The sequence below is a fragment of the Selaginella moellendorffii genome, unplaced genomic scaffold (genome assembly GCF_000143415.4).
Source record: "Selaginella moellendorffii unplaced genomic scaffold, v1.0 SELMOscaffold_4, whole genome shotgun sequence".
NCBI lineage: Eukaryota > Viridiplantae > Streptophyta > Lycopodiopsida > Selaginellales > Selaginellaceae > Selaginella > Selaginella moellendorffii.
In genome coordinates this window covers 1,851,264-1,972,484 of record NW_003314265.1, presented here as the reverse complement: position 1 = coordinate 1,972,484, position 121,221 = coordinate 1,851,264, and the positions used below count along the sequence as shown (strand labels likewise).

At 46.5% G+C, this 121,221-nt stretch overlaps 34 protein-coding genes and 6 long non-coding RNA genes across 51 annotated transcripts in view; 13 read left to right on the top strand and 27 right to left on the bottom strand.

The window, feature by feature from the left end:
* Positions 1-949, bottom strand: part of LOC9653909 (protein JINGUBANG) — a 2,135-nt gene extending 1,186 nt beyond the window's left edge. Inside the window, exon 1 of the mRNA XM_024668852.1 lies at positions 1-949. This exon is cut by the window's left edge and continues 1,186 nt beyond it. Within this exon, the coding sequence (XP_024524620.1) occupies positions 1-354 (354 nt within the window). The 5' untranslated portion in view covers positions 355-949.
* Positions 950-1,426: 477 nt separating this feature from the next.
* Positions 1,427-2,740, bottom strand: LOC9655716 (pre-mRNA-splicing factor 18). The gene is made up of 2 exons (XM_002964079.2): positions 1,929-2,740; positions 1,427-1,844 (listed from the first exon to the last, which is right to left on the bottom strand). Exons 1-2 carry the CDS (start codon positions 2,715-2,717, stop codon positions 1,464-1,466), a joined length of 1,170 nt encoding a protein of 389 aa, XP_002964125.1. The 5' UTR covers positions 2,718-2,740; the 3' UTR covers positions 1,427-1,463.
* A 32-nt stretch (positions 2,741-2,772) lies between these two features.
* On the bottom strand, positions 2,773-3,701 carry LOC9654673 (thylakoid lumenal 17.9 kDa protein, chloroplastic). Its single transcript, XM_002964078.2, has 4 exons — positions 3,420-3,701; positions 3,236-3,356; positions 3,118-3,187; positions 2,773-3,050 (listed from the first exon to the last, which is right to left on the bottom strand). The coding sequence occupies exons 1-4, from the start codon at positions 3,668-3,670 to the stop codon at positions 2,812-2,814; spliced, it is 681 nt and encodes a 226-aa protein (XP_002964124.2). The 5' UTR covers positions 3,671-3,701; the 3' UTR covers positions 2,773-2,811.
* Positions 3,702-3,737: 36 nt separating this feature from the next.
* On the top strand, positions 3,738-5,466 carry LOC9654672 (peptide chain release factor PrfB1, chloroplastic). Its single transcript, XM_002964467.2, has 6 exons — positions 3,738-3,959; positions 4,015-4,235; positions 4,287-4,490; positions 4,555-4,770; positions 4,829-5,015; positions 5,070-5,466. Exons 1-6 carry the CDS (start codon positions 3,740-3,742, stop codon positions 5,366-5,368), a joined length of 1,347 nt encoding a protein of 448 aa, XP_002964513.2. The 5' UTR covers positions 3,738-3,739; the 3' UTR covers positions 5,369-5,466.
* Positions 5,467-5,485: 19 nt separating this feature from the next.
* LOC9654671 (DNA-(apurinic or apyrimidinic site) lyase 2) lies at positions 5,486-8,278 on the top strand. The gene is made up of 11 exons (XM_002964466.2): positions 5,486-5,617; positions 5,674-5,785; positions 5,889-6,116; positions 6,188-6,273; positions 6,325-6,440; positions 6,492-6,572; positions 6,631-6,852; positions 6,907-7,058; positions 7,118-7,620; positions 7,671-7,817; positions 7,869-8,278. The coding sequence occupies exons 1-10, from the start codon at positions 5,510-5,512 to the stop codon at positions 7,740-7,742; spliced, it is 1,680 nt and encodes a 559-aa protein (XP_002964512.2). The 5' UTR covers positions 5,486-5,509; the 3' UTR covers positions 7,743-7,817; positions 7,869-8,278.
* Positions 8,279-27,271: 18,993 nt separating this feature from the next.
* LOC112344413 (KAT8 regulatory NSL complex subunit 3-like) lies at positions 27,272-28,574 on the bottom strand. Its single transcript, XM_024669100.1, has 6 exons — positions 28,373-28,574; positions 28,253-28,314; positions 28,062-28,197; positions 27,930-28,005; positions 27,817-27,882; positions 27,272-27,752 (listed from the first exon to the last, which is right to left on the bottom strand). The coding sequence occupies exons 1-6, from the start codon at positions 28,471-28,473 to the stop codon at positions 27,537-27,539; spliced, it is 657 nt and encodes a 218-aa protein (XP_024524868.1). The 5' UTR covers positions 28,474-28,574; the 3' UTR covers positions 27,272-27,536.
* Positions 28,575-28,651: 77 nt separating this feature from the next.
* LOC9654669 (cyclin-dependent kinase G-2) lies at positions 28,652-30,877 on the top strand. Of its 2 annotated transcripts, XM_024669099.1 has the most exons (8): positions 28,652-29,621; positions 29,693-29,821; positions 29,873-30,008; positions 30,062-30,150; positions 30,206-30,317; positions 30,368-30,474; positions 30,533-30,713; positions 30,763-30,877. In XM_024669099.1, the coding sequence occupies exons 1-7, from the start codon at positions 28,777-28,779 to the stop codon at positions 30,624-30,626; spliced, it is 1,512 nt and encodes a 503-aa protein (XP_024524867.1). In that variant the 5' UTR covers positions 28,652-28,776; the 3' UTR covers positions 30,627-30,713; positions 30,763-30,877. The 2 variants fall into 2 exon arrangements, with proteins under 2 accessions (XP_024524867.1, XP_024524866.1); XM_024669098.1 differs by lacking the exon at positions 30,763-30,877 and having other exon boundaries at positions 30,368-30,695.
* A 65-nt stretch (positions 30,878-30,942) lies between these two features.
* LOC9655714 (laccase-4) lies at positions 30,943-33,026 on the top strand. 2 transcript variants are annotated; one of them, XM_024669097.1, is made up of 6 exons: positions 30,943-31,157; positions 31,205-31,356; positions 31,429-31,655; positions 31,698-31,829; positions 31,876-32,805; positions 32,863-33,026. In XM_024669097.1, exons 1-6 carry the CDS (start codon positions 31,077-31,079, stop codon positions 32,988-32,990), a joined length of 1,650 nt encoding a protein of 549 aa, XP_024524865.1. In that variant the 5' UTR covers positions 30,943-31,076; the 3' UTR covers positions 32,991-33,026. The 2 variants fall into 2 exon arrangements, with proteins under 2 accessions (XP_024524865.1, XP_002964509.2); XM_002964463.2 differs by having other exon boundaries at positions 31,429-31,829.
* A 243-nt stretch (positions 33,027-33,269) lies between these two features.
* On the top strand, positions 33,270-35,525 carry LOC112344414 (subtilisin-like protease SBT5.3). 3 transcript variants are annotated; one of them, XM_024669101.1, is made up of 5 exons: positions 33,270-33,354; positions 33,406-33,866; positions 33,935-34,387; positions 34,439-34,529; positions 34,612-35,525. In XM_024669101.1, exons 3-5 carry the CDS (start codon positions 34,122-34,124, stop codon positions 34,846-34,848), a joined length of 594 nt encoding a protein of 197 aa, XP_024524869.1. In that variant the 5' UTR covers positions 33,270-33,354; positions 33,406-33,866; positions 33,935-34,121; the 3' UTR covers positions 34,849-35,525. The 3 variants fall into 3 exon arrangements, with proteins under 3 accessions (XP_024524869.1, XP_024524870.1, XP_024524871.1); XM_024669102.1 differs by having other exon boundaries at positions 33,270-33,697; positions 33,746-33,866; XM_024669103.1 differs by lacking the exon at positions 33,270-33,354 and having other exon boundaries at positions 33,480-33,503; positions 33,557-33,866.
* Positions 33,559-34,067, top strand: LOC112344373 (subtilisin-like protease SBT5.1). Its single transcript, XM_024668997.1, has 2 exons — positions 33,559-33,866; positions 33,935-34,067. The coding sequence occupies exons 1-2, from the start codon at positions 33,559-33,561 to the stop codon at positions 34,065-34,067; spliced, it is 441 nt and encodes a 146-aa protein (XP_024524765.1).
* A 180-nt stretch (positions 35,526-35,705) lies between the features above and the next one.
* Positions 35,706-36,656, bottom strand: LOC9654668 (probable protein phosphatase 2C 59). The gene has a single exon (XM_002964077.2). The coding sequence runs from the start codon at positions 36,654-36,656 to the stop codon at positions 35,787-35,789; it is 870 nt and encodes a 289-aa protein (XP_002964123.2). The 3' UTR covers positions 35,706-35,786.
* Positions 36,657-36,801: 145 nt separating this feature from the next.
* LOC9655713 lies at positions 36,802-40,245 on the top strand. 3 transcript variants are annotated; one of them, XM_024669317.1, is made up of 7 exons: positions 36,802-36,838; positions 36,885-36,949; positions 37,031-37,212; positions 37,279-37,877; positions 37,936-39,208; positions 39,265-40,072; positions 40,141-40,232. In XM_024669317.1, exons 3-6 carry the CDS (start codon positions 37,045-37,047, stop codon positions 40,060-40,062), a joined length of 2,838 nt encoding a protein of 945 aa, XP_024525085.1. In that variant the 5' UTR covers positions 36,802-36,838; positions 36,885-36,949; positions 37,031-37,044; the 3' UTR covers positions 40,063-40,072; positions 40,141-40,232. The 3 variants fall into 3 exon arrangements, with proteins under 3 accessions (XP_024525085.1, XP_024525086.1, XP_024525083.1); XM_024669318.1 differs by having other exon boundaries at positions 36,807-36,949; positions 40,163-40,245; XM_024669315.1 differs by having other exon boundaries at positions 36,807-36,949.
* Positions 40,246-42,043: 1,798 nt separating this feature from the next.
* On the top strand, positions 42,044-43,921 carry LOC112344372 (pentatricopeptide repeat-containing protein At4g02750-like). The gene has a single exon (XM_024668996.1). It carries the CDS (start codon positions 42,044-42,046, stop codon positions 43,919-43,921), a length of 1,878 nt encoding a protein of 625 aa, XP_024524764.1.
* Positions 43,922-44,448: 527 nt separating this feature from the next.
* Positions 44,449-46,388, bottom strand: LOC9654667 (protein LOW PSII ACCUMULATION 3, chloroplastic). Its single transcript, XM_024668914.1, has 9 exons — positions 46,175-46,388; positions 46,060-46,107; positions 45,975-46,014; positions 45,775-45,875; positions 45,528-45,720; positions 45,345-45,443; positions 45,173-45,290; positions 44,784-45,103; positions 44,449-44,726 (listed from the first exon to the last, which is right to left on the bottom strand). The coding sequence occupies exons 1-8, from the start codon at positions 46,343-46,345 to the stop codon at positions 44,962-44,964; spliced, it is 912 nt and encodes a 303-aa protein (XP_024524682.1). The 5' UTR covers positions 46,346-46,388; the 3' UTR covers positions 44,449-44,726; positions 44,784-44,961.
* A 5-nt stretch (positions 46,389-46,393) lies between these two features.
* LOC9655711 (protein NAR1) lies at positions 46,394-48,371 on the top strand. The gene is made up of 10 exons (XM_024668913.1): positions 46,394-46,515; positions 46,577-46,692; positions 46,748-46,904; positions 46,952-47,108; positions 47,164-47,290; positions 47,355-47,511; positions 47,569-47,618; positions 47,683-47,851; positions 47,907-48,125; positions 48,182-48,371. Exons 1-10 carry the CDS (start codon positions 46,420-46,422, stop codon positions 48,332-48,334), a joined length of 1,401 nt encoding a protein of 466 aa, XP_024524681.1. The 5' UTR covers positions 46,394-46,419; the 3' UTR covers positions 48,335-48,371.
* On the bottom strand, positions 48,152-49,420 carry LOC9655710. Of its 2 annotated transcripts, XM_024668916.1 has the most exons (8): positions 49,291-49,420; positions 49,205-49,241; positions 48,868-49,161; positions 48,776-48,821; positions 48,616-48,719; positions 48,490-48,557; positions 48,346-48,438; positions 48,152-48,274 (listed from the first exon to the last, which is right to left on the bottom strand). In XM_024668916.1, exons 1-7 carry the CDS (start codon positions 49,401-49,403, stop codon positions 48,384-48,386), a joined length of 717 nt encoding a protein of 238 aa, XP_024524684.1. In that variant the 5' UTR covers positions 49,404-49,420; the 3' UTR covers positions 48,152-48,274; positions 48,346-48,383. The 2 variants fall into 2 exon arrangements, with proteins under 2 accessions (XP_024524684.1, XP_024524683.1); XM_024668915.1 differs by having other exon boundaries at positions 48,346-48,557.
* A 1-nt stretch (position 49,421) lies between these two features.
* On the bottom strand, positions 49,422-53,523 carry LOC9655709. The gene is made up of 24 exons (XM_002964073.2): positions 53,190-53,523; positions 52,925-53,139; positions 52,755-52,863; positions 52,600-52,701; positions 52,486-52,545; positions 52,355-52,433; positions 52,159-52,306; positions 51,977-52,100; positions 51,739-51,922; positions 51,649-51,677; positions 51,450-51,598; positions 51,296-51,392; positions 51,144-51,239; positions 51,043-51,095; positions 50,864-50,987; positions 50,748-50,810; positions 50,634-50,693; positions 50,422-50,583; positions 50,299-50,372; positions 50,150-50,243; positions 49,955-50,091; positions 49,820-49,900; positions 49,656-49,761; positions 49,422-49,594 (listed from the first exon to the last, which is right to left on the bottom strand). The coding sequence occupies exons 1-24, from the start codon at positions 53,367-53,369 to the stop codon at positions 49,526-49,528; spliced, it is 2,595 nt and encodes an 864-aa protein (XP_002964119.1). The 5' UTR covers positions 53,370-53,523; the 3' UTR covers positions 49,422-49,525.
* Positions 53,524-54,355: 832 nt separating this feature from the next.
* LOC9655708 (protein NUCLEAR FUSION DEFECTIVE 4) lies at positions 54,356-56,866 on the bottom strand. The gene is made up of 3 exons (XM_002964072.2): positions 56,295-56,866; positions 55,088-56,034; positions 54,356-55,023 (listed from the first exon to the last, which is right to left on the bottom strand). The coding sequence occupies exons 1-3, from the start codon at positions 56,625-56,627 to the stop codon at positions 54,477-54,479; spliced, it is 1,827 nt and encodes a 608-aa protein (XP_002964118.1). The 5' UTR covers positions 56,628-56,866; the 3' UTR covers positions 54,356-54,476.
* Positions 56,867-57,192: 326 nt separating this feature from the next.
* Positions 57,193-59,785, bottom strand: LOC112344371 (protein NUCLEAR FUSION DEFECTIVE 4-like). Its single transcript, XM_024668995.1, has 3 exons — positions 59,358-59,785; positions 58,201-59,157; positions 57,193-58,043 (listed from the first exon to the last, which is right to left on the bottom strand). The coding sequence occupies exons 1-3, from the start codon at positions 59,685-59,687 to the stop codon at positions 57,525-57,527; spliced, it is 1,806 nt and encodes a 601-aa protein (XP_024524763.1). The 5' UTR covers positions 59,688-59,785; the 3' UTR covers positions 57,193-57,524.
* A 98-nt stretch (positions 59,786-59,883) lies between these two features.
* LOC9655707 (protein NUCLEAR FUSION DEFECTIVE 4) lies at positions 59,884-62,291 on the bottom strand. Its single transcript, XM_002964071.2, has 3 exons — positions 61,929-62,291; positions 60,722-61,656; positions 59,884-60,637 (listed from the first exon to the last, which is right to left on the bottom strand). The coding sequence occupies exons 1-3, from the start codon at positions 62,280-62,282 to the stop codon at positions 60,136-60,138; spliced, it is 1,791 nt and encodes a 596-aa protein (XP_002964117.2). The 5' UTR covers positions 62,283-62,291; the 3' UTR covers positions 59,884-60,135.
* Positions 62,292-62,357: 66 nt separating this feature from the next.
* On the bottom strand, positions 62,358-66,371 carry LOC9655706 (probable ubiquitin conjugation factor E4). Its single transcript, XM_002964070.2, has 15 exons — positions 65,421-66,371; positions 65,156-65,360; positions 64,949-65,100; positions 64,620-64,896; positions 64,414-64,566; positions 64,153-64,356; positions 63,989-64,101; positions 63,809-63,938; positions 63,661-63,750; positions 63,401-63,604; positions 63,123-63,341; positions 62,977-63,069; positions 62,754-62,921; positions 62,613-62,702; positions 62,358-62,549 (listed from the first exon to the last, which is right to left on the bottom strand). The coding sequence occupies exons 1-15, from the start codon at positions 66,263-66,265 to the stop codon at positions 62,445-62,447; spliced, it is 3,048 nt and encodes a 1,015-aa protein (XP_002964116.1). The 5' UTR covers positions 66,266-66,371; the 3' UTR covers positions 62,358-62,444.
* Positions 66,372-69,156: 2,785 nt separating this feature from the next.
* On the bottom strand, positions 69,157-69,877 carry LOC9655705. Its single transcript, XR_002991689.1, has 5 exons — positions 69,835-69,877; positions 69,667-69,769; positions 69,548-69,595; positions 69,368-69,489; positions 69,157-69,305 (listed from the first exon to the last, which is right to left on the bottom strand). It is a non-coding gene; the product is annotated as an uncharacterized LOC9655705 (long non-coding RNA).
* A 115-nt stretch (positions 69,878-69,992) lies between these two features.
* Positions 69,993-70,567, bottom strand: LOC112344453. The gene is made up of 3 exons (XR_002991690.1): positions 70,444-70,567; positions 70,271-70,369; positions 69,993-70,217 (listed from the first exon to the last, which is right to left on the bottom strand). It is a non-coding gene; the product is annotated as an uncharacterized LOC112344453 (long non-coding RNA).
* Positions 70,568-71,198: 631 nt separating this feature from the next.
* On the bottom strand, positions 71,199-74,354 carry LOC9655704 (phosphate transporter PHO1 homolog 10). The gene is made up of 13 exons (XM_002964068.2): positions 73,851-74,354; positions 73,304-73,788; positions 73,198-73,246; positions 73,063-73,134; positions 72,869-72,998; positions 72,685-72,805; positions 72,373-72,625; positions 72,205-72,309; positions 72,101-72,145; positions 71,897-72,049; positions 71,548-71,826; positions 71,353-71,489; positions 71,199-71,291 (listed from the first exon to the last, which is right to left on the bottom strand). The coding sequence occupies exons 1-13, from the start codon at positions 74,091-74,093 to the stop codon at positions 71,216-71,218; spliced, it is 2,148 nt and encodes a 715-aa protein (XP_002964114.1). The 5' UTR covers positions 74,094-74,354; the 3' UTR covers positions 71,199-71,215.
* A 665-nt stretch (positions 74,355-75,019) lies between these two features.
* On the bottom strand, positions 75,020-75,444 carry LOC9655703. Its single transcript, XR_002991693.1, has 3 exons — positions 75,333-75,444; positions 75,121-75,276; positions 75,020-75,062 (listed from the first exon to the last, which is right to left on the bottom strand). It is a non-coding gene; the product is annotated as an uncharacterized LOC9655703 (long non-coding RNA).
* On the bottom strand, positions 75,438-75,791 carry LOC112344457. Its single transcript, XR_002991694.1, has 4 exons — positions 75,758-75,791; positions 75,645-75,707; positions 75,526-75,588; positions 75,438-75,468 (listed from the first exon to the last, which is right to left on the bottom strand). It is a non-coding gene; the product is annotated as an uncharacterized LOC112344457 (long non-coding RNA).
* Positions 75,792-76,224: 433 nt separating this feature from the next.
* Positions 76,225-76,510, bottom strand: LOC112344358. The gene is made up of 3 exons (XR_002991661.1): positions 76,482-76,510; positions 76,338-76,423; positions 76,225-76,285 (listed from the first exon to the last, which is right to left on the bottom strand). It is a non-coding gene; the product is annotated as an uncharacterized LOC112344358 (long non-coding RNA).
* Positions 76,511-78,609: 2,099 nt separating this feature from the next.
* On the bottom strand, positions 78,610-80,337 carry LOC9655702. The gene is made up of 11 exons (XM_024668918.1): positions 80,221-80,337; positions 80,088-80,158; positions 79,907-80,030; positions 79,734-79,832; positions 79,615-79,680; positions 79,430-79,549; positions 79,291-79,365; positions 79,124-79,226; positions 79,005-79,052; positions 78,825-78,946; positions 78,610-78,762 (listed from the first exon to the last, which is right to left on the bottom strand). Exons 1-11 carry the CDS (start codon positions 80,290-80,292, stop codon positions 78,670-78,672), a joined length of 993 nt encoding a protein of 330 aa, XP_024524686.1. The 5' UTR covers positions 80,293-80,337; the 3' UTR covers positions 78,610-78,669.
* On the bottom strand, positions 80,338-84,391 carry LOC112344356 (chromosome transmission fidelity protein 18 homolog). Its single transcript, XM_024668917.1, has 25 exons — positions 84,180-84,391; positions 83,811-84,128; positions 83,696-83,760; positions 83,512-83,643; positions 83,214-83,459; positions 83,072-83,158; positions 82,915-83,016; positions 82,796-82,867; positions 82,651-82,749; positions 82,543-82,604; positions 82,452-82,496; positions 82,328-82,401; positions 82,214-82,281; positions 82,093-82,161; positions 81,965-82,044; positions 81,830-81,911; positions 81,695-81,773; positions 81,558-81,645; positions 81,355-81,505; positions 81,127-81,303; positions 81,009-81,068; positions 80,737-80,960; positions 80,602-80,695; positions 80,472-80,551; positions 80,338-80,416 (listed from the first exon to the last, which is right to left on the bottom strand). The coding sequence occupies exons 1-24, from the start codon at positions 84,367-84,369 to the stop codon at positions 80,501-80,503; spliced, it is 2,715 nt and encodes a 904-aa protein (XP_024524685.1). The 5' UTR covers positions 84,370-84,391; the 3' UTR covers positions 80,338-80,416; positions 80,472-80,500.
* A 92-nt stretch (positions 84,392-84,483) lies between these two features.
* On the bottom strand, positions 84,484-87,661 carry LOC9655701 (phosphate transporter PHO1 homolog 3). Its single transcript, XM_002964065.2, has 13 exons — positions 87,133-87,661; positions 86,584-87,068; positions 86,479-86,527; positions 86,343-86,414; positions 86,149-86,278; positions 85,970-86,090; positions 85,658-85,910; positions 85,493-85,597; positions 85,389-85,433; positions 85,185-85,337; positions 84,833-85,111; positions 84,638-84,774; positions 84,484-84,576 (listed from the first exon to the last, which is right to left on the bottom strand). The coding sequence occupies exons 1-13, from the start codon at positions 87,385-87,387 to the stop codon at positions 84,501-84,503; spliced, it is 2,160 nt and encodes a 719-aa protein (XP_002964111.2). The 5' UTR covers positions 87,388-87,661; the 3' UTR covers positions 84,484-84,500.
* A 260-nt stretch (positions 87,662-87,921) lies between these two features.
* On the bottom strand, positions 87,922-90,287 carry LOC9655700. Its single transcript, XM_002964064.2, has 13 exons — positions 89,914-90,287; positions 89,769-89,854; positions 89,645-89,716; positions 89,476-89,589; positions 89,286-89,411; positions 89,187-89,240; positions 89,074-89,136; positions 88,955-89,017; positions 88,754-88,897; positions 88,542-88,697; positions 88,400-88,483; positions 88,279-88,340; positions 87,922-88,216 (listed from the first exon to the last, which is right to left on the bottom strand). Exons 1-13 carry the CDS (start codon positions 90,107-90,109, stop codon positions 88,084-88,086), a joined length of 1,353 nt encoding a protein of 450 aa, XP_002964110.1. The 5' UTR covers positions 90,110-90,287; the 3' UTR covers positions 87,922-88,083.
* On the bottom strand, positions 90,273-91,545 carry LOC9654666. Its single transcript, XM_002964063.2, has 5 exons — positions 91,142-91,545; positions 90,842-90,943; positions 90,564-90,791; positions 90,414-90,503; positions 90,273-90,365 (listed from the first exon to the last, which is right to left on the bottom strand). Exons 1-5 carry the CDS (start codon positions 91,526-91,528, stop codon positions 90,351-90,353), a joined length of 822 nt encoding a protein of 273 aa, XP_002964109.1. The 5' UTR covers positions 91,529-91,545; the 3' UTR covers positions 90,273-90,350.
* A 1,263-nt stretch (positions 91,546-92,808) lies between these two features.
* LOC9654665 (leucine-rich repeat protein 1) lies at positions 92,809-94,262 on the top strand. The gene is made up of 8 exons (XM_002964460.2): positions 92,809-92,938; positions 93,031-93,109; positions 93,171-93,303; positions 93,376-93,447; positions 93,510-93,653; positions 93,714-93,785; positions 93,883-93,954; positions 94,023-94,262. Exons 2-8 carry the CDS (start codon positions 93,034-93,036, stop codon positions 94,093-94,095), a joined length of 642 nt encoding a protein of 213 aa, XP_002964506.1. The 5' UTR covers positions 92,809-92,938; positions 93,031-93,033; the 3' UTR covers positions 94,096-94,262.
* A 547-nt stretch (positions 94,263-94,809) lies between these two features.
* LOC9655699 (homeobox protein prospero) lies at positions 94,810-96,290 on the top strand. The gene has a single exon (XM_002964459.2). It carries the CDS (start codon positions 94,844-94,846, stop codon positions 96,266-96,268), a length of 1,425 nt encoding a protein of 474 aa, XP_002964505.1. The 5' UTR covers positions 94,810-94,843; the 3' UTR covers positions 96,269-96,290.
* Positions 96,291-96,308: 18 nt separating this feature from the next.
* Positions 96,309-100,181, bottom strand: LOC9655698 (DNA gyrase subunit B, chloroplastic/mitochondrial). The gene is made up of 23 exons (XM_002964062.2): positions 100,011-100,181; positions 99,842-99,956; positions 99,706-99,786; positions 99,518-99,631; positions 99,408-99,464; positions 99,259-99,360; positions 99,060-99,210; positions 98,930-99,006; positions 98,782-98,880; positions 98,665-98,735; positions 98,474-98,615; positions 98,322-98,420; positions 98,139-98,267; positions 97,973-98,087; positions 97,856-97,923; positions 97,691-97,804; positions 97,522-97,638; positions 97,418-97,471; positions 97,264-97,369; positions 97,082-97,212; positions 96,924-97,031; positions 96,656-96,851; positions 96,309-96,601 (listed from the first exon to the last, which is right to left on the bottom strand). Exons 1-21 carry the CDS (start codon positions 100,169-100,171, stop codon positions 96,963-96,965), a joined length of 2,172 nt encoding a protein of 723 aa, XP_002964108.1. The 5' UTR covers positions 100,172-100,181; the 3' UTR covers positions 96,309-96,601; positions 96,656-96,851; positions 96,924-96,962.
* Positions 100,182-105,809: 5,628 nt separating this feature from the next.
* LOC9654664 (probable potassium transporter 11) lies at positions 105,810-109,093 on the bottom strand. 2 transcript variants are annotated; one of them, XM_024669335.1, is made up of 9 exons: positions 108,850-109,093; positions 108,570-108,795; positions 108,253-108,498; positions 108,106-108,156; positions 107,756-108,016; positions 107,532-107,584; positions 107,338-107,452; positions 107,030-107,284; positions 105,810-106,967 (listed from the first exon to the last, which is right to left on the bottom strand). In XM_024669335.1, exons 1-9 carry the CDS (start codon positions 108,955-108,957, stop codon positions 105,877-105,879), a joined length of 2,406 nt encoding a protein of 801 aa, XP_024525103.1. In that variant the 5' UTR covers positions 108,958-109,093; the 3' UTR covers positions 105,810-105,876. The 2 variants fall into 2 exon arrangements, with proteins under 2 accessions (XP_024525103.1, XP_024525102.1); XM_024669334.1 differs by having other exon boundaries at positions 108,570-109,093.
* Positions 109,094-109,323: 230 nt separating this feature from the next.
* Positions 109,324-113,738, top strand: LOC9655697 (SAC3 family protein B). Of its 2 annotated transcripts, XM_002964458.2 has the most exons (9): positions 109,324-109,681; positions 109,738-109,838; positions 109,906-110,121; positions 110,187-110,414; positions 110,458-110,549; positions 110,594-110,687; positions 110,739-110,831; positions 110,894-111,603; positions 111,654-113,738. In XM_002964458.2, exons 1-9 carry the CDS (start codon positions 109,324-109,326, stop codon positions 113,677-113,679), a joined length of 3,918 nt encoding a protein of 1,305 aa, XP_002964504.1. In that variant the 3' UTR covers positions 113,680-113,738. The 2 variants fall into 2 exon arrangements, with proteins under 2 accessions (XP_002964504.1, XP_024525101.1); XM_024669333.1 differs by lacking the exon at positions 109,324-109,681 and having other exon boundaries at positions 109,753-109,845.
* Positions 113,739-113,993: 255 nt separating this feature from the next.
* On the bottom strand, positions 113,994-115,807 carry LOC112344473. Its single transcript, XR_002991707.1, has 2 exons — positions 114,794-115,807; positions 113,994-114,714 (listed from the first exon to the last, which is right to left on the bottom strand). It is a non-coding gene; the product is annotated as an uncharacterized LOC112344473 (long non-coding RNA).
* Positions 115,808-115,882: 75 nt separating this feature from the next.
* On the bottom strand, positions 115,883-120,084 carry LOC9654663 (auxin response factor 17). Of its 2 annotated transcripts, none has more exons than XM_002964060.1 (16): positions 119,957-120,084; positions 118,947-119,383; positions 118,764-118,873; positions 118,572-118,670; positions 118,441-118,497; positions 118,222-118,374; positions 118,080-118,164; positions 117,936-118,026; positions 117,712-117,879; positions 117,538-117,657; positions 117,397-117,478; positions 117,204-117,339; positions 116,687-117,148; positions 116,401-116,621; positions 116,161-116,342; positions 115,883-116,101 (listed from the first exon to the last, which is right to left on the bottom strand). In XM_002964060.1, exons 2-16 carry the CDS (start codon positions 119,146-119,148, stop codon positions 115,945-115,947), a joined length of 2,325 nt encoding a protein of 774 aa, XP_002964106.1. In that variant the 5' UTR covers positions 119,149-119,383; positions 119,957-120,084; the 3' UTR covers positions 115,883-115,944. The 2 variants fall into 2 exon arrangements, with proteins under 2 accessions (XP_002964106.1, XP_024525104.1); XM_024669336.1 differs by having other exon boundaries at positions 117,397-117,472.
* A 675-nt stretch (positions 120,085-120,759) lies between these two features.
* The window catches only part of LOC9654662, a 907-nt gene continuing 445 nt past the window's right edge, over positions 120,760-121,221 (top strand). Inside the window, exons 1-2 of one of the 2 annotated variants that reach the window (XM_024669220.1) lie at positions 120,760-121,091; positions 121,157-121,221. The exon at positions 121,157-121,221 is cut by the window's right edge and continues 42 nt beyond it. In XM_024669220.1, the coding sequence (XP_024524988.1) occupies positions 120,766-121,091; positions 121,157-121,221 (391 nt within the window). In that variant the 5' untranslated portion in view covers positions 120,760-120,765. Of the gene's footprint in view, positions 121,092-121,144 lie in introns of both variants that reach the window. The other variant, XM_024669219.1, reaches the window with a different exon arrangement.

The following is a 121,221-nucleotide window of genomic DNA, read 5'->3' as shown; positions in this document are numbered from 1 at the left end:
ATCGGCGAGGCGATACGAGCAGACGAGGCCATCCTCGGAGCCCGAGTAGAGCGAGTGGTCGGAGATGGCGAGCGCGCAGATGCCAGACGCGTGGGGCTTGAAGGAGAGGAGGCAGCGGAAGCCCGCGGAGGATCTGGAGGAGCTGCTGGGGCGGGGTTGATCGATCGCGGTGGCGAGGAGGAACTGCTGCTGCTGCTGCTCGGATTGATCCTTGTCGGAGGTGGTGGTGTCCGAGATGGAGTCCGAGATGGGGAGATCGTCGAATGGGTCGCAGAAGGACGAGGAGGCCATTGCAATCGAGGCGGAGCTGGATGGAAAGCACGCGAAGCTCCTCTTCTTCATCGATCCGACCATAGCTAGCTAGCTTCCTTTCTTCACACTCAAGTCTTCTCTATTGGCGAAGATGATCGCTTTGTTCCACACCCCACACAACAAATGCGTGATCTTCCAGGACAGAAAAAGAGGGAAAACTCCCTTGAAACGACCCACCGGACGCTGACAACGTAAAGATGTTCTCCAAAACCGATCGACACCCAAAGCACAGGGAAAACAAGAAGGAATCTCTTCGATCAAACAGATCGTTCCCAAGGAAAGGAAAAGTCGTTCCAAGTACTGCTCCAAACCGAAAACTGGGGGAAAACAAGAACAGCGAGCATCACCAGCGACGAGAAAGCGATTGCAATGCCCGATTGCCGCTCGATTCTCCGTGGCACAGCGCCTTCGATTCCTCGGTTTCTCTCTCCTGGACGCAACGGATCAAGAGGAAAAGCGAGAGAAACAGGAAAAAGAGGAAGAAAAAGCCCACAGCACTCTTTCTCCGCGGCGAGAGAGCAAAGAAAAAACAAAGAGAAGGGAATCCAACGTATTGATCACGGTAGCGTTAGCAGCATTCCACCCAGTCCGTGGGCTCCATTCTGCCCCGCCATCGCCAAAAGCCCTAGAAACAGAGCACCCCACAAACCCTAAAGCATGTTTAGGCGGCAAACGCGCGTGGGGGTTTACGAAATCAACGGGGCTACCGCTGGCCACGTGTCGCGCAGGGTGGGGACCATAAACCGCCACGTGTGAAAGTAACCGTTGGGAGGAGAATATCCGCGCATCTGCTCAGTCAAGTAAAGCGCAATTTAAATAAGCGTTAAGCTTACGTCTTGGCGCCAAAGTTTGAAATTTTGACCCAAAGATATTTTAACATTAGACCTTCCTAATCCAAGATTACATTTACCCGGAATCACTAAAAAGATTCTAAATCTAACACATGGAAATCGTGTTTGTTTGTTTGTCACTTTTTGTGATTTCCAGATCTCTACATTGATACTCAAGGTGGCATGCTTTGTCACTAAATCATCAGGTATCTCTAGCACTGGAGATGATCTGGTAGTGACATTAACACTAAGATCCAAAAAGAGATCTCTCTTTTGCAAAAATCTTCCGAGGTTATGGGATTTGCAATCTGTGTTTATTTTTTATGATTGATGATGAGTCCCTTCCAGAAGCTTTTGCTCCTCATCCAGGAGCGTCTGGAGATCGCTACCATTTGCGAGGCTGTTAAACTCCACCGCGCGAGAGGGGAGCGAAGGATACCGTCGCTGGCAAAGCGTCATGAGCCGCTTGATCGACTGGAGGTACTTCCGCGTTGTCTCGTCGTTCATGATGTGAGCCACGCTGTTGGCGTAGATCTTCTCGCGCGCCGACCGCTCGTGGATGCCAACCATGGTGACACCGATCGGCCAGGGAGCGTTTCCAATCGCGAGCTTGATGTACTGGTCCATGGCGGCCAGGTAGTCGCGCCTCCGGCAGCAGTCCACCACGATCACCAAAGCCTGCCGGATATCATCCGGAAGAAGCTGCAAGGGAGAAAAACCATGAAAAAATCCATCTCCGGAGAGAAACCAACTAGAAAAGCTTGCGAGAGAGTATCAAAGCGTTACCTTCTTGGAGCACAGCTTGAACAGAGGCTTGAGATATCTGGAGCACTGCTTGAAAGTAGCGACAATCCGACCACCTCGCTTCTCGGCGTCGGGCCGCGCCTTGATCTCTTGCTCCCATTCCTGGATAAGCCTCTTGAAGAAGACCAGGATCTTGTCCTCGTCGCACAGCTCCTCGAAGTTGGCCTTCATGAGGAGATCCTTGTCCTTGTCTCCGCCGCTCTCGCCATCCAGCGCTTCTCCCCCGGCGTTATCGTCTCCGCGATCGTCGTCCTCCTTCTCCTTGTTCTTCTCCTTCCTGGGCTCCAATCCGTGCTTCTCCCTCTTCTTGAGCTCCGCCAGATCCATGAGGAAATCGTTCCTCTGGCCCTCCATGAGCTCGCTGTCCGTGTCGGTCACCCCCGCCCGGAGCGCCACCTTGAGCCTCTCCAGCCGCATTTCATCGTCCTCGCCAAACAGCGTGATGGGCTGCTTGAGGAGGCGGAGGCGGCGGATCACCTCCGCGTTTGGGAGGACGAGATCGTCCAGCTTCTCGTCCTCGCTGAGATTTACCCGGGATTTCGACGACGTCGCCGACGCCGACGGCCGCTCGCTGCTCTGGTCATCGCTCCTCACCTCGCCGCCCTTGCTGCTGCCCGCCGCCCTAGCTCTGGCCGCCGCCGCCTCCTCCTCCCTCCGCCGCTTCTCTAGCTCCTTCTTCTCCAACTCCGCGCGCTTCACGAACTTGCGGCTCCCGAATTCCTCCTGCATTTGCTTGCGCTTGCGCTCGATCTCCTGCTTGAGCGCGTCCATCCTCCCGAGCGCGAAAGCCCTAACCTGGGATTTTAGGGCTCTTCGAAACCTAGAATATATACTTGAGGATATTCTTTCATTTTTAAATGCGTCGCTATTCTTCTGGGTAATCGCCAAAGCCCTGGAACGATGGCGATGTCCATCCGAGGCGATTTTCCAGGGACACGATTCTACTCTGTTGCTTGCCAAAATCGGTGAGCGGCGTGGTGAGAGGATAGATGTAGACCACTTTCTTTGCGATTGATCTGTAAGTCACCGTGTTGTTCTTCACCAGGAACTCGATGGCGTCTCGTCCCAAAAATCCATCCATCTCGGCCAGGAGGTAGTCACCACCTGGAGAGATTTTGGAACAAACTTAGTTGAGCTTCGATCGATTCAAGCTATAGATCCATTGCTATACCATTTTCTAAGTGTTTGATTTCCACAATGGTTGGATTCTTCTCGGTAGACAGGATTGCGTCCTTGATTTTCTGGAAGATCGATAGACATTAAGAAAGTGAAAGAGAGAATTCTTCTACCTGGATAGCGGTAGAAGAATCCTTGTCTGGAATCGTCCACGGAATCGCCGCGGAGGCTCCATATCTCGAAGAAGTGGAGATGCAATTGGGATTAATGTCCAGTGGACACGGACGAATTCTCCTGCGAGCAAGAAATATTTGCAAGCTTGGTCCAGAGAAAAGGAGATTTTCGTGAATCACTCACCCGTCCAATAATCCCATCTCCGGAGGCTCCTGCGCTCGAGAATACGGCGTCACAGGATCAGCATTTGCCCAGGCAGGCTGCGCGGCGAGCAAAATCGATCCGGCCAAAGCAACCAGTGCCTGCATTCTTCTCGCTCCTCGCGATTCTTCGCTCCAGCAGCACGAAACAGCTATCGATTTCGTGGAGAGCTCCGGCCGTGTGCCTGGACTCCTCAGCCGGAGCGGCATTGCGACGGGAGAGAGGAGCGCCATAGCCCATAGCCCTAAAAACAGAGGACCGAAATATTTCTATCTAGCCTAAAACCCTAGTTTCCGTTTGCCATGGAGGCTTTGAGAGCGAGCGCCTTGGCTATGGCGCCGACAACACAGCAGCGCCTCCAGTTGCCCTCGCAGGTATCCAAGAGGTTCTCAGTGGATACTGGATTTTGTGCAAGGACTCGATTCCATGAGCAAGCTCTCGAGGGGAGGAAGAGAATGTCATCGATTTCATGGACGGTATGTGCTGCTTTAGATACTGGCAGTCAATCCGTGACAGAGCTAGGTAAGTGTCTCGATTCTCTAGGAGCTAAGGCTGATGAATCGATCAAACTCGGCAGAATTTTACAGTTTGAGGAAGGATGTAGAGAATGTGGCCGCTCGCGTTCGCCAGCTCCTCGATTCGGCAGACCTGGAGCAACAGGAAGCTGTTCTGGCCGACCTGGAGAACCAAGCGAGCGATCCAGCGTTTTGGGAAGAGCGTTCCAAGGCACAGAAGATACTCTCCGAGCTCAACGAGATCAAAGATCGCGTCAATCTTTACAAAACTTTTCGAGCCAAGGTAATTTGCTGAGAGAAGACAAACTACAAGCACTTTAACTTGGAAGAACAGGTTGACGATGCCCAATGCATAGTGGAACTTTTGGAGGAAATGGAGAGTCCGGACGCTGCTCTGAAACTGGAAGCCGCGGAGACGGTCTCGTGGATCACCGCGGCGATGGATAGGTTCGAGTTAAACAAGCTCCTGTCTGGAACTTATGACAAAGAAGGAGCTCGGATCACTATTACCGCAGGCGCTGGCGGAACCGATGCGCAGGTAACATCTTGTGCCGATATCTTTTTCGAAGGTTTGAGATTGTTCTACATACATTCCAGCACAGGATTGGGCTGAGATGCTTCTAAGGATGTACCAGCGATGGGCTACCAGGTCGGGCTTTAAGTCGACTGTGGTGGAGAGTTCTCCTGGCGAGGAAGCTGGGATCAAATCGGCCACACTCGAGATCGACGGGAGATATGCGTATGGTTATATCTCCGGAGAGAAAGGCACGCACAGGCTGGTGAGACAATCGCCTTTCAACTCTAAAGGTCTCCGACAGGTGAGGCAAACGGTAGTTTCATCGAAACTCTTGTCTCAACGTTTGCTTCTCTTCACAGACGAGCTTTGCAGGAGTGGAAGTGATGCCTCTGCTGGAAGAGAGCGAGATCGAGGTGGAGATACCCGAAGGCGACCTTGAGATTACAACGTGTAGATCTGGAGGCAAAGGCGGGCAGAACGTGAACAAGGTCGAGACTGCTGTTCGTGTCACGCACATTCCAACCGGGATTGCTCTTCGCTGCTCAGGTACATGAAACGAAGTAACAGCGCAGTGCTCTAAAACTTTCTTCATGTTTCTAGAGGAAAGAAGCCAACTCCAGAACAAGATAAAAGCAATCGCGCTGCTCAAATCCAAGCTCCTGGTGATTCTCGAGGAGCAAAGGGCTGCCGAGATCAAAGAGATTCGAGGGGACGTCGTCAAGGCGGAGTGGGGGCAGCAAATAAGAAACTACGTCTTCCATCCTTACAAGCTCGTCAAGGATTTGAGAACAAACGTGGAGACGTCGGATATCAGTGGAATCATGGACGGGAATTTGGAGCCACTTCTCACAGCGTATCTCATGTCCAAGCAGTCGAGCTCCTCGCCAGTGCCAGTGTAAGTTACTTGACATCGTTCCATAGTTCCATAGTTAATACATTGTATTCTTTTCTTTGGTAACTACTATAACACTTTGATATGATAGAGTATAAGATTGCTTTTGCCCTATTTCGTTTGAGCTCCTCCGTGGCTGGGCGGGGAAATGAGGATCGTGAGCTACAATGTGAATGGACTGAGAGCGCGATTGTCTCCAGCGAGATCGCTGCGCGCTTTCTTGGACTCGCTCGACGCAGACATCATATGCCTCCAGGTGAGAGATTGGATTTTCGATTGTTGTTGCTGATTTGTTCTTTGTTCTCGAGCTAGGAGACTAAGATTCGCAGGCAGGAGCTCACGGCGGATATTGCCACACCGCAAGGATACGAATCCTTCATCTCTTGCACGCGCACCGTGAAGAAAGGCCGCCTCGGCTATTCAGGTATGATTTTGGTATTGTTTTGCATTGTTGGACTGGGTAGAGACTTTGCGATTTAGAACTTTTCTTCATCCTTGGCATTCGATTAAAGCGCATTGCTGGTCAGGTGTGGCTACGTTTTGCAAGGTGGAGTGTGGCAACAATGTAGCGTTGCCTGTGGCTGCCGAGGAAGGTTTTACGGGTCTCTTGACTAGTGCCAGAGCTGGTGAAGGTGACAAAGAGTTCTGGCTTGGAAGCTACGATCCAGTTCTAACCGTGGAAGGATTTACGAGGCAGGAACTTCTCGATTTGGACAACGAGGGCCGATGCATCGTCACGGATCACGGGCATTTTGGTATGGAGCTTCCTCGCTTTCATTCGCACTGATTGTTCTCTTCTGTTTGTTGATGGATTCTCTCTACCTAGTACTCTTCAATATCTATGGTCCTAATGTTGGCTGTGGAGACGCTGAACGGCAGGACTTTAAGCTGAACTTTTACAAAGTGTTACAGGTATTGACAGATGTGTTGCTGTTTGTTGTGAACCTTTTTCTTCATTCGCAGTGTAGGCTGGAAAGCATCTTAAAACAAGGCAGGAGGATTATTATCGTGGGGGACTTGAACATTTCTCCATATCCTATCGATTCATGTGACCCTGGCCCAGAATTTGATACCAGTCCGTAAGTCACTCACTGATTTCTAGTACTTTTTTAACATGTTCATTTTAACAGAAGCCGTCAATGGTTTAGATCATTGCTGGTGAGCGAGGGCGGTGCGTTTTCAGACGCGTTTCGCGTGTTTCATCCTGAAAGGTAACTCTTCACGGTTTTGTCTGGCCAAAACATATGTGCTTATAAACATGTTGTTCAGAGCAGAGGCTTACACTTGCTGGTCTCAGGCATCGGGTGCGGAGGAGTTTAACTACGGCAGTCGTATTGATCACGTTCTTATTGCCGGTCCCTGCGCTGGCCATTGTCAGTCTCCGGATGGATCGCATGATAACAGTAGCTGTGACGGATTCGCAAAGTGTGGAACAGATATGTGTGACATTCTTCTCGAGTTTAAGCGTGCAAAGCTGGACACCCTTCCGAGGTACGCAAAAAAGACAGACTAGTTGTTGCCAGTGTTGATGTTTCTCTATGGCAGATGGAGTGGTGGGAGAAGCTTAAAACTGGATGGTTCAGATCACGCTCCTGTTATTCTGCAGCTTAAGCATTTACCTTCCATTCCACCACATGAAGCTCCACAACTGGCTGCTCGATTTATGCCTGAGCTTCGCGGTCGTCAGCAAAGTATCCGTAAGTAACTTCTTATAGCGAAGGACGTTTCTGACAACCGCTCGCGCTAACTGGTGCAGTTTCCATTTTCCAAAAGCTCAACGAGAAAGCAACAGCTAACACCGAGCCTGATACAAGCCGAAATGTTTCCAAGCCCGCTTTTACACAGGAAACGGGCAGCAGGAAACTACAGAGGCTGTCACAAAGCAGATTGACAGGGTTTTGCTATCAAAGGCATGAATCTTCTGACAAAATGAGCTGCACAGAGGTCGCAGTGCATGGGCAGAGCTCCAGCCTTACGGATGAAATCCAGCAATCACCTGAATCATGCGACAATAACAACCTGTCAAAGGTTGCAGCTTGCGGGGAGAGTGCCAGTCTGATGGATATGTCAGATGAAACACCGACGGAAAGCTCTCAGCAAAGCTTGGAAAAATCGGCAGCAGGCTGGGAACGACTGAAAAGCTTGATGTCGCGAAATCTTCCATTGTGCAAGGGACACGGTGAGCCTTGTGTCGTGAGAACAGTTAAGAAGGCTGGTCCCAATCTTGGCCGTGGTTTCTACGTCTGTGCTCGGGCAAAGGTAATCTTCCTTTGAAAGATTCTTCATATTTTATTCGTTGTCTCCAACAGGGCCCAGCTTCCAATCCTGAAGCAAGGTGCGATCATTTTCAGTGGTCTTCGTCCAGGACGAGAAAGAAGTGAAAAGTCGCTTCTATATCTAAGCTATTAACGTGCATTCGAGTACATCGATTGTTCTATCTCAGCTTCGCTGCTTAGGTGAGAGCGTTTTAACACAGGTACTTCTGTTTATTAATGTTTTTTTTTCAGACAATGCTGCAACAGTCCATATCTAAGATCACTCCTAAGAAGGAAAGTTCCTTCAAGTCTTCTTGATGAGTTTCCTGAGCTCGCTCACAAGCTCGGGTTCCGAGAACTGGAACGCCTTGGCAATCACGTCGTCGCTCACGTCCGGCCTAGCAGCACTTCACAACCTGAGATTCTGGCTGTTAAACGCGGCTGTACCCTTGAGCTTAGAGCTTCCTCCTTCCCAACGTTGAGCTGAAAGTGGACGACCTGAGGAAACACGAACATGTTCCCTGCCTGGATCACCCCTCTGAACAAAGAGGAGCTCCGTCGCATCTCTCACGCCTCGTCTGATCCTCGTGCACAGGCCACGAGGCTGGTGAAAGTCAATGAAGGTGATTTTTAATATTTTAAAATCACTTAATATTTTTCAACATGTGAGTGCATGGAATATTGAAAGGGAATACAGAAATGTGCATATCAATTAGCCCAAAAACCCTAGCTTATATACAGGAGCGAATAGTTCGGATTGAAACCAATCCGACGGCTACCAAAATCCACTACGCTAATATTAGTATACGGCATCGTAACCGTACACTTGGCCCTCACATCATCTGCTTTTGATCCCTTTGTATGAAGCGTTTTAACCGCTGCACATGCACAATCTTTGGAGGATCGGCCTACTAAACGTTATGCCGAACCTCATAAACTTGTGGTTCAACTTGCCACAACACCCGATACGGTCCTTTCCACTGCGCAAGGAGCCCCTTAGATAAACCAAGTACCGTAAGATGGGGAAAACGAACTAACACCAAATCATCCACTTTGTACTCCGCAGGTGGACGATGATGGGAGTTGTAGCGCCGTTGTTGTCCCACTTGTACGCGGCCTAAGTGTTCGGCAGACTTTGCTCGGACAACTGGAAGAATGCTTGTCAAATACTGATCCCATGACTTAGCATCAGGAGCTCGTGGCAATCACAAAGGTAAACCCAACTCTGTTGGTAATATTGGATCATGACCATATAGAAGTTTATATGGTGAAGCACCAACAGAACTCTGCACCCCTGTGACATAGGCATACCGAAGAGACGGCAAATAACCATCCCAATCCGAATGCTGAAAGTTCACATACTTCGAAATCATCCCTTTGAATGTCCGAACGAGCCGTTCCACCAGACCGTCTGATTGTGGATGATAAGCACTCGCAAAAGTGTGGCGTATCCCCAACTGAGATGTCAAAACATGAAATACCTCAGCCATAAATGCAGGACCATTATCCGAAAGAATCCGCTCTGGACAAGAATGCTGGAACACCACTCGATTGAGGAGGAAGTATCCAACAGCAGTTGTACAGGCACTAGCAAGAGCACCAACTTCCACCCAACGAGTCAAGTAGTCAGAAGCAATAATAACATACTCATTGCCAGCAATCGATCGTGGAAAAGGTCCCATAAGATCAAACGCCACTAACTCAAACGGACGGGAAACTGCAATTGACTCCAACCGTCCTTCCGCAGCACAAGGGGGAGTATTACGAGCTTGGCACCAAATGCAGCTACGCACATACCGGATAATATCACATCGCATTTCCGGCCAATAGAAAGACCTGCGCAACTTCTTGGTGACACGACGGTGTCCCATATGCCCACCTAGAACAGGAGAATCATGGTAGGCATGGAGAAACCGCGGAATAAACACCGAAGGTACCACCAATCGTAAATGATCATCAGGATCCGTCCCCACAAAATAAAGAAGGCCATCTTCAAGGCGATATTGAGAATGTAAATGCCGGAAAGGCAAGTCATCAGCAAGTGATGCAGGATTCTCAAACCCATCTCGAAGCCTTCGAATCCACGGCTCAATCTTCTGAGCCTCGCAAACCTCCTCAAGAGAAGGCAGATCTTGCTCTGCACCCTGTGGACACTGAACGTCAAGGACAGCAACCGCCGACGGCACAGAATCCTCATCTAGAAAATCCACAGATGCTGGAACAACAGGTTCGTCAGAAACATGAGAAGTGAGTGGAGAAGGAAGAGGAGCTTGAGAAAGGGCATCAGCATCAGCCATAGAACTCCCTGGGCGATGAATAACATCGAAATCATATATCTGAAGCTTCAAAGCCCATCAAGCTGTACGACCAACCAGGTTCTTCCGCTTCAATAATGAAGTAACAGCAGCATGGTCACCTTCAAGTAACGTCCGAGAACCATGTAGATATGCATGAAGTTTCTCGAAACCCCAGACTGCTGCTAAACACTCTTTCTCCGTCGTGGAGTAGTTCATCTCCGCTGGTTGTAATGTACGGCTTATGTATGCAATGGGATGGCACTGACCAGGCACACTTGAGCTCTCTTGCATCAACACACCTCCAAGACCAATGTCAGAAGCATCCACGCGCAAAATAAAAGGTCGAATGTAGTCAGGATATGCCAAAACCGGAGGAGTTGTCAATAGCTCTTTGAGATCCACGAACGCCCGCTCACAATCCGGAGACCAGATGAAACATGACGTTGATGACTTCAGCAACGCTCGCAATGGTGTAGTGCGATCGGAAAGATGATCCACAAAACGACCAAGATACTGCACCTTACCCAAAAAGCGTTGCACATCATTCACACACTTCGGAGTAGGGAACTTTAGAACAGCCACAAGTTTGTCAGGATCAACTTGCAAACCCTCACGAAAAATACGGTACCCAAGATAAGTTGTGTCCTTGGACCCAAACACGCACTTCGACCGCTTCAGCTTTAAACCAACGTCGCGTAGCCGATCCAACACTTTACAAACATCACGAACGTGCCCCTCCCACGTCCCCTCCGAGTGGATCAAGACATCATCAATGAAGTCAGCAGTCACCTCCGGCATATCGCAAAGAACCTCGTCCATCATCCGCTGGAAAGTTGCTGGAGCATTGTTCAAACCAAACGGCATCACCAAAAACTCGTACAAACCAAATGGTGTACGAAAAGCAGTCTTAGGAATATCTTCTTCGGCCATTGGTACTTGCCAATACCCAGAAGCAAGATCTAGTTTGGTGAACCAACGACTTCGCCCCAGACGATCCAAGAGATCAGTAGTGTGAGGAAGAGGATACACATCTGGGATCGTCACTTCGTTTAACGGACGATAGTCGATGCAAAAACGAATACTCCCATCAGGCTTCGTCACAAGATGAGGTTCACATGCCCAAAGACTCCGCGACTTCCGAATAACACCCTTTTCCAGCATTTCCTTGACGTTTGCTCGTAAAATTTTGATCTCCTTAGGTGACCGACGACGAACAGGAACCTTGATTGGACGAGCATCCCCGGTGGGAATTGGATGACGTGTGGCAATCTTGGCCCCAGACGATAGGTCAAATTCAAAGAGATTAGAATACTCTTTCATGAGCCGGTCAACTGCTGCAACACAAAGTAATGGAAGCAGAGGTAGAAGTAGAGGGACGAAGAGGTATGGAAGTGAGAGGAATAGATGAAACATAAGGAAGTATGAGACAAGGGGGAGAAGCCTCAAAGTCACACTTGGCATGATTGCGCTGCAACCAATCCATACCAAGAATGAGGTCAAAAGCTTGACTCGACACCACCCGCAATGACTGCAACTCAAGCTCGAGATCGCCCACACGCACAACCAGGTCCACCTCATCCCGTGCACATGCATGTGTACGGCCGTTGCCATAAAGAATGAAAACTGGTTCTGCCGCATGACGCAAGTGTAGACGACAACGTGCGGCAACAGGTCGAGCAATAGAAGATAAACTCGAACCTGTATCAACCAACACGGAGAGAATAATAGGAGACTTCTTGTTATAAAAACGAGCTTGGAAAGTAAACACTGGATGAACTGGTGCCGAGTGAACCCCTTGATGATACTCCCGAAAGAAAGATGGAGGGGTCACTGATTTATTCGTGCAAGGTCCCTCCGTTACTCGCACGACTCCTCGTTTCCCTGATGCATCTCGGTGTCCAGACCTTCCACTGCAGCAGCACCCAGGGGACGTTGCTGACGCCAAGGTCTCCACCCAGGAAATGGAGGTCGCCAATCCGGAAAACGACGGCAACGCCGATAAATATGACCAACTTCATCACACGCCCAACAGCGAACATCACGGCCACGACCACGTCCTCGCGCTTGTCCTTGGACTCGAGCAGCAGCAGCATCAACCTCCATTGGAACAGGACCATCACCCATAGGAAGTGGAGCGGAAGGACGTGCAGCGAGAAGTGGAAGAGGCGACGTCTCATAACGTTGTGCCAAGCGAAGAGCATCGTCAAGGGTGGCAGGAGCAAGTGCATGCACAAGTCCGACAAGATCTTGACGAAGTGCTGGCCACAACATTCCTAGCTTGATCCGCTCCGACATATTTGGCTCCGCACGAAACAAAAGACTTCAGAAACGAACGCCAAATTGCATCACCGACTCCGATGGCCCTTGGCGAAGACGATGCAATTGTTGGAAAGCATCATTAAAATCATCGGCATGTCCGAAGGCGCATTTGAAGACGTCCGGGAGAACACTCCAATCCCCACGAGTAGCTGCGCTCAAACCATTGTACCACTGCAACGCCGTCCCTTGGAGACACGTGGGAAACTCACGCAACCGTTGAGCATCATCCCAAGAATGATATGTGGCAATCACCGTAAAATGATCGAACCAATGGTACACATCATCCCCAGGATTCCCGCGAAAGAACTCCGGCCGAACGCAAGGATTGGCACCAAGAGCAGGAGGAGTTGTACCACATGCCGTGAACGCCGCCATCAACTGAGTTTGGTTGTTCAATTGCAAGCGCATAGCATCAAGCAATTGAACCAACTGCTGTTCTAGAGTCAAAGGAGGAGATTGCAGATCGGTCATGAAGACGAACGAAAAAGAAAGAGCAAAAGAAGAGAAATGACAAAAAAGCTGGAAAGAAATGGTAGATCTAGACAATGCAAAAAGCTAGATCAAAACCAAAATCCTGAAAGGAAAGAACAAAAGAAAGGAAATGGAAAAAACTAGATCTAGACGATGCAAAAGCTAGATCTAAACCGAAATCCCAAATCCAAGCACTCCCCAGGGACAATCAAAGGTGCCCCTCACCTCCACCAATGTGAGTGCATGGAATATGGAAAGGGAATACAGAAATGTGCATATCAATTAGTCCAAAAACCCTAGCTTATATACAGGAGCGAGTGGTCCGGATTGAAACCAATCCGACAGCTACCAAAATCCACTATGCTAATATTAGTATACGGCATCGTAACCGTACACTTGGCCCTCACAAACAAAATTTTCTACAGAAATATATATAATAAATTGTGTAAACATAAAAAAAATTGCTATGAGTACTTATTAATCTAATTGATCAAATAAAAGTTTATAATTATAAACATGTTTATAATTTATAAACACAAGATTAATCTTATTGCATACCAAACATTAGAATAAAAAAGAATATACTAGAAAGTGTTTAAGCAACTTTATAAATTATAAACATGTTTATCAATTATAAATACAAAATTAATCTAAATGAATATTAACCATTAGATGGTAGATTATCCTAGAATATCCAAGTATATTCTAGGTATATCCACTACCATCCCAAACCAAAAAAAAAGTATTACTATAATATGTTTAGTATTCTTAGATTACATTTAATATATTTAATAATTTCTAATATTAATTTTAAAGAAATAGCAAGTACCACACAAATATGCATTGAAATTATCTATGATTTTGTTACTATTAATAGTGCTGGTGAGGGACCATTAATTATTTTTGTAACTATAAAATTCAATATTGTGATCAATATATTAATAATATAGATGGAAAAAACTCTTATTTGCTTATGTATTAATTTAAAAGTTATTTTCCACTTTATTTCTCTATTTTTTAAGGAAATTTAAGTTAATCACCTAAAAATATATATATTTACATTTTTTGATTTATCCATATTACATTCCATTGTTCCAATTCTTAGTAGCTTTAGGATTTCTCGATATTACTCCTTTGTGAGTTTTAGTATCTCTCCAGATAAAACATCATATAATATATTGTTTTATAACATATAAGAAATTAAGTAAATAGATTATTATTACTATGACTTTATTTGTAAATTGACTTGTAAATTTCAAATAAATTTGTAAAAACTAAGTAATAAATATATAATGAGATAGAGTTACCTATATCACTTTATTAAAGGATATATTATTATTTAAATTTATAAAATATATTTCTAATAAGTTGTGTTTTTTAATGTGATAATAAAATTATTAAAATATTTATTACAATAGAAATATTTAATAGATTTGTGGCATATTATCTGATGTGATATTTTCTTATATTATACAAACTAACCATAGAATTTAAAAAATATAATATTGCATAATGTGAGGGCCAAGTGTACAGCTACGATACTGTATACTAATATTAGTATAGTGGAATTTTGGTAGCTATCGGATTGGTTTCAATCTAGACTACTCACTTTTGTATATAAGTTGAGGTTTTTGGGTTAATTGATATGCACATTTCTATATTCCCTTTCCATATTCCATACACTCACATTGGTGGAGATGAGGGGCAGCTTTGATTGTCCCTGAAGAGTGCTTGGATTTGTTATTTTGGTTTAGATCTAGCTTTTGCATTGTCTAAATTTAGCTTTTTCCATTTCCTTTATTTTGTTCTTCCCTTTCAGAATTTTGGTTTAAATCTAGCTTTGGTACAATGGATTGAGCGTAGCCACTCATGGGGATTGGAGTGTTCTTCCGGACGTCTTTAAACGTGCCTTTGGACATATTGACGATTGTGATGATGCATTCTAACAATTGCATTGTCTTCGCCAAGGGCCAAATGAGTCGATGATGCAATTTAGCGTTCGTTTCCAAAGTCTTTTGCTTCGTGCGGAACCCAATATGTCGGAGTGGATCAAGCTAGGAATGTTGTGGCTAACACTTCGTCAAGATCTTGTCGGACTTGTGCATGCACTTGCTCCTGCCACCCTTGATGTTTTTTGCTTGGCACAACATTATGAAACGTCACCTCTTCCACTTTTCGTTACACATCCTTCAGCTCCACTTTCTATGAGTGATGGTCTTGTTCCAATGGAGGTTGATGCTACTGCTACTTGAGTCTAAGGATAAGGGCAAGGATATGGCCATAGCCGTGATGTTCGTTGCTAGGCGTGTGATGAAGTTGGTCATATTTATCGGCGTTGTCAGCGCTTTCCGGATTGGTGACCTCCATTTCTTGGGTGGAGACCTTGGCGTCAGCAACGTCCTGTTGGTGCTGCTGTAGTGGAAGGTTTAGACACCGTGGTGCATCCGAGAAATGAGGAGTTGCGCTAGTAACGGAGGGACCTTGCGCAAATAAGTTAGTGACCCTTTTCGAGAGTATCATTAAGGGGTTCACTCGGCACCGGTTCATCCAGTGTTTACTTTCCAAGCTTGTTTTTATAACAAGAGGTCTCCTATTATTCTCCCTGTGTTGGTTGATACAGGTTCGAGTTTATCTTCTATTGCTCAATCTGTTGCCACACGTTATCGTCTACACTTGCGTCATGCAGCGGACTCAGTTTTTATTCTTTATGGCAACGGCCGTACACATGCATGTGCACGAGATGAGGCGGACCTGGTTGTGCGTGTGGGTGATCTTGAGCTTGAGTTGCAGTTGTTGCGGGTGGTGCCGAGTTAAGCTTTTGACCTCATTCTTGGTATGGATTGGTTGCAGCACAATCATGCCAAATGTGACTTTGAGGCTTCTCCCCCTTGTCTCATACTTCCTTATGTTTCATCCATTCCTTTCACTTTTGTACCTCTTCGTCCCTCTACTTCTACCTCTACTTCTATTACTTTTGTTCCCTCACTATTTCCTCCTATGTTTCCATCTTGTTCTGCTCTTCTCTTTTCCGATCCCTTTAATGATCTTTGTGTTGCAGTTGTTAACCAGCTCATGAAGGAGTATTTTGATCTCTTTGAATTTGACCTATCGTCTGGGGCCAAGATTGCCACACGTCATCCGATTCCAATTGGGGATGCTCGTCCAATCAAGGTTCCTGTTCATCATCAGTCACCCAAGGAGATCAAGATTTTACATGCAAACGTTGAGGAGATGTTGGAGAAGGGTGTTATTCGGAAGTCACAAAGTATGTGAACCTCATCTTGTGACGAAGCCTGATGGGAGTATTCATTTTTGCATCAACTATTGTCTGTTAAATGAAGTGACGATCCCAAATGTGTACCCTCTTCCTCACACTGCTGATCTCTTGGATCATCTGGGGCGAAGTCGTTGGTTCACCAAGCTAGATCTTGCTTCTAGGTACTAGCAAGTACCAATGGCCAAAGAAGATATTCCTAAGATTGCTTTTCGTACATTGTTTGATTTGTCCGAGCTCTTGGGGATGCCGTTTGGTTTGAACAATGCTCTAGCAACTTTCTAGCAGATGATGGATAAGGTTTTTTGTGATATGCCAGAGGTGACTACTAACTTCATTGATGATGTCTTGATTCACTCAAAGGGGACATAGGAGGAGCATATTTGTGATATGTGTAAAGTGTTGGATCGGTTACAAGACGTTGGTTTAAAGCTGAAGTAATCGAAGTGCATGTTTAGGTCTAAGGACACAACTTATCTTGGGTACCGTATTTCTTGTAAGGGTTTGCAAGTTGATCCTGAAAAACTTGTAGCCGTTCTAAAGTTCCCTACTTTGAAGTGAGTGAATGATGTGCAGCGCTTTCTAGGCAAGGTGCAGTATCTCGGTCATTTTGTGGATTATCTTTCTGATCGCACTGCACCGTTGCGAGCGTTGCTGAAATCATCAACGCATCTTTCATTTGGTTTTCAGATTGTGAGCGTGCGTTTGTGGATCTCAAAGTGCTATTGACGACTCTTCTGGTTTTGGCATATCCTGACTACATTCGACCTTTTATTTTGCACGTAGATGCTTCTGATATTGATCTTGGAGATGTGTTAATGCAAGAAAGCCTGAGTGTGCCTGGTCAGCGTCATCCCATTGTATATATAAGCCGTACGTTACAACTAGCAGAGGTGAACTACTCCACGACAGAGAAGGAGTGTTTAGCGGCAGTTTGGGGGTTTCGAGAAACCTCATGTATATCTACATGGTTCTCGGACGTTACATGAAAGTGACCATGCTGCCGTTATATCATTATTGAAGCGGAAGAACTTGGTTGGTTGTACTGCTCGGTGAGCTTTGAAGCTTTAGATATATGATTTTGATGTTGTTCATCACCTAAAGAGTTCTATGGTTGATGTTGATGCCTTTTCTCGAGCTCCTCTTCCTTCTCCACTCTCTTTTCATGTTTCTGATAAGCCTATTGTTCCAGCATCTATGGATTTTCTAGATGAGGATTCTGTGCTGTCGCTAGTTGCTATACTTGGCATTTAGTGTCCACAAGGCGTAGAGCAAGATCTACCTTCTCTTGATGAGGTTCGCAAGGCTCAAAAGATTGAGTCATGGATTCGAAGGCTTCGAGATGCATTTGAGAATCCTGCATCACTTGCTGATGACTTGCCTTTCCGGCATTTACATTCTCAATATTGCCTTGAAGATGGCCTTCTTTATTTTGTGGGAACGGATCCTGATGATCATTTACGGCTGGTGATGCCTTCTATCTTTATTCCGCAGTTTCTCCATGCCTACCATGATTCTCATGTTGTAGGTGGGCATATGGGACATCATCGTGTAACCGAGAAGCTGCGCAGGTCTTTCTATTGGCCGGAGATGTGACATGATATTATCTAGTATGTGCGTAGCTGCATTTGGTGCCAAGCTCGTAATACTCCCCCTTGTGCTGCGGAAGGACGGTTAGAGTCAATTGCAGTTTCCCGTCCGTTTGAGTTAGTGGCGTTTGATCTTATGGGACCTTTTCCACGATCGATTGCTAGCAATGAGTATGTTATTATTGCTTCTGACTACTTGACTCGTTGGGTGGAAGTTGGTGCTCTTGCTAGTGCCTCTACAACTGCTATTGGATACTTCCTCCTCAATCGAGTGGTGTTCCAGCATTCTTGTCCAGAGCGGATTCTTTCGGATAATGGTCCTGCATTTATGGCTGAGGTATTTCATGTTTTGACATCTCAGTTGGGGATACGCCACACTTTTGCGAGTGCTTATCATCCACAATCAGACGGTTTGGTGGAATGGGCTCGTCCGGACATTCAAATGGATGATTGCGAAATATGTGAATTTTCAGCATTCGGATTGGGATGGTTATTTGTCATCTCTTCGGTATGCGTATGTCACAGAGGTGTAAAGTTTTGTTGATGCTTCACCATATAAACTTCTATATAGTCATAATTCAATATTACCAATGGAGCTAGGTTTACCTTCGTGATTGCCACGAGCTCCCAATGCTAAGTCGTGGGATCAATATTTGATAAGCATTCTTCCACTTGTCCGAGGAAAATTTGCTGAACACTTAGACTGCATACAAGTGGGACAACAATGGCACTACAACTCCCATCATTGTCCACCTACGAAGTACAAAGTGGATGATTTGGTGTTACTCCGTTTTCCCCATCTTACAGTACGTGGTTTATTATAAAGGGCTCTTTGCGTAATGGAAAGGACCATATCAGGTGTTGCGGCAAGTTGGACCACAAATTTATGAGATTCGGTATGACATCCAGCAGGCCGATCCTCCAGAGATTGTGTATGTGCAACAGTTGAAACACTTCATACAAAGGGATCAGGAGCAGTTAATACCATCTATAAATCCACCAATGCCTCCTCTTGATGTTCTTCCAGATCCCGGCCCATCTACATAAAAACCCTAATGGCCTTCCATTATTCCAAGAGGAAGGGATGATGTAAAGGCTAAATGTACGGCTATGATACCGTATATTAATATTAACATAGTGGGATTTTAGTAGCTGTTGGATTGGTTTTAATCCGGACTATTCACTCTTATATAAACTAAGGTTTTTTGGGTTAATTAATATGCACATTTTTGTATTCCCTTTCTATATTCCATGCACTCACAATATTAATTTTTAAATAGCTTTATAAATTATTTTTCTGTTTTCTTATTGGGACATAATGCTATGTTATCTCTAATGAGTTCTTTAGCATATTATCTTGGATATTTGATAGTTAATTGATAATAAAGTTTACTTGGAACATTGATTTGAAAAGTCAAAAGATGGTCAAACTGGTCTTATAGTGGAGTCCATCTGTAGGGCAAGCACGATCATGGAAGCAATAGATCATTTCTTGAGTGTCATCCCACTTCCAGCCTATGGCCCTGCAACTGGGCAGCTCAAGCTGGAGATTGAGTCGGCAGTGCAACGCCTCGAGGAGCAATGCGGGGTAAGCCTTTGCAGTGATCGATCTCTCCATCTGCGCCAATATGGCTTATGCCATGGTTCATGTTGCAAGTCCTGGCCTTGATCGAGAGAGGCATCCTGCTCAGGCCCTGTGTGGAAGAGCTGGAATCCGCCAAGGCGGATCTTGAGGCAGGACTGAGACTTGCGCAAGATCATCTGGGTGACGATCTGAATGAGTTTTTCCAGCTGAATATCGTGGAGCGGGGCAAGTTCGAGCTGGGCTGGCTGCTGTTTGACAAAGGAGAGTTTGGCAGCGCAGTGGAGTATCTCAAAGCGGGGCTCGCACCGCATATCGTCTACCACGCCGCGGCGGTGCACAGCTTCCTAGGAGACGCGTACCGCCGCTTAGGGGAACTTGACTTGGCCTTGGAGCATGCCAATGCATGCGTCAGCTTGGGTGGCGGGCGGCAATTCAACGGATACAAGTTGCTTGGATTCGTTTACATGGATCGAAAAGAGTACAAGCAGGCAGTGGAATCTTTCCGGGAGATGGCACTGGCCGCCGGAGAAGCGGAGATTTTTGGAGCGGAGAGCTTTGGCTGGTGGGCTGCAGGTTGTTTGGCTTTGGAACATTGCAGTGACTGTGACCAGGCTGTGGATTGCTTGGTGTGGAGCTTGAAAGCGGCACTTCGAATCCAGGGAGATTTGCAGCTGCAAGCCAGGCGGCTTGCGAGTGCGAATGTCTGGCTGCTAAATTGTCTCCTCGTCCAGCAGCACGGCAGGGTGATATCCGAGTTTTTCGGTGAGTGCGATGAGGATGGTGGTGCTCAGATGGTTCTTCCACGCTCCATGCAAGTTCTCACGGGCGAAGCATACGGGCTGCTTGGCGTGGTTATGCTCTCCCGTGGCTCGCTAGACGATGCTTACGAGCACTTGGACAGGGGCATTAGTTTACTGCCAGGGGACGAGACGGAGCTGCTGTTTCGTTTCAATGGGGTTGCTGCTCTCCCGGAGGTCGGAGCACGATAAGGCCTTGGAGAGGTTTGAGCTGTGCACTTTATTGGCTCCAACGGAGAGCGACAAGGTTTCTTCACACATCAGGTGCTGCCTCGAGGTGAAGTCGTGCTTGGATATGGTGAGAGCTTTCGAGATGTTTGGCCGCATTCAAGCGGAGCACGCGGCTTTGCTGGAGACGGACTGGGATCTGAGAGTAGATGTTATGCTGGGAGTCGGGCAGTGCCTGTTTGCGCTTGGAAACAACATCCAAGCTCAAGCGAAGCTGGAGACCGCAAAGGAAACTTTGGAGGCGAAGGAGCGCTTTGCAGACACTCGCTTGGGCGCGGTGTACCCATACTCTTTTTGTGTTACGTCCAGAGCAGCCGTTTCAGCGCTGCTTTCGATCTGGCCAGCCGGTTCAAGAGCAAGTATGGCGAAGACCCTCACTTGATGTTCTACTATGGCGTTGCAAACCGGCTCCTCGGAGACAATGAGGCATCCGTCAAGACGCTAACGGACTTGCTTGAAGCCTCGAAGCATTGGACGCTCAGGTACTCGACGCTAAATGGTCTGGCATACGCATATAGAAAGATGGGAGACTAGGATTCGGCTCTTGACAAGTTTGATCAGGCTCTGGAAGAGATTCCCGACGACATGTCGATACATGCGGCACAGGTTTATATCAACCGCGCAGGACTGTTCAATGACACAGGAGCTGAGCAACAACGCAAAGGCAAGCCTATCCCGGCTATGGCCTCCTACGAGAAAGCGCTGGCTGAGTACGATCGAGCAGTACAAATCATGCGGAGATTCGGCGAGTGGAACCTGCAAGATCTTGTGAGAGCGTATGCCGGGGAAGCAGTGGTTCACTTCCACATGAAAAACTACAGCGTTGCTATGCTTAAGCTGGACAGTGCTACGAGCCTGGTAGGCAGTGACGATGCACTGCTCATGGGAAAGATCAAACGCATTCGGGCTTCTATACTCGCGACAGAAGGAAAAATGGAGGAGTCGGCCTCGGAAGCTCGTGAAGCAGCTCACCTGTTTGCGGACGTCCAGATGAAACTGCAAAACATGGAGTCTGCTTGGGTGACTCTTCTGGATGACGATATGAAGTACATATACTATTTCTTGCAGAAGATCTCATCGAAGGCAAACAGTTTCGTGGATGCACTCTTGTGGGCCGAGAGGAGTCGCATGGGATTGTACTTTCACTTGGCCGACCAAGCTCTTAGAAACTCCACTCCCGCAAGTCCAAAGTTACTGGATCCTTTGGCATTCGACAAGGACGATCACCACGCTGCAAGCTGCATCAAAGAGACTGTTGCGAAAGCTGGCTATAACTCAGTGGTGGTGGAGTATGCATTCTCGGCAAACCATCCACTCTCTTCACTACTCATCTACGTTGTGCATTCCACAGCAGGGGAGGATTTCACAGTCCGCTTCAAGCGCGTCCGCTTGCAGGAGTTCTTTGCTTCCAAGGAAAACAAGGTGATAGGTGGAAATCTAGACGCGCTCATCAGGAAGGCCAGAACAGTGATCCAACGCGAGAGCCACGAGGCAGAGGCAAAGGTGGCGCTGGGGATTCTCTACAGGCTCACTGTCCTGCCTGTTTGGGAGCACATCGAGCCCCATGACACCGTCATCTTTGCTCCGCAAGGAACCATGTCACTCGTCCCGTTTGCCGCACTATACGATGGATCCGAAGGCCGGTTCCTCGTCGAGAAGAAAAATGTGGGAGTCATCCCTTCCATCCGAGCTCTGCGACGCTGCCAGCTCCACCAAGATCATCACCACGATCATATCGACGAGCCATCTTTCTTCGTTGCTGGGGATCCGGAGCCAATGGGTCTTGATCAGCCAGGGTTTATTCGAGCTGCTTGGCAATCTCCTCCACAATCTCCTGTGATCAATATATTAATAAAATAGATGGAAAAAAACTTATTTGCTGATCAGCCAGGGTTTATCCGAGCTGCTTGGCAATTTCCTCCACAGTCTCCTGTGATCAATATATTAATAAAATAGATGGAAAAAAACTTATTTGCTTATGTATTAATTTTAAAGTTGTTTTCCACTTTATTTCTCTATTTTTTTACATAAGTTTAAGTTAATCACCTAAAAGTTTATGTATTTGCATTTTTTGATTTATCCATATTACATTCTATTATTCCAATCCCTAGTAGTTTTAATATGTCTCCATACTACTCTTTGGTGAGTTTTAGTATCTCTCCAGATAAAACATAATATAATATATTCTTTCATGACATATAAGAAATTAAGTAAATAGATTATTATTACTATGACTTTAATCTAAATCGGCTTATAAATTTCAAATAAATTTCTGAAAACTAAGAATTAAATATATAATGAGATGGAGTTACCTTTGTCACTTTGTTAAAGAATATATTATTATTTAAATTTATAAAATATATTTATACCAAGTTGTGTTATTTAATCTGATAATGAAATTAAAAAATATTTATTACAATAAAGATATTTAATAGATTTATGATCTGATATGATATTTTATTACATTATACAAACTAACCACAGAATTAAAAATTTATAATATTGCATAATAAATTTTAAATAGCTTTATAAATGATTTTTCTGTTTTAATGCTATGTTATCTCTAGTGAGTTCCTTAGCATATTATCTTGGATATTTGATAGTTAATTGATAATAAAGTTTACTTGGTGTATCTTTTCTCATCAAATCATAGTTCCTTGAAATATATTTACCACTTCTTTAGGATTCCCCCTGCTCTGTCCGCTCATCAATTAAAGCACGAAAGGAGAGTTGTGTTTGGCGCAATGCCAAGCCATTGCAAGTCTTTGCTCAAGCGGGAGGCACATTCTTCCCACTGGAAGGTGTAAAGGATGGGGTGGAGGTCAAGGTAGGGCGTCCAGGCAGAAAGTGTTAGCATGGACATGGAGTGGGCACTAGGGAATGCCCGATGATCCTTTGAAAATAGAACGTCAACATTTATATCTCCATATCGTGATTCATTCCATCACCGTGGTGTTACTCTCGCAGCTGGTTCATTTTGGTCTGGAAAGCACAAAGCCCCGAGCTAGACGAAAGAGCGCAGTACTGGGCTTTAGACTTTGGATGGAGATCAAATCATCCAGGGAATTCGAAGCTTTTGCTTTAGAGCCAAGCGTTTTTGCCTGTTTTGTGACGCTTGAGTCGCGTGGGGAATTTCCTGGATTATCTTCTGGCGAAACATCATCCGGTGCGCTCAAAAGGTACATTGAATTGAAAAGTCAAAAGATGGTGGTCTTACAGTGGGGGTAGTCCATCTGTACTATACCTTAAGTGGATAACCCAGGCATATCAGCAAAAACATTCCGCTGCTTTCTTTTGCTTTTTTTCTTTGAATAAAATATCCTTCACTTCACCGCTTCTTCATTTTAGTAGTTTTACAAAGCCTGTGCCCTTCTTCTTCAGTAATGGTGATCTTCACAAACCCAGCCACTTGGACTTTTGACGAGTCCAAAGCACTTCTTCATCATCAAGATTCGGTCCTCGCCATATCATTGAGGTGAATTCTTTTTCACATACTCATACAACTCCACAATGTCATCTTTTGATGCTGGTTGCAACCTGTTATTGAGATCGCCTTCAAAACAGGAGTCCATTGTAGCCTTCAAGTCATTTGCACCAAGCTCAATCAAGGTGCCGACCAGCTCCCCTCCCACAGGCAATGCCACTTTACCGAGCTTTGCAAGGGTGAAACACATTGTGATGCCTGGGATGAAGACGTTGCTATACTTTTTGAACCATTGATTTGGGATAGTGATTGGTACTCCTGGGTACTTCTTCAAATCAACTGGGTGACAGCCGCTTGTATGCTCACATAAGTAGCTAATATTTGCCTGTTTCCCAATCAGTGGTGAATATTTTAGCACTAGATTTGACTCCATTGTAATGTGCGGGAGTTTCGGATACTCCAGCTTAATGGATTCCAACAGTGATGAGCAGCTCTTGATCAATGTGTTTTCTGTGTCTGTCAGGCCCTTTTGCAGCTTCTGTAAGGATTCTTTGATATCTGTTATGGAGACCTTAAAGTCCTCCATATATATCTGAATCCCCTGCATTTGATGCTTGTGTAATTGGTAGCAAAAGTTGGCAAGGTTGCTCATGTCATCACTTTCAAACTTTGGGATCTCGACCTGCACAAGCGGTTGCTGCTGGCTTTGATACACGGGCACTATGTGCTGGTTGTATTCTTTGACAACCTCTTCAACAGCATGCTTACGTGGCTGAATAATCTCGTTGACTTCACTTGGCATCAAGAGTTCCAAGGCACTTGTGGAGTCACCAAAACCCCAGGTAAAGTGATAATCAAAGCCCTCCCTGGCTACCATCTGTTTAACCTCTTGCAGTGTCCAAGAGCTCTTGCTGTTTTCATCGCATGACCCCTGTTGTCCTGATGCTTTTCCAAATTGTCTTACCTTCACTGGATTCAGAACATGCTGATGAAAGGACAGGCCCTGTTAGTTTCCGTGACTATACAATCCCATATCTCCTTCATGAACTGCTCCCCTTTGAGTCCCCTCTTTTCCTCCTTGGGCACCATCAACATAATATCCACCCATTGCCTATCTGTCCAATGCTTATAATCCCCACCAACAGTAACCAGAACTTGAATCCGATCCTCTTCAAATGAAACCCAACCTGCACCAAGCTCACTTCCATGGCCCCATTTGTCACACATCTCCTTCACCTTAGCTTGAATAACTGCAAATAGTCCTGCTTTCAATCAGTATTAGTCTAATCCAACAAGTCAGAGCATAATTACCTGATGGGAGAAGAACGAAGCCCTTCATAGTGTCGTCTGCTTGCAATCTCCGACCCCAACAATCATATGTTTGCTCGCTTGCAATCCATCCAGTGAACTCATCACACAATAATGCAGGCACAATGAGGTGTTCTGGCAGATTTCGTGGCTCTGACCACCTTATGTCCCAGCTCCTCATGCCATCAGGAATCAAAACCCCCATCTCACAGAGCAGCTTGAGCAGGAAATAAATGTTGCCCTCTGCAGTCTCTCCAAGTGTTTTGAGCTCTTGTACTGCTTTCGCAGTAGACCACTTGGGTTCCCCCCACTTCATCGTATCGTTTCTCTCTTGCTTAGGAATGAAGACTCCTAACACAGTGTGGAGAAACCATGGCATGTCTAGAACTGCATTGTTGACAATCAATGCAGCTTCCTTGTCGTTTGGATCCCTGTCTTGATATGTGTCATCTGCCCCAAAGTAGACAGCTTCTCCCATGTCATGTAGGCAGATGAATGTGTATTGTGCAGCAAATGCCTGATCTTCTTTCTCCTCCTTGAACCAAGCCTTGGACATCTCATGTAGGTCTACCACCCTCTGTTGGACAAGTGTTTGTGCCCGTGTGTGGATATGATACCATGGTGTGGATGAAGCCCGCCTTTTGATAACCTCATCACCAGTCCAGGGAATCACAGGAAGTTCATTTATCATTTCGTCCACTGCTATCGCAAGCTTGGGCTTCAGTTCCGTCTGTACCTGACGAACATTCAACTCATTCACCTCGAAATAGTGATCACCACGTTGGCCCTGAACAAAGTCTAGCTTGTCCTTATACTTGAGTAACAGTGTCGTCGCAGCTGCTCGAGCTTCTACCAAGAAACGGTTATCACGAACAAAGATGTTGAGTACTAAGAAAATGGTGGGTTTCCTAGCTGGTGTTGCAGTTTGGTGGGCCGCTATGAAGCGAAACCAGTATTGGAGCTCTGTTTCGAAGTCACCTCCAGGACCTCCAACCTTGCACACCACCATGAAGAGATCTTTGTCGCTGCCCCTGAGGAAATAGTGATGAAAAGCGTGGTAGACCTCCTGGCCTCCCAGATCGTAGATCAGGAGTTTCTTCCTCTCTCCAAATCTGAGAGTCCTCCTCTCAATTCCCACTGTTGATGATGCATGATCCTGACGCGGCGGCTTGACGCACTGCCGGAGGGCTGCACAGGTGCGGACAAGATTGGTGGAGATGGTGGTCTTGCCCGAGGCAGTGTGGCCGCACATGAACAGCTTGGCAGTTGATGGTGTGACTGGAGTGCTTTTTGCAAAAACGGGGCTCTTCTGAAATAGAGCATTCCGGTACTGTACCCTCAACCACCTGTCCTCCTGCACTTTAGAAGCCCATTTGCCTCCAATTTGCAGTCTCTGGATCCGGCTGCTGTAGTTAGCCTCCAAGCTGCTGAGAACCACATCTTGAGGTCTTGAATTTCTTATAAATTCACTCCTGAGAAAGATAACTTGATGACTTTTTCATAACGTAGACAAGGAGACACTTTTAAGCTTGCAGTATGGGCTCTCCAGTAACTAACCCACGGGCTTCATTAAAGTTACTGGATCGATTGATTCTAACTCCAGGAACCAACTTGGCATTGTTGTTTATGCAATCTGCCAGCAGGGAGATCTCCTCATGGCTGGCCACATTGGAAATTCCAAGGCCTTCTATATTGATCCGCAGATTTGGCTGAGTAGCGCCTGATCATTTGGGATGTTGACCAGCGTAAGCTTCCGTAGACTTGTTCGAGCCTGGAAGAATTCCGTCTCGAGGGACAACTCCCAGATCTTGCAGGCTGGATCTTGCAGCAGCTTCTCCAGGTGGGGCGAACAATCTCAATGTAAAAGCTCCAGACGTTCTAAATACTTCGGAAGTGTTGATCCTGCTAAAGCATTTAAATCTACGTCACATGAATGTAGAAGAAGCGTTTTGAGCTTGATTGGCATCCTTGTGCTTGGCAGCAGCAATGGCATCATCCAAGCTGCGAATCTCTTCCTCGCCAAAATCTATTCGATGAATTCTAAGGCTGCTCAGCAGCTGCTTCTAGAAACCCCTCCGCTTTGTGGTAGCTCCCATAAAGCAGGGCTACGTGCTCCAGGTTGTTGTCCTCCTGCAGCAGCAGCTCACGCAAGCCTTCAATCTCTTCTGAGTAGAAAGGTGCTGCACTGCATCCCTTCAGATTCCACACCTCCTTCGAACGCATGGCTATCAATGAGTCGTAATCATCTATCCGAGCCTCTTTTTCCTCCATAACTTCTGATGGTAGAATTGACAACAAATAGCTCTAGCATCAACGTGGCTCTTCAAGAGAACGAAGAATTGCAAGACACCATGACACAAGCGTGAGACAATGCCATGCGATGCGAATCGCATCTTGATTAGCTTTAAACGCCAACCGACAGTGCACGTGGCACCTTGAAAGATGCCAACCCTGATCGAACTTAATGAGCTCCTGCTTGGCCATTCTTCACGTCTCAAGAGTACTCAAGCCAATTGCTTGCAAAACCAGTTCTAAAGTACTAAAGCTGGTGCCACTTTGTACGACGTGTAGAAAGTTCTCTCGCTAGTCTAGAATTTTCAAAGAGAAATATTTACTTACATGCTAAGCTCATTGCATGCACAGGGAGTCCGCGAGGAACAGCTGGATCGCATTTACGGCATGGAGCTCAAGGGACTCCTGCGTTGCGCTGTTCTTGTCAAGCACCTTCTTTGGGACTTTGAAGGAGTGGTCTCCTCCTTCGATGGTGTGGAGAGAGGTCTTGACTGGCATCTTTGTGAGGACGCTGTGGAGCTTATCGAGCGGACACATCGTGTCTTTGGTCCCCTGCCAAAACGAAAAAGAACAAAAGAGAGCTGTGAAGTTCACAGTGATGGTTGATCGCAAGTACCTGGACGAACATTGTTGGTACTGGAACTTCAAGTAAGGTTTGATCTCTAAGCGATCCCTTGGTTCCCTGGACACCGGATGGATTACCAGGCTATATAAACAGGAGAACTATACCTTAAGCGGATAACCCAGACATATTGCAGCAGCTATCTGGTGTGAGCCGGCTTTCGCAGCTACCATGCAACCCACCCTGTGAAAATGGAGAAGAACTTGTATAAAGATGACTAAAGGAAAAAAGAAAAGAACCTTGAACCCATAGATTTGCCCACGAGAACTACTGGGTGTCCTGGGTATTTCTCCACGCCCTTGTTAACTTGCTGGAGATGGAAATCGACGAGCTTCTCGGCCTTGGGTGGAGCACCCTTCTTTCCTCCAGAAAGATCTTCCAAGAAAGAAGAAAAAGAATAAGAAAGAAGACCCAAGAGCTTGCTTCTTACAGGGATAGTCGAATGTTATCACATCCACGGCGTTGGTCGCCGTTGCCAACAGGTTCTTCCATCTTGCCAAAAGAAAGAAAAAAGAAAAAGAGGATTAAAGCAAGATCCGGAGAGACAAACCTGATCATCCAGTCGGATGAGGACGGAGCCCCAGCGCCGTGGGCAAAAACGAGCAGCGGCGCCGGATTCAGGCGCGGTCGCTTTGCTTCACGCTCTTCCATTTTAACACGCACCAGACCCGATGGAAGAAAACGTTTTAAGTACCTAGAAATCCTCGTCGTCGATAGACGAGAACTTTCTTTCCTCCTCTCATAAAGAATCGAGAAACATAAAATGCAATAATGATTAGACCAAAGGTTAGAAAGGGTAATATTTTACGTCTAGGGTCTAGGGCTTCTTCACTCTGTGTTTTAGGGCTCGTGGTGGAGCGAATGGCGCTCGCCGGTAAGCTCCAAATGCGCTAGCTCTCCTGCTCCCGCCCGATCGAGCTGGATGGATCGCAGTAGCTTAGGGACTAGCAGGAGATGCATCTGGTGAGGGGCATGGATCTCGATAGGGATAGACCAGACAATGAGCGCAATGGAGTCAGGGCCTACATTGCCACGGATTCCAGGGACATAGAGGGCGACGATGGGATTTCGAGGAAGAGGAAGTACTCTCCCATTGTTTGGGACCTTGACGACGGCAAAAAATCTGATGCGGCGCCGCCCTTGTCTAGATTCTCCGAGGCGGCTGCTGCTGGAGAGGATGAAACACAGCCGATTGACACCGATGTGCTTTCCAGCGGTGGTGGTGGTGCTCAGGACAATTCCGGGAGCCGAGATGAGGAGCAGCGGTACGAGCAGGAACTTAACGAGAAAGAGCTTGTGGAACTCAGCGACGACGATGGTAGTGCTCCAGACGAGCGCTCGGGGTCGGACTCGGACTATGAAGATCGATCGCCGCCCCCGCAGCTACGTAGTATTGATATGCTGCGAGGCTGCCGAAGCGTGGACGAGTTTGAGAGGCTTAACAAGATCGACGAGGGCACTTACGGGGTCGTCTATCGTGCTCGGGACAAGAAGAGTGGAGAGATTGTGGCGCTCAAGAGAGTGAAGATGGACCACGAGAGAGAAGGATTTCCCATGACTTCCCTACGGGAAATCAATGTTCTTCTCTCCTTCCACCATCCATCCATCGTGGATGTCAAGGAAGTGGTGGTCGGCAGCAACTTGGACAGCATCTTCATGGTGATGGAGTACATGGAGCACGATTTGAAAGGATTGATGGACGCCATGAAGCAGCCCTTTACGCAAAGTGAGGCGAAGTGTCTCATGCTACAGCTCTTCGAAGGCGTCAAGTATCTGCACGACAACTGGGTTTTGCATAGGTATGCCTTCTATCTTTCCTTTCTGTTTTCTATTTTCTTTTGGTCTTACTGTAAACAAGCGATCTTTTCAGGGATTTAAAGACTTCAAATCTCCTACTAAACAACCGTGGAGATTTGAAGATATGTGACTTTGGTTTGGCAAGACAATATGGTAGTCCTCTTAAGACGTACACACGCATGGTCGTCACGTTATGGTACAGGTATGCATTCCTTTTCAGAGCACATAGATGGAAGTCTGAAACTTGTTCTAGGGCCCCCGAGCTGCTTCTCGGCTCAAAGAAATACAATGCTGCCATTGACATGTGGTCCTTGGGTTGCATTATGGCAGAATTCCTCGCCAAAGAACCTTTGTTCACCGGGAAGTCTGAAATAGACCAGCTGGACAAGGTCAGTAATTCTGAAGTACATCTACAATATATCTGTGTCTTTCTACACTGCAGATATTTAAGACATTAGGAACGCCAAATGAGAAGATCTGGCCCAATTTTGTAAACTTGCCAGGGGTCAAATGCAACTTTGTGCGCCAACCGTGAGTTTCGTTTGTCCTGGGACTCGGCAATTCTAACTGGTGTAATCTTTGATAGGTATAATAGGCTTCGGGAAAAGTTTCCTCCAGTTGCTTTTGGAGGAAGACCGGCTTTATCCGAGAAGGGTTATGACTTGCTTAACAAACTCCTTACCTACGATCCATCGAAGGTATTTATTCCACACGGCAAGGCCTCCTAACTGACTCCAGGAATTTGCAGAGAATTACAGCTGAAGAAGCGTTGAATCACGAATGGTTTGACGAAGTTCCACTTCCAAAAATGAAAGAGCTTATGCCGACTTTTCCAGTACGAAGCGATCAGGACAGGTACACATTGTTCAGTAGAGAAGAACATTACGTGGCTATTATGGTTATCGTCTGCCAGGAGACTGAGAAGAGCCATGAAAAGCCCGGATCCACTCGAAGAACAAAGAAGGCGTGAGTTACGGGGCGAGTTTGGGGCAGGAGTGTTTGGCTAACTACCGAGCTGCAAGCATTTTTGTTTCGGAATTGTACAACTCGTGCAGCACCTTTTGACTATCGAAGAAGCCGCGTCCAGATGGCAGGTTTGTAGTTTGTCTATTTCGAACACGCGGGCTCATATATGGCATGCAGGATCTTTTTTACATACAGTTTTCTAAGCTCGTCGGGATTTGTGCTGAGTGTACTTGCGGCTGTAAAATACTTGTAGAGGTTCTTCTCTGGTAATGATCATGACCATTCGTTTTAATCTCTAACACTGCATGGGAGTTGCCGTGGGGCATGAAAGTCTTGATTCTATCCATTGTTTTAGTGTGGCAAGAGTAATTGTAGTCACTCACGCAACTCCTGAATCCCACTGAGGTGGTGTGAATGGTCAAAATGAGAACGGAGGGTGGATAGACTTGAATATATAGCAAGGTAAGTTTTGAATGTTTATTTAGACTGTTATGTCGATTCTAACAATATTATTTCTTGTAGCGACTACTTTTCAAACTGTTCATTCTTCAACTAAACACTACTATTTTACTGTAAGCCTTGATCTAGGAGGCTTTCCGAGTAATAGTTTCTCTTGCAGGTAGAGAATAAGACTATCACTAGACTCTGTCGAACCAGAACGATTGTTACTGTGAACGGCGAGTTTCCAGGCCCGCAAATTGAAGTAGATGAAGAGGATAGAGTGATTATTGAAGTAACAAACAAAGCGAGTTCTGGCATCAGCATTCACTGGTAAGTGCTAGAAAGCGTTTCTTTCTTCCTTTTTTTTCTGAGCTTGATTTTAAGAGACGACTGGAATGGTAGGCATGGTGTGTATCAAAAGCGGACATGCTGGTTCGATGGTCCGTCGTACGTCACACAGTGTCCCATTCAGCCTGGAAATTCCTTTACGTACAACTTCACGGTTGTTGGTCAGCGGGGTACCTTATGGTGGCATGCACACGCAGGCTGGCTCAGAGCTACCGTTTACGGAGCTTTTATAATACAGCCTAGTTCTAATCCTCTCCCAGAGGAGCACACTATCATTCTTGGTATGTCTAACTTCTTTGCGTATTTCTTACATGATTTTCCAGGACAATGGTGGAACTCTGATGTTTCTGCGATGGTGGACGAAGCTACAGCAGCTGGTGTACCACCAAACATATCAGATGCATTGACGATAAACGGGCTTCCCGGCCTCCTGTATGGTGGGTGCTCAGAGTCAGGTATGCAGGCACACTCATTGCTATATGAACTGATAGTTGTCCACAGATACCGCTCGTGTAAGGGTAGCAGAAAGCAACACACATCTCCTGCGCCTTGTCAACGCTGCAATGCAGATCGAGATGTTCTTTGGTATTGCAAATCATACCCTTGAAGTGATCGAGATCGACGCCTCGTATGTTAAACCTTTTAACACGAGCACAGTGGTAATCGGACCAGGCCAGAGCATGAACGTGCTGATCACTACTGGAAGTGACGTCGGTTCATACCTTATGGCTGCCCGAGCATACAGTGCGGCTCCGAGTATACCTATTGACAACACGACAAGTTCCGCAATACTCGAAGTTGGTGACTCGTCCGACGTTCCGGCAGATTTACCAGATCTTCCTGGCCACTTCGACACAGCTTTTGTGACAGAGTTTGAGGACAAGGTACTGGGGCTCGTCGAGGGGGCGGTTCCTACAGAAATCGACAAAGAGATGGTGATAACGGTGTCGATGAACGTCCTCGACTGTCCTCCGGACGCATCAGAGGAAAGCTGCCAGTTTTTTGAGGGGCGGGCCGGAGCATCCATGAACAACATAAGCTACGTCCATCCGAACACCTCCATACTCGAGGCTTTCTACACCGGTGCCAGTTCTGGAGTCTACACCACCGACTTCCCACAGTATCCTCCTGTTGTTTTCGACTACACTGGGCCTCCGCCTGCTAATCTCAACGCTGTCCGGGGAACTAAGGTGCACGTTGTGGAGTATGGAACGAGGATGCAGGTTATTCTTCAAGGGACAAGTCTTGTGGTAGCGGAGTCTCACCCCATGCACCTCCATGGTTTCGACTTTTTTGTGGTCGGACGTGGGCTTGGGAACTACAACTCGTCACTGGCTTCGACGTTTAATCTCTGGGATCCTCCTAAGCACAACACGGTACAGGTTCCAGCGGGAGGGTGGACTGCTTTGAGATTCTTAGCTACTAATCCAGGTACTTCCGTTCTGTGGAGCTCTTTCATTACCTTTAAAAAGCTGTGGGTGCTTTTAGGTGCTTGGTATTTTCATTGCCATCTTGATTTCCACCTCTCGGTGGGATTGGGCATCGTGCTTATAGTCGAGAATGGGGATGAGCCCTCGGAACAACTTGTCCCTCCTCCTGTCATGCCTGCGTGTTAAGGTACTTTTTTTTTGAATAACAATTCCTTTAGATAATGATAAGATCATTTGTCTGTAGTACACTTTAGCTTGTGTTATTTGCAGTGACTCATAGTGATAGCCGCCGCTTTTGCTTAATTTAAATCTCTGCAGTGTTTCTCACCACAAAATGCAATTCTTTCTTTTTGTGTTCTTTTTGCATTACTGGAAAGGGGATGTTTCGAGCTCCTTAAAGGTTTTTATTGTTCATTTTCTCTACTTTAATCGGTCTTTGATTATTATTCCTCTTTCAGCCGTATATTTTCTACCTTGGAGGTCAAAATGGCGTATCGGCCGAAACACTGACCACAACTCACTATGATCTACTCGCGCAAGGAACTGGAAGGTACCAGTTTGATCCTTCGTGTTTATTTTCTTTAATTTTTCTGCTCTCCAGCATGGAGGTGGCCTCAGCAGCGATGATCTATAGTTATAAGTATGTATTTAGTGGATTCTCAGCCAGACTTACGAAAGAACAAGCTGACGAGTTATCCAGTACGTGCTGGAAACTTGAGTCTAATCTAAACAGTTTTTCTCCTGATCTGTAGGAATGCCGGAAGTTCTCAGTGTTCATCACACTCGTGGGATTTCTTGGGCCTTCCGATCGACGCAGAGTCAAAAGCAGCAACGCGAGCACAAAATTCTGGGTGAGGACTCCAGTGACGTAACTATTGGACTCCTTGACTCAGGTATGAACTCAGGATTCGTATTTCGAGGGATCACACCTAATGCACAAGGTATATGGCCTGAATCCGAAAGCTTCCGTGATGATGGAATGAGTCCAGTTCCTGCGACATGGAAGGGCTCTTGCGTCAATGATCCAAAGACAAACGCTTCCGTTGTAGTTCACTGCAACAGGTACGAAGTTTGTCTGTACTCCATCACTTTTTTTTTTCCTGAAATTTGTGAGGTGCGAAATACGACAGAGCTGGCCTGTCTCCAAACGCTTCGGTGGCATACAGTAATCCTAGAGACTTCGGTGGCCATGGAACGGCCACAGGTTCTATTGCCGCTGGTATGGCAGTGGGCAACGCGAGTATGGGGGGACTGGCTTCATGAATTGCAAGAGGTGGTTTTCGCAGTGCCAGGATTTCTGCGTAGAAAGTGTGTTGGATGTTCCAGTGCTACGACATCAACATTGTAACGGCTTTAGACGACACAATTCACGACGGTGTGTACGTGATCTCGCTCTCACTTGGAGACGTGACTCTGCTGTATAACATCGACATTATCGCGATTGGTGCCTTCCATGCACTGGAGAAAGACATTATAGTCTCGAGTGCTTCTGGAAACTCTGGGCCGCTCAACGGAACAGTGACGAATGTAGCTCCTTGGATACTTACTGTTGGTGCTAGCTCAATCGATCGAAACATCACACCGTGAGTCAATACTTCAAAGTTGTTTGCTTGACTGATATCTTGTTTTTTCAGGAACTCAACTGTGTTTCCTATAAAGCCCGCACCAGTTGCTGCAGGTCCCTCTTCAAGAGGACCCAGCTTTATCAGTCCCGACATTATAAAGGTAATGCTCGTCATGATCAAGCTGCTTTGCTATTTTGTTTTCACTGGAGGACACAATTCTGATTTCCTTGGATGTTTCTCAGCCGGACGTGAGTGTTCCAGGGGCGAGCATTTTGGCGGCATGGAGCGGTGCACGTCCAGCAATGGATCCAAGTGGGAAGTTTGTGCGCGTGAACTATGCTATTGCATCTGGAACGTCCTTCGCCTGTCCTCACGCAACCGGTACTGCTACTTTCATCAAGTCGGTTCATCCAAGCTGGAGTCCGGCAGCAATCAAGTCTGCGATCATGACAACAGGCAGGAGATCATTGTTACGATGAGCAAAAGCGGGGACTGATACTATCTCTCGAAACTTTTCAGCGAGATTTTCTCGACAACACCGAGAGCGATGGAATGCCAGCAAGCTTCTTCAGCATTGACGCCGGAGTGATCCAGCCGATGAAAGCCATCGATCCGGGACTGGTCTAGGAGACCGCTACCTCGGACTACATCCTCTACCTGTGCAGCACGGGCCACTCCTCCAAGCAATCACAGGGGACAGCGCTACCGCTTGTCCCGACGGCAAGAGCACTCCCGCCAGTCTCAACTATCCCTCCATCGGATTCTACATCAGCGTCGTCAAGAGCGCCACGATCCAGCGAACATTGACAAACGTCGGCGACGCGAGCTCGATCTACAGATCCCGAGTGGAGGCTCCTAGCGATTCGCGGCTCGCCATCCCCGTCTCTCCCCAGGAGCTACACTCCTCGAACAAAGGGGAGAAGCTCTCCTTCAACGTGACGATCGCCGTGAGTTCTTTGCAAGCGCCCATTTCTTTTCCATGGGCGTTCGTCGCTCACTTGGGACGTCGGAGTCCCATAGCTGTGGCCATAAGTTAGTTTGCCGTGTCAGCCGCCACGTCCCATGTAGGGCACGCGAGTTCCACGTGGCGGTACATTCGAGATTTTAGGGCTTTTGACAATGAATCGAGAGAGAGCGATCGATCATGAGCGCTGTCCTGAATGCGCGTCTTTTCAGCCGAGGATCTTTGCTTTGATATGTGGAGGTGGACGAAGTGGTGAGGATTTTGCCTTTCTTGCCTGAGGATAAGATCGAACCAATCGGCATAGATGACCAGCGTTTGGAGAAAAGGTAACGCTCTTTATATGAACCGTGCTCGCACCAATTTAGAGATCTGTGTAACAGGTTCTCAAGAATTTCGGGATCGACTATCCCTGCTTGCTAATGAATGAGCTACTAAGCTGTGCTTCTTCCAAACTTACAATGGAACTACAATCACAGAAACGTTGTCCGAGCTCCCCCTGTCCAAGGCTCTTCGAACTATCCTCGATGCCATTTCGTCCAAGGAAGTCGATCCGCTACCCATCGTCCTACACACCTCCTCGTTGGACATGGTCTCAAACACTCCGTCCGAGGTGAGCAGCAAGTAGGATCCAGCCCCGGCCTCGGCGATGCTATACTCCGTGAACTCCGGCGTCGCGATCACGCCATGCGACTTAAACTCCGCGTCACCGATGGCCCGAGACATGGCCAGAGCTCCGTCCACTCGGTAAACCGCCCCCGTGAAAACAACCCGGCCACCCGCCGCTTCGATCCGTGCTCGCTCCTCGGGCACCTCGGGGTGGTGGTCTCGGCTAAGCTGCACGGCTTTCAAGCGTGGAGCGCTCGCGGGCGATCCGGCAGCGCAGACGAGAGCTCGAGAGTCGCCGACGTTGGCCACCAGCACGAACTCGGACGTGACAACGGCAACACACGCGGTGGATCCGGCCGTGATCTGGTTGCCGAGAACCGCGTCCTCGACGTCGCCCAGTGTGGATCGCAGGGATTTCTCGAGTGCATGGCGGCGGAGATCGCCACCCTGGGAGGAAAGGTGGCGGACGAACCTGGGATAGAAGAGCGAGGCGGCGAGATCGCTGGCTTGCGCGCCGCCGTGGCCGTCAAACACGCCGAAGACTCCAAACTGGGTGTGATTGGACACGGCCAAGATCCTGTCCTCTTGGTAGCGGCGGAGGCCTTGATCGGTGGCGCTGCCGAAGTAGCGGCGCGGCGGCGATTGCTCGTTGATGGATGATATGAAGCTCGATGTCAAGAACGCGAGCGAGAAGAGGAAGAGCGCTCTCCACACCATAGTTTTGTCTTGTCACACATGATAAAGGGGACCAATGGCGGCGCGCCACATAATTTATAGTTTTCCTTGTGTTACTGACGTGGCAAGCGTCACTTTTTAAACGATCCACTCGATATTGGCCGTCGATGTTTAGGGCAAGGAAGACGAAAATATTTCTAGGAGGGAAGGTCTCGATCCGAGAGGTAGCGGCTATCTTCTCGCTCGATTGATTGATTGTAGCTCCATCAGAACGCCCGCACAGTATGGGATGTAGAATTGAGGGGTTTCGTCGATCTCTTATCTAAGAATGCCAGGTACTAAAGTCTTCGGTTGTTCTCTTTCAGGGTGCGTTTCATTCTTGCTTGCATTTTTTCTGGCATCGCGATTTTTCTCAGGGCTTTGGTGAACCATGGGAAAGCCAGAGATCATTTGTCCACCACATATCGATAGTATCTGTCCCATTTGGCTCAAGGTTCCACGAGAGACTCAAGCAGTATTCATCGATGCCACATACAAAATCCAACAAATAGGTGAACTTGGTCTCCATGGTGGTCCACCAATCTCCTTCCGGCTCCAGGTTTCTTTTTTCATTGTCACTTTCATTTTTTTCCTGTTCTAACGATCGATCCACTGGTACATGCAGAAAGAGCACTGGCTCCATCTCGCTCACGAATTTCTACTGGAGAAAGTGAAGCTGAACCATGCCAGCAGCACGTTGTCATGGAACCAAAGCAAGCAGCTCGAGAAACTAGAGCAGTGGAACGAGCCGTGGTTCTTTGAGATCCTCGGTGATCCCGTGAAGGACGTTTCGGCCGAGCTGCGAAGCATAAGGAGACTTCTGGACGATCAACGCCTGGATCCATGTGACGCTTTGAGAGGTTTCATCAACTTGCACCTCAAGACGGAAGCGTACAAAGACTGTCCTGGAGCTTACTGGGCACTGGACTACACCCAGATGCTCGTCTCGCAACTTCTACTATCCCAATCACCTTCGCAAGTCTACCACCTTGTTCTCGATTTCGTCAAGGACTTTTGGACGCCTCCCGAGCTTCTGGACGAGGCCAAGGCCTGGGCCTGCTTTTACGTTGGCGTGGGTACCAGCAAGAGCAGCAACACGGACGATTCTGCGAGCTGGTTTCGGAGGAGCTTGGAACTTGCAAGAAGCTACAATCTCCTTAGCCAGGCCAGTGAGATGCTGGGAGATATTTATCTCGGAGAACGGGAGCTGACTTCTCATAGCAGGTATTGGGATCTTTCGAAATCTTTGCTGGATAATTGTCTTCTAGTTTTTTCGTTGCAGAAAACAGGCTCAAATGGTTTATGGAATCCAGCACTGGGCTGCTGTGAAGCTCCAGAGAGTGGATGTGGCGCTACACGCACTCTGCAAGCTCTTTCAAGTTGAGTTCTACGCCGGAAACCTTCACGAGGCCGAGGCACTTGCCAACAAGCTGCAGGGAAACCATGCCGGGGGTTACGTCGCTGCTCAAGTCCACGAGATGCATGCATGCATCAACTTCGCTCAGAAGAGATTTGGCGAGGCCGAGGCGGCCAGCCTCGAAGCTTTCCAGATCCTGGAGCAACTTTCGACAGACATGCTACCCGAGAGCTTCTCATACTTTGAAACGCAACAGCCGGACACGAATCATCCCGTTTGCTGGCCGCAAGTCATGGAAAATGTCATGGAGTCAGCTCGACTTGTCTTGGGGATTTCACGGCTATCCAGGGAGTTTTCAGCTAATCACGAAGGAACCCAGGAAGCAGAAGAGAAGTTGCAAATGCTTGTCTCCATGCAAGGGCTTGTTCCGAAGGCCAATCACAACGCTCTAGCTGCGGAGCTCGTCCGGAACCGAGCGACAGCCGAGATTTATCACCGAGGCGACCTTGAAGGAGGGGAATCCAGCACTGCTCAACTCTTGGACCTCTGCAGCAAAAATACCTCTTCCAAGTGCGTACGAATGATCAACATGACGGAGGCTGTGAGCTTTGTGGTGGAGTTGGCGAAGGCAAATGCCCACAGGAACAAGCTAGACGGCGACAAACTCCAAGAACGCAACTGTGACTCGATCATCGACAGCATTCTTACAGCAAACCAGGATCTAGCATGGATGTTCACTGTTGGAGATCTCCTGAAAGCCAGGAGAAGAAAGGCTTTTCGGCCTTTGCAGCGGGAAAAACATCTGCTGTGCTGGTACCAGCAGGAGCGCAGACGTCCGGGGCCTCGTGATATCGATAACGTGGACACCATCTGGGAAGAACTGGAAGCGGTCTACAAGTCGGCGAGAGACGACACTGTGTTTCTCGTCTACCTTTGGGACTGGGTGTATCCGTTCGTAGAGCTTCCCAGCCGAAGTAAGATGCACAGCTATCTCTTGAATCCAAATGAAGAAGAAGCCCGGTGGCACGCTCAGGCTGTTGGACAGCTCTACTCCAAAGTTTACGACATGCGGAGAAACCTTGCCGAGGACGAGGATATTAGGAAGTGCCTGGAGGAGCTTCATCAGCTGCTCATCTCACCCTGGTCGGAGGAGCTCAAACGAATCCAACCAAAGCGGCTGGTTGTCATCCCAACTTCGGTACGTCTTTCTGAAACTTGCCAGGAAAAGCTTGCAGAGTTTTTACGAGCTCACAGGTGGTGGCAATGGTGCCGTTTGCTGCATTGCTGGACCCGGAGGACGGACTCTACCTGGTGGAGAAGTATGCAATCTCGTACTCGCCATCCCTGAGAATGGTCGAGAGATTCATAGGCAACAAAAGCGACCAGGTGGTCATCAAGCAGGCTATGGTGGTGGGAAATCCAGACGACTCGCTGGAATCGGCAGAAGACGAGGCCGTGCTCGTGGTCAACAAGCTCATGCAACGAGGATCATGTCAGGTGGATCTCTTATTGGGTCTTCAAGGCAGGCGAGCCCGTGAGATGGACGAAGCTGCAGCAGCAACTCGTGCAGCAGTGATGGACTCGTTTTCCAGCAGTCGCTGGATCCACATCGCGGGACACGCGTCGATCAACGACAACTTTCCTTGTGGTGCTCTGCATCTGGAGGACGGGAGCTTGTCAATGGAAGAAATCGAAGAGAAACTTCGCCGTCACAGAGAGGTGGCGAGCTTCGGAGTGGTGCTGAGTGGATGCAGCACTGCCCTGGGACAGATCGAAATGCAAGGGATAACAGGGCTGTGCCGGTGTTTCCACGAGGCTGGGGTTTCGGTGGTGGTGGCTTCTCTCTGGAACGTGGACGACTTTGAAACACAGCTGCTTGTGGAAAAATTTTATGCCGAGGCATGCAAGGGTGTGGAGATTGCCGTGGCTTTGCAGTCCGCGATGAAGTCGATGATCCACTCGAAGAACTTCATGGGAGCTCCAGCTTACACTGTCAATCAATGGGCAGCTTTTACAGTCTCTGGAGATCTTTACTCTGCTCTCAGCTTTTGAAACACAACTGGTACGTATCGACTTTTGGACTGGATCGTCGGTCTCACAGACTTTACTTTTTATCATTTGATCAATCAGACTTTCATGAGTTTCATCTCAGCTTTGTGCACCAGTCTGATCTGAGTCGACTCTCCGCTGAAAGCAACTTCCCCAAGTCCACAGAAGCTCACGACCTTCTCCTTGCGGAGCAGCACCATCCTCGTCTCAATCGTCACCTCGAAACGCAGATCGTCCAGGATCACGTCCGGGTCCTGAACTTGCCACTGGATTCTCTCCACGCCGGTGATTTGCGGACCAGTGCCGAGATATGGAAGTTTTGGCCACTCTCCAAACTTGGTCATGGCCTTGTGAGGCTTGTCGCAGTGATAAGGCTTCTTGTTCGCCCAGGTATTCATCTTCCACTGGATGCATGCAACGCCAGGGTCTCCCACGTTAACTGGACTAACTGTTGTCAATCTTACTGCAGAGTTGTCGGCCTCCTTCCTAGTGATTCCAAGCTCCAGCTTCGCAGCTGTTGGGATCTTCACGCTCACTCCTGCTCTATACTCGTGCTGCGCGTCAGACGCGATCTGGTAGTCCGGAACCAAAGATAAGCTCTGGTCGGGGGTGATGAAACAGGGAAGAATCCGGGTGCTCGGCTTCATACTGGTAAGTAAAGGCTGAATCATGATCTTGACCGAGTCCGGGAAGAAGCCAAACAAGTGCTCGTGTTTTGTTTCGTCCAGGAAGTCCTCCATGGAGATCCCCACGCAGAAGGTTGACAAGCGCATCAAGATGCTTCTTGGGTGATCATGGTTGGATCCAAAGGTGTCAACGCAGAGGCCAATCCCCAGCTTTTGCTCCGGCATCCCGGCCCTCGACAGAACGGTCTCTTGGATTTGCTTGCGCTCGTCGACGACAAAGCTCTTGTATCTCACCGCGTAGTTGATGGCCGGGACTTCGATCTTCGTCCTCTTGGAGTTGTACATGCAGTGGAGCTTCAACTCCAGCCTCTCCTCGTCGAACGCTCTCGTGCAGTAGATCTTGTTGCGCTCCGCGTGATCGTGATCATGGTCGCCGAGAAGGATGGCTCGTGTCTCCTGGGCAATGGTGTATTGGTAGTGCTCCAGGAGCTCCAAAACAGCCGTGTCCTCGATGAGCTCCTCGGGCAGCAGGATGTCCATGATGCCAGATCTACAATCGACTCGGAGTGCGTCCACGTCCAAAGGAGTGGAGATCTGGGCGAAGCAGAGGACTTCCGAGAGCTCCTCTTCGTGGTCGTTTGCCGAGACAATCTTGGCATTATATCCATCCCGTGCTACAGACTCTAGAAGCTCTGGAGTTACCTGGTCTTTGGAGATGAGAAGCACCATTCTTCCTCTTTGCAACCGTAACCTAGAGGACGTAGTTCGCCAATCAAGAAATTCATCACGGCAGACGCGGAGAGTGTCTCGCTGGTTGACTTTCATGAATTGATAAAGAAAGGTCACTTCTTTATACGGTGCCACGCATCTCAGATACTTCAAAAGTGCTTGTATTCTTGAGTCCCACCCTAGTGTATTTCAACACTGACCAAATAAACTTCCAACAAACCTTTCTCAAAGGAATTGCTACACGATTCAAAATACAAGCACATTTTATTTTTCTCTAATGAAAAAAGGGCAATTGATTAATCTTAATAGCTAGTTGATTGAGAGAATTTGCGTCTTTCTCTTGGTTAATCGGGTGTCAAAAATAATTAAAATCGATGAAGAACAAAAAAAAGAGCACGTGAAGCAAGAGCTGGAACTATAGCGATGCTAGTTACCCACATGACACGTTGATCCTGACTCCCACCTTGTTTACCATTGCGCGAACTCTAGTTAGGGCTGCCCAGCCTACATGTTGCTTGGAGAACGAGGGCAACAAACTCCACGTCTATGATCTATCTGCGTGCACTGCTGCCATCGCCGAGCATGCCCGGGCCGGCCACATCCAGCTTGCCAAGAAGGTCTTCGAGCAAATGCCACACACTGACACAATCTCCACCAACGCGGTGCTATCCGCCTATGCCGCCTTGGGCTATGCCGAGGAAGCCCAGAAACTTTTCGATGAGATCCCACACAAGGATGTCGCGTCGTGGAACATCATGCTCGGACTATGTGCCAGGTTGCGAACTCTGGACCAAACCAAGGCTTTCTTCTGCTCGATGGAGCGCCGGGATCTCGTGTCGTGTAACCAGATGATCTGGGTCTATGCCAAGAGTGGGCATTTTCGCGAAGCGCAGGAGCTGTTTTACAACATGCCACAGCATGACATTTTCAGCTGGAATACGATCCTGGCCACAAGCTCAAGTAACTCAGACATCAAAGAAACACTGGCCATATTCCACGCGATGCCAGTCTTGACGCTTGTGTCCTGGAATAGCCTTCTTACAGCGTTTGCTCAGAGCGGCCAAACTGCGCAAGCCGAGACTGTGCTCCAAACAATGCCAGCTACGAACTTTGTTACGTGGAACGCAATGCTTACGGCATACGCACAGTGCGGGCTTACAGCCCAAGCGGAGAAAACGTTCGATCGAATGCCCGAGCACAAGCTCATGTCTTGGAACGTGATGCTCTCCATGCACGCCCGCGATGGACGCCTGGAGGCCGCCAAGGCGGTGTTTGAGAGCATGGAGTGCCGCGACGTGGTATCATGGACAAGCATGATCACCGCGTACGCGCATGGCGGCCACATCCGCGCGGCGCGGGCGGTGTTTGATGCCATGCCTCAGCACAACCTCGTCTCTTGGAACGCGATGCTCGCAGCCTTTGCTCTCGAACCACGGCGGGCAAGCGATGCCAAGGCCCTCTTCGATGCCGCCACCCAGCGAAACATCATCTCCTGGAACGCGATGCTTTCCATTTTCGTGAAAACCGGCGCGCTGCGAGAGGCCCGAGAGCTCTTTCAGCAGATGCCGCGGCACAACCTCGCGTCGTGGAATGCGATCCTGAATGTGTGCCTCGAGGAGGAAAGCCTGGAGGAAGCGCGGGCGGTGTTTGATCGCATGGAGCAGCGGGACGTGGTGACTTGGTCCGCGATGCTTTCGGCTTATGCACAATCCGGGTATGTTTCTGTGATGGAGAGAATGTTTGCGCAAATGCCCCAGCACGACCAAGTCACCTGGAACGCGATGCTCTCGGGCTATGGCGGCAACTTGGAGCTCGCCTGGGAGATCTTTGAGAAGAAAATGCCGCAGCGGGACGTGGTTTCCTGGACAGCCATGGTGGCCTGTTTTCTCAAAAACAACTACATCCTGGAGGCAAAGGTGGTCTTTGATCAGATGCCAGTTCGCAACTCCGTGTCGTGGAACGTCTTGCTCTCTGGATATGCCCAGAGTGGGCAAATACTTCTTGCAAGTAAACTCTTTGATCAGATGCCCGAGCAAGACTCAGTGTCATGGAGTGCAATGCTTGCGGCTTTGGTCCACAGCAACGATCGCATTCACTCAATTCAATCCAGTCTTGAGCTGTTCAGCTCCATGATCCTGGTGACAATGCCGGACAAATCGTGCTTCCCGTGCTGCCTCATCGCTTGCAGCCGCACGGGGAAGCTCGCTGCTGCGAGGAGCTGCTTCGTTTCGACCGTCATGGATTTTGGAGCCAGCCACATCAAGCAACACTATTGCTGCATTGTGGATCTGCTGGGGCGTGCGGGATTCCTCGATGATGCCCATGATCTCATCCATTCCATGCCGTTCAAGCCTAGTGCTTCGGACTGGAGCTCGTTTCTGAGAGCGTGCCGAAGTCAAGACTCTAGAACCGTAGTCAAGCACTGCTACTTTGCGGCAAAGTCTACAATGGACTCGGCTTGTCACGAAGGGTATGTGTATGTTCTTCTTGGAAACGCATGTATATAGTTCAATCCATATTTTTTCTTTTTCTGGCTCAGGCTTTCTTGTCCAATTGCAAGCTGGCCGTTCAAGAGGTCACAAAATGCTGGAATTGCCATATTTTCCTTTTATTAAGAATTAATGAAGAAGACACTACTATTGGTTATATACATCAAACCTTTGTTTATGTTATTTGAATTCAAAATTTATTATGCACATAGATGTGTATTTAATATTGGCATGGACATTTCCTACATTGGGTCGTAAAGCTCACTCAATCAAGAACCAAATGAGCTGAGATTGTTTACCTGTTTGATCCAGCAGCAGCAATCTAGGTCCCTCGAATTCACCGGGCGAATCTCTGGCCACCTCGAGAATCGCAATTGTGTTGTAGGAGCTCATCATGGAGGTCATAGCGATGGGAGCGGCCGCGGTGGCCTCCAAAGCTCCACCTCTTGCGCTTGGACGAGGACGCGGCATTGGCGACAAGACGGGCATCTGGGCGATGCTACTGCAATCGTCGGCAATGGAAGTGGATTAGCACGGCCATAGCATTAAAATTACTATCTTAATCATTAATTTAACGTTTAATTCAGGCCATCTTACCTGGAGCAAATGAAACGTGTCGCACTAGCGGATTGAAATTATCAACATCACCATCACTGGAGACTGTGACTTGGATCAAATGTTTGCAGACCGATTATTTCTCTTTGTTCTTCGTGACCTCTTCTTCGAATTGTTTAACAGTGTTGAACCGAGTTGTAAGTTAGGCTTTCAAAAACTTCGTCGTCCGTTGGTCGGAGTAGTTCTCGCTTGCTTGTATTCATCGTGCCTGGAAGACAACGCCACTAAGAACACAGCCCCGATACACTCTAAAGAAAAACCTCACCTCATGATGCTTAGTACGAGGGCTTTCCCGAATTCTCAGGGCGAATCGTCAGCATTTTTGTTCCCAGCGGGAAGATCTTGCACGGCTTCGAGGCCAATGCTGATAATTTCCTTGTAAAGGCCTTCCATAGCACGAAAGGGAAGCTATCAAATCGCCCTCTCGTCAATATACACATCTGTCACACACGTTCGGATACTCCATATTGGAACGGCAGTATCTCGAGCGCGACTGTTTTCAGAGAAGGCATGGTTTCCTGCGAGTGAATGCAAACCATTTCTCCCTCTACGGATCTGAGAACTTGCCAAGGCCCGGGATAAGCTCTGCAAAAAACTCGTCAGAATCACAAGCTACCAACACAAAACATAGAAATCTTAAGCAGTGACACGTACCTGAATAGCGTCCCTGCAAATCGTCCCTTGAAGTTGTGTATGTAATAAACAGTCTCGAAGTCTGGAAGGAAAGTCTTGGCGAGAGCCCCTAGTTTCGGATAGAAAAACGGCGGATAATCTGAGAAAAAGCTCGCTAAGGCAAACCAAAACATTGAAAGGTCTTTAAGGATACATCCATTTCGGATTTTGTCCAGATCTCCGTTGATAACTATTATCGGGCATCCACTTTCCTTCGCAGAGTCTCTGTAGAGCTCTTCAACCGCAAGCATTTCTAGAAAACAAAGAATAGAGAAGAATAGAGAAAAGTATAAGCAATAAAAAAAAACAAAAAAACAAAAAAACAAAATCATCAGACCATTGGGGTTGAAGAATGGATACGCCACAACAAACGTTGCATCTGTTGGTCTTGCGCGCTCGGACATTTTCACCTTCTTTCCGAGTCCAATATCATCCCACGGCGATGGTTTCGTCAAGTAGTCCAGCTTAAACATGCTTCCATCAAACACGCCGCTCTTGGCTATGTTCATCTCGGCCAGCTCCGGGAAAAACTACACATCAAATCAGTGTTTCATCTTCTTTTTTCCTTGCTACGTGAAACTCACCACTCGAGTCCGTGGAGCCTTCTCCCCGGTGAACATCCCAGCACAGAATTTCTGGACAATTTCCATGCTTATGTTCATCTCAATACCACCCTCTTCGTCTCCTGTAAGAAAGTCCCACATGAATAGAGCAGAAGAAATCGAAAAGAGAACAAAAGATTCTTACACTTGTCACAGAAACTAGCGAGTTTCAGATCAATCACCTGAAACGGTGTTGAGTCCAGCCGGTGGAACTTCAACTTCCTAGGAAGAACATCAAAGAAAAGAGCAAAGAGAAGAATTCCATACCAGAAGTTTCTTGGAGTCGTCAAGAGCAGCCTGACAAGCGTCTTGTGCCTTTCAAGTAAACAACTCATGAGAAAATCTCTCTCCCGGCCTAGAACAAAAGATTTCCAAGAGATACCTGTTTGACCATCTCAATGTAATCCGATGGAAATGGAACACTGCCCACATTCCCATCCCTAGAAGCGCGCAAGATTCTCCAGCTCGATTTTTCCCGCCGCGGGCGAAGATCACGGCATCGTCGGAGAGGGCAAGCACAGATCCTCCAAGCAGTAGTAGGAGCCGATAGCATTTTGCCGGCAAATAACTTCTCCCTATCCTAGAACCCTTATTTCTTCTCTCTGTTTTTAGGGTTTATCAGTCACAATGGGCTTCTCCACCGCCTTGAAGCTCGCGGATCTCAACGACTTCATCGCACCATCGCAGGCTTGCGTCGTATCGCTCAACAGCAAGAAGATCGAGGTGAGCTATGGTGCTATAAGAAATTCCACTAGAATTTCACGGATTTTTTCCTTTGGCACAGGATGACGGTGGAAGCGTCAAAATTCACTCGCGAGTTCCTTCCAGCTTCGATCAAACGAAAAATGTAGCCGTGGAGAAGCCAGTCAAAGTAACGCTTCACGATTGCTTAGCTTGCAGGTGTGGATCCAAAGCTCTTGCTTTCGTTTTTTCATATGTGTTTTTCTTTGCGCAGTGGCTGTATCACGTCGGCCGAGACCGTGATGCTGGAGCATCAAAGCATCGAAGAGTTTCTAAATCGTCTCTCGGACAGCGGCAAGAGTGTGATCGTCTCGCTATCTCCACAGTCGAGAGCCTCACTGGCAGCTTACTACGGCTTGTCGCAACTTCAAGTAAGTCCAAGTCGGAGAATTTCTCCTAGCCTAGTAACGCGTCACAGGTTTTCAGAAAACTTACAGGCTTTCTCAAATCTCTGGGTGTCAAAGCCGTCTTTGACACCAGCTGCAGCAGAGATTTATCCCTCATCGAATCGTGTGTGGAGTTCGTTAATCGCTACAAAGAGAGACAACTTCCTGTGGTGACTTCTGCGTGTCCAGGTAGGCTGTTCAAAGCTTGTCACACTTGTGTGCTTATCGCACCCCGGTTTTCTAGGATGGATTTGCTACGCAGAGAAAACGCTTGATGCAGAAATTCTTCCTTACATTAGTAGAGTAAAGAGTCCACAGCAGGCTATGGGTGCTGTGTTAAAGCGGCATGCGTGTTATGCTTTGGGCCTCAGGTTCGTGGTTTTCGAGACCGGAGATCTCGTAATCTTACTTTTGGTTTTCTTTTCGTTGTTCTAGACCGGAGGATGTATATCATGTTACAGTGATGCCTTGTTATGACAAGAAGCTGGAAGCTTCTCGGGACGACTTTATATTCGCTGTAGAGAACGGGGCCTCTGGCCTTGCGGAAGTTGATTCAGTGCTAACCTCGGGAGAAATTTTGGATCTTCTTCAAGTGAGTCTTTGATAAGAGGTCCTTTTTATGAACATACTGAATTGTTTCTCTTCACAGTCTAGAGATATTGACTTCATGTCACTTGAGGAGCAGCCACTGGACAAACTGTAAGTTCCATTTCACTACGTTTTTTTCTTCTTCTCGACAAAGCTCTCATGTCTCGTAGTGCAGTCTTACAAATGTAGACGAACAAGGCCATTTGTACGGTGTTCCCGGCGGCTCTGGAGGATACGCCGAGTGTGTGTTTAAATACGCCGCGAAGCACCTCTTTGGAGCAGAGCCTGATCGCGTGGAGTTTCAAGTTGTCAGAAATGCCGACTTTCGGGAAGTCAAGCTGGAGGTTTGTGCCGTTTCTTTATTCCTCAATCGCTTCGATCTAACGTTCAGGCTCCCAGGTGGATGGAGAGGTTCGATTGAAATTTGCTCTTGCATATGGCTTTCGAAACATTCAGAACCTCGTACGCAAGATCCGGCTAAAGAAATGCGAGTACCAGTACGTAGAGATCATGGCATGTCCTTCGGGGTGCTTGAATGGTGGTGGACAAATCAAACCAAAGGAAGGACAGTCTGCCAAGGAGCTCATCCAAAATCTGGAGAGCGCTTACTTGCAAGAGGTACTTCCTTTTCATGCTTTATATTCTTTTGCTCAAATCTCTGTTTGGGATTGCAGGTAGAGATGAAGGATCCCTTTGATAACCCCATTGTAAAATCTCTATACGACTCTTGGCTTGGAGAACCTGCGTCACTGAGCTCTAAGCGAGTACTGTCCACCGAGTATCATCACAGAGAGAAGAATGTCACTAGCCAGTTAGCAAATTGGTGAAAAGGATGTACATTTTTTATCGAGAACATTGCTGATATGTCGAGCCTGATCAGCACAACTCCTTGGACGATGGTTGTCCTTTCACAAAATGGCGGCATTGGAACCTGTGGTTACAGCAAGCTTGGACAAGAACTTTACGAAAGTAGTTCCAGTACCAGATTTTCTCGCTGTTAGCTTCTTCTAGGCTTTCTCCTCGCAGGAAGTCGATTGATATCTCAGATGCCTACACGAGAAACAAGGAAAAAGAATTGTCAAAGGCATGAGGAAACTTTTGCAAGAACCTTGGCGGAGTTCCATGCAAATGCTCTTTTGGGAAGAAAGTTCTCTGACAGTGTTGGCATGAACTCTGGGGAAGCTTTTACAAGAAGAAATAGCTTCGTCGGCCCTGCCAAAGGAATGAGAACAAGAATATGGATTTAAAAGTTATTGCGAAAGCTCTACCTGCGACTTTCTCCGTGATACCACTCGACAGAAGCTCTCGAATCATCTGCGATGAGACCATTTCTTAGAATAAACAAGAAGAAAAGTAGTACCTTTGTCGTGAGCTGCTTGAGATCGATCTTTGTTTTCTCCTCCGACGACGAAGAATCCGACAGTTCTCCAAAGCTCTTCAATCTGTAAACTACCTGTGGCCGCGCGACGTTGGATCCGATGAGAAGCACAATCTCCACAACGCCTGGGGCAGTGCTGTCGATCGCGCTCTCTACCGCCACCATCAGCCTCTCGACGCAATCCAAGAACTTGTGGAGCTTCTTCGTCTTTCGGACGAATCTTTGCAAGTTCTTGCCGAGCGATTTGCGGGTCGTTTCGTCACGAACACTCCCTTCCTGCATCTGTACTAAGGCTTCTGCAAAGAAAGAGTGAGCTCACCATGCCTCGCAGCTCAATTTGCATCTGATCAAATGTCCTGCGATCGATCAAATGATGATGAGATCACACAGGAAAACTGCTTGTACCTCGGCATTTGCTGGTGCATGTAGAGGACGAAGGCGATGAGCTCCCTGGCCAGAAACCCTAGCACCTGGCCGTCGAGGGCGCCATAGCCGAGAGAAATATCGACGCGCGCCATTTTGCTCACGCCCTAGGCTTTCAAAATGGGAATCCAATGGATATCCTTCTTCGCATATCCTATGAATATGCTTTTATTACAAGGTATATTTTATAAGATGTCTCTCTGTTTTTTTTCGTCACCTATGCCGTAGGGAAGCTCCTGTAAGGGTTTCCCAACGCTGCCGCGTTCCCAGAGCGGGAGAAAACAATCTTGTAGCGCTGCGTGTCAGTAAAAAGAAAAGAAAAGAACAACTTCTAAGGGTTTGCGTACCTGTAAGTTTCCTAGAGTGCACGTCAGAAATCCTGCTGCGCAGTAAATAAAGTAGTAGTCCCATTTGCGCATGAAGCTCTCACTAAAGCCGAGCTTGGCTATTTCACTGCAAAGGCAAAAGGAGAAGAGTAAGGGATTGAGACATCGGACACACAGTAGCATGCCTTGTTTTGGAGTTGAAGTTTCTTCGCCAGCACATTAGAGTCTGGTAGTAGTGCAGGCCAATGTTCTCCAGATGCTCCACACTGCATCCAAAGCTCATGAGAATGCGTCCAGCCAGCATCTTACTTCTTACTTACCATAGTGAAGATGCACGGAACATCGCTGCAGTCAGTGCTGCCAAGCACGGTAAAGAACCGCCGGGGAAAATGTACTCTTTGATGAACTCTGAGCTCCTCCTGAGCTCGTCGTATCTTTCTTCGGGGACGGTGATCACCTTCATGGACAGCAACCATTGAGTTTTGTTCCAATGATCATATAACTTTTCGAAGTACCTGAATAACAGCGAGACCATCCTCAGCAAGCAAGTAGTCACACTTTGCGAAGAACTCGTCGTAGTATTCAGGCCCGACTGCTTCCATCATTTCACTGAAAGAGTTTAAGACAATAAAAATCAGGTGGTTTATATAAGGTGGTATCTCACCATGAAATGATCCTGTTGTATTTCTTGCATCCTTCAAGGCAACGATAGTCGCATAGCTTCAGCGTGATCTTGTCCTGTGACAGATGATCATAAGAAAAATGAGATAAACCAACACAAGTATACCTCCAAGCGTTCTTGCGTAACAAGTTGCTTAGCAAAAGCAAGCTGTTCTTCAGACAAGCTTATTCCCGTGTACTTGCATCCCGTTCTACGCACAACTTCTACAGCCATGCTTCCCCATCCAAAGCCAATCTCAAGAACTTCGTGGCTGTTATCGATCCTGGCCTGTTCAAAGTACTTTAGAAACAAAAACGGGAATCGGGGTACATGTGCACCTTATCGATCAGATGGTGGATCTTCCTCAGCTGCGCATCCTTAAGCGGCTCCTCCGGTCCCTGATAATATTCACAGTTAGCTTACAGTGGGACACACACACACAAACTTATTACCTTGAATATAGCGCAAGAGTATGTCATAGTCTCGTCTAAGAAGAGACTGAACATCTCATTGCTCTAAACAAGACCGTTGTTACAACGAAATTTAGACGCGAGCTAATCAAACATACCAAGTCGTAGTGCTCGGAAATGTTTTTCCGAGCATTCACAATAGAGTTGTTTCGAAGCTTGTGCTTAAGGTAAGCGACAGCGGAACCAAACGCTGCTGTTAAAATAGGAGGAGTCCACCAGCCTCTGAGAAACACAATAAAGCTAGTAACATGCCCATAAGTAAATTTACAAAGGTTACCTCTTTTCATCCTTGAGAGATTTCAGCATCCAGTCTCTATTCTTGATTATTATCTGCACGAGAAAAAATTTGACACAGAAGAAAATAAAAGAAAATTATACGAGCAGTAGGTTGAGCAATCCATTTTGCGAATCTATGCATGTAAAATCTCCATCCATGTAAGCTTCTGCGAGTCCTAAGTCAGATCTCGTTGCGATCTAAGAAAACGCAATCTAGTTAAGAAAAATAAAAGAAACCACGAAACAATGCTTACCTTCCAGTAAAAATCTGGATGGTGAATCCTCAACTTGCTTGTCAAGTCGCAATCCTTCCCGACGAAGTCTAGAATTGTTCCACCGGCTTCAATAAATCTGTATACATCCAGTTAGCATACCTTTCCGATGAAATAAAGAACAAAGAAGCTCAACTGAAGCTTGCCGAAAACAATGTACTTCTGAAGAAACTTTGTCACTTCTCTTCTTGCTTGACTTTGGCACCACGTAAAATTCAACTGCTTTACGTTCGATAAAGCCTGGTACTTCGCTCCTAATAATGAATTAGCCGCAGCCATGCCTGCCTGCGTCATTCAAAATATGAATAGCAAGAAAAAGTAAACACGCAGCAAACCTTTAGTCCGTCCTCGTGAAAACCATAGCCTGCACTTACAATCACATTTTGTCAGGTAACTCCGCTCTGTTGATCACCAAAGTCTCTCACCTTGATAAGCGCCTGCAAACCAGATTTTTCTTGCGCCTTGTATTGTGTCCAGTTCCTTAAGTGCCGTGGCTGCACCGGGAGATGGCACGGGATGTCCTGTTCGCCACTTGGAAATCAAATTCTTGGGAGGCCTTGGAGGATTGAGAGTAACTAAATACGGTTTGCCTTCTGTATCACCGAGGTTCTGCAAGGAAAAGTGTTGGAAGTGCTTATCCGTTTCAGAATACTAATCCCATACCTGAAGAAGATTCAACCAGTACGTGACGCAGACACGCCCTTGCACGCTCCCTAAAAAATTCCACGCACTCCATGCAGCGGTGCTTTTAGGCATTAAAGCTCGATCTCTATGCAGGTAGATGTCGCTGCAACAGAAGAAGCATAAAAGCTGGCCCAATAGAATTTTGTTTTCTTTGGAAGTACCTGTAGCTGTATTGAAATGCGCCAAGAAGTCGTCGCTCGTCAAAAGTTGCAGTTTCTCCTAGCAAAGTGAGAGCATCCGGAGCATGAGCGGCAACCAGACAAGTGTCGTACACGACTTTTTCTCCGCTCTCCAATATCAATTTGACACCTGCATCTTATTCTGGCTGAAAAGTTAGAAAAGTAAATATTTTGTTACCTCCTTCAGTGCTTGATATTCTGGAGACAGCACATCCCAACCGCAATTCGCAGCCCATTTTCGTTAGCTCTGCGACAATCTACTGTACTAATGAGATCAGAAGATGGTAAAAAAAAAATGCAAACTTGTACCTTTTCCACGTACTTAATTGATCGGTCCTTGACAGTTAACCACTGGGGCCTTCCAAATATCTGACAAGACAATGGATCACACCACTTTTTATTCTTTCGTCACTCCTGAACTACCTGAAGGAGGTGATGATTTCTGCAAAAGGTGAGAATGCTGGCCGCAGAGAAGCCCAAGACTTGCTCAGAAGAACAAGACCAAATTGAAGCACACACGGGAATCTGAACCACGGCATCAAGTAAGCCAAAGACCGAAATGATGGTAAATATTGTACCAGATAGCAGTCTCGGAATTTTTCAGAGTAGCCATGAAGTTGAAGGAAGGAGCCAAGAGTCTGATTGGGATCTACAGCATCGTCCCCCTGTTCCAGCTTATTTAGATAGCTGGAAAACTGCTTAGTAACGGCTGCAAGCTCGGGATAGTTGATAAAAGCGAGAAACTTACTTGAGAACGTCGTCCTGGAACTTGACAATTTCCCGAATCATTCTCAGGAAGTACGGGTTGACAAGGTTGGATTTCTGTGCAAAGACTGCTGCCAGTCCGGTGCTTCCCCATTCGCAGCCTTTACCCCCATCGAGGCTCACAGAGAATGACATGTCGGAGGTTTCCATGTCCACTCCCAGTTCGTCAAACAGAGAAACCATGTTGGGATAAGTCACCTGGTGCATCAAACGCATCACTCACACATATGCAAATGAGAGATTCTTACTTGATTGAAAACCATGAAGCCGAGGTCCACAGCAATCCCATTCGCATCCTCCGTGCGTGCGTGACCTCCAAAGTAGTTCTCCTTTTCGTAGAGGACAACCTCATGACATCCGGCTTTGCACAGAGTGTAGGCCGCTACAAGTCCGGAAACACCAGCTCCAATGACTGCAATTCTCTTCATCCTTTTCGCCCCTCCTTGCCCTGTTCTCAATGTCAGAGCTTCCCGCTACGAGCACTTCTTGCGGATTTCGGGCTGCTGCTCACTGGTCATCTTTCATGTTAGAAGAAAAACAAAAAGGTTCAGACACGACGCGCTTATGAATATGCAACTTGGGTCTGTACCATAAAAACCAACGAGAGCATCCCGACACTTAAAAACTGCCTGGCGATGCTCCTATGACAGAAAACCTTTTTGCCACATGAGAGACCTTTGAAACAAAGAACAAAAGAAAACAAGACAAGGGAGAAAAAAAAAGTACAAAAAAAAAGAAAGAAAAGAAAGATCGATAAAGAGAAACGAAGAAGAAGAAAGCAGACAAGGAAGAAGGCAAGTGGTAGGGAGCAGACGAGATAAGGCAGGGGTGGCTGTGAGGCTCAGCAAGATCCACAATTCAACATAAACAGAAGAAACAAGCAATGAAAATGCAGGGAAGCAGTTCTTTTCTTTCTTTTTCGTGCTGCTGTGGTGCTGATGTGAAGAACGTGGCCAACCCATGCCCCATACTGAAAGTGTGTCGTTGTCCGCTATAAGTAATCATCTTTGACCCGTGATGCTCGACTTCGCCAACCTGTTACGATGGGAGTCTGCAAATCTTTCAGAAATTTACCTGTACTGTGCACTTGCGTCAATTTGAACAGGCCGAGATGGAGCCCTCTCAAGGTGTTCTATATAAACCTTCCTGATGTTGATTCGTGCGTCCTGATTACGAATGAACAGAGTGAGAAGCATTCTTGGCATGGAGCAACTTACGTGATGTGTTTGTTCTGCGCGGCAAGATGCAGATTTGGACTTCAGCCACAGACATTTCAGAATCTTGGTCCTGGAAAAACAAAAAGTCAAGTTTGTATGCAAAAAAGGGACCAGTTAGCTTACTTGGAGTTATTGAACTCTTGCGCTCAAACGAAGTCTTCAAACAAGCATGAATTCTTGGCCTTCTAAAAGATGGATTAACTAAACAAGCATAGAAGCTTTTCCTGATTAAACGAACTCTCTTTGGTACACTGGGAAGGCTTCCACGACCATATAGACCGCGAAGCTCGCACACGCAAATTACAAAACAACAAGTCGCTACTTAAGCCTCGTCTCAGTTTCCTCCGCAATCGATCCTAGCTGGTCGCTCTGTTGCTGTTGCGGCAGCTGCTTTCCATATAAACCGGCATAGACTCGCATCGTTCTCCTCACCAGGAGCATACACAGCCCGGAGCCGAGTATGCAAACTCCCATGAGTATCAAGAACGTCATCCTGAAGCACACGGCCCCCTTGCAATGCAGCCCGTTGTTCTGGCCGCCGTGGTGGTGATGGTCCCTGTGTCGCATTCCGAATTGCTTCTCGGCTTCACTGTCGTAGATGCTGCCGGCGATCACCCCGGAGAAGAGCAGCGACGCAAGAGGATTCGCTACCGTGAGGAAGTTGTAGAGGCTTCCAAAGTTTTTCAGGCCGAAAAGCTCCGAGACGGTAGAAGGCGCAATGGCCCAGTGCGCACCGTAACCCAGGCCAACCAGTAGCGAGCCAATGTACAACGAGGCAGGCCAAGCCATCGCATAAAAAAAGTGTCCGACTGCCATGACCAGTTGAGCACCAGCGAGTACCAAGGGCCGAGGATATGCATAATCTCTGAAACACGTAAGAAAACATTAGTGTTATAATACACAAACTCAAAGAAAGTGTTTTCCTGTACCTGACAACCCACTCGGAGACGAATCCACCGCCAACGCGTCCCAAAAAGTTCCATATGCTCATCATGGACACGAAGATGTGAGCATTTGGATAACCCTGTGCCTGTCCCATTTGTCCAAGGTTGTCAATGGCCGTGACGCCCGAGCCAGCTCCACAAAAGAGTGCGAAGAACATGAGTAGGAAATCAGCCTTCACGAGAGCTTGCCTTAGTGTGAAGTCCTCACCACGGCGAGGACCTTTTCTTCTCTTCACCTTGATAGCTCCCTCCGCTACGGCACGGTACAAGTTGGACTGCATTCTCTGAAGCTTGGCATGAACCACGCGTTCCGGAAGAGCTCTCGCAGCGCGCTTCTCGTCCTCGAGCTCGCTGAAGTATGGATCATAGACTGGAGCATCGGTTGCTTGACTTGAGCCAGCACCGGCCTCTGCTTGAACCAGAGGCTCCGTCAACTTCGCTTCTTGAAGCTGCTGCGCTTCCAGCTTCAAAGGTATCGCCAGTGGCAGCACTATCAAGATAAACATGCCGAGAGCAAATATCCCCGTCACCAGCTTGCTAACGTCCAGGAGGTCTTGAACCAGCAGCACCACCAACAAGTACCCAGCCATGACCAGGCAGAGGTTGTAGATAAACCCCAGGTTGACGGCTTCCTCCTTATCCTTCTCTTCGCAAGTGACGGGAGCTTCGGTCTCGATTGGACGTATGATCGGCATCACGAGCAGTCCAACGAAGACCGGAGCAACGGCAACGAGCAGGATAAATGCGGCTTGATTCGGAGAGAGTATAGCTCCATACACCAACGTGAAGATGGCTCCGCAGAGACCCGTGAATCCTTTAAGAATCCCGACGACTGGACCCCGGTTCCTGGGAAAGTTGCGCACCGACGAGACTAGAGCAACCGTGTTGAAATAAGTCTCTCCATTGGTACCAACGAACATGAGCACGCACATCTACAAACCAAAACAAAGATAGAATTGTCTAAGCGTTAAAACGATCTCGCTAGCAACCAAAACGCCTATATGAACTACGAGACAATCGTCAGCCATGCAAACGTTTCACAAAAAAAAGAGAACGAAGAACCAATTAAAAAAACCTCGAAACTGTCGATGGATCCTGGAAGCCAAGACAAAACGATCAACAGTAACTCCCTCCTATGGCAAGCAAACAAATCCATCCAAATCCAGCCGAGTCGATGCGTACGTATACGTACCAGCCAGAAGAAAGATGGAAGCGCCGGGTTCGTCACGATGAGCCAAATGCCTCCATAACCGACGAAATTTTGCAAGCTCCCCAAGAACACGAGACCCCAGGGAGGGATCACATCCGAGAGGGAGCCCGCAAAAATCCCCACGCTGTCGCCCATGTCCTTGGCCACGCCCAGGATGTTCATCTGCTTCTGGTTGAAATGTAGCCTGCTCTTGATCAATGGCGAGTAGCTGCCATAGACGTATCCCACCCCCGCGCACGCCTGGATCCAGATCGACGCCACAAGAACCAGCCATCGGCTGTTCCAAACGCTTCGATGCTGCCGCGATAGCTTCATGGTGTGATCGATCCCCCTCTCTGCCTCTCAAAATCTCGCGAAAATCCCTCTTCCTGACGATCAGACCCTATCGCCCCACCGCATTCCAAGGAAGACGAATCGATCACGCAAAAAGGAGGCGCCGCCCCGGCATTCGATGCGCCGTGGCTCCGAAATACGCCAGAGGACAAGCAATCGATCGATCGTCCCGTGGATCGGATCAAACGGGAAGAAGAAGACGAGGATGAGCAACACATGGAAAATAAAGACACCTAAATCACCACTACTACACCACTCTAGTTCACTTTTCACCTTGCGTGGATAGTAACGCACTTTTACATGTGATGGGAATGTCGAACACGTTTTTTTTTCCGGTGGGGCGTTCCAAAAGGTAAAACAGCGTCTTATTTTATGTATTAGTGACAAAGCCTGATTAACCACAAACAACACACACCAACTGGACGCTCTTGGCGACTTGCACAGAAGGAGACAACGTTTGACAACACGGGCGATCGTATCTCCAGTTCAAATGGATGAGGCTAGCTTCTCGGTGTCTCGGCCGGCCGATTGATCCATCGCGAACGAAAGAAACCAATCTCTCCAAGTTTACTTTCATTTTTTTTCTGTCGGCAAGACCAAAGTGGTCCCAATCTCTACCCGTACAAAAGCAGAGACAACATCTCATAAAGATCTTCATGTACAAACAAAAGGTCGTAGAAATCGAAAATAAATGCCAACGTGCCAGAAATCTCTAAAGCCACTGCTCGTTTTCCACTCGCAAGCGCCAGTAGTCTTTCAAGTCGCGCCGAGTCCATCTCCTTTTTTGAGAGCCTTTTCGAGCTTATGTAGACAGACCATCTCCCCAAACTCTTATAGAGCTCAAACTCCTGGCCTAACGCTTCTAGCTCGTCTATAAAGTCAAGCTTCCTCGATAATCGTTTCCATGTTTCCACCATTCTCAGCTTTACTCGCATGAGACCCCTGTTCCTGTTCCTGCTGTTTCCCATACAATCCAGCGTAAACCGGCACCGTTCTCTTCACCAGGAGCATGCAAAGCCCGAAGCCAAAGATGCAAACTCCCATGAGGATGAGAAAGGTGAGCCTGAAGCACACCGCTCCTTCGCACAGCAGGCCATCCTCGAAATCCTCCGGCCTCCCGTGGAGCTGTTTGGCGGCCTCGTTGTCGTAGACGCTGCCGGCGAGGACTCCAGAGAAGAGAATCGTCCCTAGCGGAATAGAGACGGTGAGAAAGTTGTAGAAGCTGCCAAAGTTCTTGAGGCCGAAGAGCTCCGACACCGCCGACGGGAAGGCAGCCCAGTGCATACCGTAGCTCAGTCCCACCAGCAAAGAACCAACGTAAAGTGACAACGGCCAGGCCATCGCGTAGAAGAGATGGCCGAATGCCATTAGGAGCTGAGCCTTGGATAAGCATATTCTCTAAATTGAAAAAGCAACAAGCAAACTTGTAAGTTTACGTCAGGTCCAGGAAAGAACAAACATAAAGAAACAGAGTACGTATGTAAACAAGCAAACTTGCAAGATCATCTCCAGGAAAGAACAAACAGAGAGAAACAAAGTAGTAATAGTACCTGACAATCCACTCCGAAACAAAGCCTCCGGAAACTCGTCCCAGGAAGTTCCATATGCTGATCATCGAGACAAACATATGAGCGTTGGAGTAGCCCTGTGCTTGTCCCATTTGCCCGAGGTTGTCTATGGCTGTCAAGCCCGAGCCGCAGCCACAGAAGAGAATTCCAAACATGAGAAGAAAGTCCGCTTTCCTCAGAGCTTGAATCAGCGTGAAGTCCTCTCCGCGACGAGGTCCTTTCCTCCTCCGTTTAACTTTCACTGCTCCCTCGGCAACGGCTTTGTAGAGCTCCGATCGCATTTTCGACATCTCCTTCTTGAAGAGAGGCTCCGGAAGGCTTTTCGAGGCTCGCTCCTCGTCCTCTAGCTCGCTGAAGTAGGAGTCATAGCCCGCCAGCTTGCTGCCATCGTCTAAGCTCTGGTTTGATCCGGCTGCCTGTTGCATCAGCGGCTCTACCATCTTTCCATTGCCTTCGAAACCCACACCACCTCTGAAAAACTCGAGCTTGAGTGGTATAACGAGCGGGAGCGCGAAAAGCAGCAGCATTCCCAGGTAAAAGATGGCGGTCACAAGCTTGCTCACGTCCAAGATATCCTTGACGAGCAGTACCACGAGGAGATACGCCGCGATCACCAGGCACAAGTTGTAGATAAATCTCATGTGTTCCGATTCTTCCTTGGTGTCTTGCGGGATCCCGGAGCTTTGCAAAGGCCGGATGATCGGCATGACAATCACACCCACAATAATGGGTGCCACGGCCACGAGAAGGATGAATGCCTCCTGGTGTGGAGCCAGCAGCGCTCCATAGGCCAGCGTGAAGATTGCTCCACACAGCCCGTTGAATCCTTTGAGAATTCCCACCACGGGGCCTCTGTTCCTGGGGAAGTTGCGTACCGCGGAGACGAGAGAGACGGTGTTGAAGTATGATTCTTCGTTAGTACCGATCATAATGAGCACGCACATCTGCAAGTTTAGCGCGAATCAACGAACAACAATGGAACAAGAAAACTCGCGCCACCTTGTGAGATTAGGAAGCCAAACAAGTATTTTCTAGAAAATAAAAAACAATAAAATTCTAGACACAAGAACTTGACAATGGCAAACAAAAACACCGAATACCAAAGAAAAAAATGAAAAAAAGATAAAAAGGAATAAGAACTTACCAGCCAAATGGGCGAAGGAAGAGCCAGATTAGTGACGAGCATCCAAATCCCACCATAGCCGACTAAATTTTGTACTCCACCGAGCAAGACGAGCCCCCAGGGAGGGAGCACGGCCGACAGGGATCCGGCAAAGATCCCCACAAACGCACCGATGTCTTTGGCGACCGCGAGCGTGTTCATCTGCTTCTGGTTGTACAAGAGCCTGGCCTTGATCACCGGAGAGTAGCTCCCATAGATGTATCCCACGCCGCCGCAAGTTTGGAGCCACATTGACGCCACTAGAACCAGCCACCGGTTGCGCCAAATCCCACGTCCCGGGAGATCCTCCATAGCCTCGAGAGCTGTAGAGATCGCGCTGCGCGAGAAGGAGATGAAGAAGAGGAGCGCCAATCTTGATTGAAATAACCAAGAGTAAATGCCATGCAAGATTTCCACCGCTGCGTTTTACCGAGTAAACCAGCTTGCACAAGAAAACAAAGATGTGTCTCTTCATGGAGTGGAGGGGCAATGTACTAATGCCGGGTGGAAGCGAAACATCACCGCGAGAGGAACTTTCTTTTACCAAGAACACTATCTTGTTTCGATATCATTTTTGAGAGTTTTGATGTTTTGGAATCATAGTTCATCGGATTGTATGACGCGTTTGGCCTGAAGTTCTTTAGCTCTTGGATGTGTAACTTGAAGGTTCTTGCTGCTTTCCAGTTAGTCCAGCGTAACCGAGCACCATATCCATCTTTTAGCCAGATTGGTATATGAACGTAACCGATACTGTCCAAACTTAAGGTTCCTCGGGAATCGATTTCATGTTTTCACCCTGTTCCTGCTGTTTCCCATATAATGCAGCGTAAACCGGCACTGTCCTCTTCACCAAGAGCATACAAAGCCCGGAACCGAAGATACAGACTCCCATGAGGATAAGAAACGTGAGCCTGAAACACACGGCTCCCTTGCACAGCAAACCATTGGCGCCACTCTCACCTGCATTGAGTTGTTTGGCGGCTTCGCGATCGTAAATGGTCCCGGCAAGGACTCCCGAAAAGAGGATGGTTGCCAGTGGACTTGCGATGGTGAGAAAGTTGTAGAAGCTGCCAAAGTTTTTGAGACCGAAGAGCTCAGACACTGCCGACGGCACAGCTGCCCAGTGCACGCCGTAACTCAGTCCCACCAGCAAGGATCCGATGTAAAGTGAGAATGGCCAGGCCATGGCATAGAATAAAAGACCCACAGCCATTACCAGCTGAGCCACAGCTAGCACGCATGGTCTTGGATACGCGTGAGCTCTGAGGGAGAACAAAGAAGAAGAAAGTAAGCAAAGAGTTCGATATCTAGAGCAATAATAGGCAACTAGAGCAAATAGAAAGTACCTGACAATCCACTCCGAAACGAAGCCTCCAGCAACTCTTCCCAGAAAGTTCCATATGCTTATCATCGAGACAAACATATGAGCGTTCTCATAGCCTTGTGCCTGTCCCATTTGTCCAAGGTTGTCTATGGCTGTCAAGCCGGAGCCACAACCACAGAAGAGTATTCCAAACATAAGAAGAAAGTCAGCTTTCATGAGAGCTTGCCTTAGCGTGAAATCCTCTCCGCGACGAGGCCCTTGTCTTCTCTTCACCTTCACAGCTCCCTCGGCAACAGCTTTGTAAAGATCCGAGCGCATTCTCGCCAGCTTCAGTTTGAAAAGCGGCTCCGGAAGGCTTCTCGATGCTCGCTTCTCGTCCTCTAGCTCACTGAAGGAGGACTCGTAGCCCGCCGACTTGTTGCTATCGCTTGATCCTGCTGCCTCTGGAATCAGCGGCTCCACAAGCTTTGCGTCAGCGCCACCTTTGAAGAACTCGAGCTTGAGTGGTATAACCAGCGGGAAAACCAAAAGCAGCAGCAATCCCAGATAAAAAATCCCAGTCACGAGCTTGCTCACGTCCAGCAAGTCGATGATCAGCAGCACCACTAGGAGATAAGCAGCGATTAACAGGCACAGGTTGTAGATAAATCCCATGTTCTCCGATTCATCCTTGGTGTCTTGCGTGATCCCGGAGCTCTCCAAAGGCCGGATGATCGGCATGACAATCACACCCACAATAATCGGTGTCACGGCCACGAGAAGGATGAATGCCTCCTGGTGTGGAGCCAGCAGCGCTCCATAGGCCAGCGTGAAGATTGCTCCACACAGCCCGCTAAATCCTTTGAGAATTCCCACCACCGGGCCCCTGTTCCTGGGGAAGTTACGTACCGCCGAGACGAGAGAGACGGTGTTGAAGTATGATTCTTCGTTAGTACCGATCATAATGAGCACGCACATCTGGAAGAATAAAAGGAATGTCAATGCGTATCAAAAAGGAGATCATTCCAGGACAATAATAAAAGCTGAGATCATGCCATCTTTCGCGATTGACAGGAAGTTTTCTACCAACCGGTCTCTCTCTCGAACAAGTGGAAGCTCTACATTGCTTACCTCTGACGAAACTTGCCAGATCCAAAACTCTGGCAATGACAAACAAATCACGCAAAACAACTCTGTACGCTAGAGGCAAAGACCAGGAAGAGGAAGAAAAACCAAAGAGAAGAACTCACCAGCCAAAGCGGCGAAGGAAGAGCTAAGCTCGTGACGAGCAGCCAGATTCCACCATAGCCGACGAGATTTTGGAATCCCCCGAGCAAGATGAGCCCCCAGGGAGGGAGCACCGTCGACAGAGATCCAGCAAAGATCCCGACGCTGCCGCCAATGTTCTTGGCGACTGCGAGCGTGTTCATCTGCCTCTGGTTGTAGTGGAGCCTGGCCTTGATCACGGGCGAGTAGCTCCCATAGATGTATCCCACTCCGCCGCACGCCTGGAGCCACATCGACGCCACAAGAACCAGCCAGCGGCTCCGCCAAATGCCACCGCCATTGCGCGCTCGGCGAAGGGGATCCCCTCCCCGATCCATGGTTTGAAACGCAACAACCTAAATTACATGCAAATATATTCAAAGTCTAGCTTTGCCCAGATCGATCGCCTGAGATTAGATTAAATGTGATGTTCAAGCTTGATATATACACAGATTAATATACAAAAAATTTCTTTCTTCCTTCGCTTAATTTAAGAGACTTTAATTCTTCCTAGCATTTCGGAGGAACTCCTCAATTCTAGCTTTGAGTTCCACGTTAGGAACTAGCATATCGGCCGTCAAGAGCGAGCGATTGAAAGGATCCGTCTGGAGGAAAGAGAAAAGGTGTCACAGTTATAGCAAAACAATGAAAAGTTTTTTCTTGTTTACTTGGTCGCTCAGGAGATGTCTCTGTATCGTCGCTCGATCAATCGTGGTTTTCGACGACGGAAGAATCACGGGATCCTTCATCAAAGTGTACTGGGAAAGAACACAATCAGCAAAAGCAAAACAAAAGAAAGGAAAGCTTACTTGAATAGGATCCAAAAACTCCTCAGGAACGTCACCGAGGAGAGCCTCAGTATCCTGAGCCTCAGATACAGCTTTCTTCACTTTTTCACCAAGCAACACAAAGTCTTGCATCGTTTTCGGTGGAAGCTGATTGATCATATGGATCGCGTCAATTGCCTCCTTGAACAGCTGTTGCATTACGACCAGACACGTGAGAGAACGAACTCAGAAATTTTACATGTACCTCATCACGATACGAACGACCATCGAGAGATATTGCCTTTGAAAATTCTCCATGGATGTCACCTCTGGCAAGATTTGCATAGATCTCCACAATCTGCAGGGTATAAGTCAAGCCTTTCTACAACAGTGAACAGGAAAAGAGGTTACCTGGCAAAGCAGTTCCTTGGGTCTAAATTCGTACTTTTCTGGGTCCCTGATCCTCAGAGCTTTCCTTTGCGTGATCACTAGTTGCAGCAAGAAGTAATTGAGCATGGATGCAATTCTTTCCACCATTTCCGGAAGAAGAAACGGAGTCGTGATCTCTGAAGACGTGTATTGCAACATCTTGACGTTCTCATTTGCCAGAATCATGTCTGAGCGAACATGCTGCAGAGAAAAAAATTAAATGTAAGTACAGGAATGGCGCAAAAATAAAACTGATATACTTGTTCAATCTGGTGGAACAGTCGGAGTCTTTCCTGCCTTTCTTGTGGCGGCCTACGTTCCCACTCTGGAACGTTTGACCTTTCCGCTTCCATCTCCTTCAACTCGGGGATCTTCTTTAGGCTCTCATCCAGAAGGAAGATACTGTCGTTGATCAGCAGATTCAAGTACCTCAAGTAAAAACCTCTTTCTTCTGTTACAGCAATCTGAGGAGACAGGAAGAGTCAAAACGTTGCTGCAAGCATTGAAAAGTTTGTGTTACCCTTTTCCACGCATTATGATGGCAGGGAACGAGCCACAAATACTCGAGGAGCTCTGCGATATTATGCCGAATATTAAATTTATCATAAAACTACGGTGAGAAAATATGATGGTCAGGCTCGTGCTGAAAGACCTACACGCAAACAGACCTGGGTATGAGAACCAGTGAATTCGATGTCCACATAAAGTTTCAGCAAGTCTGGAACAAGATGATCCATGGCCAGCTGATGCCCTTCAAATAATGTCGTCAGAGATGAAGACAGTGCTGGTGCATAATGGCTGCAAGAAAAAAGAGGAAGGAATCATTGCTATAGCATAATCTTACTCACTTCTTTGAAGGCATCCATGCGTTTAGAACTTCCACCATTTTTGCCCGCAGGTAAGGGTTCTTCACGTACAGAGGACTGCTCATAAACATGACAATAAAGCTCATGAACTCGTCCTGCATGAGACACATGAGAATCATTCTTCCTTTACCAAACATAACACGTACCAGAGGAACGCCTTCTAAACCCTTCGGCACCCGTGCGGTAAAAAGCAGCATTTCTAAAGAGTCCTCTACAAAATGTTCCGGCATGGACGCAAATTCCATCGGGCAGGGTGCAGGGAGAGGAACTCTAAAACCACCAACAAGACTTACAAGCCAAACAATCATCAGGCGATAAAACCGGACACATTCTTGCAAGAGTTGCAAGTCCTACAAGATGAAAAAGAGAAAGTGTCAGTCAAGGAGAGAGGCAGTACTGAAGTTTACCCGTAAAAATTGCGCCTCATAACAGTATCGGTCTTGTGTAAGCTGCTCTATGTTGTTTTCTGTGTTCTTGATAGTATTTTCTAGATCCGCCGGTGCCCCGGGGCCCTGCATGGCCTTCAGCGCCTCCAAGGAATCCTTTTGCCTCGAAAGATCCTGACGCATATCGATCTTGTCAGTCAGAAAGACCAACTCTAGAAGTGATTTACCTGTAGTAGAGTCTTGAAATCTGAAACAGCTTTGAGTGGTCCTATATTCAGACTTCTGGCTGTCAAAAAGAAACATTCGCAGATAAACGAGAAGCTTCCTTGACCAGAAACCGAAGCTTGTACTACAGAAGCTGAAGCTCCCTGTGATTGAAGCCGCATCAACTCTTCTTGCTCACGTTGTGCCTGGGCCTGCCTGAAACCTTCAATACGGGCATAGTTGCGCTTGTCAACCCATCGAGAGAGCTCTTCCGAGGTAGCATGAATAGCTGTCAAGTTACTAACAACAAGAAACCATTCAGAGAGGCTCGACGATTTAAAAACTGACCAACCTGAAGTTTACACGGACGTTTTTGAGAACGTAGTTTAAATCAATCTTGTCCATTTTAGTGAACGGAGGATCAAGAAACGGGTCGCAGAGCTTGAGCATGACGGCGCTCAAGTTGACGAACGACCCCGTGCTACCATTTACAAGCGGGTTGACCTACAAGGCACGCATCAAGAGGAGAGCAAAACTGTGATGGAAAAGGAACAAAAACCTGAATTTGTGCTCTACCCGCATTCTTCTCTATGAAATCTCCTAAAAAGCCCAAGACCTGCTCTCGTGTATCGACCGAGCGAAGCAGCTTGAGTACTATCTCATGCAGTCCATCCTGGAGATGGTGCAAGCAAGACTTGATGGCCGAACAAGAAGATAGTATATCTGCCGGCCTCCTAGACGAAGCATCTGAAAAGCATTGCCGGCTGCAAGAAGAGAAGGAGAAAGCATTAGAAAGCCGAAAAAGAGAAGCAAAAGCACAATACCCGATGTCCGGCTCGCCTTTCACAAACGCTACCAAGTCGGGAACAGCAGCGATGTGGAAGAACGGGCCCAAGATGGTCTCCAACTCGAAAATCCTTCCATTGACATTACTGCCCCTGACGTGAAAGTTTGGGTGCCTCACCAAAGCTCTAGCGAGTGCTGGATACGAGACCAACGTGACGAGAATCCCCAGAGGCTTTTGGAAGGGTCCGAGAGCCGAGAGCCTCATCACACTGTCGCGAAGGCCGATGAACACCCCGTGAAAGATGGCGTCCAACTCCTCGCCCTGGAATCTGGCTATGGTCTGCTCGATGAAACCTTGTGGTAGATTGGAGCCGCTGTAACCGGAGCTCTCGGAGGAGGGGGACTCGTCCATCATCGCGGCCAGTAGCGGCGATAGAGGCTTGGAAGAATTTCGCTGGAGCTCCTGCTGTGGAAATGTTCCTGGATGGATGATCGAGATCCCGGCATAGGAAACAACCAATTCCTTGACTTGGTTGAGAGTCTCCTGGATCCACACCATGGATTTCTTGTCCTTCATGGCCTGGGATTTGCGGCCCTCGTCCACAGCCCTCCGATAGCAGGCGATGAGATAGAGCAATGGCTCCTCCCGAGCGTGGAAATACGTCGTGAGCCTGTCCATGAGCGCGCGCTCGATCAGGTCCCGGGACAGCAGCATCGGCCGATCCTCGCTCATCAGCTCCGCGGCGATCTGCTCGAGAAAGACGAGATTGGAAGAAGGGGCATTGCTCGCGTCAGCTGGGGGCGAGAGAGTGAGCTGCAAGACGCGGCGGAGCATGAGATCTTCAATCTCCTGAAGGCTCCTCTCCGCCTTTGGGATCGCCATGGTGCTCTGCGCCTCCTACCCGACCTAAGCGCCTCACCTAGATTCCCTTCAGCTGATCGTCGCTCACGGAAAACCCTAAGCGAACCATCCTCTACAAGAACCCTAAAACAAAGGATGAAAAAATAGGATACGTAAAATGAAGATTTTTCTTACAAAATATGAAGCTCTTCGTCCAAACGAAACTCTAGCCACTGTGCTGAACGCGTGTGGGAGTGTAGTTGGGGAGATTGTGGAATTTTTAATATACAATACATAGATATAATGATATCCATGGAATAATTAGAATATAAAATATATGGCAATGAATATGTGGTTGCACATGAAACCATTATATATTTATATGTGTGCAGATTTATTATTTTGTTTTGAGTTGCATGCAAAAATATTATACACACAATCACTTTTAAATTACTATATAAATAATTGAAACATGATTATGTATATAATATTTTTGTCATAAAGTATGTCATATATGTATGGGGTATGATACCTTGGATTCCCATGCAAGACTGATACCACATTATTTAAGATAATATGATGTTATCATAAATCTAGTAAAAGCTTTTATTATTTCATTTTTATGTTATTAAGTGTAAATTTGTGATTTCTTTTTCTCTCCTTTCATTTCGCATAAGTATAGCTTATTTCTTACATCTTAAAAGCATATTTCAATTGTAATATATGATGGAAAAAATTATATATAGCTGATTAAAGCACAAAAACAAAGTTAAACCATTTTTTTTGGTACTTAGGGCATTAAGTGCAATGAGTAAATGAGTTTTGTTATAATTATAATAAAATGTTAATTTTATTGATTTCTTACATTTTTAATTACACACTGAAGTTTTTGGCATTATAATAGTTTATTGTGTTTAAATTGTTGTGAAAAATTATTTTCATTAATGGCAAGTAATATCCAAAAACATTCAAAGTCTAACTTGCATACTAAAAAACATTATATCTATAATTCTTAAGTATAAACTTTGTGATGAGTCAAAAAAATTAATGTGGAATTAAAATTCTCTCAATATAAAAAATTATTTTTAACTAGACTTTAACATATATATATATATATATATATATATATATATATATATATATATATATATATATATCCAAATTGGTTAAGAGTATTGGGATATTTAAAGTTAAATGTCATTAAATTTGAATGAATAACCTCTCATAAAAATTAAATTTATAATATCAAAGCAATCTTAAGTTTAACTTTGTTAGTTTCTAAAAGAATTATACCATATATTAAAATTGATATCTAGTATTTAAGTTTATTTCAGTTAAACTTAACTTAAAGGGTAAGGTGTCAAAAGAGTAAAGTTCTCAGAAGAGTTGTAATTCTAAACCTCTATTTAGAAGGGCGTAAACTTACAAGTAAACAATTAAAAAGAAAATGATCCATAAAAGTTTAAATATAGAAAAAGTACCTATAAATAAGAATGTATCTTTTTCATAAAATATTTTGAAATATTTAAAGTTAAGGATTTTAAGATATTTAGGGTTGAGTGTCCTTGGATTTAAATCATGTTGAGCTGGGAGAAAATTTAAATTTAGAAATTAATTATATAGATTTTCTTAAGCTTTTTTAATTTCAAATAATAATATATGCCTGTTTGCCATGCATACATGGCAAACAACAATATATGCCTATTTACCATGTATACATAAGGACAATAATACATGCATGTGTTCAAAATATTATTTTGTGAGACACACATATGTATTATAAGAATTTAAATGTATTTATGTTTTTCTTTAGGGTTTTATCTATGCCACCCACCCCACCATAAAATAAACATTCCATCTATACATGGCAAAATCCAAATCAGTGCTATATATGTAATTTTTTAGACTACATAGATTTCACTCCATATTAAATATTTTGACAACTTAGCACTTAAGGATTGTGGGTGTGATATTTTTCAGCACATAAGCTTAATTTTGAGTTTGAATGCCACAGGCTAACACAATCACTTTATGCTTAAAATTATCTCCTTAGTGAGGGTAATGAAAAGTGTTTTGCACAACTAAGCTTAAGCACAATAAATCATTACAAATGCTAAAACCTTTAGTATGTAATTAAAAATTCAAGAAATCAATAGAGTTAACACATTACTACAAACTACAACAAAATCTAGTTGCTCGCAAAAAACTATTGTACTAAAAACCCCAAACACCCAGAGAAATGTTTTACCTCACCTGCTAATAAAATCCAATGGCATAAACATTAACTCTGTGATACTTACCCAACACTGTTGATTTTTAGCGAACATAGGACTCACAGCCATGGCTTCCTTTACTTTACTGCTTCTTCTTCTAAGTTAATGATTTGTGAGTTGCCAGAGATCCTTGTGGTATGTGCATAATTCACAAGATAGACGAGAGTCTTCCTCTCTAATTTGCTAGCAGCAGACACTTTGAGGACGTAGAGCCTTGCAAGCCATAACGGTCAGTAGAGCTCTTGAACCAAAGAATAGTCAAGTACTTTGGAGAAAGAAGAGAGGAAGAAACAAAATACTTGGAGAAGCATTGAGAGTGAAGAAGATGGCTGATAAACTGGAGCACGATGAGCTTGAGGATCAACAATTGATTCATACTAGGACTGAAGGAGCAAGCCTTACAAACCAAGCAGCACAGTGAAATGGAGATGCTTCTCCAAAAGGGGACCGATCTGTAGCAAATCCATCATATTTTCCTCCTCCCAGTGACATAAGAACATCCGTGAGACAGCTCCACATGCTAGGGAATATGGTTAGGTCCAACAATTTCTCCTTATCTAAAATGAGGTTAGGTTAGCCATAGTTTCACAAAGTAATCCTTTAGTTCATAACTAGGGTTTATGAGAAATGCAACATTACCTTGAAATTTTAAAATGTATGTAAAAAGAATAAAAAGTGTTTATATGTAATAAAGAAAAAAAATGTTTATAAACATCTCAGGAAGAAAAGGCTGCTACAACCATATCCACGCTTCTCTCAATCTCTTTCAAGTACTCAATGAGAATTCTTTGCTTGTAAGAGCCACCTTCCTGCTTATAAGCTTTTGCTCAGAAAACCAAGAAAAGAAAAAAAATGAAGCAATGAGACTTACTGTTCTAAGAAAAATTCGCTCAATGCGTTTCTTAGCCATTTTGCGAAGATCTACGCTCTTAACTGGGCCACCGCCCAAGTCCACTCCGGACCTTATCATGCTATCCCAAGCTTCGCTGTCACCTATAAAAAATAGAACTTGTCTAGCTAACCACGAGAAAAGGAAGATGCAAAAGCGAACCTGAGATTATATTCTCGAGCAGTTCCTCAGCTTCGTCTACGACTCCATCTGCTTGCATCAAACAAAGAAAAAAGGATTACAGCGTAAGTTTGTTGTGAGAAACGATTGAAGCTACAAACCTCTCTTGGCATAGCTTGTCTTTGCAAGAAACGTTGCTGCATAAAGTTGTAGCACTTTTTGTAGCAAAGCCAGCAATCCGGGCTTATCAGCATCTTTTTTGGCCTTTCTAGCAACGAAAAATGTAAAAATATATGAAAATAAAAGAAAAGGAAACCTTCCATCCATACCTGACGAAGTTGAGCGTTCACTTCTGCGAGAAAACCATCATCCAAGTAGCCGGCACTTTCCCCAGCTCCTGAGATTGAGAAAGAAGAAAAAAGGAATTTAAAAAGAACAAACATCTACAAAAACAGAGATACCTTTCTGACTCTTTGCAATGCATCAGGATCACGAGGCGGCCAGACAATTTCTTCGTTTTTGGAGCCTGCGACTGGCTCTAGAATCGCCATAAGCACATCTGTGGAAGTTTCAATCTTTTCCTGTTCATTCAGACAAATAAACATTCTTTCAGACAAAAATTGGGTGATAACAGATATGTGTAAACATCTGTCTTCTGTACAATGCGCTCGACTAGCTGCATTATGTTGGATGCAAGCTCTTCAAGATCCATCTTCCAAATTTTATTTTTTACAACAAGATAATACGAAATGGATGAAACCTTACCTTATCATCTTCCGATTTACAAAGGTCTGTCCTGGTAGCCAGTCGAAGCCAGAACTTACTATCAAACGCCAGGACATTCTCCGCAACTATCTGTGGTAGCTCGAGAATAAAAACGAAAAACAAAACTTTCAGTGATCATTATTTAAGTAGCCAGTTCTTTCCGACTCGCTCACCAGTTGGGAGTCTGTGCTCCGCAGCTTATCTATCAATCGATCAATCTCTTCGCCGCTGCTCGATTGTGATGCCTGGCTGGAATCAGCAGCAGCAGCACAAATGCAAAAGTTGCTCCTTGCCTCAGAGCACCTGAGAGAGATATAAGCAACGAAAAAACAACAAAACACAGGGTAGGAGGTGACTCACAGTCGCAGATTCGGCTCCGCAATGCGCTGAACTCGAAGAACCCAGGGCCTCGTTGGAACGTATCCAGAAGCCTAACAGCAGCAGAATCCAGCAGCAGCCGCCATTGTCGCCATTACAACAACAGCTTCAAAAGAAACGGGAGGGGATTCTGAACGAAACAAATCAGCTTTGATTCTCTTAAGTTAATGGATTTGAGTGTCCATAATTATTAATCGAAGAATAACTACAAAACAGCAGCTGCAAGCCTGCAAATGAAGAATCAAACTCTACCTAAAGGGAAAAAAATCGCTGGACACGCACCGGCATTCACATCCTCAAACCCCCCCTTGCCCTCCTCAAACCCATCGGAGCCCCGGATCTGATCAAAGAACGCTTCATCCATGAGAAGCTCTTCGTCCTCCATGGCCTGACCCTGCTCCATCGCCATCCACTCGAGCTCATCGTCGCCAGGCGCCTCCATAGCCGCCACAACTCAAAGCCCGCCAAAATGCCTTAACATATTCTGCTAGCCCAAATACTCTGTTTAGCAGGTCAGAACATTCCGTCTATTTACTTCCGTTTACAAAAAAAAGGGAGGGAAAAACATCAATCCACAAACGGCAGAGGCACCGACTTGACAGCACGAAACTTTCCAACGTTGTTGAAATGCTCGTTCTCCAGCCTAGATCAAAGACATTGCGAATTTTAGAGCCAAAGAGATGGAAGAATGTGACGAGATTTACCTGTAATAGTTCCATTGTCCACGCCTGATAACTTCCAGGCTAGCCACGATGAGCGACAGCCCCTTGGGATTTATCCCTGGCATCGAAATCGGTATCAAGGATTGGAGCCACGCGAATCTCAGCAAAATGTTTGACACCTACATTGTCACCGAGAGCTTTAGAACTGAAACCGATAAGTTGATGGCAAGAACTTACAATGGCGAAGTAGTAGACCGACTTGTATGGGATAGCGAGCTTGTCCCTGAGCCAGGGATTGGCGGAGTTTCGCTCGAGAAGGCCCCAGTCGTAGACTAAATCCCAGTAAGTTGAGACAATGGCTGCTGTGGCTGAGATGGCGATGGTGAAGCCCAGCAGCACGGGATCCTTGTAGTATCCGTAGGCCAGCCTCGCTGCAACGGCCAGGATCGCCGAGAAGTATTTGAGAGCGTTGTACAGCTGCATCACATCCTTCTCATCGTGCCAACGCCGTAGACACTGTCATCAAAGGAGCTGTGCAAGTTACCAAGGAGGAGCTCAAAGGAATCTGCGAGACGAATGAAGTTACCTGCGAAAAACGGCACCAGTAAGGTAGCAACGCCATGACGAATCCAAAAGTGATGAAGGTCGGGTTCTTGAGGCAGGCATTGCTGTTGCGGTCCTTGAAAAATCCACCGCCGAAGTAGCATAGAACGTATTCCAAATCCCTCAGTGCCGGAACCTGCAACTCAAAGCTTGTCACAAAGGTGAGAATGAGGCTGGCCTATTTTACCTGACTCGTAAGCTGGTCTGCGAGAAGAAAATCCGTGATGATAACCTGTCATACAGACAAAAGCATGAATACCAACTTGATATATCACGAGAGACACTGCGAACCTTGTAGAATGGCGTCAATAGGCAATGCCAAAGGGCGTTCAGGAAAAAGTAACGGGTGGCGCGGTAGAGTATGTTGAACGGCATAAACAGAAGCACGACCATTCCCTGAAGTACAACACGGAAGTTCAGGCATTTGGTACAAAAAATCTTCTAAAGCAAAATCCTTACGGCGACAACGAGGAGCGGGATGATTTCCTGATATGTTTGGCAGCATATCTCACCAGCCGTCACTTGCAAGTGTAGTATCAATCCACTCAGAGCTAATGTACTCAGCCACGTTGCGAGCAAAAACACATCTCGGAAGCGTAGCTCGGACTTTCGGTTGAGCCCAAGAATAAACGTGTGATTTATTCTGGTCCTTCTCCACATATATATGTTTAGTCCGTAGAGGAAGAAGTGTAGCAGTACTGCTGTAAGCATACTGTAAAGAGGAGTATATCTCATGAGAAAGTTAGACAAAGATATTAGCTGAGGTCTCACCTGAAAATCGGAAACACTGCATCCATGTATGTCGTAGCATATTCACGAACATATAGCCTCTCGACGCGAATAGTTAAAACGAGAGACACTAGAAGAGCAACAGAGAGACCAAAGAATACACCTGCGCAAACAAAGCTGTTAAGTTAACCAGGCACCTTGAGGACTCTCAAGAACATCGCATTACCTACAAAGAATGATATCCGGTGCCTCTCCTTCCGGGCCTCGGGTCTCAAAACTTGCATCGCGTCGCGACGGTTTGAATCCGTGAAATGCTTGGTGAACAGTACCTCTACTTTTTCCATAAGCTTTTGGATCTGAAAGTAAGAAACATCGAGTGGCATTAACACCGATGGAGAATATTAATGTGCGATCACTTACAATCTCAGATTGTCCGATGTATGAATCTTCTACGGCTTTCATGTACTTCCTTCCAAGGTTCCGCTGAGTAACCTGGAGGCATCGTACAAAGAATCTGTGTCAGTTAAACCGGTGGATGTCAAAAAGCTGGCTGACCTTGTTGTATTTCTTCAGGAGCTTTGAAAACGCAATTATGTTCAATGAGCTGCAGAGGAAAAGGACAACATGAAAACACGAACTTTCGAAAAGCGAACTTACGTACCAAAAGTTTCTCAAGATGTACAGGCCCTTGTAAAACTCCACGAAGGCGTTCTGAAGCATCTCCTCGGCTCGCTTCAGTCGCCGCGAGTTTAAGTTCGTGATGGACTTGTTGGCCAGCTCCGCGAAGAGAGCAGCCAGCGCGTCGGCTGGCTTCGCCGCAGGGATGTCAATCTTTATCTGTCGAACGCTCCCTCCATCTTCCTCCACCACGGAGAGGCGGCCATGGCTGCTAGCGTTGCTCTCCCCGTTTCCAGCGTCTAAGTTGTCCACGGATTTCTTTGCCGAGAGGAGCGCTTCCATCTGGGAATCCAGCGCCGTCGCCTGCGTCACGAGCTCCTTCTCCTTGGACTTGTAAAACTTGTTGAGCTTGGCCAGCTCCTTGTCGAGCAGCCAAAAAAACGTTCTCTCGAGCTCGTCGTGCGGGCTACCATCACCCAAGAACGCTGTTTGGAACTCCATGCCATCGCTAGTTTGCTTTGGCTCGATCTATATCCACCAAAAAAAGTGTTACAACGCTAAGTGAATCCCGAAGAAGAAGAATCTCATACCAGGATCATCTCTTCCTCCGAGGTTGGCGATCGCGCCCCCCGCGGCGAATGCGCATGTTGGAATCCGCTGACGAGCCTCCGGAAGTTTGAGATCCTCCTGGAGAGGTGCGGCTCGCTCTCCTCTTGCCATTGCTTCTTGATCTTGGCCATATGCTTGACGATCTCCTTGCCCTGCCGGTAGTCCAAGTACGCCTCCCTCCATTCCGGGACCTGCTGCGTCTCAAACTGCTTGCCAAACTTCATCGCGATCGAGATCGATTCAGCGCGAGCGACAAAGAAATATCGATCGGCCCTCCCTCCTCGCAGATCCAAATCGGCCCCACTCTAATCGAAATGCTGCTTTCTCAGATCGAAAATCTCACCTCGCACTCCGCTTCAATCCAAATGCCAGTTAAATCTCATCTGCTGCGGGAGCTGGAGAGATTTCCAGCGTTATAAGCTAGGGCTTTATTAGAGCTCTATAGAAGTCATTACAACTCGATCCACTCTAATGTGTCAGAAGAAAATCACCATAGCCAAACACACTAAGACGTGGAAGAAATGCGGATTAATATATATAGCCTCTTGACCTGGACTTGAGTACGTTAGAGAGAAAAAAGGCTTTCAAAGGATATAGTAAGCAGTCATGTGATGTTTTTTGTTGGAACTTAAATATCAAAAGGGCTGCAACCAATGATGATTCGTGGACATCAACTATTATATAAGTGGAACTGAGGTTATTTTGCCCGTACACAAAAGTTTTAGTGTTTTTATACACGTGTCCAAAGGAGCCAGCAGTAAGCGCGAGGGATATATCCGGAAAGATTTCAATCTTGACAAGGCCACTTGATTTTTTTTTCCCTACTGCTTCTCTGCGTGCTTCTCTGCGCTTGTCGCCACCGATGAAGATGCTTGGACTTTTTGGACTTTTTGTGCGCGTTGGCGTGGCTCCGGCTCGGCTTCTTCACCTTCTTGCTACCACTGGAGTGCCAAGTTTTCTAGTCAGTTTGCTTGAGAGTGCAAGCTCAAGTTTGACTCTTTACCTGAAGGTACTCAACACCAAATGCATCGCTACAGCCGCTGGTAGCACCAAAATCGCCATCGCCTAAGAGAGGAGAAGTAAATTAGAGCTGGCAAACACGCAACCGGAAATAAATCTCTTACGAGAAACCAAACGAGCTCTTTGCTCGCCACCTCGTGCTTCAATAAAAGCCCGCGAACTGAGTTTTGCATCTGAAAGTAAGTGAGAAGAATCAGAAGCTGCCAGTAATATTCGGCTTCTAAGACTTACCTTATTGTGATAATTTACAGCCGAGGACAGTGCCTCCTTGGAAACTTGCTGCACCTTTTCGATGTGAGGAGCAGCGTATTCTTGAGATTTCTCGTAATAAGGACGGACGTACGCAGCAGCTTTGTCTACGTGCGGCCGAAGCTGTTTCCGTAGAGACTGCAAATGAGAGAAAGGATGTAAGAAACCTATCCGATACATGGACGATTGCAGACCTTGATGCGAGGCATAAGTTGTTCGTTCGCCTTAACAAAGTGGGGCGACAAGTGAACATTGTAGGCCTCTGACACTTTAGAAGCCAGAACTTTGCCGTTCGTGGAGCCAGTACGCACTCGCAGAAGGGCCTACTTTCTGGAGAAAAAACGAAGCTCATCTTAAAGCCATTGACAAAAGCAAGATAATGTGTACCTTCTTAAGAGTATCTACGTGAGGTTGAGCCCATTCCTTCGCCGTTGTGGCGTGTCGAGAGGCCTGATACAAATAATGGTTATAGATGAGACATGCTATTGAAGAAATAATCGGCTTACGTGCTCCGCAGCTTTCTTAAAAACTGGTTCACCGTACAGGGTCCAATACACTGCCGAAGTTGACTATACACGCACAACAGATGAATGAAAATATCAACGAAAACACTTCTTACCTGTATCTGCGCTAGTCGGCCCGCGACCCATGGTGGCAGCCAAGCCTCGTAAACCTGCAAATCTTGTCACAACGAACGACGAATGAAAAATCGAAACACCTTATAAAGTTCCTGAGCCTTTGCAGCTGCCTCGGACTTTGCCTTTAGCAGAAGATTCTCAGCTATCTTACGTGCCTCTTCAGCATCACGCGTTTTCTTTCGCAGATGGGTACTGCTCTTCTCGGCCTGGTTAGAAAAAGAGAATCTTTCTCGCATCAAAGGATTCGAAAAGGATAATCTTCGTGCAAACCTGTGCGAGTTTTGTGGTTAGCTCATGAACTTTCGCTTCCGACAATTCCAGCTTGTCTTGCAACTTCTGTGCGTTTTCCCTCGACTTTTTCAAGTTCCCCTCGAGTTGTTCCACCTAAAAGTCGCGGTGTTACGACAGAACAACAAGAAAGTACGACCGACAAATTCCACCTTTGATAATTCTTCCGCCTTTGCCTCCAGACTCTGAATTTTCTTCTCCAAATCGCCAGATGCCCGCTTCTACCCACAGCACAGTCACTTCCAGTCCAAAATATCGATCTATAGCACTCACCTGGAGAGAATCTACTTCGCTCTCCAATGAAACGATTTTTTTGCTCTTCTCAAAGGACTCTTGCTTCGCTTGCTTTAAGTTAGAATCTGGCAAGGAGGAAAACACATTAGACAACGTATGGATGATAAAAGGAATTTTCTCTACCTGTGACTGATAGCCGTGCCTCCAGCTCCAATACTTGCTTGTGGAGCTGATAATCTCCCGATTTAAAATATTATTTTGTGAGTCATACATATGTTTTACAATAATTAAATATACATGTGTTTTTTTTCATATATTTTGTAAAATTTTACAATTGTTTACAAACTGCCCACCCTAGGTACACGTCCCCTCAGCAAATATACTATAAACAACCAATAATAATAATTCAAAAAACAATCTTTAAAAGTTCAAATATAAAGGAAAAATGTCTTTTTCCAACTTGGTTAAGATACTTAGAGTTATATGTGATTAAGTTTAAATATGTGATATCTCAGGACGTTAAAATTTATAGTTTTAGAGTAATTTTATATTAACTCTGTTAATTTCTAAGGGAATCACACTATATATTGAAATTGATATTTGGTAATTGAGTTTACTTGGGTTGGATTTGACCTAAAGGGTAAGATGTCAAAAGAATAGAACTCTTGGAAGAACTGTAATTTTCAATTGTTGTTCATAAAGGCGTAAATTTGTAAGGAAGCAATTAAAAAGAAAATGATTTATAAAGGTTTAAATATTAAAAAACAAATTATAAAAAAATGTATCTTTCTTATATGCTTAAAATTTTAAAAATATTTAAGGTTAAGTGTCCTTGGATTTATATAATGCTAAGCTAGATGAGTTCTTGGGAAACTCAAATTTAGAAGTTAGTTATATAGATTTTCTTAAAGTTTTCTTTATTTCATGCTTATTTTATGGTAAGGTGGGTAGCGTAGGTAGAAGCCTATAAAATATATTACTGAAAAACACAAATATGTTTAACTTTTTATAACACATATGTGTGCCTCACAAAATAATATTTTAAACACATACATGTATTGTTGTCCCCATTTTTACATAGCAAATAAGCATGTATTATTGTTTGCCATGTATACATAGCAAACAGACATATATTGTTATTTGCAATATATGCATGGCAAAGTCCAAATCAATGCCACATATATAATTTTTCACACTGTATAAATTTCACTCCATGTTAGATATTTTGATAGATCAGCACTTAAAGTTTGTGGATGTGATATCTTTCAATACGCAAGTTTTATTTTGAATTTGGATGGTATAGGCTAAATTCACAATCACTGTATGCTTAAAGTTCTTTCCCTAATGAGGGTGTTTTGCACAACAAGCTTAAGCATAGTAAACCATTATAATGCTAAAATCTTTATTGTGTAATTAAAAATGCAAGAAATCAATGGAGTTAATATGTTATTACAACTACAACAAAATTCACTTGCTTGCAAAAAAATTATTATTCTTAACACCTTAAGCACCTAGAGAAATGTTTTGCCTCACCTCCTAATAAAACCCAATGGCATAAACATTAGCTCTGTGATACTTACCCAACACTATTGCTTTTTAGCGAACATAGGGCTCACAGTTAGCTGCATTACATTGGCTCGCTTAAGATGAATTCTGGAGAACAAGAAGGGAATTCTTCTTTAGTTGTTACTTAGCCATGGCTTCCTTTACTTTACTTATGCACTAGCTTCTTCTTCTAAGTTAATGAGAGATCCTGGAGTCATCAAGGTTTGTGGTATATGCATAATTCACAAGACAGACGAGAGTTTCCCTTCTCTAATCTGCTAGCAGCGGACACTTTCAGGATGTAGAGCTTTGCAAGCCATAATGGTCAGTAGAGCTCTTGAACCAAAAGTATCTTGGAGAAAGAAGGGAGAAGCATTCAGAGTGAAGTAGATGGCTGATCAACTGGAGCATGATGAGCTCGAGGATCAATAATTGATTCATACTAGGAGCGAAGGAGTTAACCTTACAAACCAAGCAACAAATGGAGATGCTTCTCCAAAAGGGGACCAGCTAGGAGAACGATCTGTAGCAAATCCATCAAGTGTGCTTTTTGCAAGCTATTTTCCTCCTCCCAGTGACATAATCCGTGAGACAGCTCCACATGCTTAAGTATGGCAACAAGATGAGTAAGTAGTACCAATCAAACCTAGGAGATATGGTTGCCATGGATAGTGTGACGACACACAAGCACGAAAGAGAACGTTTTCTCCTTATATAAAATGAGGTTACGTCAACCACAGTTTCACAAAGGCACCCTAATCCTTTAGACCTTGAAATTTTAAAATGTATGTAAAAAGAATAAAAAGTGTAATAGTTTATAAACAACTCAGGAAGAAAAGGCTGCTACAACCATATCCACGCTTCTCTCAATCTCTTTCAAGTACTCAACGAGAATTCTTTGCTTGTAAGAGCCACCTTCCTGCTTATAACCTTTTGCTCAAAAAACCAAGAAAAGAAAAAAAATGAAGCAATGAGACTTACTGTTCTAAGAAGAATTCGTTCAATGCGTTTCTTAGCCATTTTGCGAAGATCTACGCTCTTAACTGGGCCACCGCCCAAGTCCACTCCGGACCTTATCATGCTATCCCAAGCTTCGCTGTCAGCTATAAAAAATAGAACTTGTCTAGCTAACCACGAGAAAAGGAAGATGCAAAAGCGAACCTGAGATTATATTCTCGAGCAGTTCCTCAGCTTCGTCTACGACTCCATCTGCTTATATCAAACAAAGAAAAAAGGATTACAGCGTAAGTTTGTTGTGAGAAACGATTGAAGCTACAAACCTCTCTTGGCATAGCTTGTCTTTGCAAGAAACGTTGCTGCATAAAGTTGTAGCACTTTTTGTAGCAAAGCCAGCAATCCGGGCTTATCAGCATCTTTTTTGGCCTTTCTAGCAACGAAAAATGTAAAAATATATGAAAATAAAAGAAAGGAAACCTTCCATCCATACCTGACGAAGTTGAGCGTTCACTTCTGCGAGAAAACCGTCATCCAAGTAGCCGGAACTTTCCCTGTGCATCAGCTCCTGAGATTGAGAAAGAAGAAAAAAGGAATTTAAAAAGAACAAACATCTACCAAAACAGAGATACCTTTCTGACTCTTTGCAACGCATCAGGATCACGAGGCGGCCAGACAATTTCTTCGTTTTTGGAGCCTGCGACTGGCTCTAGAATCGCCATAAGCACATCTGTGGAAGTTTCAATCTTTTCCTGTTCATTCAGACAAATAAACATTCTTTCAGACAAAAATTGGGTGATAACAGATGTGTGTAAACCTCTGTCTTCTGTACAATCCGCTCGACTAGCTGCATTATGTTCGATGCAAGCTCTTCAAGATCCACCTTCCAAATTTAATTCTTTACAACAAGATAATACGAAATGGATGAAACCTTACCTTATCATCTTCCGATTTACAAAGGTCTGTCCTGGTAGCCAGTCGAAGCCAGAACTTACTATCAAACGCCAGGACATTCTCCGCAACTATCTGTGGTAGCTAGAGAATAAAAAGGAAAAACAAAACTTTCAGTGATCATTATCTAAGTAGCCGGTTCTTTCCGACTCACTCACAAGTTGGGAGTCTGTGCTCCGCAGCTTATCTATCAATCGATCAATCTCTTTGCTCGATTGTGATGCCTGGCTGGAATCAGCAGCAGCAGCACAAATGCAAAAGTTGCTCCTTGTCTCAGAGCACCTGAGAGAGATATAAGCAACGAAAAAACAACAAAACACAGGGTAGGAGGTGACTCACATTCGCAAATTCGGCTCCGCAATGCTATGAATTCGAAGAGCCCAGGGCCTTGTTGGAACGTATCCAGAAGCCTAACAAAATAAAATATGGAAGAAAGAGATTTACATCTGAAACACCGGAGAACCCTCGTTACCCAGTGGCCATTTCCATTGGAAGACCGAATAGAGCAGAATGCTGAAGCTGCAGCAGCCGCCATTGTCGCCATTGAAACAACAGCTTCAAAAGAAAAGGGAGGGGATTCTGAACGAAATAAATCAGCTTTGATTCTCTTAAGTTATTGGATTTGAGTGTCCATAATTATTAATCGAAGCTTAGCTACAAAACAGCAGCTGCAAATCAAGAATCAAACTCTACCTAAAGGGAAAAAAATCGCTGGACACGCACCTAAAAGGAGAAGTACACGATCATCGCGCTCATAGAAAATCACGCATAAGGACGGGCTTCTTCACCGCGTTTGTAAATCCCTGAAGCAAAGAAAACGCTCAGCTATGCACCACAAAGAGAAGCGTCCGACCTCGTGAAATTTAAAGAGCAATGGCCTCGAATCTCTTTTAGCTGTTGAAACTTCCCTTTTGGAGGAGTGGCCTTCCGTGCTTCCTGTTCTAAACCTGCAACGACAGTGTGGATTTGAACAGCACAACGAGCCTACCTGTCAAAGAAAGAAGCTTTCTTCAAGACAGTGTTTGCCTTGACAACTTCGGTCTTAGATGTTGTCACGAGTTTTCCAGTGGATGTTGAAGCTGATACGATTGTCCTCTTTTCAATGGTAGTAGACTTGACGATGGTATTATTGTTGGCAGAAACAGATGGCTTCTGCTGGAATGGTTTAGAGGACCGCTTTGCAGTTTCGCGTTTTATCGCTTCTATTTCAACCTGAAATATCGCATTACGCATGCATTCTTTGTGTATGAACTTCTGCACCTCGTGGCTCAGCATCTGTTGAATGGTTGAAGAAAGTTCTCCATGGCTGTGGGCGTATTCCTGATAGGTAAGGAAGAATGAACTTCAAAACTTATAAAACAGAAACAATAACGATTACCTTGAAGGTTATAAAGGTGTGCAGTGGAGGATCTAACAGGAATGCTTCCCCCGAGAACTTTTGTACTGTGAGATTGTCAGCCTTGGACTTCTTGTACCGAAGTCCATAACTTATCATTGTATCCACAAGCTGCTTAAGGTCTTCGCGTTCTTGCTGAGAAAGAAGATTAGACGCAACCTGCACGTACCACGGCATCAGCACGCTGAAAATACGTTATCTAGTTCTTACGGGCCGCAACTTGGGAGCCAAAATCGATAACAAAGGAGAAAGAACATCCTGGATCAAAGAGGGACACAAAATGGTTCGCGATAGGGCCAGTGTCATTGAAGTCAGCCACGACTTCAAAATTTCTGTGTTTGCTGCATGGACTTGACGATTTCTGGAACGACAGAAACCCATCAGTACAGACTTTCTACAATATTAAACCATACCTCTGAAATGATTTCGGCCACTCAAGCTTAGGCCGAACAGGCTGCGAAATCAAACGGCGAATAGCAAGTTTAAAAGAAGGTCGATACGCTGTTTCATGCAGAGTGAAAAAGGTCTTTGGAACAAGAACAAACGGTACCATTCAGAAAAAACTGCTGCTGCGAAGCTGTTTTTCGTCCAAAAATATCTGACGCGCCTATCACTTCCAGGCATTGAAGCTAAGAAGTAGCAATGAAGACCAATGAGGCAGAGAAAAACCAAATTCGATATTTACCGTCTTTTGGAGGTATACATCATGATAATGCACATGCAAGAAGTTCTCAAAAATACCCTCCATTCCAAGGTCATACTCTCCGCTGCATAAAAACATTAGCAAATAAGCAAATACTTCTAGAACTTTAGAACGTACTGGTTCGCATAAACGTCATGGACCCGACTGAACTCCGCGTGTGCCTGCTTCATTCTGGTTCTGTTTCTAGTCCAGAATGTCTAGCAAAACCGCTTAAGCAGATAGAAAATGAATTGGAAGCAGCTTACCTCAAGCCATATGTCGAACATGCTGCTGGTCATGTCTTTTTTACCAATAACCTGAGAAGCGACTTCTAGCTGCAAAGTAGAGCGCCTTAGAAAGCTTGATAGAAAAAAATGGCAGGATTACCGCTTTCAGCGACTGTCCGTTCCGAAACAAGAACTGAAGAGTGTTTAAACACGAGCGAATATCTGATTCTGTAATTCGAGTCAAAAATTTGAGCCCACAGCAATTGTTTGTTACCAGTGTGCACAGCGAGGGCAGCTAGAGCGCGTGTGTCCACCTTGTAACCTTCTGACTTGCAAATGAAATTTAGTCTGCATAGACACCGTGAGTGGTTTTGAAGAGCAAATGAAAAAGTTACAACCTTGTCACTATCCTATGAGGACTTGGAGGAGAAAATATATGAATCCTGCCAAAACTGCTGTTAAGATACAAAAGAGATGGTGTTGCGGTACCGGGCAATTTGACGCAAAGGCCGTAAGGCAGGAGCATAAAGGTCGTTGCAAATGCAAATGATCTGTGCCACAAAAGTTGGCGAGGTTCTCTATAGGACGCAAGCTTACGGGTCTAGATAGTCGAGCGATGGCAGTCTTCTTCCTTTGAGGTTTGGACATTTTATCGTCGTTATCATTTCGAGACACAGCCTTCGCCTCTGCAGAAAGCTGTAGCAAAAATTATTCAATTAACGTTGTGTAAATTGACACATACCAGATCAACTAAAAAACTGACAGACGATTTCCCTTCCGTGCCGCTGACCGCTCCGTCTATTTCATCAAGAATCTGTCAATGACATAGCATTCAGTATATCTTCCACAGTGAGAAATTACCAGACAGTTTGGCTTAGAATCTCCTGTGACTGTCTTCATTTGAAGAGCATCCAAAATTTTGGTCTGAAAAGAGGACGCTGTGCGATCATCACTGGCATTAATCTGCATAAGTTGAAACGATACATACAAGGAACTTGAATCACAGGAACATGCCAACCTCGACGACGCGGTATCCACAATGCTTTGCTGCAACATGTGCAAGCGTCGTTTTCCCAAGGCCCGGAGGGCCACATAAAAGAAGGACCTGCTTAAAAGAAGCCATAAAACTGTTGTACATGTAGCAGGGACCAAAGAAGTACCTTTTGATCTGGCCGGTCACCTGAAGAACTCTTATTATCACCTGAAGAGCTCTTGTCATGACCTGAAGAACTCTTGTTATCGTTGACGCTGTTCCATTTGCTCTTCGCCTCATATCGTTTAAACTTGTTATCAGAAGGTTGTTGCCCAAGCTTGTGTTGTTGCAAAGCTTTGAGAACCTCTTTAGGTGTAGAGTGCCTTTTAACACCGTAAACGCATAGATCCCACTGCTTCAACCAGCTTAAGACCTACTAATGAAAACGTTACACACATGAAACAATCCGTAAAATCATGACATACCTCTCGATTGATCTGTTCATCGCTCAAAAGCTCGGTGAACGACTTCGGCGAGTATTTATCAACCCACAGCTGGTCAATCCTCTCCGCTGAGACAGCGATAGGATCTTTTTCCTTCTCAGCGAGCTCGCAAGCCTTCGAGAAAATCCATGAAAATAAGTTGATCAAGAACGAAAAGCTGCCATACTTGTTTGAACTGTTCGAGCTCCAGTTGTTCAATCATTTTCTCGATGGGCATCGAGAGAAGCTGGTCTGGAGCAACAAAGTCGAGTTAAGTTCGTCACGAGTCCAAATGATCATACCTTGTTTCTTATCACGCAGCACCGGCTGAGGAGAGAAGTTTCTATCAACTTCGGCATAGACTCGCTCACCTGATGGCCCAGTTATGGAAATCAGCTCCCCGGCAATGTCCGCCGCACGCTTTCGCGGGAAATGGTGTTGATCCAATTCTTCGCGAAAATTTTCTTCCCCATAAAAACTTTCTTCGCGGCAGTCTTCGAGAACAATGGTACTTTCCTCTTCCACGGCAATCGCGCATTCCTTTCTCGCTATAGCATCTTGGACTCTCCTTGATTTGATTGGCGACACGCACACATCCGGAATCACGAGCTTTCTCTTCACTATAGGGGAAAAGGAAAAATCCATGAGAAATTTCAGAATGTAGGCCAAACCTGGCAGATCGCGCTGCGCATCCTCGCCGCCGCCGGCATTCACATCTTCAAACCCTCCCCTGCCCTCCTCAAACCCATCGGAGCCCCGGATCTGATCAAAGAACGCTTCATCCATGAGAAGCTCTTCCTCCATGGCCTGACCCTGCTCCATCGCCATCCACTCGAGCTCATCGTCGCCAGGCGCCTCCATAGCCGCCACAACTCAAAGCCCGCCAAAATGCCTTACATATTCTGCTAGCCCAAATATTCTGTTTAGCAGGTCAGAACATTCCGTCTATTTACAAAAGATTCTGTTTACAAAAAAAAAGGGAGGGAAAAACATCAATCCACAAACGGCAGAGGCACCGACTTGACAGCACGAAACTTTCCAACGTTGTTGAAATGCTCGTTCTCCAGCCTAGATCAAAGACATTGCGAATTTTAGAGCCAGAGAGATGGAAGAATGTGACGAGATTTACCTGTAATAGTTCCATTGTCCACGCCTGATAACTTCCAGGCTAGCCACGATGAGCGACAGCCCCTTGGGATTTATCCCTGGCATCGAAATCGGTATCAAGGATTGGAGCCATGCGAATCTCAGCAAAATGTTTGACACCTACATTGTCACCGAGAGCTTTAGAACTGAAACCGATAAGTTGATGGCAAGAACTTACAATGGCGAAGTAGTAGACCGACTTGTATGGGATAGCGAGCTTGTCCCTGAGCCAGGGATTGGCGGAGTTTCGCTCGAGAAGGCCCCAGTCGTAGACTAAATCCCAGTAAGTTGAGACGATGGCGGCTGTGGCGGAGATGGCGATGGTGAAGCCCAGCAGCAGTGGATCCTTGTGGTATCCGTAGGCCAGCCTCGCTGCCACGGCCAGGATCGCCGAGAAGTATTTGAGAGCGTTGTACAGCTGCATCACATCCTTCTCATCGTACCAACGCCGTAGACACTGTCAGCAAGAGAGGAGCTACGTAAGTTACCAAGGAGGAGCTCAAAAGAATCTGCGAGACGAATGAAGTTACCTGCGAGAAACGGCACCAGTAAGGTAGCAACGCCATGACGAATCCAAACGTGATGAAGGTCGGATTCTTGAGGCAGGCATTGCTGTTGCGGTCCTTGAAAAATCCACCGCCGAAGTAGCATAGAACGTATTCCAGATCCCTCAGTGCCGGAACCTGCAACTCAAAGTTTGTAACAAAGCTGAGAATGAGGCTGTCGGAATGTACCTGACTCGTAAGCTGGTCTGCGAGAAGAAAATCCGTGATGATAACCTGTCATATAAACAAAAGCATGAATAACAAGTTGATATATGACGAGAGACACTGCGAACCTTGTAGAATGGCGTCAATAGGCAATGCCAAAGGGCGTTCAAGAAAAAGTAACGGGTGGCGCGGTAGAGTATGTTGAACGGCATACACAGAAGCACGACCATTCCCTGAAGTACACGGAAGTTCAGGCATTTGGTACAAAAAATCTACTAAAGCAAAATACTTACAGCGACAACGAGAAGCGGGATGATTTCCTGATATGTTTGGCAGCATCTCTCACCAGCCGTCAATTGCAAGTGTAGTATCAACCCACTGAGAGCTAATGTACTCAGCCCCGTTGCGAGCAAAAACACATCTCGGAAGCGTAGCTCGGACTTTCGGTTGAGCCCAAGAATAAACGTGTGATTTATTCTGGTCCTTCTCCACATATATATGTTTAGTCCGTAGAGGAAGAAGTGTAGCAGTACTGCTGTAAGCATACTGTAAAGAGAAGTATATCTCATGAGAAAGTTAGACAAAGATATTAGCTAAGGTCTCACCTGAAAATCGGGAACACTGCATCCATGTATGTCATAGCATATTCACGAACATATAGCCTCTCGACGCGAATGGTTAAAACGAGAGACACTAGAAGAGCAACAGAGAGACCAAAGAATACACCTGCGCAAACAAAGCTGTTAAGTTAACAAGGCACCTTGGAGGACTCACATCACATTACCTACAAAGAATGATATCCGGTGCCTCTCCTTCCGGGCCTCGGGTCTCAAAACTTGCATCGCGTCACGACGGTTTGAATCCGTGAAATGCTTGGTGAACAGTACCTCTACCTTTTCCATAAGCTTTTGGATCTGAAAGTGAGATACATCGAGTGGCATTAACACCGATTGAGAATATTAATGTGCGATCACTTACAATCTCAGATTGTCCGATGTATGAATCTTCTACGGCTTTCATGTACTTCCTTCCAAGGTTCCGCTGAGTAACCTGGAGGCATCGTACAAAGAATCTGTGTAAGTCAAACCGGTGGATGTCAAAAAAGCTGGCTGACCTTGTTGTATTTTTTCAGGAGCTTCGAAAACGCAATTATGTTTAACGAGCTGCAGAGGAACAGGACAACATGAAACACGAACTTTCGAAAAGCGAACTTACGTACCAAAAGTTTCTCAAGATGTAGAGTCCCTTGTAAAACTCCACGAAGGCGTTCTGAAGCATCTCCTCGGCTCGCTTCAGTCGCCGCGAGTTTAAGTTCGTGATGGACTTGTTGGCCAGCTCCGCGAAGAGAGCAGCCAGCGCGTCGGCTGGCTTCGCCGCAGGGATGTCAATCTTTATCTGTCGAAGGCTCCCTCCATCTTCCTCCACCACGGACAGGTGGCCATGGCTGCTAGCGTTGCTCTCCTCGTTTCCAGCGTCTAAGTTGTTCAAGGATTTCTTTGCCGAGAGGAGAGCTTCCATCTGGGAATCCAGCGCCGCCGCCTGCGTCACGAGCTCTTTCTCCTTGGACTTGTAAAACTTGTTGAGCTTGGCCAGCTCCTCGTCGAGCAGCCGAAAAAACGTTCTCTCGAGCTCGTTGTGCGGGCTACCAACACCCAAGAACGCTGTCTGGAACTCCATGCCATCGCTAGTTTGCTTTGGCTCGATCTATATCCACAAAAGAAAAAGTGTTACAACGTTAAGTGAATCCCGAAGAAGAAGAATCTCATACCAGGATCATCTCTTCCTCCCGTGCTTCCGGAGAGGTCGGCGATCGCGCCCCCCGCGGCGAATGCGCATGTTGGAATCCGCTGACGAGCCTCCGGAAGTTTGAGATCCTCCTGGAGAGCTGCGGCTCGCTCTCCTCCTGGCTTTGCTTCTTGATCTTGGCCATATGCTTGACGATCTCCTTGCCCTGCCGGTAGTTCAAGTACGCCTCCCTCCATTCCGGGACCTGCTGCGTCTCAAACTGCTTGCCAAACTTCATCGCGATCGAGATCGATCCAGCGCGAGCGACAAAGAAATATCCCTCAGATAGATCGGCTCTCCCTCCTCGCAGATCCAAATCGGTCCCACTCTAATTGAAATGCTAAGCTCGCTCTCTCAGATCGGAAATCTCACCTCGCCCCACTCCGATTCAATCCAAATGCCAGTAAAATCTCACTAAGCGCTGCCGCCGCAACAGGAGCTGGAGAGATTTCCAGGAAGCAAACAAAGAAGGGACCTAGGAACACACATTATAAGCTAGGGCTTTATAGAACTCTATAGAAGTCATTACAACTCAATGTGTCAAAAAATCACCATAGCCAAACACACTAGGACAGACTATTTGGCACACGTGGAAGAAATGCGGATTAATATATAGCCTCTTGACCTGGACTTGAGGTGTACGTTAGAGAGAAAAAGAGGACGATGCCAATTTTATCCATCACAAAGGATAAAGTAGGAGAATTCTTTTTTGCAGCTGTGACTTTACTGTTTCTTGTTGGAACTTAAATATCAAAAGGGCTGGAGCCAATGATGATTCGTAAACATCAACTATTATATAATGGAACTGATGATATTTGCGCGTACACAAAAATTTTAGTGTTTTTATACACATGTCCAAAGGAGCCAGCAGTAAGCGCGAGCGATATATCCGGAAAGATTTCAATCTTGACAAGGCCACTTCGTTTTTCTTTTTCTACTGCTTCTCTACGTGCTTCTCTGCGCTTGTCGCCGCCGATGAAGACGACGACGATTGATGCTTTGACTTTTTGGACTTTTTGTGCGCGTTGGCGTGGCTCCGGCTCGGCTTCTTCACCTTCTTGCTACCACTGGAGTGCCAAGTTATCTAGTCAGTTTGCTTGAGAGTGCAAGCTCAAATTCAACTCTTTACCTGAAGGTGCTCAACACCAAATGCATCGCTGCAGCCGCTGGTAGCACCAAAACCGCCATCGCCTATGAGAGGAGAAGTAAATTAGAGCTGTCAAACACGCAACTGGAAATAAATCTCTTACGAGAAACCAAACGAGCTCTTTACTCGCCGCCCAGCCTGCCGACACCTCGTGCTTCAATAAAAGCCCGCGAACTGAGTTTTGCATCTGAAAGAAAGTGAGAAGAATCAGCAGCTGCCAGCAATATTCGGCTTCTAAGACTTACCTTATTGTGATAATTTACAGCCGAGGTCAGTGCCTCCTTGGAAACTTGATGCACCTTTTCGATGTGAGGAGCAGCGTATTCTTGAGATTTCTCGTAATAAGGACGGACGTACGCAGCAGCTTTGTCTACGTGCGGCCGAAGCTGTTTCCGTAGAGACTGCAAATGAGAGAAAGGATGTAAGAAACCTATCCGATACATGGACGATTGCAGACCTTGATGCGAGGCATAAGTTGTTCGTTCGCCTTAACAAAGTGGGGCGACAAGTGAACATTGTAGGCCTCTGACACTTTAGAAGCCAGAACTTTGCCGTTCGTGGAGACAGTATTCCAGTACGCACTCGCAGAAGGGCCTACTTTCTGGAGAAAAAATGAAGCTCATCTTAAAGCCATTGACAAAAGCAAGATAATCTGTACCTTCTTAAGAGTATCTACGTGAGGTTGAGCCCATTCCTTCGCCGTTGTGGCGTGTCGAGAGGCCTGATACAGATAATGGTTATAGATGAGACATGCTATTGAAGAAATAATCGTCTTACGTGCTCCGCAGCTTTCTTGAAAACTGGTTCACCGTGCAGGGTCCAATACACTGCCGAAGTTGACTATACACGCACAACAGATGAATGAAAATATCATCAAAAACACTTCTTACCTGTATCTGCGCTAGTCGGCCCGCGGCCCACGGTGGCAGCCAAGCCTCGTAAACCTGCAAATCTTGTCACAACGAACGACGAATGAAAAATCGAAACACCTTATAAAGTTCCTGAGCCTTCGCAGCTGCCTCGGACTCTGCCTTTAGCAGAAGATTCTCAGCTATCTTACGTGCCTCCTCAGCATCACGCGCTTTCTTTCGCAGATGGGCACTGCTCTTCTCGGCCTGGTTAGAAAAAGAGAATTTTTCTCGCATCAAAGGATTCGAAAAGGATAATCTTCGTGCAAACCTGTGCGAGTTTTGTGGTTAGCTCATCAACTTTGGCTTCCGACAATTCCAGCTTGTCTTGCAACTGCTGTGCGTTTTCCCTCGACTTTTTCAAGTTCTCCTCGAGTTGTTCCACCTAAAAGTCGCGGGTTACGACAGAACAACAAGAAAGTACGACCGACAAATTCCACCTTTGATGATAATTCTTCCGCCTTTGCCTCCAGACTCTGAATTTTCTTCTCCACATCGCCAGATGCCCGCTTCTACCCACAGCACAGTCACTTCCAGTCCAAAAAATCGATCTATAGCACTCACCTGGAGAGAATCTACTTCGCTCTCCAATGAAACGACTTTTTTGCTCTTCTCAAAGGACTCTTGCTTCGCTTGCTTTAAGTTAGAATCTGGCAAGGAGGGAAAACACATTAGACAACGTATGGATGATAAAAGGGATTTTCTCTACCTGTGACTGATAGCCGTGCCTCCAGCTCCGATACTTGCTTGCGGAGCTCGATAATCTCCCGATCGAGCTCAGCCTGCCTTAAATTCTGCCCCACGCTTAAGTCCCCATCCTCTACACCTGCATCGCCCCGAATTCCAACACACAAAATCGCGAAAACCAGCACGAAGGACAGCAGCACCCTCCAGATCAATGCCATTGATCCAGCCGCCGCTCCAAAAACCCTAGAACTCACTGCCCAGACCCTCACACGAGTTTCCTTTCTATCTCCCCTTTCAATGTCTAGGGCTCGTGCCCCGGACGAACGCCTAAGATGGAGCCACGTGGTAGAATCAGCAACGTGGCGGCATGTAAGACGTCTAGCGTGGCGGTATCTTATGCATTCTTAGAACGAGAATAGAATATACATGGTCTTCAGTAGAGAGAGCCTCATGGAGAATTTAATAGAGCCTCACCTGACAGCCACGATCAAAGAGTGACAAAAAAATTTGATTTTTCCTTACCCCGAGTGTGGCTGAAGTGATGAGGTTCCCAACTATAAACATAGCAGCCAGAGCAAAGAAAAAATCCGTGAGCTTTGCTTGAGGATTCACCTGAAAAGCCAGAGTTTTCCCTGTGGCTGAGAAAAAATGGAGTTTTTTTTGTGGAGTTACCTGGTCTCTATAGACGCTGAAGATCAAGTACGCTGCAACTGGAGCTCCCAGAACAGCAGTGGGAAGCCAAGATGGAATTTTGTCTTGAGCAGCTTGAGCTTGAGATTGGAACTCGTCGGCCATGGCGGAAAAGCCAATGAAACCGTGAAGACCCGCGAGAGTTGCCAGGAGAAACGAGGGTGCCGTCGCTGGGCTCGTTGATCCGTTTCCTCCACCGCAAGTGTCGTCCTAAGAACATGAAAAGATCAACCCGAGGAAAAATACTAGAAGGGGTTTACTTGCAAGTGTTGGTCGCAGGCGTTTAGAATTTGGTGAGCGAGCTTAGAGACTGCTTGAGCATAGTCCGGTGGATTGAGATTCTTGACCATCTCTTCAGCAGCCTGGATAAAATCTAGAAGTGAGCGATAGAAAAATAAAAGAACACAAGAGTAGAACAATCAAGCATTCATGAAGCATATCATCAAAGACGATCGAAACGCAATAGATAGAAGAATCCAAAACGATGGAGGATACAAGAAAAAGAACCATGAAACTCAAGCCGAGATCTCCAAGAAACAATCCAACAAGCTACTTCATACCTGGAAACTCGCCCTTCTTCTCAAATCCGCGACCGCTTCCTTGTAGTCCCACTGCTCGCCATTGCCATTCCCACCACTAGCAGCGCAGCTAACCCCCTGCGCCACTCTCGCCGCGCCAGCCCTGGTCGCATCATTCATCCGGAGCGCCTCCCTGCGCAGCGCATCCACGCATCCCTCCCAGTCCAAATCCCGGCAAAGATCAATCAGCGTCGACGCCTCCTCCTCCTCCAGCTTGATCACCCCCTCCCAATTCTCGGGAGCTGCGGCCGCCAATCTCCGCCGCATTCTAGCGAAGAAGAGCGACGATCCATTTGGCAAGCTGCGATTTCGATGCGCGGGCAAAGCCGTGGAGAAGGATCCCGCGAAGAACTGGATAGACTCTGCCATGTCTGCCCTAAAACCAGAGGATACGGATTTTTTACTCTTGAAACCTAATTTTGTTACAAATACTCATTTTACTCTAGAACCCTAATTTTGTGAAAAATGCCGAGAAAGGAAGGTTATATCAAACTCGTTGATAGAGGCGGTGGTGACGGTGCATGCTTTTGGAAGTTTTGGTCCCCATATAAGCTCGCGGCATGGGCGATCCCCAAGGTAGGCAATTCCAATCTTTCGAGAGTGCCCATCCTTCCCATCGCTCCACAAAGAGATGGGAGGAAGAGGATCCAGCAGAGTTACACTCACAGCCCTTCTCTTCTCCGCCTTGTTCTTGGCTCGTCTGGAAGCCCAGGTCCCCATCCCGGGCATCGGTGGCGGCGGCGGGGGCGGTATCCCAATTGGCGGCGGTGGTATCCCAATTGGCGGCGGCGGTATACCCGTGGGGAGCCTCCCGACCATACCGCCCGCGGTAGCCCAGTCCATCATCGACACCCTGCGCACCGGCGGCTTCAGCCTGGCGGGATGGGCGATCAAGGCGCTGTCCAACTTCATCCCCGCCTACTCCACGCTCATGATCCCCACCAACGAGGCCATCGCGGCGTTCGTCAACCTCAACCAGTCCGAGATACCGTCGCTCCTGCTCTACCACGCGGTCACCGGCGTCCTGCCGTACGACGTCCTCTCGGAGTTCCCGGTTGGCCAGCGTCTGCCCACGCTGCTCTTCGGCAACCAGCTCGTGGTCACGGACAACAGCGCCGCGGGGTACCGCCTCAATACCGCGCGGATCGTGCGGCCCAACATGTGCGGCAACTCCACGAGCGTCGTGACGTGCCACGGTATCGACCGCGTGCTCAATCCCTCGTTTAGCCTGGCGTCCGCCAATGGGCCGGCGTCGGGGCCGTCGGGGGCGTTCGCGCCGGCCAACGCGCCCGGCGGTATGCCGCTGCAGCGCCCGCCGCCGGCGTTTGTAATCCCGGGCCCGGCCATCGCGCCCGGCGCGCCGCCCGTCACGGTGAACGTGGCGCCCGCGGGGGCCAACGAGACGGGCGGTGCCGCCAGCAGTACCGCGCGGTGCGGCCCGCCGGCCCCGGCGGCGTGCGTGGCGCTGTTACTATCGGCTCTTTACTGTTCCTTCGTTTCCATCCGATAGAGGGATGGCGGCATACTATATTTGTTTGTGACAGTTACCGTTTTACACGCTCTAGAATAAAAATGTATTACTTTTACCATTCCGTACGGTCGTGTGCCGTGTACGTGCCGGCTAATGCGCCAGTCAGTCAAAACGCTCTCTTTTACCTCTGGTAGTGGAGCGTGACGAGTGAGCGTGGTTTTTAGGGTTCTTCGCTCTCTCTAGCTAGGTCTTGTCATCTCGTCTCTTCGATTTGAGAGCGGCGGTGCCGGCGGTACTCCACATTAGAGGTGAGCGGAAATTTTGGAAATTTCTCTTGTTTCTAGGCCCGCATTCTTCCATGGGGAGTATTTCTTAGCTATGTGTTTTGGTTCCTCTTTAGGAGATGGAGTTTTCCGGCCTTTTTCCGGCGGCCCTTGCGGCTCTGATCTACCTGAGCGTTGCTTCGTGCAACTCCGAAGGTTTGCTCGATTTTTTTGCCTATGAGTGAAATCTCACTTTTGTTCCTCTTTTGGTTTATAGGCGATGCCCTCTACGCGCTGCGAAGAAGCCTGATTGACCCGGAGAATGTTCTCCAGAGCTGGGACCCGACCCTTGTGAATCCTTGCACCTGGTTCCACGTTACCTGTGATCGTCGGAATCATGTGACTCGCGTGTAAGTTCTCGTGATCGATCATCTTCCGAGTAAGTTTCTACGCCTAGAACTAAACTCTTTCTATGTGGACAGGGATCTGGGCAATGCTAACCTCTCCGGCGTTCTCGTCCCGGAGCTTGGAAGCCTCCAGCATCTCCAATACCTGTAAGTTCTTCTCAACAAGAAACACAAAGTTAGGAAGAGATTATAATCCTCGGTGCTCTCAGGGAGCTCTACAAGAACAACATCCGGGGCAAGATCCCGGAGGAGCTCGGCCAACTCAAGAGCCTGGTGAGCCTGGACTTGTACATGAACAACTTCACAGGGGAGCTTCCAGCGTCCCTTGGCAACCTCAAGTCGCTCGTCTTCCTGTAAGTGTCTTGGTCACCATGAGCTTTAGTGCGCTTGACTGGTTCTTTTAAGACGTGCAGGCGGGTCAACAACAACCAGCTGAGAGGGCGAATCCCCCGTGAGCTCACCTCCATCGCGAGCCTTAAAGTCGTGTAAGTCCACTCACTCCCCAGGCGATTCCTGACAGAGTTCCTCTTTTCTTTTCTTCCGCCTCTACACTTTGTCTGACTCGCGTGCTCGGCTTTCCAGGGACGTTTCCTCGAACAACCTGTGCGGGACGATCCCGACTTCCGGCTCGTTCGCGAGATTCCCCGCAAAGAAGTGAGTCGTCTTTTTTGACCCAGCACTGTGACCGAGACTGACTCGTCTCTTGCTCGTCTGACTCGCAGCTTTGAGAACAATCCCCGCCTGGACGGTCCAGAGCTGCAAGGCTCGGTCTTCTACGAGACCGCGTGTACATGATGGATGGATGGACGGGTACTGCTAGTGGGTGGATTGATGGTTTTGGTAAAGAAAGAAGCCGTGATGTAGAGGGAAGTACGTTCGCTCGCCCCCTTCCACTTTTTCTCTCGTAGAGTTTGTAAATGCAGTGTTTTTCTGGAAGCAAGATAGAAAGAACTTATCATCCATCGTTTCGTAGCGTACTCCTCGATGGCCGGAAGCTTCGCAAAGTGATTGTGGCGGCTCAAAGTCTTCCTGGGCGTGGTTTTAATGGCTTCTTTTTTCAGAGATATTGTGTTTGGTGCAAACACTAAGTGGAGAAAAATGTGCTGTGGATTTGGCATTAGATTGAGTGTCAAAATTTATCTTTTATACGATTTCTTCCCATGTGAGTGATGATCTAGTGGAACACTTTGACTTGGGACCTATTCTTTAATGACCATACCAACATCCTTTCATGTCAAAAAAATATCACGCTGGCATTTCGATTTCCAAATTATGTTAGCTATTTCCGACAACACACGATCCCATTTTACTTGTGGAAATTTTCCAATTACACTAAATTGTTGTTTTTGTTGAGTAGAGGGATGGTTTTAAACTGTGAAAGCTGATGATACAAAAAAATGTGGAGAGCTTGGATTAGCTGCTCTAGGCTGTAATTTTTGTGCGCTTCCTTCTCCTTGGTTTCTTCTTTTTTGCTGGGTCTCTCTCTCTCTCTCTCTCCCCTCTCTTTGATCGATCCAATCTTAGAGATTTTGGATCCGCCGGGATGGGCAGCAAGAGGAGCTTTGAGGACCAACATAGGGAAGAAGAAGAAGAGCAAGAACAAGAGGAACAAGAAGATCAAGGAAGAGTTCCAGGCGTGGGAGGAGAGGGAACAGCAAGGTATCCCAAGAGGTTGAATCTAAATTCCAGACTAGAGGAAGAAGAGGAAGGCCAGGCATTAGAACTAGATCGAGGTGACGATCTCGATCAAGCTAGAATCGTCGCTGCTGGGTGTCAAGATCCCAAGCTGGATCATCGTGGTCGTCATCACGAGCTCGAGAATGAAGAGATGGAGGAGGAGGAGGAGGAGGAGGAGGATAGCAGCGCGATCGTGACAAGGGAATTCGAGGTGTGTGGCGAGGAGATTATAACTTCCTCCTCGACTTCGCCGGCGGCGGCGGCGGCGGTGGCTCATTGTTTCCTTGGCGGGGCCACCACCAAGCTTGGATTCTTGTCAAGGGACCTGGATCATCACCATCTCTCAAAGCAAGATCACGTCGCCAAGGCGAGAGAGCACTGGAGATCATCCCTCTCGTCCAGCACTTCCGTTGTGTCGGAGGGCAGCACGTCGCTGGGATCATCCTCAGATCATCAAAGCCCCGCCGCCGCCGTTGCCGCTGCTACCGCCGCCATCGCTCCTCTCGCGCCGGTTGCTCTTCACGCTGCCAGCACTGCTGCTGAGAACCACGCGTCGATCGCCACCACCACCACCAATCGCCAATTCTCTTGCACTTACTGTGACCGAAAGTTCCCAAGCTCGCAGGCGCTGGGTGGCCACCAAAACGCGCACAAGAGGGAGAGAACCGCCGCTCGACGAGCTCACGGTGCTAGGACCGCCGCCGCCACCACCACCACCACCACCACCGCTATCACCCCCACCATCGGTTTTCCCGGCGGAAGCTCGGGCTCCGCGTTCCACGGGTTTAACGCCGCCGCCGCCGCCAACAACAGGTCCCTGGGAGTGGAAGCCCAGTCCACCGTCGCCACGGCACCAAGTAGTCTTCACAAGAACTCCACTCTGCCATCGTCGTCCCACCCAAACTCTGGCGAGCACCACCATAGCTCCAGCTTCTCCGGATTTGGATTCCACCACCCATCATTGAGCGGCCTGGACTCCAAAGGTTGGTGCGCTGCTGCCAGAGCTGCTTCTTCGTTTCTCGCGGGATCGTCGTCTCAACAGCAACACCAGCTGCAAAGAAGCCCGTCGGTCGAGATGTTTGGTCACGGAGTTAAGTCGGGTGTTCGGTTTCATATCAATGGTTTGGTCGGAGGAGCGCCGGCGGCGGAAGAGCAGCAGCACTACCAACACCAACAGCAGCAACAGCAGCAGCACCAATGCAACCTGTCGTCGTTGAAGAACTCTGATCCATTCGAGGATGACTCGGGCGAGCTGGATCTCTCGCTGAGACTAGGAGCGAAGCGGCACTGATGGTTTAGGATGTCTACGTCCACTGGCACTAGTACTTTCCTTTGCAACGCTTTTTCACCCTTTTTAACGTTTGTTCGTAGCCGTCCAAACTGTCGTGCTTGCTCGATCTTGCCATACTTTACAGTCTTTCGAGTTGTCTAACGTTGATCGCGACAATACCACCACCTCGAAGTAATGCCTCGGCGAAGAAATCCTTGTTTTGCTTTGCGGGTTGATTCTCTTCCTCGTGTTGTTATCTGGTTGTCTCTTCTCAATCAGTCCTCAATCATGGTGGCAACATGCTCTTCTTTCTCTTCCTCTTCGCATCTTGGTGGATGTTTCACCTTCTGCTGCCTGGTCAAACAAGTTGGCATAGAGTTTCCACAAAAATCGTTTAGTTTATCATACCGGATCCGTGGTGATCATATTCCTTCCTTGTAACACTTTGAAATGAGCACGCATTGATTCGTTCACGGTTCCATACACTAAAAAAAGGCAGCAAGCGTTTTCAAGGCGAGAATGAATGCCGACTTTAAACAAAAAGCAGGAGAAGATTATGCGTGGAACTTTTCAAGCACCGATAGAAGCTTCACCCACATCACACCTACGTCGAAGTCAAGGATTGCAAGACCATAAGTAGGAGTGGAATCGTACGCACAAACAGTGGGAAACTTACAAATTGCATTTGGTCGAAGAAAACGCAGGATGCGACTGTTTAGACATCAAGGTTCTGCTGTTTGAACTGAGCTGCTGATTTCAGGATGAGCTCCTTCCTTGGTTCCACCTGCCAAAGTCCCACTACTCAGTCAGACCAACTAGGTTCGAATCACTCACTTTGTCTCCCATGAGGCGAGAAAAGGTAAAACTTGCTTCCACAGCATCCTCTAGCGTCAGCTTTTTGAGCATTCGCTTGGATGGATCCAATGTCGTATCCCATAGTTGAAGAGGCATCATCTCGCCCAAACCTGCAATCTTGCCAAATGAGTTGTGAACTTTTCTGCTAAGTATGCCATTACCTTTAAACCTTTGGATATTGTAAGGAGCATTGGCGGCAAACGTTCCCAACAATCCCTGCAGCTCATTCTCGCTGTAGCAATAGTGAGCATGCTTTCCTCTCTCGACCTGTGAATTATGTTTAGAATCGAGAAACCAAGCGAGCTTTAAACAGACCTTGTACAAGGGTGGCACGCCAACGTAGATGTATCCGCCATCAAACAAAGCTCTCTACAACGTCATCAACAATCAAAGCCTGCGCATTATCCAAAGATCTATACCTGGTATCTGAAGAAAAATGTGAGTAGTAACGTTCGTATGTGAGCACCATCGACGTCTGCATCTGTGAGTATAATTATCTTGTGATAACGAAGAGTGTCTTTATGAAACTCCTCCCCCTGCAAACAAACATCAGGTTAACAGGAAAAAAAACAATATTAACAAATCTACCCTGGTTCCAAGTCCCAAAGCAACTATCAGGTCCTGAATTTCCTGATTCTTGTAAATAGCAGCATCGTCCTTCCTTTCTATGTTGAGGATTTTTCCTTTGAGTGGAAGTATCGCCTGTCAAAACATCCACTCTCCGTAAAAACGAAAATGCCAGGGATAAATCACCTGGAACGCCCGGTCGCGACCCTGTTTCGCGCTACCACCGGCGGATTCCCCTTCAACGATGAATATTTCTAGAAATTCGAAAACAAATCACGTGCGTATACATAAGGTCGCGCCTACCTGACACTCGTGGATCGCTGGACGTACAATCTGCAAGCTTTCCTGGCAAGGTTGACGTTTTCAAAACGTTCTTCCGCCTCACTAATTCTCTCGCTTTCTTGGCAGCCTCAGCCGCCTAAAAGTAACACAGTAAGCTAGACGTCAATAAAAGTATGAACAGAGGTACCTTGTAAGCCTGAAGAGCTTTCGACAGGATGGCCTCGAGCGTGTCGGGACGAAATTCAAGGTATTCAGTCACTTGTTCAATAACAGCTTGCTCGACAATCTTACGAACTTCCACGTTACCCAGGCGTGTCTGGATGATAGGATAGATCACGAGTCGGAAAATCCAGAGAAAAAACAAACCAACCTTTGTCTGACCCTCAAACTCCGGCTCGGGAACTTTCACCGAAATGACACAAGTGAGACCTTCTCTAGCATGTTCACCGGATAAATTATCGCCTTTCTCCTGAATAAAAGACACGTAAGGAAGCAAGGTCTCAGATCATGAAGAAGACGTACTCTGATTGCCTTGCTTCTCCTTCCGAGGATATTTAGAGTACGCGTCAGGCCCATTTTCAAGCCATCTAGGTGCGTACCACCATCTGCTGTTCGTATGCTATTTGCGTAGCCCAGCAATGTATCGGAGTAGGCATCAGAACACCTGTCAAGCGGGAGCTCAGACATTACGATACTTACATGAAGGTGCTCACCATTGCATGGAGACGTTAACAGAGATATCGTCTTTTTCTACACTGAAAGAAATTGGATCGTGAATTTTCGTCTGGCACAAAGCAGATTAGTAGCCGAAGAAGATTTGAAAGTAAAACCTTATCCTGGTTCAGCCACTCTACATACTCAACGAGGCCACCACCAAAATGAAACACCTCGTCGGTAGTAGCACTTTCCTCTTTGAGATTAATAGTAACCTGTAAACGATGTTGTGTAAGAACCGCGGAAAGGAAAACAACACCAAACCTCTGGATTCAAAAATGCAACTTCTCTCAGACGACTAGATACGATGTTTGGATCGAATGCAGTCGTTGTTGTGAAGACTGTTATGGCGATGGTTGCCAGTCAGCTAATGTAAAGGACTAAAAGAGCGTACCTTCGTCGTCAGGAAGGAACTTCACGCAAGTCCCTGTCCGGCTCGAGCTTTCTCTGGGAAGACTTCTTGTTGTAAGGCTGCCAACAGCCTTCCCTCGCTGAAAAACCTGTCGGTACTCCTGGCCGTTGCGCCAGACTGTAGCTTCCAACCTCTATAAGAAGCAAAGTGAGCAGCTTGGATATGAGAGTACGCGATCTACCTTAGATAGCGCATTTACAACTGACACGCCGACGCCATGAAGACCACCGGATACAGTATATCCGCTCTCATCACCACCGAATTTACCACCGGCATGAAGGACCTGTATTACTTATAGTGGGATGGAGAAACTCATTCAAGAACAAGTACCGTTAAAACAGTCTCGAGAGTAGACTTTCCAGTAGCTGGATGGACATCAGTTGGAATCTGCACTGACAATAGTGCTAGTTAACAAAACGAGTGCTTTAAAGATCTCTTACCCCACGGCCATTGTCTGTAATACTGACTGAGCCGTCGGAGTGAAGCACAACGTCGACTTGAGTAGCGAATCCAGCCTGAACCTCATCAATGGCATTGTCCAGCACTTCATAAATCTTCCGAGAAGAACCAAAGGAAAAAACGAGAGAAAATCAGCGAAAGCATGAGTTAGAAAAGATAAAAACGATACCAGATGGTGAAGACCTCGAGGACCAGTGCTGCCGATGTACATCCCTGGACGCCGTCTTACTGGCTCCAATCCTTCTAAAACCTTCCCAATCACCAGGAAAAAAATTTAGAGAACATCAAAATCAACCACAACGTACCTGTATCTTTCCCGCATCGTATGAGGTTGGAGATGGAGCAGGCGCTTGTGTAACAGCAGTGGCGGTGACAAAAAGCCGATGCTTTGGAAGTGATTCACATCGAACAGTCCTGAGCCTAGAACAGGCGAAAGAATCGAGCTTGCACTGGAAAGCATATAGATGCACAAACCTGGGCAATCTCGTCGGCGGAGCCCGAAATGCGACTCCCTGGTGAACGTGCCGCGGCGCCGGCACCAGTCTTCCGAGGAGAAAGATGGAAGACGACATTCTCGCGGCTGCCGAGCGCCGCGCCAGGGGCGAGGCGGCGAGAAATATCGCGCAGTGCGCCATGATTTGAATGGGGAAGAGCTCCTTAGGGCTTTGGGTTTTGGCCGATTAATATAGAACTTCTGTTAGCATATTTTATGTTTGGACTTTTTTCTGTGTAATTTCAAAACTTACCACTTTACTAACAAGTTATTCGTAAAATTGTATTACTATATATGGATAGAATGCTTCTCATTTTACTAAAATAAAAAAATACAATTAATGCAATAGTGCTTAATTAAATTTAAAAATTTATAGTGCCTAAAATGATGATGCTAGCAATATAATACTTAAACTAAATTTTTTATCATAAATTTATACATAATAAAAAGCATAAAGTCAAATAAGAAAAAACTTCATGCATTGTGAGGTCCACGTGCACAGCTACAATGCCATATACTACTATTAGCATAGTGATAGCCATTAGATTGGTTTTAAACTAAACCATTTACTCTTATATATAAACTAATGTTTTTGGGTTAGTTAATATCCACACTTCTATATTTTATTTCCATATTACATACATTTACATTTGTGAAGGTGAGAGGCAGTTTTGATTGTCCCTGAAAAGTGCTAAAATTTAGGATTTTGATTTAAATTTAACTTTTGCATTGTTTAGATCTCCATTTTCTTATAGTTTTTCCCAACTTATTCTCTTTTGTTCTTTTCTTTTTGTTCATTTTCATGGCAAAATAGCAACCTCTTCCTCCTTTTGACTTTGGGGTGTAATTACTCAGTGTCATATAGTTGTAGTTGAATAATTAAATTCAATTAATATCAATATTCACAACATGTAGTATAGCTCCTCTTGCTTTTGCTATCAATCCCCATGTTTAGGCAGAGTTCTTCTGTGAGAATTTTGGGGATGATGTGTATTATTAGTTTGATCATTTTATGGTGATTGCCACATATTATTCTTGGGATAAAGCTCAGCATTTGCATAAGTTTCCTATATGTCTCAAAAAGATGGCACTATAATGGTACAATGGTTTGAACGTAGCCACTCGTGAGGATTAGAGCATTCTCCTAAACATCTTCAAATGCATATCTGGACATATTGACAATTATAATAATGCCTTTTAACAATTGCACCATCTTCATCAAATGCAGTCTAAGTCAGTGATGCAATTTGGTACTCATTTCTAAAACCTCTTACTTCATGCGAAGCCAAATATGTCAGAATAGATCAAGTTGGGAATATTGTAGTCAACACTTAATCAAGATCTTATAAGACTTATGCATGCACTTGTTCCAGCCACCTTTGATAATGTTCTTCTCTTGGCACATTATTATGAAATATTGCGTCTTTCACTTCTCACTACATGTTTTTCAGCTCCACTTTTTATAGGAGATGGTTCTGTTTCAATGGAGGTTGATGCTACTGTTGCCTAAGTTCAAGGACAAGGGCGAAGACATGGTCGTGGCCATAATGTCCACTATTAGGCATGTGATGAAATTAATCACACTTACTAGCATTTTCTGGATTGGCAACTTCCATTTCTTGGGTGAAGACCTTGGTGTCAACAATGTCTTATTGGTGCTACTATAATGAAAGGTTGAATACTAAGATGCTTCTGAGAAACGAGGAGTCATGCAAGTAGCAGAGGGACCTTGTGTAAATAAGTTAGTGACCTCTCTATCTTTCTTTTGGAAGTATTATTAAAGGGTTCACTCGGCATCAGTTCATCTAATATTTATTTTCCAAGCTCATTTTTATAACAAGAAGTCTCCTATTCTTTTCTTTATGTTGGTTGATATAAGCTTGAGTTTATCTTCTATTGCTCGGTCTATTGCCACATATTGCTGTCTACATTTGTATCATGTGGCAAAGTCAGTTTCATTCTTTATAGCAATAGCCATACACATGTACGTGCACGGGATGAGGTGGATTTAGTTATCCGTGTGGGCAATCTCAAGCTTGAATTGCAATCATTACGGGTGGTGCCGAGTCAAACTTTTAACTTCATCCTTGGTATAAATTGGTTGCAGCATAATCATGCTAAATGTGACTTTGAAGCTTCTCTCTTTTGTCTTATACTTCTTTATATTTCTTCCATTCATTTTACTTTTATTCCTTTTTGTCCTTTTGTTTCTATTTCTATTTCTATCACTTTTATCTCCCCATTACTTCCTTCTATGTTTCTATTTTATTCCTTTTTTCCCTTTTTTGTTCCTTTCGACAGTCTTTGTGTTGTAACGGTTAACCGCCTCATGAAGGAGTATGTTGATCTCTTTGAATTTGAATTATTGTCTAGGACCAAGATTGCAACATGTCATCCTATTCTAACTAGGGATGCCTGTTTAATAAAGGTTCCTGTTTATCGTTAGTCACCCAAAGAGATTAAAATTTTACATGCAAACATCAAAGAAATGTTGGAAAAATGTGTTATTCAAAAGTTGTGGAGTCCTTGGGCATATGAATTTCATTTAGTGACGAAGTCTAATGGGAGTATTCATTTTTACATCAACTATCATTTGTTAAATAAAGTGATAATCCCTGATGTGTACCTTCTTCCTCACATTGCTGATCTCTTGAATCGTTTGGGGAAAAGTCATTAATTCAATAAGTTAGATTTTGCTTCTAGTTACTGGCAAGTATTGATGACCGAAAATGATATTCTTAAGACTTTTTTCTGTACACCATTTAGTGTGTATAAGTTCTTAGTGATGCCGTTTGGTTTGAATAATGCTCCAGCAACTTTCCAGTGGATGATGGACGAAGTTCTTTGCGATATACTAGAGATAACTACTGACTTCATTGATGATGTCTTGATCCACTCGGAGGGGACATAGAAAGAATATATCCATAATGTTTATAAAGTGTTGAATCAACTTTGGGAAATTAATTTAAAACTGAAGTGGTTGAAGTGCATGTTTGGGTTCAAAGATACAACTTATCTTTAGTATTATATTTTTTGTGAAGCTTTATAAGTTGATCATAACAAAATTATAGTTATTCTAAAGTTCCCTTCTTTGAAGTGTGTGAATGATATGTAGCATTTCCTGAGTAAGTGTAATATCTTAATTGTTTTGTTGATCATTTTTTTGATTGCATTGCACCATTGTGAGTATTCTTGAAATTGTCAGCATCATCTTTCATTTGGTTTACAAACTGTGAGTGAGCATTTATGAATTTCAAAGAGCTATTGACAACTCCTCTAGTTTTAATATATCCTAACTACACTCAACTTTTTATTTTTTATGTGGATGTTTTCGATATCAATCTTAGAAGTATGTTAATGCAAGAGAGCCCAAGTGTGCCTAATCAGCACCATCTTATTGCATATATCAACCGTACATTACAACCAACGAAGGTAAACTACTCCATGACAAAGAAAGAGTGTTTAAGAATAGTTTAGGGTTTCAAAAAACTTTATGCATATCTATATGGTTCTCAAACGTTACTAAAAGGTAATCATGTTACAATTACTTCATTATTGAAGTGGAAGAACTTGGTTAGTTGTACTACTTAGTAGGCTTTGAAGCTTCAGATATATAATTTTGATGGTGTTCATCACTTAGGGAGTTTTATGGTTAATATTGATGCCCTTTTTTGAACTCCTCGCTCTCTTCTCATGTTTTTGATAAACTTGTTATTCCCACATTTGTGGATTTTTTGGATAAAGATTTTATACTATTGGCAGTTGTTATATTTAACGTTCAGTGTTCATAAAGTGTAAAGCAAAATTTACCTTCTTTTGATGAGGTTCGCAAGGCTCAAAAGATTGAGCCATGGATTTAAAGGTTTTAAGATAGGTTTGAAAATTCTGTATTATTTACTAATGACTTGCCATTTTGGCATTTACATTCTTAATATAACCTTGAGGATGATCTTCTTTATTTTATAGGGACAAATCTTGATGATCATTTACAATTGGTAATGCTTTTAATATTTATTCCATGCTTTTTCTATTCCTACCATAATTCTTCTATTCTAAGCAAGTATATAGGACATCATTGTGTGACTGAGAAGCTACATAAGTCTTTCTATTAGCCAAAGATGCAATGTAATGTTATCTAGTATGTACGTAGTTGCATTTAGTGCCAAACTCGTTATACTCCCCCTCATGTTGCAGAAAGATAGTTGAAGTTAATTGCAATTGCCCATTTGTTTGAGTTGGTGGCATTTAATTTAATAGGGTCTTTTCCACAGTCAACTGCTAGCAATGAGTATATATCATTATTGCTTTTAACTATTTGATTTATTGGGTGGAAGTTTGTGCTCTTACTAGTGCATTTGCCATTGTTGTTGGTTATTTCCTCCCCAGTTGAATGGTGTTCCAGCATTTTAATTTGAAGCAAATTCTTTCAGATAATGGTCTTTCATTTATTTTAAAGTCTTGATTAGGGATACACCACATTTTCATGAGTACTTATCATCCATAGTTCAATAGTTTAATGGAATGGCTCATTTAGAACTTCAAATGGATGATCACAAAGTATGTGAACTTTCAGGATTCGGGTTGGGATTATTATTTGTCGTCTCTTCGATATGCATATATCACAAGGGTGCAGAGTTCTATTGATGCTTCACCATATAAACTCTTATATAATCATTATCTTGTATTACTAATGAAGTTGAGTTTATCTTTGCAATTGCCACAAGTCGCCGATGTTACATCTTAGGATTAGTATTTGACAAGCATCTTTCCACTTATCTAAATAGAATTTGTTGAATATCTGGACTGCATACAAATGGGACAACAATAGTGTTACAACTTCTATTATCATCCACTTGCAAAATACAAAATGGATAATTTGGCATTAGTCTATTTTCTTAATCTTACTGTATGTGACTCTTTACTCAATGGAAGGAACCATATTAGGTGTTGCAATAAGTTGGACTGCAAGTTGATGAGGTTTAGCTTAATGTCCAATAAGTTGGTCCTTCAAAAATTGTGCATATGCAATGATTAAAATGCTTTATACAAAGGGATTATGAACAACTAGCACTAATTATAGATTCACCAATGCCACCTTCTAGTATACGGTTGCAATGCTGTATACTAATATTAGCATAGTGGGATTTTAGTAGCTGTCAGATTGGTTTTAATCTAGACCATTCGCTTCTGTATATAAGCTAGGATTTTTGGGTTAATTAATATGTATATTTATGTATTTTCTTTCCATATTCTATGCACTTATAGCATATAAAAATTTAACATATTTAAGAAGTTTATTAGTTTAATTTTCTTTGTTAATATATTTCTAAAATGTTAAATATAGAATTAGAACAAGAAAAAAGAAATAAAACCATTCTTTTCATTTATTATATTACCAATTTTTAAATTATGTTATAATATTGTTTTAAACATTCATTGTATATCTAAATTTTTAAAAACTAATGGTGTTTTAAAGTAAAAATCATTGATATACACATATCTATGATTCAAGATTTCTTTTTAATTCTTGTATGTTGACATTTTTCACACATGATATTTGAAAAGTTTTAAGACAGCACCACTTCCACCACCATCATCATTACCCCCACCACCACCCTCACCTACACCTCCACCTTCATCCTGAATACATTTTGTACCTATTTCACAATATGCAAACCAGAACACAGTCAAAAATAGAAATACTTTCATCTCTAAGATGTGTAGGCAACTGTTTGCACAAGCGTTTGTTTATATCTGTTTTTCAAAACAAAGTAGGAATCTTGGTGACAAAGAACGGCATAAAGTATGTATACATATGACTCCTTGTACGTACACATAGAATCCTGCCTACACATCGTAAATCATCCCAACGTTGAGCATTGTCTCGTGAGGTATGTGGTAAATGACGCTGGTCTCGCGGCAAACCTTCCTCAAGAAGCTGTAGACATGGTTGATGGCTATTCTCTTGGCCAGTCCCGACCCCTTCCTCGCCTTGACCACCGTGTTCCCCAGGATATGAACCACGCCGCTCTCCTTGGCCGCCACCAAAAACTTGAGCTGATCCTCCACCACCTGATGCTCGATCCGCCGCTGGCTCAGCACCACCTGGTAATCCCTCGAGTTGTAACTCGACGTGCCCGACTGATCGCCCATCACCCTCCTGATCTCTACCGAGCAGCAGCTCGCCTCCTCGTTGCTGTTGTAGCTGAAGCTAAACCGGCGATCGCTGGGCGAGATCGCGGAAGGCAAGCTCTGCTCCCGATCGGAGGCAGCCATGGTCATCGGCTCCGACGGCGCCGTGGACGACGTTTCCACCCGATTGTTGTCATCATCCTTGCGGATGAAGTCGGCCAGAGCTCCTATCAGGCGCTCCTCGAACTGCTCGTCTCTGCGGTGGAGATCGCGGTATCCATACCGCACGGTACAGCGGTACATCCAGTAGTCTGGTGGGCCGATCCGCCGGAAGAGGAACCTCTCGTCCTCGAGCACGGTGTTGACGGGAAGGTACTTCACGCAGACGAAGACGAGGACGGAGTGTATCGCCGGGAGGTGAGTGATGAAGTGAGAAAACATCGAGGGGACGCCGTGGGCGAGATCGGTGTAGACGAAGCCGACTCCTGGGACGCGGACGAGGCCGAGGCTGGGGCCGAGGCCCAGGATCCAGGCGAGCGGGACCTTGTTCTGAATCTCAAACTGGTAGCGCTTGACGGTGCCGTAGTGCCAGGCGTAGAAGATGAGCATGAGTGCCGCGGCGATGGCGAGAGGAACCCAGCCGCCCTTGGCAATCTTGAAGAGCACCGCGGAGAAGTAGATTGTTTCCACGGAGCCAAAGGTGACGAGGAAGAGGAGGACGAGGGATAAGTTGGTCTGCCAAATGAAGAGCATGATCAAGGTCATGAGAAGAGTGGTGACGAGCATCACGGCCATGACGGCGATTCCTGTTTGGATCGAGAAGAAAAAAGAGAGGTGACGATCTTGATAGAACTTTGGGTTGACGAACCGTAAGCGTTGCCGATTTGGGTTGTTTCTCGGAATCCCGCGGTGATGGCCAGGCAGAGGAGCATGAGAATCCAGTTCACCTCCGGGACGTAGATTTGGCCGAGAATGCGGTTGGAGGTGTGGATGATCTTCACCCGGGGGAAGCACCCGAGAGCTACCGATTGCTTGACGATGGAGAAGGTGGCGGAGATTGTTGCCTGACTTGCAACGATGGCTGCAACTGTTGCAATGACAAACATTGGCCAGTAGACTGGATCTGATAAAATGCGAGAGAGCTTTTGATCAAGAAGAATAAAAACTCTCGCCTACCTGGGATTGATCTATAGAAAGTTTGGTCCACCTTGTCGGGAAACTTGAGAAGGAATGACGCTTGACCGAGGTACGCAGCCAGCAAACAAGGAAACACCAAAGACGTGAAAGCCAGCTACAAAACACAGACCACGAAGAACTCTTACAAAAAATTATCTTCCATGATCAAAGAAAAAGGAGTTCACAACACTCACCCGAATCGACACAGTAGAAAAATGTCCCAAGTCCGCAAACATGGCTTCGGCTCCTGTAGTTTCTCAATCTGTTAATATCACTGACATGCATTAGACCAGAAGTAAGACCAAGGAAAGAAAGACCAGAAAATATCAAAGAAAAACTCGACAAAACAACGTCACTCAGACGCAAGGAAGAAGAAAAAAAACCAAGATAGAAACTTTCAAGAGAAAGGACAGTTTACCTGTGATGGAGAGCACGATTCCTCCAAGCCTGGCCCATCCTTTGGATTTGGTTCTCCTCAAGAAATCGAAGCCAGCGACGGGAGAGAGGGCCCGGAAGATATCCGGCTTGTGAATCGCGATGTTGTAAACACCCACGGCTCCAATAGACAAGAGCCACACGAGAATGACGGGGCCAAACATGACCCCCACTTTGTCCGTCCCAACGTGTTGCATGCTAAACAAGAGCACGAGGATGATCAAAGCCAGGATCACGACATGGCCTGCGCGCACAAATCGAGCATAGTAGCTTGATCAGCGATCGAGACGAATGGAATACGATAAAGTTGCTGTGAATAAGATTATATTATACCTTGGTGAAAAGATGGATGAGCTACTTTGATCCCACTGACTGATGACAGCACTGGTCGAAACAAAAGATCACAAAAAGAGGAAGGAGAAATTCGAAAGGGACACGACTGCGATTAGTTTAGAGTGGCTTAAGACGAAGAAAACATACCCGAGATTGCTGGAGTTAAGACGCCGTCGCCAATGACCATGGAGGTTCCAAGAAGAACGAGGACGAGCAGGAGTTTCTGGAGGGAATTCCTGCCTTCGAGGAGCTTCTTGATGGTGGAAGCTCGGGAGTTCTCGGGCACTGGGCGGCGGCTATACGTTGTCAAGTACTGGTCGGTCGGGTGTTGGTTTGGAATGGTGTTCACTTTGGCGTGTCTACAGATGAGAGAATACAAAGCAAATGTGCCACCTGAATGGATTCATGAGTTCTAAGATCTTGGGAGAGGAAACCAAGAACTAGTACGATCGATCGAAACTTGCCTTCGCCATTGTCATTTGCCCTCAAGACGATGAACACATACTTGATAAGAGGAATGAGCGTGAAGGAGTAGACGATGAGGCACACGGCGCCGAGAACGTCCCTTCGGTCGACGATGCCGTCGGGAAAAACGCTGGGAAAAACGTAGAGGGGAGACGTCGCAAGGTCGCCATAAACAACGCCCAGGCTTATAAACGCTAGCCGGATCGTCACCGCCAAAGGATGCTCCTGGAGAAAGATTACAACGAAGATGCAAGAGAAGAAGGACAAAGCGGTGATTACCTTGGAATTTTGGAAGCCGCGAACTTGGGTGGCTTCATCGCCCAGTGGCTGATCCAGCGTTTGATCCAATTCCCACATCGTTCCCTTGCCATCTTGGTGTTCTTCCATTGAAGAAACCAGCGAGCGCGCTAGAGAAAACCAAGCTTTCCCCTTGTCATGAATGCGGTGGAAGCGCTGGATAGGATCAAAGAGGAAGACGAAGAGCAAGGAGAAAGGGTCAGCGCGCGATGATGACAAACTTAGAAAGCCCGGAAAATGCAGCGAATCTTTCAACTAGTTTCGCTCCTTGCTAACTTTAGCGGAGCTGTTGCGCGGCTATCTTATCAAAAAGTTAGTGACGATTGTATCAAACACAAAAGTCTTCAAGTTTAAAAAAAAATCGTAGATCTTCTAAGTAGAAACAAAGATTCTACGAATCTTCTTGTATGATTACACTTATCTTCTTTTAGGGCAAATGTTTTAGGGTTTATGGAAATGGAGGAGAATGCCACGCCGATCGCGGCCTACACGAATTTTGGAGCGGACACGGCCGGTCCTCTCACTCCGCCCACGCTTCCATTCGGTTTCGGTAAGGCGGCATTCAGGGCTCCAGCGCCAGCAGCGGCGACAGCGGTGGTGGCATCGTCGCCATTCTCTCCCGATCCGCCGTCCAACAGAAGGGGCGAGGCGCTGTCTCCAGAGGTATTCTCTCTCGACCTGCCGGCTAGAAGAGGAGCGCCTCTTCCTCCTCATGGATCTACCATCCAGAAGCCGCCGGTGCCTAGACCAAGCTCCTCCAGCTTCTCTGGACCCAGCGAGCCAATTCCTGGCCTTTGTCCTGATATGTGCCCAGGTATGAAGTCACAATAGTGCTTGTTTCACTCATCTCTCTTTGTTCTTCCTTATCAGAGAGTGAGAGATCCGAAAGAGAACGGATAGGAGATCTCGATCGCTACGAGCGTGTAGGCGGGGATAGAAACCAGACCTCTATCAGTCTTGCTGTGAAAAAGGTGACAAGTAAGCAATGGTGAAAGAGCGTGTATCGCTCGCTCATTCTGTGTCTTATTTCATTCGCAGTACACGAGGACGCCGGACAAGGATCCAATGCTGATACGCTCCTTGCCTGTGTTGCGAGCAACCATGGACTATCTTCTCGGCCTTTTGGAGCAGTCTTATACCCAGGAGCTCTTGGGCTTGTATAACTTTCTTTGGGACCGTATGCGAGCTGTGAGGGTGGATCTAAGGATGCAGCATATTTTCAACCACGAGGCCATTGTGATGCACGAGCAGATGGTAAGTTCTCTGCTGTGGCGGCGTGAAAGTCAAAACGTATTTTCTTGCGTTTCTTTCTTCCCCAGATTCGGCTGCATATACTGGCCATGCACGAGTTGTGCGAGTTTCCCAAGGGAGAAGGCTTCGTGGAGGGTTTTGACGCTCATCTTAACATCGAGCAGATGAACAAGGCGTTTAGCGAGCTCTTCCAAATGTACGATGATCATCGAAGGAAAGGGGAGCCTCTTATGACTGAGCCCGAATTTCGGGGGTATTATGCGCTTCTCAAACTCGACCAGCATCCTGGTTTTGCCGTAAGTCTTGAAAGCTGTACATTTTCTTATCCTCTGTTTCCAGGTAGAACCATTTGATCTCTCCGTTCATTTGTCCTCAATGAGTCCTGCTATGAGAAATTCCTCTGATGTTATTTTTGCCCGCAAAGTTGCGAGGTAAGCGACTGGAAGCCTTTATTGACGTAACCTTCTTGAATCAGGATGTACAAGCTTCCTAATTACATCGGTTTTTTCAAGCTTGCTGCAAAGGCCACTTATTTACAAGCCTGCCTCATGCATGCTCAGTTTTCAAAGGTGTCTATAAATTGTCTGTATTATCTGGTTTTAACGTGCTGGAGCGCACAGGTTCGCAGCCAGGCGCTGGCCGCTCTTTACAGCGGGTTGAGGGTGTCTCAAGGGATCCCGTTATCTCAACTTAAGAAATGGTTAGGCATGGAGGTACGAATGTAATTGAAACAAACGATACTTAAAACCATTCGCTTGTTTCCTTTCTCTTTCAGAGGCATGAGGTTGGCGATCTCTTATCTTATCATGGATTTTCTATCAAACTGTTTGAAGAGCCTTACGTGGTAAAGGAGTCCGAGTTCCTGAATAAAGACCAGGACTACGGGCTTCATAGATCCCGGTTGGTGGAATCCAAAAGATCCCCAAGAATTATTGACGACGTTGTCTCCCAGAACAGAGAAGCTCCTCGGTTTACTGCTCAGAGTCCGGAACTACAAACGGATATGACGGAGTACGTTTCATTCAACGCTGTGCAAGAAGCTCCAGCGGAGATAGTGGAAGAAGAAATGCCTGACTATGACGACGGAGAAACGCCAGTTTTTATCGCAAAGGCCCCGACGGTAGTCGAGACTCCGGTTGCTCCATCTTACATCTTTCCGACGGGATCGTTTGATTGGTTACGGCCGCTTAATCTAAGCCAGCCAGCCGAGAAACACATAGATGTGGGTGCTCCGCTGCCAAGTATGCAAGACAGCATGGTAGCTGAGAAAACGTCCACAGGGAAAAGAACTCGTTCAGACGATTATGAGGAGCAGGACCACTCTCCAAAAAGACAGGAGATTACTAGTCCTGGAGAGGTTTCGCTGGCTGAAGCTGAGGAGTTAGAAAGGAAAGAAGAAGAAGCTCGACTGGAAGAAGCTCGGCAAGAAGAAGAGAGGATGAAGTTCGAGGAAGCAAGTACAGGACGGGCACGGCTCTGGTTCCGGTTTGTATTGACTCAGTTTTTCTCGTGAAACTTTAAAGTGGTTTTTGTAGGAGGTGGAAGCGTAAGACCGATGCTATCATGGAAGCTGCCAGATTGCGAAAACTACGAGCCCGAGCGGCTCTGTCATCAATGATCCTTGGCTTGCCGATGCAACACGGACGAAAGTACGTTTCTCGACTTACAAAGCAAGGACTCGCCAAAGAAGACTTGGACCGTTTGAAAACGCAACGAGTCTCGCTTCTCAACAGCATGTGGAAGTTCTTGGACGTGTCGGAAATAGTTTCTCCGGTTCTCAGAGCTAAGAATCCACGGGCGGGAACTATTTACTGGAAACTGGTTTTCTGCATGGGAGACAATTCGTCCAAGGGACGAGGCAGTGAGCTTCCGGCGCACTGGCTGAGGTCAAAGCTAATCGGAAATCTGGAAGGGGACACAGTAACATGCTACATCTCGAGCAACGTCGAAAACAAAGTAGCTTGCCACTGCATCACCAAAGAGATTGGTCTCGACAGAAGCTTCCAGCCAGGTATCAACGGGGCAAGCGCTCTCTTGTTCTTGGTTGACGAAGGCTCGCCTCTAAGCAGGATGCGCAGCAAGCTACATTCGCTGGTGGAATCTCTTCCGACCGGGACGTCTGTGCCGCTGTTGGTATTTTCAAGTGGCTTTGGATCAGACGAGGGCGATCTCAACAGAAGGCCGCCACCAGAAGAAGAGTTAGCACTGCTGCTTCAGCTACACAGATTGGACGGCGACAAGATCAGTAGCTGGATAGTTTTATCGATCACTGGGAAAAGTGAACACGGGTTCTACTCCAGTGAGACTCTAGCCAGGGGTATTGAGTGGCTCGCGACTTTAGCGCCGGCTCAGCCAGAGCTTCATGCTGTGGATCTCCGCGACTTGGTGGCAGAAAAGCTCTACTCTACGTTAAACTCGTCACGGGAAGAAACCAAAGCCGAGCCCGGAGACTACGTAGCAGTCTTCAACAAAGCGCTCCACGATGCTACAGCGGAGGTGACAAACGCTGCCAGTACGAGTCCCAGTTACTGGCCTCCTCCCGACCTTGCGACCTTGTCGGAAGCTTGGTATAAGGATCAGGACACTCCTCCCGCAGGCTGGAACAGCTTTGGGAGTTTGCAGCCAATTTTCTACGCGCTGGAGCTCTGCCGACTGCCTCCCTTTCCTCACCTTGACGAACGAACCCCGTTTGCTCTAGCTCTCTCACGGTTGTCGGCGGAGGCAATCCTCGACTGCGTGAGAGCTCAATACAAGTCTCTACTGGCTCCGCTGGAAGTGTACCTGAGCAAGCTCGGCTACGAAGAACCGGAGGCTAACCGTGTCGCAGCCAGCATTTTGGATGGAGCAGTGAGCCTTGAGTGGTCGGAAGGTGGCTGCCGGATCCTGGCGAACTGGCGTCGGGTGTTCCGGAGCATTTTCTGGACGAAGCTGATGCGTCTCAACAGCGAGCCTCCCCCGACGGTTTATCTCTTGCGCGAGATGTCCTTTCACAGAGATGAGGTAGGGGACTACGAAAAGAGTCTTGCGTTTGCGTCTCGGCTCCAAGGTGGCGACATCCCCGAGGCGATCCAGGAAAAGGTTGTGAGTTTTGTGGAGAGATACAACCAGCAGTACACCAAGGAGACCGAGACTGCCCGTGATACTGCAACTTCAAAGCCAGAGGACGTTATGCTCAGGCACGAGCTCGAGTACCTGAGAAGCGGAGATGAGCTCGAGCTTTTGAGTCTACTCCCAAAGGCCAGGGACGAAGAAGAGGCAGTGCTACCTCAGACGGAGCCAGAGGCACGACTGGACGAGCTAGTGGCAAGGCTGGACAAAAGGCTGGATGAAAACACTCAGGCAGCAGCGACTGGACTGGAAGAAATTCCTCGGCCGTGGACAGAGGACACGAAGCTGCTCGTGCTCACGCCAGAGGGGACCGGCTTGGAAGTTTTGGAAGTGACGAGCCCGAGGTCTTCAAGCTCGGACAGCTACAAGAGATTTAACGAGCTCTTGAGTAGCTGCCACAGCGCCCAGACACTCGTCTCTGGGAAGCTTACAAGCTACTTTGGTGTTTTTTGACATAACTACTCGACAAATATTTGCAACTTTGTAAATGTATTCATTTCTTTTCAAGGAAACTACAGAGTGCGTGTAGATTGTCTCGTTTTGCCACTGCCAAAGCGTACACTTCCATCGTTAGCTGGCCTTGGAACGTTGTTCTATGTCACCGTTGCAATCTTATGGCGTTGCAAAAACAAAAGGAAGTTCAATCTCGTAGCATTTTTCTTCTTGGACACAGCGTTGTTTAGTTCTTATCGTGGTTGAGCAGCACTAACATGTCACTTGTCTTTTTCATGACAAGAAATTAGAACAAATTGAAACACACACAAACCTGACAACATGAAGCTAAGTATGTCAACTTTCAATGATCGTTAGTTTTGTTCGTATTCACAAGTTTCCCTTCCCGTTGAAAGTTTCTTGGACCGTTGTTTTGCGCTTAGCTTGTTTAAGTTGTTTGAGCATATCATCTTAGCTTGACTGTGTCACTGGCTCCCTTTTGCGTTGAGCATACCCCGTCGACAATCTCAATCGAAAAGAAAGAACGTCTTCAAACGTTGAGAGTTTCAACAAATTCTTGATTGCTTCTAGCCTCTCTTTTAACGTTGATCACTCTACATATTTCTTGTCTCCAGCAAATCTCTCTTGTTTCGTTGTCTTACTCGCTTATTGCTAACACGAAGAAAAGCCCTGAACAAACTTACCTTGCGACGGATCATGATCGTTGTTTTCATTGAGGTTAGACCATTGTCATGTACATTTTCAACAAACATTTTGGTTAGAACAGCTAGCTCACGAACCTGTTAAACTTCCATATCGTTGGACAGCCAGAGTTTTCATTATCGTTGTTTTCGTTGCGGTTGGACCATTGTCATGTACGGATTGATGTTTTGAAGATTGCAGATGCCCGACGTTGTTTCTCAGCTCGACGTTGTTTCTCAGCTCGCAGGTCTTGGGTTGAGCAGCAGCAACATCGCTGACAATCTCTACAAACGTTGACATAGAATCTCTCCAATCTCGTAGCATTTTTCTTCTTGGACACAGCGTTTTTTAGTTCTTATCGTGGTTGAGCAGCACCAACATGTCACTTCTCTTTTTCATGACAAGAACTTAAAACAAATTGAAACACACAAACCTGACAACAAGTTTCCCTTCGCGTTGAGAGTTCCTTGGACCGTTGTTTTGCACTTAGCTTGTTTGAGTTGTTTGATCAAGCATATCATATTAACTTGGACTGTGTGCGTTGAGCATAGCATCGAAAAGAAAGAGCGTCTTCAAACGTTGAGAGTTTCAACACGAATTCTTAATCGCCTCTAGCCTAGAGAATACCTCTTAGCTCGTTGCAAGCAGCTTCGCTTTCTTGTCTCCAGCAAATCTCTCTTGTTTCGTTGTGTCTTACTCAAAACGAACTTACCTTGCGGGCGAGAGTGGACTTGATCCGTCGCTGATCGTTGTTTTCATTGAGGTTGGACCATTGTCATGTAGAAATTCAGCTGGATTTAAGTTCTGATGATCGCAGTTTCCCAACGTTGTTTCTCAGCTCGCAGGTCTTGCGTTGAGCGCAGCAACAACACAACTCAAAGCTCCAAAACGTTGACACAAAATCTCTCCAATCTAGTAGCATTTCTCTTCTTGGCACACACTGTGACATGGGAGTTTTTCAGTTCTTATTGTCGTTGAGCAGCACCAGCATGTCACTTGGCTTCTTCATGACAAGAAATTAGAACAAATCGAAACACACACGAACCTGGCAATGTGAAACCAAGTATCGTTGATCGTTAGTTTTGTTCGTATTCAAACAGCGTTGTCCACATCGGTGAGTGTCCCTTCGCGTTGAGAGTTCCTTGGCCCGTTGTTTTGCACTTTGCTTGTTTGAGTTGTTTGTTGTGTCACTGGCTCCCTTTTGCGTTGCAATCGAAAAGAGGTGTCTTCAAGCGTTGAGAGTTTCAACACGATTTCTTGATCGCCTCTAGCATACCTCTTAGCTCGTTGCAAGAAGCTTCGCTTTCCAAATCTCAGTCTTACTCGCTTATTGCTAACGCAAAGAAAAGCCCTACCTAAACGAACTTATCTTGCGAGGGTGGAGAGAAAGCGGCCTACCTGATCAATGGGCAGAGGGGAAGGATCGGCGACCACCAACCCCAACCCCAAATCCACCATCACTGCCCTAGCCCTTTATCACCGATGAACCCTAAACTTGAGCTAAGTACCACTATTTTATATAGACAGGGCAAAAAGGGGAAGTTCTCAATTAGTGCAAAACGAAGCATCTTAGGAGCTACTTAATTACTCGTCGCTAGTAGCGGGAGGGGATGAGGAATCCTGCTGATCGGACAGCCTGCTGGATGGCTCTTCCGTGCTGCTGTTGCGTGCCTGCACGGTAAGCTTCTGGATCTCAGCCGGCGATAGGATCCGTATGCATCGCACCGTCGAGCAAAACTCCCTGAAATGTAAAAACTCTTTTAAGCAAACACACCATGAAATGCACAGACGAGATCTTACTCCCAGGGGTCGTCTCCGACGAGCAGCATGTCGCCTTCGTTATCTACGTACACGGCTTGCCACTCGGACCCGTTCAGGCTCTCGTCAATGCCGAACAGATGCTGCAGCTCCTCCAGGAGTTGCGTGTATCCCCGGAACTTGGACAAGTCCAAAGCTCGTCCCACTGCACCGTGTTTGTGAACCTATGAAAAGTAGAAGAGATTCAGAGCCTGGCGCTTCAAATAAAGAATGAGATCTTACTTTGGTGCACGTCCTGCTTGGTTGCTGTTGTTGCTGCTGCTGGTTCCAGTTCTGGCCAGTAAAACACTTCCTGAAGCCGGAAGCTTCTGACTCGAGATCCTTGTGGACGTCGTCTTTGACGGTGCTGGCCAATGCTGTCTTTGGTTTCAACGAGAAACCAAATAGTTTGCACTCGCGGTCAGAATCGTTTGCATTACCTCTTGCAAGGGGCTCCTCAACTCCTGAAAGAACAAAAAAGAGTAGACAAAAAAGCATTACATAAGAAGTGACGATGGATTTTACTTACTGGGAGCCTGTTGCAGCGAGGCCAGCGTAGGCGACATGAGAAGCTTAAGAAAAGAGTTGTCTGTTGTATGTTGAGGCTGCAAGTAGAGTGGGCAACTTAATGCTGCTTGCCGAGAAGCGAAGCTGCTGGTTGGAGAAGGCTGCTGCGGTTTCTCGAATTGTAGAGGAACCTTCTGCTCTCGAAACTGCTGAACACAAAGCCTAAGCTGCTGCTGGTGCATATCGACTTTACGATGAGATGGTAGCCCCTCGTTTCCGGGGCTTGGCAATCCAGAAGGAAAACCAGGAACACTATGACCCTCAGTAACTCTTGAAGTTACCTTAGCCTCAGAATAGAGGGCTGTAGGAGACTTCAGGAGAAAGTTTTCCCTCTCGTCAGCCTCGTACTTGTGAGATGTCTGCAAATTACGGTTGGCCTGTAGGATCTGACGAAGATGATTGTCGTATGACTTTCGACTGACACCTGATAATAGACCAACCGTGGTTTAAAAGTGCATGTAGAGAGTATCGAAACGTACTTATGTCTGTGAGCATTGTTGGCCTGAATCTCTTCGTCGAAACTGGGGGAGTCACATTGGGAGCAATAAATGGCTCTATCTCCCATGGTGACACCCTCTCCTGTCTTTCGCTAGCCGCGTGCTCGTCCCAACCGACCTTATATAAGAAAGGAAGAAGCTAAAAAATGCGTCACTTGAAGACAAGACTCTTTACCTTTAGGAAGCGCCATTTAGAGCCAGGCCATCGAGCTGGATCGATATCGCCAATTCCAGTAATAGTTCCCATATATCTGACACTACCGAGTACTGTTAGCAAAAGAAGACAAAACAAAAGATTCACTTCAAAACGATTTACCTTCTCTCCGACGAATCCTCAGTCTCAAATCTCATTTTGAAGCGCATACCAATCAAAATGTTCATCTTGAAAGATTTCACGTACTTGTGGTATGGAACAACAAATTCAGCTGGACTAGCCCTGAAGAAAAACAAATTCATTACTTTGCCGTGTTAAATCCAAAGAATGTCAAACCGAGGATTGTAGAACACGGTGAACATGGTCTTAGTGGATACAGCATGAGCAGCAGCAGCCAGGACTCCAATTTGCATGCTGTGGCTAGACAGTAGCGAAGACGAAGTGACACTGCTCTGCGTGCGCACAGCGCGCCTAATCCCGATTCTCAACTCACCATTATCTCCCCTATGTGTTACGAAATATTATTACGGTATGAAAAACAGATCAAATCCGTAGCTCACCTGACAAAGAGAACGGTATCGCCAGCAACAAGCTTCTTCTGGCTTACAAAAACACTCCACCCTGTCGTCAAAAGATGCCTTCGTGGTTGTCCTGGATAAGTCAAGAATTTTGTAAGAAAGTATAGCCAAAAACTATGTACGAACCTCGGTAGATGTGGCGGAACTTCCATTCAACTCCATGAAGATCTTTTGCTATAATCTCCTGAGCTGGAGGGGTTTGCTGATAATCCTGGAATCCAGTTTAACGAATATATGGAGTGACATATATCAGGATATACGAGCTTACCAGTCGGGGGAAGCATTCTTCAGCGGCACGCCTCGGAACAGAAAATCCTCCATGAGTACTTGTGTCAGAAGATGTCAAGTTTTTGGAGAACATGGACAGCTTGGCCTTTGAAGATGCTGTAGGTTCATCAAGCTCCAGTGATTGGTCAAGTTGCTGGTCAGAAATACGAATATAAAATAGCTACATGTCCATGCACTTGAATCAATTAGACAAACAAACCTCGTTTTCAGGAACGAGAGTCATCTGCGCGTAGACTTCATCCGTTTCCCGATACGCCTGTAACATAATAGAAGTTTCACAAACATCCCTCTTGGCATTCGCGTACAAAAAGGTGGAAAAAGAAAACTTACACCCAGCGACAAGTTCAGCACTCGACAGAAAATCTGGGATGGAAGATTATACTGCGGGATTTGCAAATCCGCAGCGTTTTGATTTGTAGAGGCCAGCACCTGTCAAGATCACGAATAGCACCAACGTGTTAGTTCTCGCCTTGCTTTCCCAATATAAAACTCAGCCGGATAAGACAAACACGCACTACAAACCTGTTCAATGTGACCCTGAGGAAAGTAGACAACTCTATCGCCTACAAGAGGAAGACAAACAAGAGGTCCAGCACAAGCATGCCAAGCCTCTGAGTCGAGTGAGCTGCCACCTGGAAACAAAAATCGCCGTTGAAACTACAAGAAATATAATACTTTTTTAAAGGAGAGGAAAAACCGAAAGACCTGAACTTCCTGATGAAACATATCCGCTGAACGCCGAAACCCGTTGTGGGATTTGTCTTCCCATTGCTGGAACTTGTGGCGATGATGATGAGCCATCCGGCCTCGGTCCTGCTGGTCGAGCGAAAATTGTCCCGCTTGTTGCTGCTGCTCCTCCTCCTGGCGTTGCATACATTCGTGGAGACCCGATGCCACTCTCTCGCATCGCTGCGGAGAAAAGGATGATCCGGCTAAACGAACCTGTAAGAAGGACTAGCTATCCCATGTCCCCTCTAGACTATCCCTTGTTACCGTGAGTTCTACGCACTGCTTGTATCTATCTATCTATTCTTGATCAGGACCGAGAGCTTCACCCCCTAGAACGCCTCCACATCTACAGCGTCATTCTCGAGCCCCGACCAAACTCTTCGTCCTCGTCCTCTTGTTCTTCAAGTCTCATCCTGCAAGAATCACAAGAATCATCGCATTAGAGAGGAAACAAAAAAAGAAAAATATATCTGATTGGGAGGACGACAAAGAAGAGCCACACAACACTTATGCCAACAGGAACCTAGCAACCAACGCGAAAAGCGGTGGATCGGTAGCACAAGGCCTTTCAATCGGCCCGGCCAGGCAAAGGACAAAACGCTCACGCTCTTGCCAAAGGCAAGATTCACGGACAGATCTTGCGCGACACACCAGAAGGACGAAGACCCCCAGATTTCACAGAAATTTGCGACGCTCGCGACGCCCGTGATGCGATTGGCCGCAAGCAGCAAGGACGCGGCCAAAAGATGCAAGAAAGAAGGGATCTCTCGACCAAATCGGACAAGGCGAGCGAGCAAGCAGCCACCAGATCGACACGGGAATAGCGCGAGCGATTTCGGCAGCGCGGAGCCTTGCCGAGCGGCAAGAAGAATGCAGCGCGGCCAATTCGTGCAGCATTGGGCGAAATATCGCTACCAGGCAGCAAAGAAGCAGCAAAGATTCACCAAGAACACCAATCCACGCATCGCCATGGCCGGATCACAGACCTGCGCTGCGCTGCCGCCGCGGATGGAGCTCCTCCATCATCCCGCTGCTTTCGCCTCCACGCGCTCTCTTTGCTTGTTCTTCATCTTCTTCCGCCTGGTTTCCCTTAAACCTCAGGGTTAACTGTGGTGGGGTTAAACAAAACGCCTGGCCTTTTTACCGCGGGCATAAGATTATTCCGGCCGCTGGAGGCAGACGGCGGCGCGTGGTTTTTCGCGCCGTTAATGCCCCGGCGGCACCAGCTGTCACATTAGCCGTCGCGTAGAGTGAAGGATCTCTAGCCTGAATATGCTCTTGTCCTGCGTGGCAGCTCCCCGTTGGTTCCCAGCACACATTTTCTTCCACGTCGGTGTACCGTACAGTGGCGCGCGCGACCACATGGTGGGCCATGGCGAATCATCATTGGGGACAGCGGCGGTTTTTTGGCATGTCGGCCAGGGAGCCGGCAACTAACTCGCCACGTTGCCCTAATTAGGGCCAGCTGGCATACCCCGCGCCCTTTTAACGAGCGCGCGGTTAAATCGGAGAGAATCTGGTTCGTTTTTTACGGCGGATCAGGTCTCACTCAATGGCAGGTGATTGAGATTGGGGAGACCCGGGGGCTATCGTGGTTTGTGGCTAGTAGTAACTCCTTGTTACAGTGACAGGTGAAAACATTTTTTACTATTGGCTAGAAGGGAATATATCGCTTGAGAGAAAATCGCCGCCCCAATGTGACATGCTACCACCTCAGTATCTAATTGAGGAAAATCTTACAAAAGGCGCCAATGTGTTATTGTCACAGCGCGGACTCGAACCCCTGATCTTGAAAATGGTGGGAGGATTTCTAGGGCGCCGGGTTGCTGCCGCGGAGGGGGGATACTTCGCTAGCCGATCGCGCGAGGCCATCGCCAATCTCCGCAGGAAGCAGCAAGAACAGGTAGGCAGCAGCAAGGAATCCAATTCCGATGTCGCGCTGCTGTCCGAGGCCGAGAATCAAGCCAAGGCGGACGTGCTGCCCGAAATTCTTCAGCATTCCATCCCCCTAAGGCCGGGGAAGGAGGAGATGAGCGTCGACTCGGGCTTGAGGTCGGAGAAAACCATAGCCAGCCCAAGGATTGACCCCGGCGACGGCTATCTCACAGCCACTCCAAGAACGTAAGCTGGATTTTGTTCAACCTCTTTTGCTGAGATTCTTTTCTTGTGCCTAGATGGGGATTCGGGCCGCTGGAAGGATTTAACAGGCAGCCATCGACAGCAAACGAGACGAGAGCGGCGCCGGAGATGA

Excerpts from the sequence above, each read along its gene's own strand:
- LOC9655716 (XM_002964079.2), bottom strand. The coding sequence starts at position 2,717 with ATGGACGCGCTCAAGCAGGAGATCGAGCGCAAGCGCAAGCAAATGCAG. Across the intron at positions 1,845-1,928 it reads TCAAGCTGTGCTCCAAGAAG|CTTCTTCCGGATGATATCCG; the intron begins GTAACGCTTTGA and ends TCTCCCTTGCAG.
- LOC9654673 (XM_002964078.2), bottom strand. The coding sequence starts at position 3,670 with ATGGCGCTCCTCTCTCCCGTCGCAATGCCGCTCCGGCTGAGGAGTCCA. Across the intron at positions 3,357-3,419 it reads GAGATGGGATTATTGGACGG|GAGAATTCGTCCGTGTCCAC; the intron begins GTGAGTGATTCA and ends TCTTGCTCGCAG. Across the intron at positions 3,051-3,117 it reads AATCAAACACTTAGAAAATG|GTGGTGACTACCTCCTGGCC; the intron begins GTATAGCAATGG and ends AAATCTCTCCAG.
- LOC9654672 (XM_002964467.2), top strand. The coding sequence starts at position 3,740 with ATGGAGGCTTTGAGAGCGAGCGCCTTGGCTATGGCGCCGACAACACAG. Across the intron at positions 4,771-4,828 it reads ACTCTAAAGGTCTCCGACAG|ACGAGCTTTGCAGGAGTGGA; the intron begins GTGAGGCAAACG and ends TTCTCTTCACAG. Across the intron at positions 5,016-5,069 it reads GATTGCTCTTCGCTGCTCAG|AGGAAAGAAGCCAACTCCAG; the intron begins GTACATGAAACG and ends TCATGTTTCTAG.
- LOC9654671 (XM_002964466.2), top strand. The coding sequence starts at position 5,510 with ATGAGGATCGTGAGCTACAATGTGAATGGACTGAGAGCGCGATTGTCT. Across the intron at positions 6,274-6,324 it reads ACTTTTACAAAGTGTTACAG|TGTAGGCTGGAAAGCATCTT; the intron begins GTATTGACAGAT and ends CTTCATTCGCAG. Across the intron at positions 6,441-6,491 it reads CCAGAATTTGATACCAGTCC|AAGCCGTCAATGGTTTAGAT; the intron begins GTAAGTCACTCA and ends TCATTTTAACAG.
- LOC112344413 (XM_024669100.1), bottom strand. The coding sequence starts at position 28,473 with ATGGAAGAGCGTGAAGCAAAGCGACCGCGCCTGAATCCGGCGCCGCTG. Across the intron at positions 28,006-28,061 it reads GGCAAATCTATGGGTTCAAG|GGTGGGTTGCATGGTAGCTG; the intron begins GTTCTTTTCTTT and ends CCATTTTCACAG. Across the intron at positions 27,883-27,929 it reads GTCTGGGTTATCCGCTTAAG|GGAACCAAGGGATCGCTTAG; the intron begins GTATAGTTCTCC and ends TCCGGTGTCCAG.
- LOC9654669 (XM_024669098.1), top strand. The coding sequence starts at position 28,777 with ATGCATCTGGTGAGGGGCATGGATCTCGATAGGGATAGACCAGACAAT. Across the intron at positions 30,151-30,205 it reads TGCAACTTTGTGCGCCAACC|GTATAATAGGCTTCGGGAAA; the intron begins GTGAGTTTCGTT and ends AATCTTTGATAG. Across the intron at positions 30,318-30,367 it reads TTACCTACGATCCATCGAAG|AGAATTACAGCTGAAGAAGC; the intron begins GTATTTATTCCA and ends AGGAATTTGCAG.
- LOC9655714 (XM_002964463.2), top strand. The coding sequence starts at position 31,077 with ATGTCGATTCTAACAATATTATTTCTTGTAGCGACTACTTTTCAAACT. Across the intron at positions 31,830-31,875 it reads TGGTGGGTGCTCAGAGTCAG|ATACCGCTCGTGTAAGGGTA; the intron begins GTATGCAGGCAC and ends AGTTGTCCACAG. Across the intron at positions 32,806-32,862 it reads ATTCTTAGCTACTAATCCAG|GTGCTTGGTATTTTCATTGC; the intron begins GTACTTCCGTTC and ends GGGTGCTTTTAG.
- LOC112344373 (XM_024668997.1), top strand. The coding sequence starts at position 33,559 with ATGCCGGAAGTTCTCAGTGTTCATCACACTCGTGGGATTTCTTGGGCC. Across the intron at positions 33,867-33,934 it reads GTTGTAGTTCACTGCAACAG|AGCTGGCCTGTCTCCAAACG; the intron begins GTACGAAGTTTG and ends GAAATACGACAG.
- LOC112344414 (XM_024669101.1), top strand. The coding sequence starts at position 34,122 with ATGTTCCAGTGCTACGACATCAACATTGTAACGGCTTTAGACGACACA. Across the intron at positions 34,388-34,438 it reads ATCGATCGAAACATCACACC|GAACTCAACTGTGTTTCCTA; the intron begins GTGAGTCAATAC and ends TTGTTTTTTCAG. Across the intron at positions 34,530-34,611 it reads TCAGTCCCGACATTATAAAG|CCGGACGTGAGTGTTCCAGG; the intron begins GTAATGCTCGTC and ends GATGTTTCTCAG.
- LOC9654668 (XM_002964077.2), bottom strand. The coding sequence starts at position 36,656 with ATGGTGTGGAGAGCGCTCTTCCTCTTCTCGCTCGCGTTCTTGACATCG.
- LOC9655713 (XM_024669318.1), top strand. The coding sequence starts at position 37,045 with ATGGGAAAGCCAGAGATCATTTGTCCACCACATATCGATAGTATCTGT. Across the intron at positions 37,213-37,278 it reads CAATCTCCTTCCGGCTCCAG|AAAGAGCACTGGCTCCATCT; the intron begins GTTTCTTTTTTC and ends TGGTACATGCAG. Across the intron at positions 37,878-37,935 it reads GAGCTGACTTCTCATAGCAG|AAAACAGGCTCAAATGGTTT; the intron begins GTATTGGGATCT and ends TTTTCGTTGCAG.
- LOC112344372 (XM_024668996.1), top strand. The coding sequence starts at position 42,044 with ATGCCACACACTGACACAATCTCCACCAACGCGGTGCTATCCGCCTAT.
- LOC9654667 (XM_024668914.1), bottom strand. The coding sequence starts at position 46,345 with ATGCTATCGGCTCCTACTACTGCTTGGAGGATCTGTGCTTGCCCTCTC. Across the intron at positions 46,108-46,174 it reads ACATTGAGATGGTCAAACAG|GCACAAGACGCTTGTCAGGC; the intron begins GTATCTCTTGGA and ends TTTACTTGAAAG. Across the intron at positions 45,291-45,344 it reads GGACAAAATCCGAAATGGAT|ATTATCCGCCGTTTTTCTAT; the intron begins GTATCCTTAAAG and ends GCTTTTTCTCAG.
- LOC9655711 (XM_024668913.1), top strand. The coding sequence starts at position 46,420 with ATGGGCTTCTCCACCGCCTTGAAGCTCGCGGATCTCAACGACTTCATC. Across the intron at positions 46,905-46,951 it reads ACGGCTTGTCGCAACTTCAA|GTTTTCAGAAAACTTACAGG; the intron begins GTAAGTCCAAGT and ends AACGCGTCACAG. Across the intron at positions 47,291-47,354 it reads TGTTATGCTTTGGGCCTCAG|ACCGGAGGATGTATATCATG; the intron begins GTTCGTGGTTTT and ends TCGTTGTTCTAG.
- LOC9655710 (XM_024668915.1), bottom strand. The coding sequence starts at position 49,403 with ATGGCGCGCGTCGATATTTCTCTCGGCTATGGCGCCCTCGACGGCCAG. Across the intron at positions 49,242-49,290 it reads ATGCACCAGCAAATGCCGAG|GACATTTGATCAGATGCAAA; the intron begins GTACAAGCAGTT and ends GATCGATCGCAG. Across the intron at positions 48,720-48,775 it reads TATCACGGAGAAAGTCGCAG|GGCCGACGAAGCTATTTCTT; the intron begins GTAGAGCTTTCG and ends TTCCTTTGGCAG.
- LOC9655709 (XM_002964073.2), bottom strand. The coding sequence starts at position 53,369 with ATGAAGAGAATTGCAGTCATTGGAGCTGGTGTTTCCGGACTTGTAGCG. Across the intron at positions 52,307-52,354 it reads AATATCAAGCACTGAAGGAG|GTGTCAAATTGATATTGGAG; the intron begins GTAACAAAATAT and ends AATAAGATGCAG. Across the intron at positions 49,901-49,954 it reads TTCCGTGCATCTTCACTATG|TGTGGAGCATCTGGAGAACA; the intron begins GTAAGTAAGAAG and ends CTTTGGATGCAG.
- LOC9655708 (XM_002964072.2), bottom strand. The coding sequence starts at position 56,627 with ATGAAGCTATCGCGGCAGCATCGAAGCGTTTGGAACAGCCGATGGCTG. Across the intron at positions 56,035-56,294 it reads TTCCATCTTTCTTCTGGCTG|ATGTGCGTGCTCATGTTCGT; the intron begins GTACGTATACGT and ends TTTGGTTTGTAG. Across the intron at positions 55,024-55,087 it reads GTCTCCGAGTGGGTTGTCAG|AGATTATGCATATCCTCGGC; the intron begins GTACAGGAAAAC and ends TACGTGTTTCAG.
- LOC112344371 (XM_024668995.1), bottom strand. The coding sequence starts at position 59,687 with ATGGAGGATCTCCCGGGACGTGGGATTTGGCGCAACCGGTGGCTGGTT. Across the intron at positions 59,158-59,357 it reads TTCCTTCGCCCATTTGGCTG|ATGTGCGTGCTCATTATGAT; the intron begins GTAAGTTCTTAT and ends CTAAACTTGCAG. Across the intron at positions 58,044-58,200 it reads GCTTTGTTTCGGAGTGGATT|AGAATATGCTTATCCAAGGC; the intron begins GTCAGGTACTAT and ends TTTTCAATTTAG.
- LOC9655707 (XM_002964071.2), bottom strand. The coding sequence starts at position 62,282 with ATGGATCGGGGAGGGGATCCCCTTCGCCGAGCGCGCAATGGCGGTGGC. Across the intron at positions 61,657-61,928 it reads TTCCTTCGCCGCTTTGGCTG|ATGTGCGTGCTCATTATGAT; the intron begins GTGAGTTCTTCT and ends TTATTCTTCCAG. Across the intron at positions 60,638-60,721 it reads GTTTCGGAGTGGATTGTCAG|AGCTCACGCGTATCCAAGAC; the intron begins GTACTTTCTATT and ends GTTCTCCCTCAG.
- LOC9655706 (XM_002964070.2), bottom strand. The coding sequence starts at position 66,265 with ATGGCGATCCCAAAGGCGGAGAGGAGCCTTCAGGAGATTGAAGATCTC. Across the intron at positions 64,357-64,413 it reads ATGAGGCGCAATTTTTACGG|GACTTGCAACTCTTGCAAGA; the intron begins GTAAACTTCAGT and ends TTCATCTTGTAG. Across the intron at positions 63,751-63,808 it reads TCACTGGTTCTCATACCCAG|TTTTATGATAAATTTAATAT; the intron begins GTCTGTTTGCGT and ends TTCTCACCGTAG.
- LOC9655704 (XM_002964068.2), bottom strand. The coding sequence starts at position 74,093 with ATGAAGTTTGGCAAGCAGTTTGAGACGCAGCAGGTCCCGGAATGGAGG. Across the intron at positions 72,146-72,204 it reads TATTGACGCCATTCTACAAG|GTTATCATCACGGATTTTCT; the intron begins GTTCGCAGTGTC and ends TCTGTATGACAG. Across the intron at positions 71,292-71,352 it reads GGACAATGGAACTATTACAG|GCTGGAGAACGAGCATTTCA; the intron begins GTAAATCTCGTC and ends TCTTTGATCTAG.
- LOC9655702 (XM_024668918.1), bottom strand. The coding sequence starts at position 80,292 with ATGGCGACAATGGCGGCTGCTGCAGCTTCAGCATTCTGCTCTATTCGG. Across the intron at positions 80,031-80,087 it reads GCGGAGCCGAATTTGCGAAT|GTGCTCTGAGACAAGGAGCA; the intron begins GTGAGTCACCTC and ends TATCTCTCTCAG. Across the intron at positions 79,681-79,733 it reads GTAAATCGGAAGATGATAAG|GTGGATCTTGAAGAGCTTGC; the intron begins GTAAGGTTTCAT and ends TAAATTTGGAAG.
- LOC112344356 (XM_024668917.1), bottom strand. The coding sequence starts at position 84,369 with ATGGAGGCGCCTGGCGACGATGAGCTCGAGTGGATGGCGATGGAGCAG. Across the intron at positions 82,605-82,650 it reads TCGCTCGACTATCTAGACCC|ATCATTTGCATTTGCAACGA; the intron begins GTAAGCTTGCGT and ends TTTGTGGCACAG. Across the intron at positions 81,069-81,126 it reads ACACCTTTATAACCTTCAAG|GAATACGCCCACAGCCATGG; the intron begins GTAATCGTTATT and ends CTTACCTATCAG.
- LOC9655701 (XM_002964065.2), bottom strand. The coding sequence starts at position 87,387 with ATGAAGTTTGGCAAGCAGTTTGAGACGCAGCAGGTCCCGGAATGGAGG. Across the intron at positions 87,069-87,132 it reads GGGAGGAAGAGATGATCCTG|ATCGAGCCAAAGCAAACTAG; the intron begins GTATGAGATTCT and ends TTGTGGATATAG. Across the intron at positions 85,911-85,969 it reads GCAGTGTTCCCGATTTTCAG|TATGCTTACAGCAGTACTGC; the intron begins GTGAGACCTTAG and ends TTCTCTTTACAG.
- LOC9655700 (XM_002964064.2), bottom strand. The coding sequence starts at position 90,109 with ATGGCATTGATCTGGAGGGTGCTGCTGTCCTTCGTGCTGGTTTTCGCG. Across the intron at positions 89,855-89,913 it reads GGCACGGCTATCAGTCACAG|ATTCTAACTTAAAGCAAGCG; the intron begins GTAGAGAAAATC and ends CCTCCTTGCCAG. Across the intron at positions 88,898-88,954 it reads ACGTAGATACTCTTAAGAAG|AAAGTAGGCCCTTCTGCGAG; the intron begins GTACAGATTATC and ends TTTTTTCTCCAG.
- LOC9654666 (XM_002964063.2), bottom strand. The coding sequence starts at position 91,528 with ATGGCAGAGTCTATCCAGTTCTTCGCGGGATCCTTCTCCACGGCTTTG. Across the intron at positions 90,944-91,141 it reads GAAGAAGGGCGAGTTTCCAG|GCTGCTGAAGAGATGGTCAA; the intron begins GTATGAAGTAGC and ends GATTTTATCCAG. Across the intron at positions 90,504-90,563 it reads TCAGCGTCTATAGAGACCAG|GTGAATCCTCAAGCAAAGCT; the intron begins GTAACTCCACAA and ends CTGGCTTTTCAG.
- LOC9654665 (XM_002964460.2), top strand. The coding sequence starts at position 93,034 with ATGGAGTTTTCCGGCCTTTTTCCGGCGGCCCTTGCGGCTCTGATCTAC. Across the intron at positions 93,448-93,509 it reads CTCCAGCATCTCCAATACCT|GGAGCTCTACAAGAACAACA; the intron begins GTAAGTTCTTCT and ends CGGTGCTCTCAG. Across the intron at positions 93,654-93,713 it reads CTCAAGTCGCTCGTCTTCCT|GCGGGTCAACAACAACCAGC; the intron begins GTAAGTGTCTTG and ends TAAGACGTGCAG.
- LOC9655699 (XM_002964459.2), top strand. The coding sequence starts at position 94,844 with ATGGGCAGCAAGAGGAGCTTTGAGGACCAACATAGGGAAGAAGAAGAA.
- LOC9655698 (XM_002964062.2), bottom strand. The coding sequence starts at position 100,171 with ATGGCGCACTGCGCGATATTTCTCGCCGCCTCGCCCCTGGCGCGGCGC. Across the intron at positions 99,211-99,258 it reads TTGTAAATGCGCTATCTAAG|AGGTTGGAAGCTACAGTCTG; the intron begins GTAGATCGCGTA and ends TGCTTCTTATAG. Across the intron at positions 98,881-98,929 it reads TTGCATTTTTGAATCCAGAG|GTTACTATTAATCTCAAAGA; the intron begins GTTTGGTGTTGT and ends CATCGTTTACAG.
- LOC9654664 (XM_024669334.1), bottom strand. The coding sequence starts at position 108,957 with ATGGAAGAACACCAAGATGGCAAGGGAACGATGTGGGAATTGGATCAA. Across the intron at positions 108,499-108,569 it reads GGCAAATGACAATGGCGAAG|GTGGCACATTTGCTTTGTAT; the intron begins GCAAGTTTCGAT and ends GAATCCATTCAG. Across the intron at positions 107,285-107,337 it reads TTTCTATAGATCAATCCCAG|ATCCAGTCTACTGGCCAATG; the intron begins GTAGGCGAGAGT and ends GCATTTTATCAG.
- LOC9655697 (XM_002964458.2), top strand. The coding sequence starts at position 109,324 with ATGGAGGAGAATGCCACGCCGATCGCGGCCTACACGAATTTTGGAGCG. Across the intron at positions 110,122-110,186 it reads TTGTGATGCACGAGCAGATG|ATTCGGCTGCATATACTGGC; the intron begins GTAAGTTCTCTG and ends TTTCTTCCCCAG. Across the intron at positions 111,604-111,653 it reads CGGGCACGGCTCTGGTTCCG|GAGGTGGAAGCGTAAGACCG; the intron begins GTTTGTATTGAC and ends TGGTTTTTGTAG.
- LOC9654663 (XM_002964060.1), bottom strand. The coding sequence starts at position 119,148 with ATGCGAGAGAGTGGCATCGGGTCTCCACGAATGTATGCAACGCCAGGA. Across the intron at positions 118,375-118,440 it reads CTCTCGTTCCTGAAAACGAG|CAACTTGACCAATCACTGGA; the intron begins GTTTGTTTGTCT and ends ATTTCTGACCAG. Across the intron at positions 117,658-117,711 it reads ACCGTGTTCTACAATCCTCG|GGCTAGTCCAGCTGAATTTG; the intron begins GTTTGACATTCT and ends GTTTTTCTTCAG.